At 46.9% G+C, this 121896-nt stretch overlaps 2 protein-coding genes across 4 annotated transcripts; one reads left to right on the forward strand and one right to left on the reverse strand.

Annotated features, from left to right (window-relative positions):
- The first annotated feature begins 17391 nt into the window (after positions 1-17391).
- Positions 17392-42994, forward strand: LOC134949475 (CCN family member 2-like). 3 transcript variants are annotated; one of them, XM_063938062.1, is made up of 4 exons: positions 17392-17474; positions 25666-25870; positions 30358-30557; positions 31456-35598. In XM_063938062.1, the coding sequence occupies exons 2-4, from the start codon at positions 25723-25725 to the stop codon at positions 31774-31776; spliced, it is 669 nt and encodes a 222-aa protein (XP_063794132.1). In that variant the 5' UTR covers positions 17392-17474; positions 25666-25722; the 3' UTR covers positions 31777-35598. The 3 variants fall into 3 exon arrangements, with proteins under 3 accessions (XP_063794132.1, XP_063794133.1, XP_063794131.1); XM_063938063.1 differs by lacking the exons at positions 17392-17474; positions 31456-35598 and adding exons at positions 25484-25570; positions 42902-42994; XM_063938061.1 differs by lacking the exon at positions 17392-17474 and adding an exon at positions 25484-25570.
- A 6707-nt stretch (positions 42995-49701) lies between these two features.
- CLIC1 (chloride intracellular channel 1) lies at positions 49702-116021 on the reverse strand. Its single transcript, XM_063938064.1, has 6 exons — positions 115807-116021; positions 64133-64242; positions 55478-55603; positions 53471-53577; positions 52391-52572; positions 49702-51432 (listed from the first exon to the last, which is right to left on the reverse strand). The coding sequence occupies exons 1-6, from the start codon at positions 115840-115842 to the stop codon at positions 51271-51273; spliced, it is 723 nt and encodes a 240-aa protein (XP_063794134.1). The 5' UTR covers positions 115843-116021; the 3' UTR covers positions 49702-51270.
- Between the last annotated feature and the right edge of the window lie 5875 nt (positions 116022-121896).

Genomic DNA, 121896 nt, shown 5'->3' on the forward strand with positions numbered 1-121896 from the left:
AGTAAGCACCATGTTAAAAGCAGATGCAGTAGATGATTGCCCAGCCATAACGGACGTTCCGACAGAGGAAAATAGAACAACGTTTGAAAGTGGAAAGATGTACATGACAAGACTTAAGAGATGGTGTCATGCACAGACACTCAGAGCACCAACAGCCCCAGATTTGAAACAGGAAAAGACTGAGTCCATCAGAACTTACTATGATAAAGTCACTATACGACACACAAGATGATAGAATATGAAGGTGTGCAACTCCTGTGTCGGCAACAGTGTACTCAGTCACCACTGGCAGTTCGATAAAAGTGACTTTACCCACAGGAGACCCAAGGGTTTCAAGAGCTGTTTTTATGCACAACCAGATTCCTCTACGTTTACTTACAGATCAAGCCATTGCAACGACTGGATTGGGAGGTTAAGCCCTACCCCTGCAAGAAAGCAAAGATGTAACCTGAAATACAAGCTGCTATACAAGACTATCTCTCACAGGAAAAGTAAGACAAAGAGGAACAACAACTCCCAGCATAAACATCATTATGTTGAACACCAGCCTGGGTGGACTTGGACTAAGAAGATGACATGCCAGCAGCAGTGAGAAAGAATATGCAAGTAAAGAAAGGACAAAGTATGAAGAATAATTAATGAATCATAAAGAGAGGTGATTGGAAAAAGAAAAGTTGAGAAACAATATGAAGGTCGCATGAAAGTTTGGAGACTAAAGGAAGTCTGCTTTAAGAAGGACAAAGAAAGACATCTGACAAGTGGTCAGTACTACATGGCAAGATTACAGAGATAATGCCATGATTTAAAGCAACAGAAGCTCCGGGGTTTAAAGCAAATAATAAGGAACAAGACAGAAAAAGTTCCAGAAGACAAATTAATGATGCTTCTTCTGCCAATATGAAGTACAAGCTTCTTCAGGTACTCCCCAGTGAACATAATGTCTCCAGAGGAAACAGCAGAAGGTATGATTACAGTCACCTTGCCCACTGGAGAAATACGTTTGTGCCTAATGAATACTGGAGCCAGCACACGCAGAAGACAGCAGAGGGAGATACCACAAGAACTGATGATATCAGAAATTCTTAAAAGGACAGGAGATGCAAGAACTACAGTCACCAATACCAGCCCAGTTCTTGACCTCGGAGTACATGTCCAGTGACTTTGCTGAAGCACAATGTACTAAAGCTTATCCAAGGAGAATACAGTACACACCAGCAGAAGTTTAACTTTCTAGCAACTTATCAAAGGAAAGAACAAAAAAGCCATTTAGAAGCAAGTTAGAACAGAAGTTCAGTATTGACTCATTCCCGCAGTACCAGTTGTAGAAGAAAGTAAGCAATACTACTGGACCAGGATAGCCCTGTGGAGGGGCTGTCAAAGTCAGAAAAATGTCTCAATGCACGTTGCCATATTTGCACCGCACACTGGTCCGCGCTGCGCGTGCATGCGCTCTCCCGTGGATTCGCATACCCGCAATAACGTGCACTCGCAGGCGCGGTATGCGTATTTACGGTAGAGTTTATGTAGTCGTAGCGTGCGACTCATTCGTTACAAATGTTCACAATTAATGTAGTTTATAGATCATGGTCCCTTTGATAGATTCTGAAAGTTTGGTTAAAATACAATGTCCCAGAGCTGAGGAATCCCTCTTTATATCGTACAAAGGGTCTAACAGGAATCATACAGCAGTGTTTGGTACCCATCGGAAGAGTATTTAATTAGCAATATTCCGGTGTTGGTTTGGAGCGTATTAATCGCTCGTGCGAATAGTTATGGACATAAGAAGTTTATGTCCATTTCTATTAATTACACATACTCAGGTATGCGGCGGGAAACCCAGTTTCCCACCCACCTGAGCTGTTGGAAATCGTCACAGCCCACCTGTATGAATCACCCTATGACCTTTTGTTATGATACAGGGCCGAATTCCTTCGGCCAATGGACAATGGGATTGTAGGACCAGGAGATTGCATTGTGTGTGGGGCATAAATAGGCAGGCCGACCACATCCAGCTCTCACTCTCTCATCAACGGTTATCTGCTGATAGCCGGGAGCTGGATATCGAGGCGCAGGCGATCATACCCTTTGTGCGTAAGTTTCTCTCCGTAATCATTGTCTTTCTGTGAGCCAATTTCTCTCATCTCATCTCTCTCTCTCTCTCTCTCTCTCTCTGTTCTGTTCTCTCATATCTCCCCTAGACTAGGCTAGTATTGTATTGTATTAGATAGTATTGTATTGTATTGCATTTAGGTCAGTGTAGTATTGTCTTTTTGTATTTATTGTTTAGTTCTGTGGTTAGGAAGTCTCTGTTATATTGTAGTGTATCATTTGTACTGTTATCCCCTTTTACAAGTATATTAGATATAATACAGTTAATAGGCCTTGGAACCTAAACCAGCATCTGTGTATTTCCTATAGTGTTAAGTGTTCACTTGAGCGTCGGTGACGCTCAAGCAGCTTTGTAGTTAGTCAGGTTACACAAGGTTGCACTTACACCCTGTACTCACATTAAGGTATTCAGTGTATTTCATTGGTATAAGGTTTTATCATAAAAGTATAGTGTTGTGAGCGTCTGCATCGCTGGTGACCTCCTCGTGGTCTCGAGCGTAAGCTACGCCATAGCGAATCATTACCCTAGACATAACCAATAACGTGTCCTGTGATCCCTGGGCCGTGAGCGAACGTGACGCTTGAGCGTCTCGCCTACGGCTGAGCGATCGTTACGCAACTAGCGTACCATTACGGTACTTCTTAAGTAAACAGCGTACAGTGTTCTTAGCTTCATAAAGGGTTGTTTATACGACAAAGGAATTTAGCATTGTCAATTGCGGGCTCGTCCTATACTTCTCACATCTGCACTAGGTAGATCAGCAGACATTATCCCTCCAGCAAAGGGTGGGAGGTTGTCTCACAGTGCTGACGGGATAAGCGTCTGCTTCGCTTAGATAAAGAGTGCTGAAGGAATCCGGAGACCAGGAGGTAAGAACAAAACGCTTGTGTCTTTTAAAACTGTATTTTTCTTCTGTCTTGCGTATATACGCACGTATACATATATATCTGCATTTCTTTTCCATCCGTGTATTTCATTTTTTTCGTATATCACTATCCTGTTTGCCAGTTTTATAGTTGATAAATGTGCTGAGAGAGATTTGTCGCTATTTCAATAATTTAAGTAGAAGCAACATAGTTAAAATATAGACAAACACACAGCTTTGCCAAGAGACAAGGTCAGTGTGGTGCGCGGTAAATGATCAAGGATCATCTACATTGATAAACGTATAAATCGTGTTACGGTGGATCTTTGCTGTGCGTACACGTGTCTCTAACAAAAGACTGAGACTTGCGTACGCAACCCAAAGGCCGACGCACGCAGCGCAACGGAGCGTCCGTGTACGCTCATGTAACAAATCACAAATGTTATAATTAAAAGGCGATAAATAGCGCAAAGCAATAAGTAGCGCAACGCGGTAAATAACGCAAAGCGATAAATAGCACAAATTGATTTCAGCTTTCCAAAACTTAGTTTAAATAACCTTACTTTACTGTAATACCTCTGGGGAGAGCTATCAGACTACGGGAAATGATTTTTCTGATCAGAAAACTATAAGAATGATATTGGGTTGAAAACGGTATGAGTGTATTGAATCCCGCTTTGTGGACTTTGTGATCTATGTGATAATCCCGCTTTGTGAACTTTGTGATCTATGTGGAACGTGATGAGCACGATCTGAGTGAAAACGTGCAACAGAGTGTGATAAAGTTTTCGTTGTATTACGCTCTGGCTGTTTTGGAGCACAGTAGGGAGACTCCAATGATCCTACCATTTATGGGCAACAAGTGTCTATAAGTGGTACGATTGGACCGCACGGTTGTATGTGTGACCAATAACGCAACGTGATATGAGGTCGTATATCCATGCGTAAATCTTGCCCTCATACGTGTTGTAGGGAGCACATGCAAGCGTGATTTGTGTAAAGAAAAAGGAAGGGAATTTTCTCAGGAAAATCCCTAAAAATAGGGCCTGCAACGGCTACACGTGTCTGCTAGAAGGCGGAACGGAGATACCCGGAGCAGAAGAAGTTCTTTAAGGATTTCCAACGAAGTTCTGTGTTTGGTGCATTTTAGGAAGTTTTTTTCTGTGTTAAAAAGGTCCACAATGGCAGCCAAGTGCACAACACAGAGACGGTCGGAGGTCAGGATTCAGACTCCAGAGGCTTGCAGACCCCGAGGGTCTGCTCGGTTAGTAATGTGGGGGAAATATGGTCCCCACTCTGAGACCTTTTGTGATGAATGGACACGAATGACTGCGGGGGATAAGGCACCATTTCCCGGGATAGGTAGTTTTGACTTAGAGGTGTTGCATAATTTAAGGCGGAGGATCTGTCTCATAAAATACTTGAAACTACGGGTTAAACATGATGATTGTTTGCAGTTATGGCTACAGGAAAGTGAAATACAGGGAAATGTAACTTACATACCTAACTTTCATCTTGAGAGGAGAAACGTGGCAGCAGGGAGAATTATGATTGCGGAGAAAAACACAGGGGTGAACAATATAAACGCTCTTAGCAACTGTAGTATAGATGATAAGAATAAGTGTAATAAATGTAACAAAGATAATTGTAATACTGTTGAATGTACAACTATTAACCCATGCAAGTCGCACCCCATGTTAAACTTTCCTCAGGAACACCAACCAGAAAGTGAACCCAGAACGATGTCGGCACCTCTTCCAGAAGCCATCACACAAGACGTCCAGGTGGACGCGACCCAGTCAGTAAAAACTGTAATCAAACCCCCTAATGGAGGGTCAGGTGAGGTCGTGTCCACAGGTATGTATGGTATTATACATCACGCACAAACAAATGTACCTTATATCCTAGAATCAATTCAGAATGACATTACTGGACTTAATCCTGTTAGGATAATTGCAGTACCAAATGGGGAAACTGACTCTTCAGGAATCACTCCTGTCAGGAACATCGCCATGTACTGCCCTTTTTCCCGAACAGAATTAAGAACAATTCTGTCTGAATTTCCTGATCCCAGGAAAGACTTAGTTGCTTGTCAAAGATACATTAGAGTGCTAGGACATACTGCAGAGCCAAGTAACAAAGATTGGAGGACAGTTTTGAGGGCATGTTTACCCCCCGATGTTGATTCATTGAAATTTATCACTGATTGTAAGCTAGATGAGGAAGTGCCACTAACAAACAAGTATAACCAAGATAATGTAAAAAGAATCAACCTACAGTTGAAAGAATATTTTCCTACAGTAACAAAGTGGAATAAAATCTATACAATAAGACAAAAAGAAGGTGAATCCGCAGAAGAGTATTTTCACCGGGCTCTGCAGGATATGGCTAGGTACACTGGTATAGATGACATTGAAACTAATGTACACCACAGAGAGGTAGCTGTGTCCGTATTAGCGAACAACTTAAAAGATACACTAAAAATTAGGGTACAAACCTCAATACCTCATTGGAGAGGTATCTCGGTGGCGGCATTAAGAGAGTCCGCTATCGAGCATGACCGAAATATCCAAAGAACCAGGGAAGCGCAGGGAGAGCGGTTGATGACACTGAACATCCAAGCACTAGAGGATGCATCAAGTCGACCGGAACCCCAGGCCCCTAGCACATGGAGAAAGCCAAGGATTTGTTACCATTGTAGAAGAGAAGGGCATTATGCCAACAACTGTAATAACCCACATAAAGTTAGACCCCCTAGACCAAGAAATGAGCAAAATTACAACACACACCATTATAATCAGAGATCAGATAGGAAGAATTTTGGGCCACACCCATAATATATAGTCAGGAAAGGTGATCATTAGGAATGGAGGCAAGCCTGAAGTAACGGTTAATGAAGTGGGAGGTCATTCACTAAAGACACAGGAATGACCGGGTGAAAAGTTGTAAATGTATTTGTGAAAAATGTTTTTCTCTCCCTCTCTCTATCCCCATCTCTGACGATTATTGGTAAGAATTCAAACATTGCATATTCGCTTGGTCCTTGCAGAAGTCTACCAAACCCCAGCATGACCTATCCACCACAATGTATTCTGGCCAGATACAGACAGTGGAATAATGCAAGTGCTGGTGGGGAGGGACTGCTCAAGGAAACCATTAGACACGTAGATACGACAGCCTAATAGTCTGACAATGTTTTCTTAATGTTGACAACGTTTAAAAATGCTTTGTTTCTCTTCTCTTATTGATGGTTATTGTCGAGTTATGTAATGTATATATGCACATGAATTGTTCTCTATCTCTTTTGTTTTTTTTGTTGTCTCTCTCTCCTCACTCATGTTTCCATGATTTAAAGATGGTATGTCACCCCTAAGTGTTAACCAATGGTAATGCCAGATTTTTGCTCCACACAGAAAGATCGCTAGTTAGGAAGAAAGATTACATCACCAGAAGGTTCATTCGGAAGACTGAAGAGACAGCACCTTTTGAGAGGACAGCAGAACAAAAAGAACAACAAAACGAGAGAACTTATTATCGTAACGAGTTCTCTCCCCCTCAAACTGATTTTCTTATACCCCCTTTACAAATTTCTTCTTTTCTCCTCCTGTAAGATGGACTTGCCCCAAGAGACTGTGACATGGATTTTCCCGTTAACCATGATGTTGACCAGAGCAGTCTGTTTCGGTGAGAGTACCAGTGAGGTCGAGAAAGGATCCAGAAAGGTCCTGATGACTGAGACGGAGGTGTAAATTTCCAATAGCAACCCAATCACCAAACAAAGGCGAGTACCGGGCACGATCTAACAACCATGTTATTTGTAAACAATTGTGAAGGATTGTTAGTTAAAAAGAAAACTGTATCCGTAGGCTCTGTAACAATAATGCCAATCCAGTTTTAATATCCATATGGACCGGCATCCATTGAGTGACTATCACTCCTTAGTGGGTAACGTGTTAAACCAAACAGATTGTTGGGTATGCTCTCAAGTACCTCAGGGTCACAGCAAATCAGGGCTAGTACCATTTCCTTTAACGTTAGGGGAGGTACTTGAGCTAAGTGGTGGGAGACCGGTGGACCGGAGGTTTAATATCTCCAGCCCTCCTAGTTTGAAGCTCCACCAATACCATGTGGATAGGTCCCTATTATGTTTTAACATCTCCAATCCCAGAAAACCGGGAAATTGGGAAGTGTCATGGAGCAACCTTACCATGACCTTTTCACACAGAGCAGATAGAATGCCTACAGATACAGAGCTCGTACGCCACATAGCCAGTAGAGGAAAATCTTTCCGGTATCGATATACCTTAGGGAATAGGATTACTAGAGTTGGAGAGGTATCACCAGGATACTGTGCACACATCGTACAAACCGATACGTGCATTAAGCAGATGGAAGAATTAGGGTCAGGAGATTTCACCTGGAAGGTTTGTAACATGGTCATGTCCTTCTCCGTCCCACATGTTCTCCCCGATGATGCATATTTCATATGCGGGAGAAAGGCGTACAAGTAGCTTGCCCCAAACTCTGAAGGATTGTGTTATATTGGAAAATTATTGCCTGAAGTGATGACTGTTACACATGACAAAATGAAGGACATACACCGTGGTGCCCAAGCTCCTTATACTCACACTCATTACGAGCACCGAGTTAAAAGACAACTGTCAGAAAGGTTAGAGCATCCGGCCTCTGATCTTATCCATGAATCCACCGGGATTCAGGTTCTGGTAGCGTTAGATTTCACTCGTACCGCTCGGGGAGTGATGAATTATAGATACATTTCCGCACTCGCCAATTTGTTAGATAATATCACTGAAATGTATGATGACACGTTTAGATACACTGGAAGAGAACTTCAAGCTTACAAAACAGAACTAGTTCAGCATAGGATGGTTCTTAATTATCTTACAGCAGTAACAGGCGGATATTGTGTTACATTGGCAACACAGTACGGCATAAAGTGTTGCACGTATATCACAAATAGCACCGAGGATCCGGTAGAGGTCATAGACCAAAAGATGGACGATATTCTCCAATTGAAGTGGGAATTTCGTCGAAAACACAATCTCACCCTTGCTGCTGTAGGTAATGAGCTGACTGGTTGGGTGTCATGGTTGAACCCGCGAAATTGGTTCTCCGGTTTAGGAGATTGGGCTCAAGGAGTCATAATGGATGTTGGAAAGTTTCTACTATGTATCTTGGGTGTCGTTATATCGATTGGATTGATATTTAGATGCGGGCAGGCTTTAATGAGGTGCAAACAAAGTACAAAAGTGATGAGCTTGAGGAGTGAGGAAACTGTAATTAACCTGGATTTGATTTATGACCCAATGATAGAAACCAGAATGTGATGAAAATGCGATTATACGGTCCGTTTCTTTCACCTGTTTTTCTGCTTTTTCTCCAAGATACAAAGACCCCCTTGGACGAGGAAGCTGACGAGACGAGATGTATACAGACAACAGACAAGCACCAAAGAAGAAGATTTGACAACTTTAAATATGGACACTTGATGAACTTTGCCATGGATCCCCAGTTTCCCTAGTATCTTTAAACTCACGCTAGCCCAACATTTTTGTAAATCTGATGGCTCAGACAAAGCTATTTGCTCATGCCTAAGGAGCAATACAGCGCAAAGAAGACGACTCTCAACAGATACCGAAAACAACTTCGACGACAGATGTACATTTCCCTGACATAGAATATCATTGCATTTTTCGTAAGTGTTCTTTATCTTCATCTCTACAACCCTCAGGTAACGACACACATAGACGATAGGGAATACAGGCACAGATATCAGCAACCACATACCTCCCCCATTCATGTATCATCAACTAAAATGTGCATCCCCATTTTGTTACAACCACAGCCGAAATGAGCTCGGTAGAGTTTGACAGCCCATCCACAGACCTGTACCACAGGATAAGAAGGAATTCAAATGTATACTTCGCAATACCTCGAAGCTTGATTTACCACACGTACGGCACGATGATACATGACCCCCCAAACATGGATTCATACACACATGCTTCTACTCTCTCACTAGGTCATACCCTCTTCACACCTTCTCCTCTCTCCTCCCCTACCCAACCATGGAAATCAATTAACCCCTGACTTACATTTTTCTCCTTAAATGTTTTGTGGCAGTTATTATTGACTGCCAAAGGGTGGACTGTCAAAGTCAGAAAAATGTCTCAATGCACGTTGCCATATTTGCACCGCACACTGGTCCGCGCTGCGCGTGCATGCGCTCTCCCGTGGATTCGCATACCCGCAATAACGTGCACTCGCAGGCGCGGTATGCGTATTTACGGTAGAGTTTATGTAGTCGTAGCGTGCGACTCATTCGTTACAAATGTTCACAATTAATGTAGTTTATAGATCATGGTCCCTTTGATAGATTCTGAAAGTTTGGTTAAAATACAATGTCCCAGAGCTGAGGAATCCCTCTTTATATCGTACAAAGGGTCTAACAGGAATCATACAGCAGTGTTTGGTACCCATCGGAAGAGTATTTAATTAGCAATATTCCGGTGTTGGTTTGGAGCGTATTAATCGCTCGTGCGAATAGTTATGGACATAAGAAGTTTATGTCCATTTCTATTAATTACACATACTCAGGTATGCGGCGGGAAACCCAGTTTCCCACCCACCTGAGCTGTTGGAAATCGTCACAGCCCACCTGTATGAATCACCCTATGACCTTTTGTTATGATACAGGGCCGAATTCCTTCGGCCAATGGACAATGGGATTGTAGGACCAGGAGATTGCATTGTGTGTGGGGCATAAATAGGCAGGCCGACCACATCCAGCTCTCACTCTCTCATCAACGGTTATCTGCTGATAGCCGGGAGCTGGATATCGAGGCGCAGGCGATCATACCCTTTGTGCGTAAGTTTCTCTCCGTAATCATTGTCTTTCTGTGAGCCAATTTCTCTCATCTCATCTCTCTCTCTCTCTCTCTCTCTCTCTGTTCTGTTCTCTCATATCTCCCCTAGACTAGGCTAGTATTGTATTGTATTAGATAGTATTGTATTGTATTGCATTTAGGTCAGTGTAGTATTGTCTTTTTGTATTTATTGTTTAGTTCTGTGGTTAGGAAGTCTCTGTTATATTGTAGTGTATCATTTGTACTGTTATCCCCTTTTACAAGTATATTAGATATAATACAGTTAATAGGCCTTGGAACCTAAACCAGCATCTGTGTATTTCCTATAGTGTTAAGTGTTCACTTGAGCGTCGGTGACGCTCAAGCAGCTTTGTAGTTAGTCAGGTTACACAAGGTTGCACTTACACCCTGTACTCACATTAAGGTATTCAGTGTATTTCATTGGTATAAGGTTTTATCATAAAAGTATAGTGTTGTGAGCGTCTGCATCGCTGGTGACCTCCTCGTGGTCTCGAGCGTAAGCTACGCCATAGCGAATCATTACCCTAGACATAACCAATAACGTGTCCTGTGATCCCTGGGCCGTGAGCGAACGTGACGCTTGAGCGTCTCGCCTACGGCTGAGCGATCGTTACGCAACTAGCGTACCATTACGGTACTTCTTAAGTAAACAGCGTACAGTGTTCTTAGCTTCATAAAGGGTTGTTTATACGACAAAGGAATTTAGCATTGTCAGGGCTATATCACCAAGTGATTTATCCACAAAACACACAGCTAAATACAGGATGTGAATGAACTGCTGATTGCCACCACTACTAAAAGAAGCACCAAGAAGGGGCAGTGTCCTTAGTGAAGTTTCTGGAAGAACAAAACTGCAGAGCCTCAGAAGGAGAAATTGCAGCTAGTCAAGCAAGAGTTAATCTTCCTAGGACACTCAAGGTACCCGACATCTAACAAAAGTGAGAAGGAAAAGATTCAGACTGCAAGCTAAGATGCCAACTAGTGTCAAGCAAGTCAGATGATCATTCCTGGGCCTAGTAGGACACTACAGAACACGGATACCTCTAGCACCAGTCTACATGCAAGCATTGTATGACAACACTGAAAGGGAGGAGGGTCCGCATCCTACATACAGTAACAGATGAATTAAGCTATTGAACAATTGGAAACAGCAGTTGCCTCATCTCAAGCCCTAGAACTACCTGACTATTAAAGAAGGAGGCCATACATAGAAGTCCTTATGCAAAATCATGGACTGAGGTGAAGACCAGTGGCCTACAACTCAAGCAAGCTTGACAGCAGTAATCAAAGAGCACAGACATAGTGCTGAATCAGTAGTCCTAGAAGAGGACAAGAGCACAGGCATAGTGCTGTATCATGAACTTATCATCCAGGGTACACATGCAGGTACAGAGAAGCTTCAACAAGCAAGAACCAAACACCTGTCAGTGGCAAGGCTGACCATGTATGAAGTAGCACTGCCAAAGTGCGACAAGTAACCATCAGAAGATGTATTACCCTCAACTCAGCAACCCTTTTCTAGCATTAATCAATAAAGGTGTTGAATCTCAAGATTCAAAAGGAGGGAAAAACAGATTATCTACTGATGAATGGGAAAGCCAGAAGTTTCTAACATTCACTCACGAAGGTAAACAATATTGTTGGACACGATTACCCCAAGGGGGAGCAACCAGTCCATCAGATTTCTCAGAGGCAATGGCATTAATCCTGCAGAAATGGAGACCGCACTTTACAGACACCCAGTTAGTTCAATATGTAGATGATCTGCTTATTGCTGCACAGACAGAAGAGAAGTGAAAAAAGGAAACAGCATCACTACTCATCTTTTTGGCAGAAGAAGATTGCAGAGTGTCAAAAGCCAAACTACAGCTAGTACAGAAAAGAGTTATCTTTTTAGGACACTGCATATCCCAAGGAACAAGGCATCTTACTGATGAAAGAACAAAAGCAATAACTCAAGCAAAAACTAGAGATGAGCGGATTCGGTTTTACTCGGTTTTACTCGGTTCTCAAAACCGAATCTTATTGGCTATCCAAAACACGTGACATCCGTGAGCCAATTAGATGCCGTTTTGAGAACCGAGTAAAACCGAGTAAAACCGAACCCGCTCATCTCTAGCAAAAACCCCAAGAACATTAAAGGAAATCAGAGCTTTTCTGGGCCTTATTGGTTATTGCAGAGAATGGATACCCTCAGCCTCATTACTGATGCAACCCCTATATGAATTAACAAAAAATGAGGCGTCAGCAGAAAACAGGGACACCATTGAAGAAGCAGTAAGAAAACTAAAGCAAGCCATAATAACAGCCCCAGCATTGGGATTGCCTGATTACAAAAAGCCTTTTAACCTATTCTGCCATGAAAACAGAGGGCATTCTTTAGGGGTGCTCACCCAGAAATACGGACCAAAACAAAGACCAGTGGCATACTATTCAGCCCAGCTGGATCCGATTATCAGAGGAGCACCATCCTGTGTCCGAGAAGTGGCAGCAGCAGCAATACTGAAGGAAAAGGTGACAGACATTGTGCTTGATCATCCACTGTGTATACAAGTACCGCACGCTGTAACAGAAATACTAAGTCAAGAAAAAAAGCAAGCATCTTTCTGCAGCCAGACTTGCCAAATATGAAGTAGCACTATTAAGCGCCTCCCATGTCACCATCACAAGATGACTGTACTAAACCCAGCTACACTCCTTCCCATCAACGATTCAGAAGAGGGGAGGAGAGGGGGAAATGGTAATGATGGTAAATCGTCAGATGAGGAGGAAAATGCTGCTACAGACGCAGAAAATACAACACAAACATTTCCACATGATTGCCTAGCCCTCATGGAATTAGAGACTTTACCTCTTCCTAATGTCCAAGATACACCACTGGACAATCCAGACATGAACCTGTTAGTCGATGGATCAAGATATTATGATAATGGATCCCCAAGGACAGGATATGCAGTAACAACTGAAACTGAAGTCATAGACTCTGGACCATTGCTACCAAGAATGTCAGCACAAGAAGCAGAACTCATAGCAATGACCAGAGCCTGCATACATGCTGAAAACATGACAGCTAACATCTAGTCCCAGGATTACGCTGTTATTTGGAAAAGTAGGGACTTCAAAGGTTCAAATGGAAAACCTAAGAGCCAAACCATGGAAGCTAAAGGAAATGCATTTGCAGATGCAGAAGCCAAGAGAATTGCCTTACAATCAAAAGAACCTGAGCAAGTCTTAGTAGCTCAAGATGTGAAGCAAATGCCCAGTGAAGAGGAGCTGATCAAAATTCAACAACAAGCATCACAAGGAGAAAAGGAGAAATGGAGACGATTGGGGGCAGAAGAAGATGAACATGGACTTTGGAAGTCAAGAGAATTAAAGTACTGTCTACCAGCAGCTCTATTTCCACCTATGTTACAAGTAGCTCATGGACAAGTACATAATTCAAAGGAAGCCATGGTAAATAGAGTACAAGAGCATTGGATAGCTCCAGGCTTCAATAAAGCTGCAACAAACTTTGTAGCAGGATGCTGGATCTGTGGAATCAGCAATCCAGGACAAAGAACCAAGACACCTCTAGGAACTATACCCAAAGCCTCTTACCCATTTCAAAGACTACAAATCAACTATATACAGTTGCCACGAAGCGGTCCATATGAATATGTACTAGTAACAACGGACATGTTTAGTCACTGGGCCGAAGCCTGGCCAGTAAGCAAAGCCACAGCCAAAACCACTGCAAAGAAACTGATAGCAGAAGTAGTATGTAGATTTGGGATACCTGAGGTTATAGAATCAGATAGAGGTACACATTTCACAGGAGAAGTCATGCAGCATATAATGAAAGATTTGGGGGTACAGCAGGCCTTCCACGTGCCTTACCGCCCCCAGGCGAGTGGGAGGGGGGACATCTGAACTTTGACCTTAAGCTAAAACTACAAAAAATGATGACAGAAACCAAAAGAACTTGGCCAGAATGCCTACCTATAGTCTTGTTTAATATTAGGACCACACCCATGAGACCTAGTAAACTGACTCCATATGAAATATTGTTTGGGTCAGCTCCAAGAACAGGTTGTTATTATCCACAACAATTACAACATAATCATGGTGATTTAACAGGTTATGTACAGGAGGTCTGTAAAACATTGACTAACCTCCATTGCCGAGTGTTTTCTTCCATTCCAGACCCAGAAGGATCAGCTACGCATAAGCTAAATCCAGGAGATTGGGTCTATTTAAAGAGACATGTGAGAAAGACCTTTGAACCAAGATATGATGGTCCATATCATGTGCTGCTAACCATGTCTACCTTAAATTAAGGTGAAAGGTCGTGATACCTGATTACATGCATCCCACTCGAAGAAGTTGACAGTGACTCTCCAGCCAGAAGAATGAAGTTGCTTATCCTTTGGTTGTTGTTAGGGGTAATCCCCAAGGTTTGGACTATAAGTCCAGGGGACTGGTTTACTGAAAGGGAATAGTTCAGGCCTAGTGTAGGTAGAATAGGGAGAAAAAGTGGAATCAAAAAGAGGGGAAATGATGGTGTAGGAGCTTCCGCAGTATAGCAAATATATTGATTCACGCTTTTTTGCATTGATTAAGATATTTACTGTTAATCACAAAATGTGTTCGTGTATCCTTACAAATATTGGACAGATATATTCAGACTATATACCTCGAATATCTTGTTTTAAAGCATGACGTGTTCAAGGAAAAGGCAACGCCAGATGTATCCAAGGCTAATTGGAAAGAAGTTTATGTCCGAAAGACTGATAAACGAAGCACTAACCATTTTCTAGAATGTTCTAATTGCTAATTATAATCTTGTATGACAATTGATGTATTACAGTTTTTGAGACATACATGGTGTATTCTGATTGGCTAAATGTATTAGCAAACATGAATCCTTTGTCTTTAAGCTATAAAACAAACCTATTATGGACCCTAAGCCAGGTCAACTATGGTCTGCTTAGGTTACACATGATCCTGTGTCACCTTTTCATTCACTGATCTCCAACCGGTTGCAAAAGAAACAGAATTCTGACTGATGACTGCAGAGAGTTTATAGACCAGACCTGAATAGGTTAACATACCCTAACAGGGCCCAGAGCGGAGAGGGGCCACCTTCCCTGTCACAGTTACATGTGTTATATACAGGGGAGTAGCTACCATAGGTGCAGGGAGTACAGCTGCTATGGGGCCCAGAGCTGAGAGGGGCCCAGAACATGTGTTATATACACTTTTTGTCATTGGGTGGTACGTAGGGGTCCTTTCAAACTTTTTCCTTGGGGCCTGTAATATATCTAGTTATGCCCCTGGACCTGCTCATTGTAGTGTGGTATAAAATGAACTGGAGGGCATTATAGTGTTATATAATATAAACCGGGTCACTGTAATGAGGCACAATATGAACGGGGAGCACTATATAGCATAATGTGAACTGGGGGTACTGTGCGGCATAATGTGTACTGGCAGCTCTGAAATGTGACATAGGGTGAACGTAAGCACTACTGCGATTCATAAAAGAAACTAGGGCACTACTATGGGGCATAACATTAAATAAGGCTCCACTATGGTTCAGAAAATGAACTAGGGCACTAGTATAGGGCATAAAATTAACAACTGCTGCAGAGAAGTGTCTCTCTAGATGCACTGGGACGGGGGGCCCTTCAAAATGTTGCTATGGGGCCCACAAAGTTCTGGCTACGCCCCTGCTTTTAATAGCATCGTTTAATATTCAATTATAGCAAAAGTCATATATAGCCTTCATTAAAGTTTAAATATCTTTAATACCTTATTGCAGGCATTCCCAACCGCGGTCCTCAAGGCACACTAACAGTGCAGGTTTTAGTGATATCCAGGCTTCAGCACAGATGGTTAAATCAAAATAACTGAGGTACTAATTAAGTCACCTGTGTTCAAGCCTGGATATCACTAAAACCAGGACTGTTAGTGTGCCTTGAGGACTGAGGTTGGGAAACACTGCCTTATTGCAACTAGGATATGTGAAATATTATAACTGGACTGAGGGGTTGGGATCTATATGCCGGCGGACGGTATGACTGCGGCATTCTGATGTTGAGAATCCCAACAGTGGTAGGTAAGTATACTTACCTTTCCCCAATGGCCCCCTATCTCTTACTATCCCTTTTAGCAGCTTAACCTAACACCCTCCCCCCCCCCCCTTGCAGTCTAACCATATCCCTCCCAAGTTGTGCCTAAACCTAACCCCCCCCCCCTCCCCGCAGCCTAGACCTAACCCTCCCCGGGGGTGCCCAAATGTAACCCCCCTCCCTGCAGCCTAACCCTAACCCCGCAGCCTAGTACTAACCCCCCCCCCCCTCTTCCTGTGGTTTACCTCTCTGACGGGGCAGCATATGCTCATTCGGGATCCCTATTCGGGGGTAGTGTCAGGATTCTGTATTTCGACTGCTGAGATCCCGACTGCTGGAATCCTGGCGTAACCATGAAATGCTAATTATGCTTTATTGCTGAGAATTTAGAGTTGTTGGTGCTACTAATATTATCCCATCCTATTAATAATTTGGATCTCTCACCAGAAACATGGATCCGATGATACAATAGGTCTTGTTTTGATCCCCTCTACACTGGATCAAGCCAATTTATTGAAGGCTTGATATGACTAGAATTGAATATTAAATGATGTTATTAAAAGCTATGTTTTACATCTGTTATTTTCACTATGTGATGATTAGATGGCGCGACCTATGGCTGCCCCTAAAGACGCACCAGGGGGTATTTCACCCTCTACGTACGCTGACAGTGGGCGCCTCCGTCCTTGCACATCCGGGAGCAGGACTGTACACCGGGGAAGGGCTTTGTAGTGGCATCAGGGGCGGAACTGTGGGAGGCAGTGGAGTCGGCTGCCGCCGGGCTCCTGACCACAAGGGGGCGCATCTCCTCCACTGTCTCCCGCAGCCTGAGAACTGCGCTGCTATTGTGGACGGAGGAGCAGTCACTGACACGGAAGCTGCCTCCTGTAGGGAGAGATGGCACTGGCTGCAGCTAGGGGGAGCTCCAGAGCACAGCTCCTCTTCTAGCCAGCCGAGGGAAGCTCTCTGCTCCGTCAGCCTGATGATGAAAGCCAAAGGTAGACACTGTGTGGGGGGTAGGGGAGAGGTGTATTTGGGGGGAAGCACTGTGTTTTGTGTGTGCTTGTTTTTAAGTGAGGTGTGTGTGTGTTTTTAATGAAAGTTGTGCATTCAAGTAAAAGGCATGTGTGTGAGTGATGTGTGTAAGTGAGAGACATGTGTATGTAAGTGAGAGGCATGTATGTGTGTGTAAGTGGGAGGCATGTGTATGTAAGAGAGACTTGTGTGTGTAAGTGAAAGAGACGTGTGTGTGTGTGTTTAAGTGAATGAGGCGTTTGTGTTTTTTTTATATATATATCTAGTGTTCACGCTAGGTGTCTGCACCTTTTTTTAGACAGATGAATCCCACCCTGCCCGTTTTTGTGCGCCCTACCAACCCGCCGTTTTCTGCCTGCCGTACCCCGCCACGCCGCCAGACCCAGCCGTGCGCCGCCGGACCCGGTAAGCACATGAGAGTCCCCCTGGGCTAAATTAACCTTGTAAGTATTTTGCAGCTGTAAACTTCAATCTCAGTGCTCTCTACCTGGTGCAGTGTGCCTCAGTGCTCTCTACCTGGTGCAGTGTGCCTCAGTGCTCTCTACCTGGTGCAGTGTGCCTCAGTGCTCTCTACCTGGTGCAGTGTGCCTCAGTGCTCTCTACCTGGTGCAGTGTGTCTCAGTGCTCTCTACCTGGTGCAGTGTGCCTCAGTGCTCTCTACCTGGTGCAGTGTGCCTCAGTGCTCTCTACCTGGTGCAGTGTGTCTCAGTGCTCTCTACCTGGTGCAGTGTGCCTCAGTGCTCTCTACCTGGTGCAGTGTGTCTCAGTGCTCTCTACCTGGTGCAGTGTGTCTCAGTGCTCTCTACCTGGTGCAGTGTGCCTCAGTGCTCTCTACCTGGTGCAGTGTGCCTCAGTGCTCTCTACCTGGTGCAGTGTGCCTCAGTGCTCTCTACCTGGTGCAGTGTGCCTCAGTGCTCTCTACCTGGCGCAGTGTGTCTCAGTGCTCTCTACCTGGTGCAGTGTGCCTCAGTGCTCTCTACCTGGTGCAGTGTGCCTCAGTGCTCTCTACCTGGTGCAGTGTGTCTCAGTGCTCTCTACCTGGTGCAGTGTGCCTCAGTGCTCTCTACCTGGTGCAGTGTGTCTCAGTGCTCTCTACCTGGTGCAGTGTGTCTCAGTGCTCTCTACCTGGTGCAGTGTGCCTCAGTGCTCTCTACCTGGTGCAGTGTGCCTCAGTGCTCTCTACCTGGTGCAGTGTGCCTCAGTGCTCTCTACCTGGTGCAGTGTGCCTCAGTGCTCTCTACCTGGTGCAGTGTGCCTCAGTGCTCTCTACCTGGTGCAGTGTGCCTCAGTGCTCTCTACCTGGTGCAATGTGTATAACGTGCTCTATCTGTCGCAGTGTGTAGGAGGTTCTATCTGGTGCAATGTGTATTAGGTGCACCACCGTGTTGTAATAAAGTGTTTGGCCCCTATTATGAAACAACGCCGCTAGATTTTTGGAGCGCGCCTTCGGCGCGCACTGTCCATGTTTTGGCCCATAGGTATGGGAGCACCAAGCATTATAGTATGTACCTAAGTTTGCCCATCCCTCCCCGTGATCAGCACCCTGCCGTAAAAAAAATCCTACAGTGAACACTAATTATATCGGCACACCACTGCGCCAAAGCATCTCCATCGAGACCTGCTGGCGGGTGAGGGAGCACTGTAGGTGTACTATAATGGTATGCTGGTGTCTGTTTTATTGTAATAACTGACTTGGTGTGCGTCCACTTTGTATGTGTATCTATATTACTACTGGGAAAGGTACCTGAGCACGCTGCTACTGTTCACCCTTAGTGCCGGATAGCTACATATGGTATGTGTGTGTATGTGTATATGTAGGGGGGCACCAACATTTATCATGCCTCCGGGCGACTGGGACGAACTTACGCCACTGAGTGGCATTAGAATAAAGACGCAGCCCGTATCTGCATCTCACTCAGAATCAGGGCTCTGTGTAATAATGATATTAATTACTGGTAGCATATTTATTATCACAGAGAACATATACCCCTCCGCTATTTAACGTAGCTTTCTTGTCATATTCTTCGTCAGCGTATGGCCTCCAATGTAAGCGATTATGCGTCTGAGTTCACAACCAGTTATATGACACGCCGGTGGCGGTCTGCTGAGTAATGCGCAGGGCATCTGCTCATTGTACTGGAAGGCTTTTGCTGGGTCCCCATTGCCGAAAATGGGAACCGTACCGCTAATGCCATCTATTCATGGAGTAAGCGGATCAGTCAGAAACAGCAGTAAGGTAAGCTTACCACTGCTTGCTAAATACAGAAGGGATATCATAACCCCTGTAGCGGGTGCTAAAGGGGTGATGAGTTGACTCGTTCTTAAATAGATGAGCTGCTGTGCAATCAGGTAAGTGTGGGGAAGCGGAGGGGAGTGGGTGGGAGGGTTCCATTTGTAATACTGTACAGAGCAATTACTTTGCAGACGAGGGGCAGGGAGCCCTCTCTCCCTAGTGTAATAACTTTGCAGACGAGGGGCAGGGAGCCCTCTCTCCCTAGTGTAATAACTTTGCAGACGAGGGGCAGGGAGCTCTCTACCTAGTGTCATAGCCAGATTAAGGTGGGGGCGCAGGGGATACTGTACCCTGGGCCCCCCTCTGTCAGGGGGCCCCCCGTTTGGAGCACACGAACATCACTAGCTCTCCCTCTTGTGCAGCAGCAGAACCAGGCAACCAGGATACGAGCAGGACAGTATGCAGTACAGGCAGAGACACAGGAGTATCAGGTTTCATGATCTATTAGAGGATAGATAGGAGGGGGGGGGGGGGAGCTGTAGGTGACCCAGGGATCCCAGTTTCTCCTCTTCCCGCATGGATGTCTGGGTCCTGTGTATCCTGTTATATAATGAAAGTATTTGGTTCTAGAGAGAGACACACACAAGAGAGTCCTCCTGAGTCCCGTCCCAGTGTGTAAGTAGTAGTGCTGCAATTGCATTTTTTGCAAGATAAATTCAAGATTTTATTTTCTATGTGTATTTTAAAGTTGTTTAAGTTGTCTTTGTTCCACTACAAGAAAACTTTATACAATAATTGTCTCTCAATTAGGTGGAGCTATAAACAGTACTCAGGCATTATTAAACTATTAGTTTAAATCTAATATACACCATTGGTTTAAATTTAATATACACAATCCATACCACCCAACATGACCCATTCCAAGAGGGCCAAAATGCTTTCTACCTTAATTTATGCAATCACATGTGCTGAAATACCTTGCTTATCAATTAAATTGTTCAACACAGGAGATGCCAATCATATATTAAGAGGGAAGTCTAGGTAGAGAGCATTTTGTCCCTCTTGGAATGGGTCATGTTGGGAGGTATGCACAATCTAATATACGCCCCTCTTTTTCCCCAGGCCCCCTTATCTTAAGTACCCCGGGCCCCCTAAGGCTTAATACGGCCCTGCCTAGTGTAATAACTTTGCAGGCAAGGGGCTCTCCCTAGTGCAATAACTTTGTAGATGAGGGGCAGGGCGTGGTGAGCGCCCCCCCTTCCCCGGCAAACTAAACACCGTGATCCCGGTGTCAGTATTAGACCGGCAGATTCCAAACCACCGGTCACCCATACTCAACCCATTTATTATATACTCTTTTCTTTTGTAACCCAATAATGATACTACAGAAGCTAAACTAAAAACAAAGCAAGGTCTGTATTAACTCCTAGTTATACTGTAACACGGAACCTTGTTACTGTGAGTCATGTGACGCAGCACAACAGATATAAAGCTACAGAAAGCACTATAAATACACACACGCACAGATATACATATTATATATATATATATATATATATATACATACTGTATACATAAATATATTTGTGCATAGGACTGTGATATATCTGCGAATAACAGATGTCCTATGAACTTTAGAAAAGGGAGGTTAGTGGTTTATTTCTTATGTCTCATCATTGTGGTTTTACATAAATAAACTACAGAAATTATTGTTAAATAGATCAGTGTAAAAAAAATAGCATTTCCGTTTTCTGGGGCAGAGCCCTTACTGTATGTACATAATTAGGAGGCCGCACCTACAGTATATTCATCATTAGGAGGCCGCACCTACTGTATATTCATCATTAGGAGGCTGCACTTGCCGTACATAGGGCCTAATTCAGACCTGATCGCCCCTCTGCAAATTTGCAGAGGTTTCCGATTGGATAGTCACCACCCAGACAGAGTGAAAATCCGTCCTGTGCAAGTCTGCTGTGTGTACATCATTAGGAGGCGGCACCTGCTGTATGTACATCATTAGGGGGCGGCACCTGCTGTATGTACATCATTAGGAGGCGGCACCTGCTGTATGTACATCATTAGGGGGCGGCACCTGCTGTATGTACATCATTAGGAGGCGGCACCTGCTGTATGTACATCATTAGGAGGCGGCACCTGCTGAATGTAGATCATTAGGAGGCGGCACCTGCTGTATGTACATCATTAGGGGGCGGCACCTGCTGTGTGTACATCATTAGGAGGCGGCACCTGCTGTATGTACATCATTAGGGGGCGGCACCTGCTGTGTGTACATCATTAGGAGGCGGCACCTGCCGTATGTACATCATTAGGGGGCGGCACCTGCTGTGTGTACATCATTAGGAGGCGGCACCTGCCGTATGTACAGATGGGTCCACGTTTATCTTGATCTTTAATAGCATTAACTGAGACTGGCCAATCGGAATTAACCCCCTGCTGTAATGACTTAATCCCCTGCTGTATTGTTCTCTGTATTGTATTGCAGCTGAGAACAATAGATGAAGGGTTTATGCTAATAAGTCATGTGTTTGACTAGGCGCAGAAAACTAATCAAGATAACCGTGGACCCATCTGTACATCATTAGGAGGCGGCACCTGCTGTACCAACCAGCTTCAAACATTCTATAAATGACAGCTAGAAGTTAATTGGTTGATATGGGCAGCTTCAATAATCAGGGGCGTAAGTCCATACTAGGAGCCTGGAGGAGAGCTATTTGTTGGTGCCCCCCTCCGCTCACATTCACGACCAACACCCCATCCCAGCATCATCCAGACACATACTGTCTCCAGGGACCCCGATATGGTGGGGGTGGGGAATTTTCTAATTACGCCCAATGCAGCTACCTGTGCCCCCTGTACAGCTGCAAGGAGGAGGGGGCATTAGGTTAGGGGGCGTCTGCACTCAGAGGAAGTCTCCCCCCCATAAGTGCCGGCTGCTGTGGGAGGGGCCTCCTACAGATCACTGTATTTACAGTATGTGGCTTATAATTTTTCACATAGCGACATGCGCGCTGTGCAGCTGCAGTGTCTGTGGGGGTCCGGCTGTGCACCAGATCTTGCTATTATTGTGTGTATGTGCAGTGGGGCCATCCAGGAGGCACAATGCAGAACACTAGGCTGATCCGTGCTGCAGGACTTGCATAGATAGTGGGAGAGAGGAATTTTCTCTTCCCAGTCGGCGGATGAGATGTTAATACATCTCGGCGTTATTGATACCATTCACGGATGGATTTTACCAACAGCCCTTGGAGGCATCTTGTGGCAGCTGAAGTTGCCCATACAGAATATAAGAACAGATAGCGGGCAGCGCTGTGGCACAGTGGTAAGTGCTGATGTCTCACAGTCAGGGGCGCTTTAAGAGAGGAGGAGGCCCGGGTGCAGCCTCCTCCGTTCGGGCCCCCTCCTCTCTGCCGGCAACGCTGAGAGTCTGAGCACTAGAGCGCTCAGATTCTACTGCGCATGCGCAGATCTCCGGGAAAATGGCGCGGTGGCCATTTTCCCTGAGATGTCTCTACTGCGCATGTGCAGAACTCCGTGAAAATGGCCACTGGGGCATTTTCACAGAGTTTTAATACTGCCACGGACGACGACGCGGGACTCCGGAGGGGTGAGTATTTAGAAAATGGGTGCAGCGTGTGCGGTGGGGGCCCCCTCTGGACTCAGGGGCCCGTGTGCATTGCACACACTGCCAGAGGTGTAGCTAAGTGCCATGGTGCCTGGAGAAGGGTATATTTCAGCGCCCCCTCCCCTGTACTGAATTGGGTGCATATTACATTTGAAAATAAAAAATCTAAAAAAATCCTAAATTTGTGACAGGGCCGTTTTTTGACATTGTGGAGCTCAGGGTGAAAGTTTCCTTTGGGTGCCCCCTTGAGTAAAATAGGAATAATAACATATAGGGGCGTAGCTTCATGGGGAAGGGGCGTGGCCACAGAATAGTACCAATTCAGATTACGCCACACAGTAGTGTCCGTTATTTACATTACGCCACACGGTAGAGCCCTCTATATACTTTACACACCACAGTATAGTCGCTTATACACGTTACACCACAGTAGAGCCGCTTATACATGTTACTCTGCAGCTTCTGATGCATAGAGAGGTGCTGCTGCAACAGCTGGGACAAAGAGATGTGCTGCAGCAGCTGAGGCAGTAAGAGGTGCTGCAGCAGCCAGGGCAGAGAGACGTGTTGCAGCAGCTGGGGCAAAAAGAGATGCTGCAGCAGCTTGGACAGAGAGAGGTGCTGCAGCAGCTTGGACAAAGAGAGGTGCTGCAGCAGCGGGGGCAGAGAGTGGTGTAGCAGGACAAAAGTAGTAGCACTACTGCAAAGGTACAAGCAGAGAGTAAGACGTATAAAGAGGGCGGCATGTGCTGGCTGTCAGTGTCTCCTGCTGTAGCCTCTGGCCTGCCCTGTTCCCTACCTAGTCTCTGAGTTCGAGTAAGTGTGCACCTCTCTGCTTCTCCTCCTCTTTCTCTGCGGCTGCCTGTACAGCGGCACGCAGTATATCGGGTGGAGGGAGGGGGGGCAAGCGGCGGTGCGCCCTCTAACTTTTCCAGAGCCCGGAGCTCGCGCTCCACCGGAGCCACCGTCGCTACACCCTGCACACTGCACCCATTATAGAAACACCAGTGCTCACAGTGCTGGGGTCATTTCTAGCCAGGGCCATGTCTGTGTGGAGTTTGTATTTGTAGTCAACCACAATCTTGTGTGGGGTTATCGCCTTCCCCCCAAAAACACTACATAATGGCCCTCATTCCGAGTTGTTCGCTCGCTAGCTGCTTTTAGCAGCAGTGCAAACGCTATGCCGCCGCCCTCTTGGAGTGTATTTTAGCTTAGCAGAAGTGCGAACGAAAGGATCGCAGCGCGGCAACAAAAAAAGATTGTGCAGTTTCTGAGCAGCTCCGGACCTACTCAGCGCTTGCGATCACTTCAGACTATTTAGTTCCTATTTTGACATCACGAACACGCCCTGCGTTCGGCCAGCCACGCCTGCGTTTCCCAAGGCACCCCTGCGTTTGTATCTGACACGCCTGCATTTTTCCACACACTCCCAGAAAATGGTCAGTTACCACCCAGAAATGCCCACTTCCTGTCAATCACTCTGCGGTCAGCAGTGCGACTGAAAAGCTTCGCTAGACCTTGTGTGAAACTACATCGGCTGTTGTGAAAATACGTCGCGCGTGCGCATTGCGGCACTTACGCATGCGCAGAAGTGCCGCTTTTTTAACTAAATGCTGCGCTGCGACCGAAAACAGCTAGCGAACAACTCGGAATGACCACCAATGTGTAAGCGCTATACAAATAACTACAGTATTATAATAATTACGTATATACAGCTATACAGAGAATTGGCACTGTGTATTTACCCACACTCAATAAGAACAGATGATGAGAATAGCTATAATCACAAAAATCAACAGTATAGTGCAGATAAATATGGAGAAAGTCTTTATCACCATTTTGAAGTGAGCCTGTATAGCCCTACACAGAATGGAGGCAGCCATGTTGTAAACTGAATAAATATTTCTGAGACTGCCACCTATTAATTCACTAGGAGTCTATGGGGTCTATTCATGAAGCAGTGAAAAGAGTGGAGAAGTTGCCAATGACAGCCAATCAGCTTTGGAGGAAGCCTTTATCAGGTACATTCCATAAAATGTAAGGGAGATGCTGATTGGTTGCCATGGGCAACTTCTCCACAGGTCTGTTTCTCCACTGTTTTCACTGCTTCATGAATAGACCCCTATGTACTAAGCCTTGGAGAGAGATAAAGTGGAGAGAGATAAAGAACCAGCCAACCAGCTCTTAGCTGTCATTTTTAAACACAGCCTGTAACATGACAGTTAGGGGCTGATTGGTCGGTGCTTTATCTCTGTCCACTTTATCTCTCTCCAAGGCTAAGTATATACATAGAACCCTCTGTACCTTTGTGGCACCCAGCTGTCAGACCGCCATTACTCATCAGAAACTTTGAGTACTGGGACACAAACACAAATGTTCATCAACCGTTCCTAAAATAAGATCCACCATTACCACTGTGCTCCCACTGTGACCACTATCTCAGAGCGCAGGCTTCCTCACTTCTAAATTCCGAGCAATAACGTTCTGTACGTCACAATGCCAGTACCTCATTGGCCAATGCGATTATGCTGTCTCACGTATATATATATTGGTTACAAATTGTCGGAAATACATTGTGACAGCTGCCGTAATTCCCCGAAATGGAAGCATATACTGGAATCAGCTTTATAGTAATATTTGTGGCCTGTACAGTAGGAGAGAGGCTGGTAAGGAGTTTTCTTGTACTTGTCTGTGCAGTGTTACCTGTCCCAAGCTCCTCTCTCTTCTTCTCTAATGTGCGGTTCTTGTCGCTCTCCTTCAGGGATGTCCACAGATTTGCAAATGCCCTGACATCCATCTGTGCCCTCCTGGAACGCCCATGGTGCTGGACCCTTGTGGATGTGGGTGCAGAGTCTGTATACAAGAGCTTGGAGCTGAGTGTGATGGGCTCAGGCCGTGTGACCCCACCAAGAACCTGACCTGTGACTATCAGGGTGACCCCGACAGACAAAGAGGACTGTGCAAGGGTTTGTCATTTTAATAACTGTGCTTCTACCAAGGTCTTAAATGAGTTTACACCTGCATGTGGCTTCCGATTCCATGTTGTTTCTGTATTCTTCTGGATATTTCAGCAACGTGTTTCAGAGATCAGGGAAAGTTAATTTGTTTTTTATTGTCCTTTAACAATCTCTCTGGATGCTCCTATATCCAAAGCAGAGACAGCAGTACATAAATGTAGTATCTGAGGGCAACAGACACAAACAGCCCTCTCTACTGATATAAAGACATTGTTGAAATACACAGGATGGCACTGGAAACAATAAATGTAGTCATTGTTTTCAGGTTGCCATATACAAACCATAAAATTGGAATTGTATTGGCGGTTGCGGGCGTGGCAACAATGTGATCACTTGGAAATGCCATGACTTTTAGTAGTGTTGAGGGCGTGTATTTAAAGCTCTGTGTAACTCTGAGTTATGCGATGGGGGAGGGAATCTTACATTTATCATGGGGCTGGTGCAAGTGCCGCTAGGAATGGTGACTGCTGCAGCGGTTGGCGTAAAATCAATGCGCGGCGCTGGTTTCCACTTGCAGATGCACAGACCCCGCATAAGTTGAATGGGATCTCACATTAGGATAAGGTAGTAAATCTGGTTTCCATGGCAGCTGACAATTACAGACACTTTGCGCGTTACTCAGCCCCTGAATGCACAATTTGGATTCTGCTGCAGGGAATGTCGTTGTGTAAGGAGTCAGTGGCACAGGAGGGAGGAATACTTAGGGAGGCTCAGTGCAGCTACTACTACAGCCCTTCCCAGCATCGGCTCTGTGGATAAATAATAATGGATATTGGGCAAAATTCAGATCTGGTTGCAGCAGCAAATTTTCTAGCTAATGGGAAAAACCATGGGGGTAATTCCAAGTTGATCGCAGCAGGATTTTTGATAGCAACTGGGCAAAACCATGTGCACTGCAGGGGAGGCAGATATAACATGTGCAGAAAGAGCTAGATTTGGGTGGGTTATATTGTTTCTGTGCAGGGTAAATACTGGCTGCTTTATTTTTACACTGCAAATTAGATTGCAGATTGAACACACCACACCCAAATCTAACTCTCTCTGCACATGTTATATCTGCCTCCCCTGCAGTGCACATGGTTTTGACCAGTTGCTATCAAAAATCCTGCTGCAATCAACTTGGAATTACCCCCCATGTGCACTGCAGGGGGGGGCAGATATAACATGTGCAGAGAGAGTTAGATTTGGGTGGAGTGTGTTCAAAGTGAAATCTAAATTGCAGTGTAAAAATAAAGCAGCCAGTACTATTTACCCTGCACAGAAACAATGTAACCCACCCAAATCTAACTCTCTGCACATGTTATCTCTGCCCCAACTGCAGTGCACATGGTTCTGCCCATTAGCTAACAAATTTGCTGCTGCGATCAGATCTGAACTACCCCCATTTAGGGATGGCCATCGGTAAGTTATCCATCGATGGTCACCATCAATGGTACCATTGATGGATAACCTCCATGGTGTAAAAGCATCTGTAAAGAAACCATCAATGGTTTTACCAATTTATAGTCACCCCCTGCATTACTGTTAACTGCAATGTGGGCCAATCAGAGCCCGGGGCCAAGGCATCGTGGGTGTCAGAGGGCAGGGCAAAGCTCCATGCACTGACACTATGAGGGGGAAAAAATAAAAAAAAATCTGTAGCACTAAACCATCGATGGTAGGAACCCATGTGGTTCTCCCCCATCGATGGTAAAAGTATTCAACATCGGTCATAGACCATTGATGATTTTGAATCATTGATGGTCGATGGCCATCCCTACCCCCATTGTTCTCTGTCTCCGCTGAGACAAGTCCCACATCTGAGATTACCTGTGTTGGAATGTTAATGCATGATAATGGCTGGCAATGTTTTGTCAATTTCTTGATGATGTAACCACCGGGTGGCGCTGTTTGAAGGCTGATTTTACCATGGTAGAGAATGTGACATTTCAGTGTCCATCCCTATTCATAAAAGGCAAATGAATAAGGTTGTCAGGGCATAATGCAGGGGAATAGAGGGGTTTTGGGGGGATAGCAGTGGGGGCTGCCATGTTGTAGCAATACACATGTACTTTGACACACAGGGGCTGATGGAGGGGGTGGATGCTCGCTAGTTATGCAACGTGAAGGTGCAACTTGGGTAACATTTGCTGCACTGTCTGTGTGCCTGCCCAGCTTGCGCCTGTATTTTGAGTTCAGCCTATCGTGTGCGTGCACTCACCTTGCGTTGGCAGAGGCGCTCAGGGGCGTTCACATGTAAGGTCAGTAAAAAAGGGAATGCACGCCTCTGACTCCTCATTTGCAATGAAAAATTATGTCTTACTGCCGTGATATGTGGTAACAAATTACCGTTATCGCGGCAAAAATGTGGGAGATCATAAACAGGCCCATTAGTGTAAGATTACGATGTGGATTAAATGGGGTTTATTTATGAAAGGTCTATGGGGGTTTTTTCAGAGCTGTTAGCAAACCAAAAAGGTTAGCAGTTGGGCAAAACATTGGGGGGTCATTCCGAGTTGTTCGCTAGCTGCTTTCGGTCACAGCGCACCGATTAGGTGAAAAAGCGGCATTTCTGCGCATGCGTATGGTGCGCAGTGCGCACGCGCGACGTACTTTCACACAAAAATATGCAGTTTTACACAAGGTCGAGCGACGCTTTTCTGACGCTCTGTTGATCGGTGAGTGATTGACAGGAAGTGGGTGTTTCTGGGTGGGAACTGACCGTTTTCCGGGAGTGTGCTAAAAAAACGCGGGCGTGTCGTTAAAAATGCAGGCGTGCCTCGGGAAACGGGGGAGTGGCTGGCCGAACGCAGGGCGTGTTTGTGATGTCAAAACAGGAACTAAACAGACTGAAGTGATCGCCAGGTAGGAGTAGGTCTGCAGCTACTCAGAAACTGCATGAAAATAGTTTAGCACTGTTCTGCTAACCTTTCGTTCGCACTTCTTCTAAGCTAAGATACACTCCCAGAGGGCGACGGCCTAGCGTGTGCACTGCTGCTAAAAGCAGCTAGCGAGCAATCAACTCGGAATGAGGGCCCATGTACACTACAGGGGGGGGGGGGGGGGGGGGGGCAGATACAACATGTGCAGAGAAAGTTATATTTGGGTGGGTTATATTGTTTCTGTGCAGGGTAAATACTGGCTGCTTTATTTTTACACTGCAAGTATTTCAGTTTCAACACACCCCACCCAAATCTAACTCTCTCTGCACGTGAGACAGCGGGCCGGTGTTCGAATAGCGGGACTGTGCTGCTGGAATCGGGACAGTTGGGAGGTATGGTACAGTGATGGGAACATGTACACTCTGTGGGTGCAGTGATCGGTGTGTGTGTTAGGAGTGTAGTGCAGTGATAGGGACGTGTGTGCACTGCGGATGCAGTGATTGGTGTGTGTGCTAGGAGTGCAGTGCTAGGGATGTACAGTATGTACACTGCGGGTGCAGTGATTGGCTGTGTGTGCTAGCAGTGCAGTGACAGGGACGTGTGTACACTACGGGTGGTAAAGAGCTATCAAATTTTTTATTTCTTCTCTATGGTGTCAGGAACACGGAGCATAGCTCCACCCCCATACACCTGTGAAGCCACGCCCCCGGGCTCTGATTGGCCCGCATCTACCTTAATACTAAAGTAATGGGGACCATCGATGGGCAAAACCATTGATGGTTCCCTTACAGATGGTTGCCCGCCATCGAGGTTATCAACCGATGGTACCATTGATGGATAACCCACCAATGGTCATCCCTAGTTACTGTCTGTGTGTGCTAGCAGTGCAGTGATGGGGATGTGTGCGTACACTGCGGGTGCAGTGATTGGCTGTGTATGCTAGGAGTGCAGTACAGTGATGGGGACTTGTGTACAATGTGGGTGCAGTGATTGGTGTGTGTGCTAGGAGTGCAGTGCTAGGGATGTGTGTGTGTACACTGCGGGTGCAGTGATTGGCTGTGTGTGCTAGCAGTGCAGTGATAGGGACGTGTGTACACTACAGATAACCCACCAATGGCCATCCCTTGTTATTGGCTGTATGTGCTAGTAGTGCAGAGCAGTGATGGGGACATGCGTACACTGCGGGTGCAGTGATTGGCTGTGCTTGGTAGGAGTGCAGTACAGTGATGGGGACATGTGTGAGTGTACACTGCGGGTGCAGTGATTGGCTGTGCTTGGTAGGAGTGCAGTACAGTGATGGGGACATGTGTGAGTGTACACTGCGGGTGCAGTGATTGGCTGTGCTTGGTAGGAGTGCAGTACAGTGATGGGGACATGTGTGAGTGTACACTGCGGGTGCAGTGATTGGCTGTGCTTGGTAGGAGTGCAGTACAGTGATGGGGACATGTGTACACTGCGGGTGCAGTGATTGGCTGTGTTTGCTAGGAGTGCAGTAATGAAGCAGTGATGGCCAGTGTTAGGTTTGCATGAGAGATACTAAGGGAAGGACAACAATGGTATCTTTATGTTCCACAGAGACAGAAGAGGATCCTGTACCCCCGACAGATCCACCTATGTGTAAAACAAACACAGACTGGACCCCGTGCTCACGATCGTGCGGATTTGGGAATTCTGTGCGGATAACTTATGAGAAAGAAAGCTGCACCCCTAAAGTTGAGAGGAGACTGTGTATGATCAGACCCTGCAAGGGGCAATATGCCAGTGCCAACTACACGGTGAGTATGGATACACACAAGGTATCCAGTTCCAGCTATATATTGCTTTACATATAACCCCTATCAGGGCCGTAACTAGGTGTGTGCGGAGGAGCACCGCACATAGCATTGCAGGGTAGATGGGCGCTGTTTTACTTACTTTAACTTGCAGCAGGGCCGTAACTACATGTGTACCAGCGGTGCCTGGCACACAGCGAAGTTGCCCTGAGGGCACAACTGCCCGAATCCTCGTTCCAAGGTGCCTAAAGTCAGCAGCACTGTAATGAGTCAAACTGACTCATTAGTAGCCGCCTGTGTGTGCTGCCGCCAGATCGAGGAGAGGAGCAGCTCCGGGGGCAGGGGAGGGGAGGGAGGGAGACTCGGGTGCTGCAGCGGTGCACTGTAATTGGTGGCTGCGCCGCTGCAGCTGTCCCTCTCCTTCCACATTGGCTGGCCGCTGCCGCTGTGAATGCTAGGGTGCGCTTCCCACTATCTATTTATCCAGGGGCGTGACAAGGTGGCGCATAACGCATATGCTTGTCATAATGTGTAAAAAGGGGACTCTGCCTGCCGTAATGTGTAAAAGGGGAACTCTACCTGCCTTAATGTGTAAAAGGGGACTTTGCCTGACGTAATGTGTAAAAAGGGTACTCTACCTGACGTAATGTGTATAAGAGGCTCTACCTGGTGTAGTAGCGTTACTGTGTGGCATAATTTGAATAATAGAGACTACTGTGCACCGTAATATGAATTGATATTATTCTGTTCCCACATAAAGTTATGCCCCTATATATTTCTACCGCGCGCACTGGCCCTATTTTAATTAAGGACGGGGGAAGGGCGATGCCGTTTCTTGCACACAGAGGTAACATGTCTATTTACGGCACTGACCCCTATGTCTCTCATGTCTTTGTGACAGGTCCTGAAGTCTTCCAGTGTCTGCAATCGTGTCACCCGCTGGTCCCAGCCACTGCACCTCCATTACCGAGGCTGTGTGACAGATTACCCCCAGCTTCCCAGATTCTGTGGCCACTGCTCAGATGGGCGCCTCTGCTACCCTTCCATGAGCGAGACACGGCATTTGTCATTTCAGTGTCCCCACCGTGGCCGAGACATCACCCATAACGTAATGTTGGTGGTGAGGTGTCAGTGTGGTGGAAAGAGAGGGAAGAAGAGGAATGGGAACAGAAGGAGGGCAAATAGCGGAATGCAGTCAGGGGAAGAGACAGCCGGGCAGTAGAGTTGTCCAACTGAGAGACAGTGGATCAGTGGAAAAAAGAGACACAGAATAAAGAAGAAAAAAACTATTGTGAAGTATTAGATGATTACAAATATATAGGATATAGGATGTTGGACTCCAGTTGGATAAACAAGCGTATTTGCTTTCCTTATAGAAGCAGCGTTTAAACTCATAGGGCTAAATGTCATTTGCAATAACTAAAAGTAATTTGTGATAACTTCTATACTTTAGTAGCTATCTCCTATCTGCGCACCCTCACCGCCTCCCATCCCATTGTAAAACCACATGATGCAACACGCAGAGACAGCAACCTATGTATAACCTCTTCTAGTCCACCTAGCTGGGGCATAGTGAGATTGGAGAGCTCACAATCATTTCCACACGAGTAGGAAGACTAAAGGAAATTTAGGGCGGCTATCCAATTAGTCCCAATAAAGCGATTGTCTCTGATGCCATCACTTAGCACGGATTATGGTTTGCATGCATAAAAAGCATAATCCGCAATAAGTGCCCCTTAGACCCACGATAGGTGCCGCAAAAATACATAGATCTGCGGCTTTTCACGGAACCTACTGTATGTATTTTTGCATTAAAAACGGTGGTTTTTCACACAACCTAATTGGATAGGGGTGATTAACAAAGCCATGAAAAACACGTTTTTCATGGCCATGTCACTATCGCGGGTAATTGGATACCTCTCTATTGGGTCTATTTACTAAGCTTTGGATGGAGATAAAGTTGCTGGAGAGAAAATACCAGCCAATCAGCTCCTAACTGTCATGTCACAGGCTGTGTTTGAAAAATGACAGTTAGGAGCTGATTGGCTGGTACTTTATCTCCAGCGACTTTATCTCCATCCAAGGCTTAGTAAATAGACCCCTTAGTAAATGTCACTGTGCGTTTATATAATCTATAGGTGGCACTGTTGCTTCTTATTAAATTTTACCGTGCTTGTGTATTGATAGTATTCTAAATCACTTGAAAAATGACGTCTGCATTGGCCGGATTTGGCTATTTAAGCCCTTGCAAACGCACCAAAGTTCTGCACTATGGGCCTGATTGTAATTTGGAAGTAAGAAAAAAAAAAGCAAGTTACTTTGTAATACAATACATGTTGCCATAAAAGGGGAATAAATACACTTATATGTTTTCTGTGCAGGGTAAACACTGGCTGTTTTTGCATGTATCCCACAAATACTGGCTGCTTTATTTTTACACTGCAATTTTGATATCAGTTTGAACACACCCCACCCAAATCTAACTCTCTCTGCACATGTTACATCTGCCACCCCTGCAGTGCAACTTGGTTTTGCCCAGCTCTACAGTTAATTGCTTTTTTTGCTTTACTTTAAGTTAGAAGCAGGCTCTGTTTCCCAACATCAGAGGTTCCCAAATGCAGTCCTCAAGGCACCCCAATGGTCCTGGTTTTAGGTATATCCATGCTTGGCCACAGGTGACTTAATTAGCACCTTGGTCAATTTAATTTAACCATCTGTGCTGAGCCATGGCTATACCTAAAACCTGGACTGTTGAGGTGCCTTGAGGACCGCATTTGGGAACCTCTGCCCAACATGTAATACCAGAAGTAAGGGCATACTATACCCTTTTACCTACTCAGGGAGGTCCACACAACAACGCACAATGGGGCTAATTCAGACTGCGTCGCTGCAGCGGCAGTGATCGCAGTCTGAATCATTTTGTGGAGTGCGCACGTGCAGCGTGCGCACCCCGGGGGCCCAGTGAGATGCTATGAGCATCTCTGGGCAGCGATCACCTCTGCCTGGATGACAGGCAGAGGTAGTCACGGGGCGGGAGGGGGCGTGCCATCAGCGTTAAAACGCCGTTGGCGGGGCGCGGTCGGACAACAGAGGCGTGTCGTGACTGTTGGGTGGGCAGGCCGCGGCATCTGCGTGATGTGGGTGGGCGGGGTGCGGCGGTTAGCTCCCTGCCAGAGCGCAGGAGCTGCGCTGGCAGGTAGCTACTCATCAGGTACAAAAGCATCGCTGACGTGCAATGCTATTGTACATTGCGGATTGTGGGGGGGGGGGGGGGTAGGGACTGACATGCTGGGCGGACTAGCCCTGTGCTGGGCGTCCCCCCGCATTTCAGAGTAACTCTGAATCACCCCCAATATTAGCACAATAATTGTCTATGATACTGGATTTGAATTGCAAAAAAACGCGGTCATTATTTCAGCTCGCTCCTATCTGAATTGCCCCCGTGACGGGTCTGCTGACTCTGGGATATTAGCTTCTTCTTTTTCCTACTTTGCACCCAGACAATATTTTTGGTGCCTCGTTGCAGTGATACGTGGGTTATTATCACTGTTGTTGTTTATTCATAAAGCACCACAAAAGCTGCAGCACTGTACAGTGGGGAAGTAGCGTATAATTACATAGACACAGAGGATCAACAGGTAAAGTAGTGGACACAGAGACAGGGGGATGTGTATCACGCCTTGGAGAGAGATAGGGCGGGATGTACTACGCATGGCATTGTGGATGTGATACATCCCACCACTTATCAGGTGCATACCTGCGTTAATAATGGCATTTTTCCCATGCGTCTGATGAAGTGTGCGCCGCAGGAAACACTGGGAGGGATCCCTCTCAGGGAAGAATGCAAATAGAATCCCATAGGCTTCTGTTAGGCAATGCCTTCTATAGATGGCATTGCCTACCAGGTCCAAGCTCTGGTAAGTTTCAGAGCTTTGTACATACGGGGAATGCAGACACAACTTTTTTTGCCCGCATTTTCATTTTAGTACATCCCGCCCTAAATTGTAGAAAGATCAAGGGGTCTATTTACTGAGCCTTGGAGAAAAAGTGGAGAGAGATAAAGTACCAACCAATCAGCTCCTAACTACCCTGTTACAGGCTGTGTTAGAAAAATGACAGTTAGGAGCTGATTGGTTGGTGCATTATCTCTCTCCAAGGTTTGATACATCTCCCCCACAGTGCATAACACTTGTGGTAAAGAACTTGCAGGAGACTAGATATAAGGACACACAGGTGGATGAGATCGGAGCGAACAAGGAGACAGGAGGACCAGTTTGTCTGACCAATTTATGAACAGGCCTATCAGAGATTTGTCAATATCTTCCAGTTCTTGCCTTGACTTCAACCATTAATTTACGCTTGAATATAATAGTGGCACCCATGTTTCCCATTAGGGGTTCAGTCAGTCATGTGAGTTTTTTTAGACAAGCCTTTAAAGCATGCTCGTGACCTATACCTAGTGTAAGCAGCCATTTTGTGAGAGCACACTCTGGACCTATACCCGGTGGAAGCAGTCATTATGCGGTAGCACACATGACCTATACCCGGTGGAAGCAGCCTTTTTGTGAGAGCACACTTGTGACCTATACCCGGTGGAAGCTGCAATTTAGTGAAAGCACATTCATGACCTAGGCTATAACCAGTGTAAGCAGCCATTTTGTGGAAGCTCACATGACCTATACCCAGTGTAAGCAGCCATTTTGCAGGCGCACACATGACCGTCCTATAGAGAACACAGCCTATGAATTTACCAGACATAACAGTGGCGACTTCAGACGGTGCATTTTAATTCCCAGGAAAATTAACTTTAAAATAGAAAAGTAATTCAATCTGTTAAGTTTCAGTGACAAAGATCTACAGCAGCTCTAAATGGCTCCTTCTGTGTGAATAGTCTCCTGTCACCCACCCCTGGGGTTGTTTCGTATGCCAGCTACGGCCACCATTGCAGCTCGTTTCATAATTATTCTGATTTCTCTCTGAATATTGAGACGCAAGTCCTCTCTGTCTATTCCATTTAGAACTGAATAAAATGCTGTCACATGTTTCCTGTGCTCCGTTTCATTGTATTCATTTGTGCGTATAATTAAATGAAGATGACATGGGTGGAGGGGGAAATGGTGGGTGTTCTATAGTAAGTGGGCATGGTGTTAATGGGGGCACATTGGGCAAGGAAAGACTGTAATGAGCCATGGACAGAGCCAGGAAGGGACATTATAACATAGGACATTTGGAAGAAGAAGTGAATGGGAGAGAAATAGAAGAGGCTGACAATGGGACAGTGTCTGGGAAACCCCCCTCCTGCACATGGGAGGTCCCAGCTCTGCATCTTGTGATAATCATGAGGATTCACAAGCGGATTCTCTGAGTCACCGGGGAAATATTACAGTGTGAGGGGACTTTTATAGCAACTAAGCCCAATACTTTACATGTTACACCCTTATTTCTGCCTCACCCCCGACACTGCTTCTACTGATAATCTGCTGGCAAACAGAGATCTAAAGAATGTGCCAGTAAATAATTTCTTACAGAAACACAGATTTTTTCTCTCTCTCTTGTTCATAATTTTCAAGAACATTTTGGGGGGCGATGTATCAAACCTATGAGAAAACATGGAGGAGTTTGCAGTTCCTCATAGCAAGCTGTTCAGCTTATGTCATTTTATAGACGGTGCTAGATAAATGATAGCTAGAAGCTGATAGGTTACCACAGTCACATTCTCCATGTTTACTCTTCAGAAGGCTCGATGCCTCTTCCCATAATAGTAAGATTATAAGAGCCCATTGTACGTATTATTTAAGCAATAGGAACACGTTTCAAAAATGAAATCATCAGCAGTCTAGCTGGGGGGGGGGAGGGGGGGAATCGGATTTGGAGATGGGAGCCTTAGGTGTACATTTATACCCCTTTCACACCGCACAATTAACCCGGTATCGACCCGGGATGTTGGCGGGGCGATGCGGGTCAGCGTGCGGTGTGAAAGGGGCATAGCCAAAATCGCGGGTCGCCTGACACCAGCAATTCAACCCGGGAATAAAGCAGTGTTATATCCGGGTTGAATACCGGGTCAGTGGCTGCGTAAACGGGCTCCCGGGACCCGTTTACTACAGCAGGGAGAGGCGGCGCGGAGATGATCTAATCTCCCAGCACCACCTCCGCCGCCGGCTCCGCCCCCCGCAGCTATAGCAACCCGCCCGGCATATTGCCGGGTCGGGGAAGCCTGAAGCAGCGGCCAATGCCGGATCCCACCCGGGAAGGACCCGTTTCCAATTCCCGGGTGGGATCTGGTATTGGCGGTGTGAAAGGGGTATTACTAAGCAGTGATCAGAGCGGAGAAGTGAGCCAGTGGAGAAGTTGCCCATGGCAACCAATCAGCAGTGAAGTAACATCTATAATTTGCATACTATAAAATAATACAGAGCTGCTGATTGGTTGATAGGGAAATTTCTCCACTGGCTCACTTCTCCGTTCTTATCACTGCTTAATATATGTACCCCTTAAAAGCTACTTGGGCTCAAAACGTAGGTGTGGGTGGATGTAATGTGAAGATAGCCACTTACCACGGGCATACTAATCGCATATGCAATCGCCAAGACTTAGTGAATAGACCCCACAGCCTGTAACATGGCAGTTTGAAGCTGATTGGTTGGTACTTCGATAAATCTCCCTCAGGGGCATTATATTGGATGTAACAATCATGACTAAAAATCCCTTTTCCCAATATTATTTCTCGTCTGTACCGCTGAAGAGCATGCTGCTAATTTCCGTCACCTACACCTTCCAGTGTCTTGCGCTAATTCCACTACGCCTGCATTGGCCGACCAAAACACGTTCATCCATCACCCTGCACGCACGCTACTTCCTATCAGGTTATCAGAAATATTCCACACACATATACCATGTATTTAATCCATGTCCATATTGTACATGCCAATTACACAGGCCTGGTGTGCTTGTGCCACATGACTCATTGCTCGCCATTATGGACGGGATGGCATTAATAAACGCCAGGACACGCGGACTGCTCCATATAGACAAGCCGCAACAGCCATCGCTGCCAGTGTACCCCAACTCTTCCACGTACCTACAACTGTGGTCATAGAAATATAGCAGTCTATTTACTAAGCCTAGATGGAGATAAAGTACCAGCCAATCAGCTCCTCACTGTCATTTTTCAAACCCAGCCTGTGACATGGCAGTTAGCTGCTGATTTGCTGGTACTTTATCTCCGACAAGGCTTAGTAAATTGACACCATAGGGCCTAATTCAGACCTGATCGCTGTGCTGCAAATTACACTGTCCTGCGATCAGATAGTCGCCGCCCAGGGAGAGTGAAAATTCGCCCTGTGCAAGCGTGCGATTGCATGTGTTCGCGTGCGAAAATTCCCCTCAGTTTGCAGACAGCTGCAAAACCGTTCGCATCACACTCACCATCGAATGTTTTTCCCATTCTGTGCCGTGTGTGTAGTGTGTGCGTAGTTCAATACTTATAGGCCCTACACACTGGCTGATAATCCTCAAAGATATGAACGATCTCGTTCATTATTGAACGAGATACCGTTCATATCTTTGAGTGTGGAGTCACCAGCGATGAACGATGCGCGGCCCCGCGTTCGTTCATCGCTGGTGCCCCGTCGGTTGTGCATGCAGGCCAGTATGGACGATCTCGTCCATATTTGCCTGCACTTCAGTGGAGCCGGGTGACGGGGGAGTGAAGAAACTTCACTCCCCCTGTCACTGCCCCCCGCCGCCGGGTCGGCCGTATCCGCCGTCGGGCAGCTTGGCGGGGGATCTTTAAATGTGTAGGCCCCATAACTCCTACAATGCGATGAGAACAGGTTGATCGGGTCCGGAGCCGACATCACACACCCTCCCTGAAAACGCTTGGGCACACCAGCGTTTTTCCGGACACTCCCAGAAAACGGCCAGTTACCACCCACAATCGTCCGCTTCCTGTCAATCACTTAGCGAACGCCCATGCAATCAAAATTTTCACACCATCCTGTCGCTGTTTGGCGACGCACGTGCGCATTGCGGTGCATATGCATGCACAGTCATTCGATAATCAGCCGCTGTGCGATATCGCACAACAGCGATTAGGTCTGAATCGGTCCCATAAATGGAATAAAAAGGGCGGACAAGTTAGCATGTTCCGGGGCTGTGGAGAGACCCCAGCGTAGGATAACGCCACATGCTGCATAGATGGAAATAAATGGAATTACTGATAATTAGGAAGAGGATGTCAGTAATTATGGAGAGAGGAGTAGATATAAGAGAGACACAAAGGGTAGGACAGAGATAGCAGTGACGGGTCATCAAACATGAGGTTCCTCATCGTGATTACTTCCCTGGCGTTCTTACTGCAGAGTGGTAAGTAAGATGGAACCTGCGCACCTTACAGAGGGATTAATGAGAGGCCAGGCAGAGCTGTTGGTGCCGCTGGTAGATTGGCCGCTGGTAGAGAAAAAGACGACTGTAAATTGGCCATATACTGTAGGGACATGAGACACTTATAGACATTGCATTGTCCCATCATTATTTCAGCTTCTCCAGGTCAACTCTACTCCAGTTTACAACCAATATCATGAGAAATCAGTTTGTGAAAACTAGGGCTCCCAACCTGAGGGGATTTATTTTAGGACACTCAGGAGTCTATTTACTAAGCCCTGGATGGAGATAAAGTGGACGGAGATAAAATACCAGCCAATCAGGTCTTAACTGCCATGTCACAAGCTGTGTTTGAAAAATGACAGTTAGGAGCCGATTGGCTGGTACTTTATCTCCGGACACTGGGGGTAATTCCAAGTTGATCGCAGCAGGAATTTAGTTAGCAATTGGGCAAAACCATGTGCACTGCAGGGGAGGCAGATATAACATGTGCAGAGAGAGTTAGATTTGGGTGGGTTATATTGTTTCTGTGCAGGGTAAATACTGGCTGCTTTATTTTTACACTGCAAATTAGATTGCAGATTGAACTCACCACACCCAAATCTAACTCTCTCTGCACATGTTATATCTGCCTCCCCTGCAGCGCACATGGTTTTGCCCAATTGCTAACTAAATTCCTGCTGCGATCAACTTGGAATTACCCCCACTATCTCCATCCTAGGCTTAGTAAATAGACCCCTCAATATCCTACCTACACATTACTGTGAGGAGAGAAGCCTGAACGGGATGGCAAGACATACAGTAGCTGCATGCAATATAGAAGAGGAGCATGAATTGTAATTCGATGGGGAGTATTAAATGCAACAGCATAAGGTGTCCAATTGTGCTCTAACCCATAGCAACCAGCTTCCTTTGCTGTGACCCATAGCAACCAGACTCTAATTACTTTGCTATTACAAATGAGAAAATTGAATGTCTGTGGTTTGATAGAATGATTATAGCTTGATAGATTAAACAAATCGATTGATTTAATAAAAAACGTTAGGTCTAATATAAAAGTCATTGTTTCATGTAATTTAGGATGACCTTATACTGTGCAATTATTAGGCCAATCTGCTCAGTAATTGGCTGACAGGCGCAGCATTCCACTGTGGAGCTGGGCGTACACTGTCAGATAAGACCCACTGTCAGGATGGAGCCTTGCAAAGCAATAAAGTGGATAGAGATAAAGTGGACGAAGATAACGCACCAGCCAATCAGCTCCTAGCTGTCATGTTACAGGTTGTGTTTGAAAAAGGACAGTGAAGAGCTGGTTGGTAGTTTTCTCTCTCCACTTTATCACTTTCCAAAGCTTAGTACACCTGGCCCACACAATCTATGGCAGAGTTATTCAACATGCGGCCCTCCATCTGATGTGGAACTACAAATCCCAGCATGCCAGGTCACAATTTTAGCATGCCCTAAAGCCAAAACTGTGTTAGGGCATGCTAGGATGTGTGGTTCCAAGGCAGGTGGAGAGTCGCATATCAAATACCCCCGGTCTATGGCAAGGATTTTGTGGGGAGATGTATCAAACATTGGAGAGAGATAAAGTACCAGCTAATCAGCTCTTAACTGCCATTTTTCAAACAGCCTATAATATGGCAGTTAGGAGCTGATTAGTTGGTACTTGATTTTTTTTTCCACTTTCCCTCTCTCCAAGCTTTGATAAATCTCCATAAATCTCCTCCTGTCTGTTTTCAGCATGACAGATAATTGGTCAGACTCTCTGAGGTGAGTTTTACCTGGCAGCCTGTCTCCTGCCAGCGGGCACCTCTAAGACCTCTCTGTGTCAGCTGCGGTCCACAGCCTCCCTTTACTGACATTAGGCGTGGGCAGTGCCGTTTTTACCGGCGGGCGAGACGTGCAACTGCAACGTGTCATTTCACGAAACTCTGCCCACAGAGCGGAGTACTATAACGGTAACATCTATGACAGGAAGGAGAGGGAGCGAGCGGGCGAGCAGGGGAGTGGCTATCTGGGGCTGGCTGTACACACCCCTGACAACTAACATTACACACTCCTGGCAACTAGCACTAACCCTGGCAACGAGCATGACACCCATCCCAGAGCATGAAACCCCTGGCAACGCACATGGATCCCAGAACATGAAACCCATGACAATGAACAAAACACCCAGCGCATGAAACCCCTGGCAACGAGCACATGAAACCCCTGGCAACGAGCACTGCAACCAGCGCATGAAACACCTGGCAACGAGCACGGCAACCAGCGGATGAAACCCCTGGCAATGAACATGACAGAAGTTTGTGTTTTTTTTATATCTATGGGGGAGGGGTCACTTTTTTTTACGTCAACGGGGGAGGTGGATTTTTTTTATGTCAATGGGGGGGGGGGGGGGGGGGAATGGGCGCATTTTTAAATCTTGCACTGGGTATCCACCACCTCCTCTGCCCTCCTTCACCTCCGTTTAGCCAGAGGGATTGACAGAGGGGCTGGTGTGCGGGGAAGCTGTCTGCCTAGGGGGCCGGCCGTGCCTCCAGAATGTTTACCTCATAGTGAGTGACAGCTTGCCGAACAATTGCGAATGCGAACAATTGCAAAAATTAAGTAAAATGCGATTTAAAAAATTAAATATAGCCCCTAGAGATAAGAATCCATAGTTACGAAGTAGAAAAATAGTGAACTTTAATGTGAAAGGGTACCAACTTATCTATACAGGGTAATTACACCATATGTCTGTAATCGTCCAGTGACATATCTTGTAGTTGTACTGCAAGGAGAGCTTGACTTCTCCACACAGAAGTATTTATGCATTTGAATGAGAGCACGGGTGTGGTATTGAAGGTTGACAGTAACTGGGTCGGCGGTGTCTAGGTTGACCACTATTGGTCGACAGTAACTAGGTCAACATGGTCTAGGTCGACAGGTCAAAATGTTGACATGAGTTTTTTATGTTTTTTTTTTTAAATGTGTTTTTTGGTGTAGTTTTCTCCGTACAGTGACCGGGAACCCCAATTAGTGCACCGTGTAGTGCACTAATCGTAGTCCGCGTGGATTATTAAGTATGAAAAAGTTCAAAAAATTAAGAAAAACAAATGTTAAAAACTCATGTCGCCCTTTTGACCTGTCGACCTAGAACATGTCGACCTAGAAACCCTGTCTACCTAGTTACTGTCGACCAATAGTGGTCGACCTAGAGACCGGATCCCAAGAGCGCCAAGAAGTATTTTTAGAGCCAAGATGAATAGAATAGTGGACAAATTAGAAACTACAGTGATAGAGCGCACTTCTGCATTAATTTACCGGGTAACACAGTTTTACACAGAGCCTCTTTTAGGCATGGCAGTAATCAGCAGTAGTCTTAAAAGCTTGAAGTATTTTTGACTGTGTTTTATATAATTAGGATAAGCATGTTCACTGGTATGGGGGAATAATATATTGCTTACAAAGACCCCATAAACCAGAGGTATTCAAAATGTGACCCTGCGGCTGCTGTGGAACTGCACATCTCAGCATGCCCTGATAAAGATTTAGCATGCCATAATAGGAAAACTGTGGCAGGACGAGCTGGGATGTGTAGTCCCACAGCAGATGGATATTGAATACCTTTGCCATACACACTAGCATTTTAGTCCAGGAACAGTAATTGCTCCATTATGTCGCATTCACAAGTCGGCCCAGGTGGGTGTTCTCTGTTGCCTGCGAATGACGGTTAAACGCTGTATGTCAAACCTGATTGCGTTTGATATGCAGCGTCACTGGCACGTAGCACACCACCTGCGTGTAATCCTCCTTATGCAAAGACAGACATCGCTTATACAGTATCTCATCTCACACTGTGCACTAATCTATGTAAATCTACATGTTATAATAAATAAGCATAGTAGCTACATAGAGCAGCATGACATACTGTACAGCAGATGGAATGCTGGGATGTAATGCTGTGTTTAACCCTGTAGGACACTGCCTGAGATGTTACACCTGCCTCTTTCCAACCCTCTCTCCAATGGACTGTATAAAATTCCCAGTCACCTGCCCTCCCAATGAGAGGTGTCTCTACTCTACAGCCACTGGGAAAACAAGTAAGTGGTCGACCCCTGGTGGTCACAATATGCATTACATCACGCATGCTTCAATATTACACCTAACCTGTATAAACATAATATCCAGGGGCGGATTGGCCATTGGGCCCACAGGGAAATTTCCTGGTGGGTTGGTGTGCACGTGGGGCCTGTTCTGTTTGTTGACATGGGAGGGGTTGTGCTGCCGTCATGGTTACACAGCATACGACTGGTTAGGAATGGCCATTGACCATCGATGATTCAAAATCATCGATGGTCTATGACTGATGTCAAATACTTTTACCATCAATGGGGGAGAACCAGATGGTTTCCCGCCATCGACGGCTTAGCGCTACCAAATTTTTTATTTTTTTCCCCTCAGTGTCAGGGCACGGAGCTTAGCCCCGTCCACTGACACCCGCGAAGCAACGGCCCCAGGGTCTGATTGGCCCACAGTTCAGTAAACAGTAATGCAGGGGTGACCATCGATGAGTAAAACTATTGATGGTTCCTTTACAGATGGTTTTACACCATCGAGGTTATCCATCAATGGTACAATCAATAGTGACCATCAATGGATAACTATCGATGGCCATCCCTACCTCTGGTGCTGCCCATGTGAGGCCACTTCTACAAATTTTTCCAGGGCCACTTTCTGTTCCCAATCCGCCCCCGATAATATCTGCATAGGACTTGTAGGTGGGATAGCAAATCAAAGTGTAAGATATAGCTACCGATGCTGGTGTCCAGAGAGCTAGAGTGTGAGAAAGACAACATCAATTAACCATTTGACTTACGCAGAATGGCAGGGAATCTGCTATTTATGGGTGGCACAGTGGTTAGCACTGCTCTCTCACAGCACTGGGATCGTGGGCTCAATGCCGCCATGCCACTGTATATGTGGAGTTTCCACCCACACTCCACAAACTGGTAGCTTAAACGGCTTCTGAGAAAAAGTCACTATAGCGTGTGCTGTACGTGTGGTTTAGTACATAGACCCCATAGATTGTAAGCTCCAGGGAAACAAAAAATATTCCTCCCAGTGCATGCTCATTCACCAAAGAGTCACTGTCAGCCTCATATAACCAACAGAACAACACTGGAAAAATAAAAAGTATCAAATCAAGTTCAGAGTTCTCTAACTTTCAATTTGGTGAATCCTGAAAAGAAAGGAGGTAACAATAGTACAGAATAAATAATCCTTTTCAGCTAAGAGAATCACACCTTCTATAACGGACAGGTGGAGAAACTGCCCTTAGCAACCGATCAGCTTATACTGCAGCTATCATTTTATAGAACGTACTTGATCAGTGATAGCTACAGGCCGATTTGCTTGATATGGTCACATTCTCCACAAGTCCTCTTTAGAAGGTTTGATACATCTCCCCCATGGAGTTAAACCACTCCCAGTGGAAAATAAAAAAAACCACACACACCTGTGCTACCAGTGCTGAAGGGCAAATGACACACCTGTGCTACCAGTGCTGATGGGCAAATACACACACCTGTGCTACCAGTGCTGAAGGGCAAATGACACACCTGTGCTACCAGTGCTGAAGGGCAAATGACACACCTGTGCTACCAGTGCTGAAGGGCAAATGACACACCTGTGCTACCAGTAAGCAAGATTCAAATGGTTTTTTATGCCGGCAGTCAGTAGATGTCACCCAATGGAGCTATTCAAACGTAGCTGCGTTCAGGCGCCATCGGCCATCGGTGGTGAGCTGAAATGTGTGAAAAGTGATCATACCAAACGGCACCCATTAGTTTAGCCGGGTTTAGCTGCTTTACGCGGCTAAACCAGACATTAATAGGCGCGATCAGGGACATCAATTGTACATCGCCCCCTGCGATCTCCCGTCACTTTAGATGGGAGATCGTGGGCGATAACATTTGAATTCCCCCCTATGTGTCACTTGGAAAGATTTTTTAGCCGAGTTTAGCTGCTTTACACGGCTAAACCAGACATTAATAGGCGCGATCAGGGACATCAATTGTACATCGCCCCCTGCGATCTCCCGTCACTTTAGATGGGAGATCGTGGGCGATAACATTTGAATTCCCCCCTATGTGTCACTTGGAAAGATTTTTTAGCCGGGTTTAGCTGCTTTACACGGCTAAACCAGACATTAATAGGCGCGATCAGGGACATCAATTGTACATCGCCCCCTGCGACCTCCCGTCACTTTAGATGGGAGATCGTGGGCGATAACATTTGAATTCCCCCCTATGTGTCACTTGGAAAGATATTCCCCCCCCCCCCCCCCCCCCTGGATCTTGTTCTATTTCTTTCTTTTGAGAATACCTAAAAAAAAAAAAAAGTTCGAGAACTTCAGACACAGAACTTGAGCTGATACACTTTGGTTTTATTTTGTCTAGGCGCCATTTTTATTTATTTATTATTTTTTTATTTTGCTTTGCCACACCTAGCCAGGAAATGATTAAATATTCTGTAAAGAGCTGTGTAATGTGTAGGCAATAATATACATACACATTATGGAAATTGTAAAGCATTCGCTTGCACAAAAATATAAAGCGCAAACGGATAAATAAGCGTTAAACAATTTGTTCAATTCAGGGCTACTCCTGTTAGTAAAGAAATCACTGTGGGGCAGATGTATTAAGGGGGTAATTCCAAGTTGATCGCAGCAGGACCTTTGTTAGCAGTTGGGCAAAACCATGTGCACTGCAGGGGAGGCAGATATAACATGTGCAGAAAGTTAGATTTGGGTGGATTATTTTGTTTCTGTGCAGGGTAAATACTGGCTGCTTTATTTTTACACTGCAATTTAGATTGCAGATTGAACACACCACACCCAAATCTAACTCTCTCTGCACATGTTATATCTGCCTCCCCTGCAGTGCACATGGTTTTGCCCAACTGCTAACAAAGTTCCTGCTGCGATCAACTCAGAATTACCCCCTAAGCCTGGAGAAGTGATAAAGCAGTGATAAGTGGAAGGTGATAACGCACCAGCCAATCAGCTCCAATATGTAAATTAACAGTTAGGAGCTCATTGGCTGGTGCATTATCACCTTGCACTTATCACTGATTTATCACTTCTCCAGGCTTAATACATCTGCCACAGAGTTCCATAATGTCATCCTCAGCACTATGGGGGTCATTCCGAGTTGATAGTAGCTGTGCTAAATTTAGCACAGCTACGATCATGAATTCAGACATGCGGGGGGACGCCCTGCACAGGGCTAGTCCGCCCTGCATGTCAGTGCTGCCGCCCCCCCCCCCCCTTCCCCGCAGAAGTGCAAAGGCATCGCACAGCGGCGATGCCTTTGCACTTCAAGAGTAGCTCTCGACCAGTGCAGCTTTAGCGTGGCCAGGAGCTACTCTTCGCTCCCCGGCCCGCAGTGGCTGCGTGTGACGTCACGCAGCCGCTGCAGGCCACTCCCCGCACGGTCCAGCCACGCCTGCGTTGGCCGGTCCAAGCCCACGAAACAGCGGCCAAACGCTGCCGTTTCGCCCCCTCCCGCCCATCGACCGACTCTGCCTGTCAATCAGGCAGAGGCGATCGTAGCACAGTGACGGACGGCCATGCACCGGCGCACTGCAGTGCCGGGGCATGCGCACTTCTGACCCGATCGCTACGCTGCGAAAAACTGCAGCGTGCGATCGGGTCAGAATGACCCCCTATAAGTGATGGGGAACTGGACTGGACCTGGCTATAAGAGCTGTCAGCTGGAGGAGGAATTGTGAATGGAGCCAGTTTGGAACCGCCTTAATTATACCTACCCTGTTCCCCCTCTAACAGGGCCCTCTGGTAGCGGACCCAAATTTGGACAACCATTGTGATATTTCTCAATAGCTTAGAAGCTGGTAAACAGTAAAGCGGTGGGTCTGTATGAAAAGTTCAATGATTACCGTGGAAGTGCCGAGTTTGGTTAAGCCGCGTGTGCGTAGCTACAGTAGGTATAGAATTTAGCCAGGTAGCAGGAGGTTCCCTAGATTCATAGGAGCAAGACACGATGGTGATTAAAGACAGCATGTATCCCCTGCGCATTACAGACCAGCTTCTGCACACCGTAACCGTGCCTCTCTCTCCCACAGAGAACTTCCCGTTTGTCTTGCATGAGATGAGCTGCACCGTCAAGTCTCTCTGTGGCATCAGCGGGGAGAAGAATGCTCTGGGTATCAATGTGACGTATCAGAACACGTGCTGCGACACCGACCTCTGCAACTCTGCCACTGCGTCCAAAATGTCTCTGAGCGTCGCCCTGCTACCCCCTCTGCTGTTCCTGCTCCTATGGTAAAGGAACCGGTCCGCTGTTGCAGACAGGCTGGACCATGTGCGGAAAACCAGAGCCAAGGCTGCACATCTCATATTTACACTAATAAACCATTCTGTCTTAAAAGAGGCATATTAAGCAGATTATTTGTGTATACTATAGTAAAACCCATGTTGGTACCAGGCAGGTTTCTCTATGAATGTCCCCTATATGTAATACACCTCTAAAACACCAACCATTGTATGCCAGGTTCCTTGCAGTTCAATGTGGCAATCAATTGCATGTGTAGAGGATTGCTAGTATCCATTAGAGCTTGGTCTTCTTGGAACCCTAACAGCGCATGTTTTCAAGAATACTCAGGAATAACTAGTACCAACTGTAGATTCAGGGCAGATGTACTAAGCCTTGGAAAGTGATAAAGTGGAGAGAGAGTTAAAGTAAAGTAACAGCCAATCAGCTCCTAACTGCCATGTTACAAGCTGTGTTTGAAAAATGACAAGAGCTGATTGGTTGGTAGTTTCTCTCTCCAGTTTATCATTCTCCAAGGTTTAGCTCATCTACCCCTAATTGTCTTAAAGAGCCTATACCAGGCAATTCCTTTTCTGCCAATGCCTGGGTCGGGGGATCGGGCAAATCCATCATGTTGGAAATCCTCGATTTGCCGATTCCGACCACAAATCGTCATGTCTCGGATTTTTAACATGCAGTTTGTTGCAGATTCGAAACAGATCGTCGATCATTGATGCCAGCGGATCGGATCTGCAGAATGGAGAATTGGGCTGTAGATATAGGACCTGCATTAGTCTACGAACACACCTGCGTTCATGCTAGGCTTCCATGAGGACTGGGTTTGAGAAACACTGCATGACACGAGTCAGATTCAGACGGTTACTGTAATAGCAAAGGTTAAAACAAAGAAGGTAGTTTTATGCATTAGCAGCCTAAATAAAAAGGGACTAGATCAGTGGTTCCCAAACTTTTGGAGTCACGGCGCCCTAGAGTATCAGCTTTGTTTACTGGCATCTCTAGCCCAAAAGTTTCTTATTGAGAAATTCTGAACAATATTGTTAAGGAAAGTGGGCTGGCGCTATGTTGTCTAAAAGGTACCCAAAGTATTATTATTATTGAGAAATTCTACAAAAATGATTAAGTAAATTGTGCTTATAGGTCATCCCGAGAGTTATGCAGTGGTGGACAGTATTGCAATTCTGCTGGTCCACATTTTACTATTGACAGCCACCAGCATTGGTCTTGCCTCACATGGACCGTAAATCTTTTGATTAGGTCCTGGACCGGGTTGGGCATGGGTCACCGGCGTCCAGCATCCCGACGCCGGGATCCCAGCAGAGCGGGGGAGGGGTGCAACGCCACAGATTCTATTCCCACTCTGTGGGTGTCGTGAACACCCACGATTGGGAATAGTCCCCGCTAGACGGCATGCCGACTGGGGGGATTAAGGGGTTGCGGGATGTAGGTGCCGGTAATGTCACCAGCGGTCTCCTGACTGCCAGTCACATAACTACATCCCCCTGGACCAGCAACCCCTGGCAACGTCCTAGTTTTGTCCTATACATCAAGGGGTCATCTTCAGCAATAGTAAATAATGGTGAAGCCTATGTAACAAGCATCACTGTGGCACATGTACTGCTCCAATCCTTTTCTTCTTAACATGATCGATTGCAGAAGAAATTACATTAAAAAATGTTGCAGAAGAAATTACATTAAAAAATGTTATTCTTAAAGCAGTATCTTTCAGCGGCCAATATTTCTGGAAAAAAAAAATTCCCAAAATATAAAATAAAATATATTTCATTTATTATTGGAACTAAACGGGGAGGGGAACAAATGTAACTCCCTCTCCCCAATTTTTTATTTTTTTTACTGTATTATAAATTGACTGGTATATCTGTCCTGTGCTATAGTAGCTGCAATACTACTTCCTTTCAGCAGGTGGTGCAGTTCCTCAGCAGTGGTTTTTGTTTTGTTTGTTAAAGCAAAAAGTTAAGTATAGCGGGGAATTCAAATAAGGGTGAAGGGTGCGAATTGCCGTGGCATTTAAACACTGGCAAAAGCAGCCCAACTCGCACTCTTCGCTAGGCTGATTTGCACCCCAATTCATGGGGTAGCAAACACTTTTGAGCAAGATCCTGCTGTCGTAAAGCGCAGATATTTGGCCGGGTGAACCCATTCGCCCTTAATTGATTCCCCCCTATAATATACATACAGTAGTGTAGCGCACATTTCCCAAATGCTTCACATGTATGGCTGGATTAGCAATTATTACAAATGAATCTGCATATATTGCACCTCTAATGTATTGTTTGGTATATGCATAACCACATTGTACAATGATTGGGATTATAGTGATTTGATGTCCTAAATTCCCACTCAGCTGCACTGCAAGATCATTCCCAGAACCGCGCTTCCCAGCAACGTATGCATAAAGACAGCACCGGTTTTCGGTTTTCAGTTTCTTTTTAATACAAATGTGAATTTTCAGAATGATTTCCTCAGCATATTAAATATACAACTTCTATGCAGAGTTTATATAATGAGAAAAAAAAGTTTTTTTTTTTTTTTTTTAATAAATGTATCCCCTTTCTTCCATACAATAGGGTTACCTCCAGCCCCGGGGAGATATAGAGAGTCACTGCTGTTCTCAGCCAGAACTGCCGATATATACCGAATATACACGTTACTCCACAATGAAAAGGCACATTTTAACATTCGTGCATATATGCTCAAAAAGTTAGTAACTGGGAGGTGTCAGGATGCTGAATGCTGTGTGTAACCACTGAAAACTATTGTTGTTACCGGATATCAGACATTTTATGCTGCCTGCAGTCACTCCCTAGACTTACTGACAGGAAGCTGGATCTGCATAAGAAAAAACCCACTCCCCCACGATTATACATTGATACAGTTACTCCTGATAAAGAAACTTACAGTATGCGAGTATTCTAAACCGCTTAAATAAAACCGCTTGTATTTAGGCTAAACAGTCCCCTAAAAATTCAAAGTAGATGAGTTGTTTGAGGTGCTTTTCCCTTTCCATTTACTAATTCCCTAGTTTGTACACGACTTCCTGCAACTTTTACTAAATACACTGCAATTTTTTCTAACGTCCCTCTGGGTTTTTTAACCACGTCTTTATATCATACGTATAAAGAGATAGAGTTTTTTAAAGGCACTTGTGACACGGCGTGTACGACAGATAACCGAGCTGAACTTCATAGATGTAACGCTCAGGCTACGCTGCCAAAGGGTAGAGGTGTTTTGTGGTTTCATACAATCACTGATATAAATGCACCAACCCGCCACCTAAACACAGTGGGACTGGAAAAAAAAAATGGGGAAAAAAAATGTAATTAAATTCAATTAAATAAAAGGACCATATTAAACGTTATTTCAAAATTTGTCTTCTATGATTTGAATAACATCTGCTAATGTGTATTCAAAGGACAAGACCTGGATAATGTGGCAGGGCAGTACTGGGTATGTCTAGCTATAATGTACAGCTGATTTCCCGAATGTGTAAAAAAGCAGTTTGGGATGAATCATCTCACTAATCTGTTTTGAGTGTCTGGTTGCAAAATATAAAAACAAAATTCAATGTAGAAAATAAAAATATAGTGTCAGCCGTAAGAATTTGAAGAATACCTTCATGGGGAAATGAAAGAATTTGAGGCACAATTGAAATGAATTACCCTATATAAACAGGTGATAGTTTGCAAGTACAGCATTCACAGCCTATTAGAGCAATTACATTAAAATGCCACCTAGTGGTAGTTTCCGGGAACTACAAACATCCTATTGTACAACTGTATGACAGCGTCCTGAAGTAAGGCAGGGGGCAGGGAGGAGAGAATACAACTCATTAAATGACTGGCAGGCGGACAGGCCAATCGATGCGCTATCCTTCTTAAAGAAAAAAAAAAAGCTTGGAATGTTATTTTTTTCTTCTTTCGTTTATGGAATTTAAATACGAGGATCTCCTCTTTCAATTGGTAAGAAGCTGGGACTGGTTACTTGAGGTGCTTGGCCACCTCACCGTATGCTTGTACAATTTCATCTTTGGCCGGACATGTATTAAAAAACTCTTCACGTTGGTTGGCGTATTTTAGGTAGCGCTGTATTCCGGAGAACTCGTCTGGGATCTTAAACCCCCGATAATGTTCACAAACCACCTAAAGAGGGGGGAGAGATGCGAGAGTTCAGGGGTCGGCAAGGAACACAATTGTACACAAACAAAACAAAAAAATACAACTGGTGCACCGGGAAACAGCTACTGTAAATCACTAGCAACCAGTTTCTGATATTTCTCTAGTACTTGGTCCTCAAGGCAGCCTCATGGTCCAGGTTTTGAAGATATCCATGGCTCAGGACAGATGCTTAAAGCAAATTGATGGAAGTACTAATTAAGTCACCTATGGCCAAGCATGGATATACTTAAAACCTGGACTGTTAGGGTGGACTACAGTCCTCGCAGCATCTGAATACGATAGCAATATACACATGCACACGAAGGTAGACTTTCCACCGCTCCAAGCTCTCTTTTGTGGGTTTAAAACATTTCTGGAGGAATTACTCAAGGCTTTGGAGAGGACATGAAATCTGAAATGATCTCCGTAGGGGGAACACACTTCTGCTCCGGAAACTGAGAGAGAGGAAACATCTAAGGTACAATCTACTCCGGATGAAGATATGGAAACCCCACGAAGGAGAATTCTGACGTTACACACTAGTGCTCACAAGAAGTGCTGGACAGACCAAGGGCAGAAGACAGTAGAACACCCCATGGGCTCACGTATGCAGCATTCACATGTTGGCATAAAGGAGGCGTATAATGGGGGTGATTTCTCAAATCTTGGAGATAAAGTGAAGTAAAATGTCACTTAGAAGCTGATTAACAATTTATCTCTCTCAAAGATTTGATAAATCTCCTCTAATGTTCCCATTGAGGGATCAATATTCCCTATTTGCAGTTCTGGTTAAAGTTCAATGACCAATCGGTAAACACAACTCAGGATATACAGGACGTACCACGGATGTGGTAAAGAATGCATGGGTATAGGGATGCCCTTAGTTTCCCATGTACATTAACCCCCATCTTTCGGGGAAGGAGAACATCCAGTAGACCTGTACCTGTACGATGTGTAGTTTAGGGAGTAAATTGCAGTCAGCTAGTGTCAGCTCATCTCCGTCCAGGAACTTCCTTTGTGACACGGTCTCGTCTTCTGCGCTGTTCTCGTCTATTTCATCCGGAAGAGGGGCATTCAGGTAACTGTCCAGGATCCGCAGGGCCTTCAGCAGGCCTTTCTCCAGATCTGGGGCGGGTAGAGAAGATTGGGATAAAGAAATAGAGCAACGTGTAGAAGAGAAAGGAGTAGAATCATCACAGCAGGTTAGGACAGATATCATAGCATACACCATTCAGGCAGCCATATTGTAGACCGAATACTCAAAGCAATGAGGCCCACTGTATTACCCCAGAGGAATGAGCCACAAAATCCCCGCCCGTACTGTGTACGTGACGTGTCGCCGACAAGCAGACGGGAAGAAACGTGTATTTGAGCAAACAAAATAATGAAGATTTGTCTCACAAGAGCCACTAAACATGAATTCTATGCTGCTGCTTTATACAAGAGTGACCCATAATATTCATATATATATATATATATATATATATATATGTATGGTTCCATCTCTTGGCAGAACGTGGGACAATTTAGACTATAAGCCAAATGTCACAGACTTGCAATTTAGCCGCCAGATTTAAAGCAGCAATATTTAGAACAATTCAAAGACAACCTGGTTCTTGCTTATTACAAAATTGCTGCTGTACGCTGTACACTGCACGGCTGGAACGCCAAAACTCTCACTGCTCCACGCAACTTGCCGGTTATTACACGTGGTCTCTATCTGGATTTGCCACGTAGTGGAATACATGATATTGTGCTTTATAGTTGGGCAGCATGGTTGGTGTAATGGTTAGCATTACAGTATCACAGCACTGGGGTCTTGGGTTTAAATCCCTCCTCGGCCCTGTGTGGCATTTTCGACGTCGCCCATGTTTGCGTGGGTTTTCTCCAGGTGCTTCAGTTTCATCTCACAATCCAAAATATACTGGTAGGTTAATTGGTTGCCGGCAAAAATGAACCTTATCGTGTATTCGTATCCAAGGTGTTTAAGGAGTAGATAATACAGGACCTCTCTCATACTCACTTTGGTTGAGTGCTGGGTTGGAGTTCTTGATGTAGGCAGAGAACTTGGCAAAGACATCAAGCCCGGCGGTGTTGGATTCAGGGTTCTTAGCTGCCAACTTTGGGTATCTGAGGAACACAGGTTTCCATTAATCAGTGTTATTATCCCTCTTTAACCACCGCATCTAACCGATGCCTGGGTGTGTTTATCGCATACTTCCAATAGAACAAGGGTGTAAAACTAAATTGTACACAGAGATAAAACAGACGGCATCCGGTTGAAAGATCTGCAAGGAAAAGGTTGACCGGGTCATTAAGGCCGACCGATGAATGGTCGACATTAAGGGGGAGATTTACTAAGCAGTGATTAGAGTGGAGAAGTGAGCCAGTGGAGAAGTTGCCCATGGCAACCAATCAGCATTGAAGTAACATTTATAATTTGCATACTATCAAAGTATACAGAGCAGCTGATTGGTTGCCATAGGCAACTTCTCCACTTTAATCACTGCTTAGTACATGTCACCCTAAGGCTGAAAAGGACGAAAGGTTGACATGAAAATGGTCAACATGTTTTTTTCCAACATATTTAGGTTTAGAGGTTAGGCACTAGGGAGGGTTAGGCTGCTGGCGGGGACAGTTAGAGCTAGGCACTGGTGGTGGTGGTGGTTGTGGTGGGGGGGGTGGGGGTTAGACACTAGGGGAAGGATATTAGCTTTGGACTATAATAACAAAATCATGTGTCAAGTTGTCAACCATTTCCAATTGGACCTTTTGACCACATGGACCAGTCATCCATCGATCTTTTGTCCCTGTTGACCATGTTTTGACGACGTTTTGACTGTCAATCTTTTAATCCACACCCAAGTCAGACTAAAGTAAAGTTATGGTTAGTGATAATATGCCACAGAACATCTGCTCTATCAGAACGAGGGATGTACATCGATGTTCCATGGTTTAACACCAGCTACTGTACGTTAATCTTGTGATTTTAGCGTTTTCACCATTCGATGACAGCCGCCATCGAATGCTGTGGAAGCGATGGCCATCCGATGTCACAATACAGTTAAACTCAGCTGTTTAACAATGAGAACGGACACGGGGCGCTATTGCGCAAACCTGATATATACGCGCTGTCCACTGCAATGATCCCTCACCCTATGAAATTCTTTTGATATGATAGGTTACCATTTGATGGCAAGCTTCCGATGCCCACCTATAACTGGAACCAGCATATTAAATCATTCAGACAGTCGTCATAGTAGTATATCCTGTTCCCCAACCGCCCCTTGTATAGAACATACATGACTCAACATGGGAGCTTCACTCACAAACAGCAGCTGGTGGTCAGCGATACAGACATTTCTAAAGCACTCTTATGTAATCTGCATAAAAAGTATAGAATCTTACGCTGCCAACAAAATTACAGGAATTCCACCCGGTTCATGGGGAAGCTGGAAACAAAAATGTAAAAAAGTTTTTAGGGTGGTATCACCCCAACTTTATGCAGCTTCACCTTCAAAGCCACTAGTGACCACAGCAATCGCACAGCTTGTGCCGACACACCGACGTGAATATGGAACACTTGTTTCTTCACATGGGAGTGATTGCGCTCTAAAGATGCTGCGTGCAATATTTCTCTGAGCGCAATCGCTGTGTGTGACTGTGAGAGGAGCGTTCCTCGTTCACTTCAGAGAGTGTGTGTGTTTGTGTGTAAATAGTCATGTATAGAGAGGCACTCAGCAGACATCTAATTAGCAGTATTTAAAAAAGTATAGCAGTAATATCACAGATCGATGTTTCGAGCCTCTGCATGGGGTCTTCATCATGACCAGTGCACCACCATCGTTATATTTGGGTGGTACTGTATACATGCATACATACACACAAAATTCTGCCGCAGAGCAGCCATTCTGTGGGCCGAACCAATAATTAGCCGTCACCTCACTGCACCTGAGACACTTCGTACCTCAGTGGTATAACTAATCTACTGTTTTTCAGCTATTCCCCCCCTAATGTCTAAAGTACATACTTGGGAGGGCACAGGGTCTCCTCCAGAAATTCCTCTATCTTATTTGTATCTGTCCTGAGGTCTCCTCGGAATAGTAGGAAGGGCGGCTGGGATCCGGGGGCGAGATTTTTCAGGCTCTCTGGCTTCCTGTGGGACGAGAAAGAAATGGATTTAAAAAAAAGAAAGTCTAACATGCAATTACTTACCAAAGCCTCTTGCACCAGGCTTCATGAAAGGAACACTCACTAATACACAGGTCGCTGTTTGCAGAATGCTATGGAGTATAAGCAATTGAGTGGTCTAGGGGGTCTCCTGAGGTGTCTGTGTATGTGCATCACAATCCAACTAATGGAGTTTGTACATTGGTGCATATGCACCATGGCTGACACACATGAGCAAACTGACCGAGTGTATGTGAAATAAATGGAGTATAGGCAATTCATTTCATAGAGAGGCTTTTCACACTAGAGCATGCCTAGTTTCAAAAGCCATTGATTTTAAGAATGGAGTTAGAACTGGATTTGGACTTTGGCCATTATGTGGTATTATTATTTTATTCATTTATTTTTTTCTTATGCCGGTTTGGTTATTATTTGGTTGTTACCATGTACTTCAGAGGGCAGTCTTGTGCTGCGGCCCAGTCGCACTCAAACTGATGAATGAAACAAGGTCGCCCCCTTAAGCAAGGGAGACGCTAGGCCCAGGCTGAGTCATGGGGCTTGTTGCAGTTTACACCATTATTGTTTTTATGGCTTATCTCACACATTGTATCCTTTGTAGTGGGCCCAAGATGGCTACCTCGCTTGGTACGCCTGTGGGTGGGATGAAAAATACTTGCAATGGATTGTTATGTAAGGGTTCTGACTCCAGCTTTAGTACATTGCAACTTCCTTATTTTGTGTTGTGTTCTACCCAAGGTAACCTATATAGTGTTGCCAAAATGGCTGACTTGCCTGGTACCTCTCCTGAGTGGGTTATGTAACCTGTGGAACTTGTTAATCAAAATGGCTGCACCAACCCTGCATTAAGCTCATTGAGCCCGTTATCTTCGTGCTGTAATATGTACTAAACATCTATGCTATGTTTTTGAGGCTGGTAAAATTACCGAGTCCTTCTGGAGAAGAGTGTTATATAAATACAATTCTTATTAGAGTATCGCTGCACTACTGTGAGGGGAGGCTTCAATTACTCTGTGCTGATGTAGGCCCCTTCTACTTCTACTATGCAACTCTCATTTGTTGATTTCTTAATTATTCTCCGCACATCCTATCACTGCGCCTGTTCCGTCCAGGTGGACATGTCACTGCCTACTAACAGATCAGCACTAACTGCCTGAAATAATATGTGCTGCTGTAAATATTCCATTCACTTGATTGGATACAGACTCTTCTATGACCCCCTACTTCAAACGTGAAGATTTCCTGAACAAGCCGGGGTATACAAAGGGATGGAGATAATAAGCAACCATCAATGTTCCTAATCCGATTGCAGTACTTTATCCATCGAATGGTTGCCAGCCATTGGATGCTGCTTTTGTTAGCGACGGGACCCGGCGGGGGTGTCGGCATCGTGACTGCATAAACACTTGCCGATGCCAGCAGTGACGGTGCGACAGCAGGGGGAGATGCTCCATCCAACAGTATGGCCCTCGCTAGCAATGTCACCTGCAGGCAGGACTGACAGAGGATGTCACTGACGACCGGCAGGAGCGCGCATCATCATATAGGGTACCCACTAGATGATGTCCCAGCATGCCTGCCACCGTTTTTCTATTAGGGATTGCGAAAACGGTGGCAGGGCATACTGGGATGTGTAGTTTCACAAAAGCTGGGCAGGCCTGGTCTAGCGTGTACCCAGTTAAACAGTCCAGGTTTTAAGGATTGCCATGGTTAAGCACATATGATTAAATCAAATTGACTGAGATGCCAATTAAGCCACCTTTGCTCAAGCATGATCAAGTTTGGTAACCACTGCTTTACACTATTAAGGTGTATCAAGTCTTGGAGAGAGATAAAATGTCATTCAAAGACTGCACTAGATAAAATAGGATTTTAATTACCTACCAGTAAATCTTTTTCTCGTAGTCCATAGAGGATACTGGGTTCCACATTAGTACCATGGGGTATAGACTGGTCCACTAGGAGCCTTGGGCACTTTAAGAAATCAATAGTGTGCGCTGGCTCCTCCCTCTATGCCCCTCCTACCAGACTCAGGGGTAAATTTACTAAGATGGGAGTTCTATTTAAGATGGGATGTTGCCCATAGCAACCAATCAGATTCCAGGTATTATCTTCTAGAAGGTACCAAATAAATGAGAAGTAGAATCTGATTGGTTGCTATGGGCAACATCCCATCTTAAATAGAACTCCCATCTTAGTAAATTTACCCCTCAGTCTAGAAACTGTGCCCGAGGAGATGGACATATCCTGAGGAAGGATGTAACATAACAGAACAGTGGTGAGATTCGAACCAGCATACACGGACAAGAGGAAAGCCATGCTAACCCAACTTGAGCAGGAACAGCAACAGCTGAACCCACAACATTACTTAACCAAGTAACAGTGCAGAAAAACACGAAGCACTGGGCGGGCGCCCAGTATCCTCTACGGACTACAAGAAAAGGATATACCGGTAGGTAATTAAAATCCTATTTTCTCTTACGTTCTAGAGGATACTGGAGTCCACATTAGTACCATGGGGATGTACCAAAGCTCCCAAGCCGGGTGGGAGAGTGCTGAGGTTCCTGCAGAACTGATTGGCCTCTGAGGACCTTCAGTTTGGTCAAAGTATCGAACTTGTAGAACTTAGTAAACGTGTTCGAACCTGACCTAGTAGCTGCTCGGCAGAGCTGTAAAGCCGAGACACCCCAGGCAGCCGTCCAGGAAGAACCCACCGACCTAGTAGAGTGGTCCTGTACAGATTTTGGAACCGGCAAACCTGCCGTAGAATAAGCATGCTGGGTAATAAGCCTGATCCAGCGAGCAATAGACTGCTTTGAAGCAGGACACCCAATTTTATTGGGATCATAGAGAACAAACAGGGAGTTCGATTTTCTGTGACGAGCTGTCAGCTACACATAGATCTTCAAAGCCCTCACAACAACCAAGGTAGCAGAGGTGTCGGTAACCAACGAAACCACAATAGGTTGGTTGATATGAAACGCAGACACCACCTTACGAAGAAATTGCTGACGAGTTCTGAGTTCAGCTCTATCTTCATGAAGAATCAAATAGGGGCTCTTGTGAGAAAACGCCCCCAGCTCCGACACACGCCTTGCTGAAGCCAGTGTGACGGTCTTCCACGTAAGAAGCTTTACGTCAACATCCTGTAAAGGCTCAAACCATTCCGATTGCAGGAACTGCAACACCACGTTGAGATCCCAAGGTGCCATAGGAGGCACAAAGGGCGGTTGGATTTGCAGAACACCCTTCAAAAATGTCTGAACCTCAGGGAGAGAAGCCAATTGTTTCTGGAAGAAAAAGGATAAGGCCGAAATCTGGACTATTAAGGAGCCCAAGCGTAGGCCCACATCCACACCTGACTGCAGAAATAGCAGAAAACGTCCCAGTTGAAATTCCACCGCAGGAAATTTCCTGTTCTCACACCAAGAGACATTTTTTCCAAATACGGTGGTAATGTTTTGATGTTACCCCCTTTCTGGCCTGAATCAATGTTGGACTAACCTTATCTGGGATTCCCTTTCGGGTTAGGATTTGACGCTCAACTTCCATGCCGTCAAACGTAGTCATGGTAAGTCTTGAAAGACGAACGGCCCCTGTTGTAGAAGATTGTCGTGAAGAGGTAGAGGCCACGGATCTTCCAAGAGCATCTCCAGTAGATCCGTGTACCAGGCCCTTCTTGGCCAGTCCGGAGCAATGAGAATTTCTTAAATCTTTTCCCTTTTTATTCTTTTGAGAATTTTTGGGGTCAGTGGAAGTGGTGGAAACACGTACTGTTTGTTCCGCCCTGTCGGTTTATGTACCTTAGCACCGTCACATTGTCTGACTGAACCTGAATGGCTTGATCTTGAAGAAGAAGATGCGATGCCTGTAGAAGGGCGTTGTATACGGCCCTTTGTTCTAGAATATTGATCGGAAGAATGGTTTCCTGATGACCATTTTCCTTGAAACCGTGTCCCCTGGGTGACTGCTCCCCAACCTCTGAGGCTTGCGTCTGTGGTTAGCAGAATCCGATTGTGAATCCCGAACCTTCGGCTCTCGGTCAGGTGAGAAGTCTGAAGCCACCACAGAAGAGAAATCCTGGCTTTTGGCGACAGACGTATCCTCTGGTGCATGTGAAGATGCGATCCGGACCATTTGTCCAACAGATCCAGCAGGAAGGGCCTAGCGTGGAACCTTCCGTACTGTAGCGCCTCGTAGGTGGCTACTATCTTCCGCAGAAGGCGAATGCAGAGATGCTCCGATATCCGGGTTGGCTTTAGGACATCCTGCACCATCGACCGGATTACCAATGCCTTTTCCAATGAAAGGAATACCTTCTGTATCATCTCCAGGAACGGAAGCCTCCGTGTTGGTTCCAGGTGAGATTTTGGTAAGTTCAGAATCCACCCGTGATCCTGGAGTAATCGAGTTGAGAGGGCAATGCTGTTCAGCAACCTCTCCCTGAATGACGCTTTTATCAGCAGATCGCCCAGGTACGGAATAATGTTCACTCCCTGCTTGCGGAGGAGAAACATCATTTCTGCCATTACCTTGGTGAACACCCTCGGTGCCGTGGAGAGGCCAAATGGCAGGGAATGGAACTGGTAGTGACAGTCTTGTAGTGCAAACCTTAGATAAGCCTGATGAGGTGGCCAGATTGGAATATGAAGGTACGCATCCTTGATATCCAGAGACACCAGGAATTACCCCTCCTCAAGAACTGAGATCACCGCTCTCAGAGATTCCATCTTGAATTTGAATATCCGAAACTAAGGGTTCAGTCATTTGAGGTTTAGAATGGGCCTTACCGAACCATCCGGCTTCGGTACCGCAAACAGGTTGGAATAGCAACCCTTGTTGTGTAGTTGAGGTGGAACTGGAACAATAACCTGGGTCTGTACCAGTTTATGAATTGCTTCCTGTAAAGTCAAACTTGCTTCTTGAGAAGCTGATAAGCCTGAATTGAAGAATCTGTGAGGTGGGAGTTCCTGAAACTGTAGTCTGTATCCCTGGGCGATAAGATCTTTGACCCAGGGATCCTGGCATGAAGTCGCACATATGTGACTGAACTCTTTTAATCGGGCTCCCACTTGCCTGTCTTCCAGGCAGCATGGTCCACCGTGAGGAAGCAGAACCCGAGTTCTGATCCTGTGCACCTGCTGCTGCAGGTTTTCTGGGTTTACCTCTAGCACCTCTGAAGGCCGTAGAAGAACCTCTGGTTTAGTTCTTAAATTTTGCTGTCCGAAAGGACTGCAAAGTTAAAGCTGAGTAGTTCTTTCTGACAGGGAAAGGGGGGGGGGGGCCTGCGGAAGGAATATAAGTAGACTTACCCGCAATCGCCTTGGATATCCACGTATCCAGTTCATCTCCAAACAAGGCCTCACCTGTGAATGGTAGGCTTTCCACGCCCTTTCTGGAATCCGCAGTCCAGTGGCATAGCCACAAGCCCCTGTGTGCTGACACTGCCATGGCAGTGGTGCGAGCGTTGAGCAAGCCAATTTCTTTCATGGCTTCCACCATAAAATTTGCAGAGTCCGGAATATGTTGTAGGAGCAAAACTATCTCTCCCCTGTGTAATGAATGTAACTCATCAATAAGATTACCAGACCATTTAGCAATGGCCCAAGAGATCCATGCAGTAGCGGGTCTCTGGGCCACCCCAGCAGCTGTGTACAGGGATTTGAGAGTGGTCTAAATTTTGCGGTCAGCCATGTCCTTTAAGGAGGCTGCCCCAGGAACAGGTAAGACTATCTAACGTGACAACCTAGATACCAATGCATCTACAAATCGGTGGGTATTCCCACTTATTCCTATCCTCCTGAGGAAAAGGAAAGGATATGAGTAATCTCTTAGGGATTTGAAACTTCTTCTCAGGATTAACCCAAATTTCTTCAAACAGAGCATTTAGCTCTTTTGATGCAGGAAAAGTAGCAGAGGATTTTTTTTTACGTGAAAATAAGATTCCTCCATCTCCTCTGTCACCTCATCAGGAATGTGTAGAACCTCTCTAATAGCTTCTATCCCCTGTGACAGAGCTGCATCCCCCCCCCCCCCCCCCACTGAGTCCAACTCACCATCCTCTGCGTCTGACATGACGTCATCAGTGTCAGCCTGCAGGACCTGGGCCAGTGTACGCTTCTGTGGACAAATGGCAGGGGTCTGAGACGCTGGTATGGGAACTGAATCTCTATTCATCAGGTCATCCATAGACTGTCTTAATTGATGCGTCTCTTTCTCAGTATGGGACAATATATTAGAAATATCTGAGATCATCCCTTTTAGAGAATCCAACCATGCTGGTTCGGATCCACTAGCCTGAGAATGTGTACTATCCTGAGTACATTGTAGTGATCTCCCTGGGGAAGAAAACACTCTGCAGTGCATGAAACACACTACTATGACATTGTAATGTGAAAGTACACACACACACACACACACACACACACACACACACACACACATATACACACTCACGAGAAAAGGTTAAGCACAGTTAACCCACACAGAGCCCTTCTAGGGAGACACAGAGTATGAAGGAGCCAGCCACACAGCGCCCATCTAGCCAAAGCTTACGCTAAGACTAAGTACTCTTAATAGGGTATTAGTACTCCTATACTGCTCCCCCCCTTGCTATGACCCCCTGGTGCCGCTGAGGTAAGTTGGAGTCCCTGTGGAGGAGCTGCACTTCTCTGCCAGTCTGTTCAGTGAGAGCTGCAGAGGGAAAATGGCGCTGGTGAGCCGCTGGATCCGCTCATAGTGAAGCCCCCCCCCCCCTTAATGGCGCACGGTCTTCCCGGTTTTTTATATTGGCTGAGGTTCATAATGTGCTTTACAGTGGGTTAGAACCCCTGTAAGCAGCTGCCAGTGTGGGTATTTTGTATTTTAAGGCTTCAGCTCACCCCTCACAGTGGAACACACAAGGTATGCCTCTGAAACCTGGAGCTGCAGCCTGCCTGTCAGCGCTGCATCTCCATACCCTTATGCCACCATTACCGCTGGCGACCCGCTAACCGGGACACCAGCTTTCTACTCACCACTCTTCTCACTTCTGGCTCTGTTAGGGGCGGCGGCGAGCTGCGGGACTGTACGCTCGCCGTGGTGGGGCTTGCGAATAGGTCCCTCAGGAGCTATGTCCTGTCAGCAGGGAACGGGACCATTAACCGTATAGGAGGTTGGGCCGCCCCCCCCAAGTCCCATGAAGCAGGCAGGCTGGTGCTAACCGGTCCTGGCTGAAAATGACCAACAGAAAAAATAAATGCAGAAAACTCTTCAAGAGCTTCCATAAGCGTGAACAGAGTCTGGTAGAAAAGGCATAGAGGGAGGAGCCAGCGTACACTATTAATTTTTTAAAGTGCCCAAGGCTCCTAGTGGACCCGTCTATACCCCATGGTCCTAATGCGGACCCCAGTATCCTCTAGGACGTAAGAGAAATTACAGTTACAGGCTGATTGGATGCTTTGGGCAACTTCCCCACGTTAGCTCTCTACAATGGATGATGCATCGTTATATGCCGCAGAGCAGTAATTGTCTGTCGGCCATTTAATACTCCATGTGGTACTTTCTAACAGGCGTAAAGGCAGTAAGATACGTGCAACGTGAACATAAAGTCTACACCATGAACCCAACAACTCCTATAGATTTTATGGGCTCCTAACACCTTCACATACAGATGCGACTGTAAACTGCAGCCCTTTAAAAGAACACGCCTTATGTTATATTTAGATGTCCTATAACGCAGGCTTGTGTCAGGAGTATCGTACAGGGACGGACAAAGAGATAACCCTTCACAGCTAAACCTCTGCAACCTCCCTCACTGCCTATTGTGGGCTGGGTGTTGAAAGAACTCCTGCGATGCCAGCTTATGAATGACTGTGCCCTATGGCATGCAGCCACCTTCCAATATGTCCTAGAGGGGTGACTCACCCCGGGCTGTCAGCCCTGATATAAGACACCCACAATACTGTCTAATTGTGGCCTCCTTGGCCGGCAGATTTCATATGGTTGGATTATTAAAAAAATAAAAATAAAATAAAATTGCCAACAGGAGGAAGGAACGTATTCGGGCTATGGGATAAACTTACTAAAAGCTGCCCCTTCTTGGTGAGTTTAAACAGGAAATTTCCAGCTAGGTTTAATGTGGTTTGCATATTAAATTGTAAAAAAAGTGACAAGGAGAAACCTTCATAAAACACATACAATAAAACCAGGACAGCGAGTAAGTTTTTGTATTTATGCTCATTTACACCAGGATTGCCAACCTTTGCAAATATGCGGTACTTCATTTTAGTCATGTAACTTTAGAAATATTTTTGCCCTTATTTATCAATGAGTGATACATTTCACTGTGAGTGATAAATTGCACCAGCCAATCCGCTCCTAACTTCCATGTCACTGGCTTGGTTTGAAAAATGACAGCTAGGAGCGGATTGGCTGATGCAATTTATCACTCACAGTGAAATGTATCACTCATTGATAAATAAGGGCATTCATTTATGATAAAACCAGGGTGCCTCACTTTTTCATATCCACCGTGGTGACGTTGAACGTAACTCCTTTCAGCCAGAGGACCATGAAAAGGCGCTGTGAGAAGGGGCAGTTTCCTATGGCCTGTCCATCGCTGCCAGCCTGGGAAGGACGAGAGAGGGGGAGAGTAGGGAAGAGAAGGATCAGAAGCTGTAATAGTGAAAAACATATTCATAGACTGCTAGGGAACACAGCAAGGCTTCCTACAGCCAGACCTGGACACGCACACACTACTGGGCATCTATGTTACACATTAACAATGAGCGCCTTGTGCAAGAGGAGAATGAGGCCAAGAGAGTGGCCAGGAGTGTAAGTGACTCAGAGAGAGGGAGGGTGGAACGGGGCCAAAGAGACAGTTAAAAAGCAAATAAGAAGAAGAAGATGGAGCGAGCAGAGGTGGACTGAAAATTGGTTGCCAAGAATTAAAAAACATTTGGGGAATGAGGGTGAGGTGGGGGTGATTGCAGAGGAGGGATGAGCCCGATAAGCGGGTGACCTGCAGCCAGATCTCCCACACTTGGCAGACTGGTCCTAGCAAATTCCTAAATGAATCTCTGGCCTCTCCCACCTCCGACTGGAGGCAGCAGGTGTGTGTAGAAGGGATAAGAGCTCGGAGGCAGGATAGCAGTGTTTGTTCAGAGTAGACAGCACAGACTTCAGAAGCAGGAGCGGAGAGGAAGCAGCCCCAGCGTCCTATCAACGCATACCTCCCAACATGACCCTCTCCAGGAGGGACACAATGCTCTGCTTCTGGACTTTTTGCTTAATGTATGATTGCCAGCACCTGTGTTGAACAGGTTAGTGGATAAGAAAGGTGTTTCGGCACAAGTGATGGCAATCATACATTAAGAGAAAAGTCCAGAAGCAGAGCATTCTGGAGAGGGTCATGTTGGGAGGTATGTCAATGGCATATCAGACTGACAGGTTTAATGGTAGGGTCCCCCCACAATTAGTCACCCTGGGGCCCCCTCAAACCTTAATCCAGCCCAGAGCAGCGTGTAAAGCATGCAGGGCAGGTGAGCGAGCAGGGCAAAAATAGAGTGCAGGCCATAAAGGATGCAGAGCAGGAGAGATCACAGGCAGAGCAGGAGAGATCACAGAATGTAACGCATGCAGAGCAGGAGAGATCACAGAATGTAATGCATGCAGAGCAGGAGAGATCACAGAATGTAATGCATGCAGAGCAGAAGAGATCACAGAATGTAATGCATGCAGAGCTGGAGAGATCACAAAATGTAATGCATGCAGAGCAGGAGAGATCACAGAATGTACTGCATGCAGAGCAGGAGAGATCACAGGCAGAGCAGGAGAGATCACAGAATGTAATGCATGCAGAGCTGGAGAGATCACAAAATGTAATGCATGCAGAGCAGGAGAGATCACAGAATGTACTGCATGCAGAGCAGGAGAGATCACAGAATGTAATGCATGCAGAGCAGGAGAGATCACAGAATGTACTGCATGCAGAGCAGGAGAGATCACAGAATGTAACGCATGCAGAGCAGGAGAGATCACAGAATGTAATGCATGCAGAGCAGGAGAGATCACAGAATGTAATGCATGCAGAGCAGAAGAGATCACAGAATGTAATGCATGCAGAGCTGGAGAGATCACAAAATGTAATGCATGCAGAGCAGGAGAGATCACAGAATGTACTGCATGCAGAGCAGGAGAGATCACAGAATGTAATGCATGCAGAGCAGGAGAGATCACAGAATGTAATGCATGCAGAGCAGGAGAGATCACAGAATGTAATGCATGCAGAGCAGGAGAGATCACAGAATGTAATGCATGCAGAGCAGGAGAGATCACAGAATGTACTGCATGCAGAGCAGAAGAGATCACAGAATGTAATGCATGCAGAGCTGGAGAGATAGCAGAATGTAATGCATGCAGAGCAGAAGAGATCACAGAATGTAATGCATGAAGAGCAGGAGATATAGCAGAATGTAACGAATGCAGAGCTGGAGAGATCACAGAATGTAATGCATGCAGAGCAGGAGAGATAGCAGAATGTAATGCATGCAGAGCAGAAGAGATCACAGAATGTAACGCATGCAGAGCAGGAGATATAGCAGAATGTAACGCATGCAGAGCTGGAGAGATCACAGAATGTAACGCATGCAGAGCAGGAGAGATCACAGGCCATACAGCATGCAGAGCAGTTTATACAGGTTAGTGCATTACAGAGTACAATGCAGGTTAGGGACATTTGCATTACACAGTATGTTGCAGTACAAAACAGCAGAATGTCAAATCCAGGAATGGCAGAGTTGGCTGAAGATGATCCAGTTGGATGTGGGGATTATGTAAGGATACAACATAAGGTTCTGCCATACAGCACATAATATAACAGATGAAGAGTCACAGCAGCAGATTTGCACCATATGGCACAACTCGGGCACTCCGCCACGGGCAGCTATTAGTCATATTTCCTGAATTCTGCATCTCAGTCACATCATAGCCGCATACAAAGCTGCTACAGTGCGCCAGGCACAATACATTAGTACATCTGTCGCAAAGGAATCAGTATAGAGTCATAGGGGCAGATGTATTAACCTGGAGAAGGCATAAGGAAGTGATAAACCTGTGATATGTGCAAGGTGATAAACACACCAGCCAATCGGCTCCCATATGTAAATTAACAGTTAGGAGCTGATTGGCTGGTGCATTATCACCTTGCACTTAACACTGCTTTATCACTGGTTTATCACTTCCTTATGCCTTCTCCAGGTTAATACATCTACCCCTCAGTCACAGATTAAGCATATCGGGGTATGGAACTCTGGGGCCTACAGTATGTACTAAGCCTTGGAGAGAGATTAAGTGGATTGAGAGAAACTACCAGCCAATCAGCTCCTAACCGTCATTTTTCAAACACGGCCTGTGACATGGCAGTTAGGGGCTGATTGGCTGGTACTTTATCTCCATCCACTTGATCTCTCTCCAAAGCTTAGTACATAGGCCCCATCTGTCTTTTTGCCCTGGTCACCAGATGAGTGGCACACAGAAGTACAGGAAATGGCAGCACAATACAGAAGCACACGGCCGCCACGTGTAGGATGAATGGCACAGACGCAGCAAATTTATAGATCTGTAAAAATGCTTTGTGCAAGGCAAAATAAAAAACAAAAAAACACCCTGTTACCTTCCCCAAACGGCCTCTTCCTGTCAATCACTCTGCAACTGATTCCTCACTGCAAGCGGCATCAAAAAAGGTACCTTGCTGCATGCGCACTGCGGCCGCAACACATGCGCAGTCTACCCACAAATGCTCCATTGTGACACCATCTAAGTTGCGACCACATCTGAATCACGCCCATTTTACATCTGCCCCACCTGCATTGTTACATGGTCAGTCCAGGTACACAGTTACTTGCTCTTACTTTGGCCCAGATTTATCAAGCCTTGGAGAGTGATAAATTTGCACGGTGATAAAGCACCAAGCAAATCAGCTTCTAACGGTCATTTTTCAAACACAGCCTGTAACATGACCATTGGGAGCTGATTGGTCGGTACTTTATCACCGTGCAAGTTATCACTCTCCGAGGCTTAATAAATCTGGGCAAGTATTCCCAAATCAGAATCAGCAATGGATGTAACATAGGGCCTAATTCAGACCTGATCGCAGCAGCAAAATTGTTCTGTAATGGGCAAAACTATGTGCACTGCAGGTGGGACAGATGTAACATGGGGTGTGTTTTAACTGGATTCTAAATTGCAGTGTGAAAATAAAGCAGCCTGTATTTACCCTGCACAGAAACAAAATAACCCACCCACATCTAACTCTCTCTGCACATCTTACATCTGCCACACCTGCAGTGCACATGGTTTTGCCCATTAGAGAACAATTTTGCTGCTGCGATCAGGTCTGAATTAGGCCCATTGTGGGGATTGTAGGGATCCCGGCAGGAGAACTCATGGGTATTCATGAATAGTCTAAGGAGGTAGTTGTGTCTGTAACCAAAATAACAGTATATATACGCATAGTAATGCAATCAAGAGGTCTAAACAGTCATTAAAACATGGTAAAACTGACATTTGCAGAAAAACAAAAATCAAACCTATAAGTTAACAAATAAATGAAACGTTACACACTTTAGTGACCAGACTGAAGTGCTGCTGGCCTATTTATGAAATTGAGAAGAAATAAAAATACACATTTTATAGGAAGGCACAGTGGTATTATGACTGTAGGGCATAGAAATGGGATAAAGGTCTTATTAAAATGTTTATTAGGAGAGAGATTCTTGTACAGAAATAGCTGTGAGCAAGTGAGAGTACATACGCCACACCCAGGCCCTACAAAGAGATTATGTCATTAAGTAAATCCTGAGTAGGGTGGTGCCCCTACTCACTGGTTTCCTCCCATAGGAAAGGGCAAGTCTGGGCTGCAAGTTCTTGTAAGGGAGCAGGCTTACGGGCAAGCCGGGAAGGAGCACATCATCCAGGGGTTTAGTTACTCCGTCCTCGTGTAGGATACATCCGGGATGTGAGAGTTCTCTGCTACAGGGATGCAAACGTAACCTATTTGTAGGCACAGGCTTCTGTGGAGCCATACCACAATGCACAGCTACAGACGTGGCCTAGTAAAACCTATCCTGTTTGCGGCACTTGATGCAAGATGCGCAGTGCGATTTCTATGCATTTATCATACAGATTAAGCACAACGCTGTATGGCACTATGCATGGCGTAGCTCACTTGTATCGGTCTTTTGCCCAGTTTAGCATCCGAGCGGCACAAAGCAGCTGCATGCGATGCCAGCGTCCAGTGTACCCCTGCATTGTACTTTTTCCGCATTAGCTGTGCGAGTAAGACACGCATTTTGTGCAAAGCAACAAGAAGCATGGCACGGCTGAATAAAAAGTTTGTGGTGCCCCAAAGAGGGTTTTTAGGTGCACTTTAAGGACTGGTGCATGTAGACACATCAATTCAATTTACAAGACCTGCAGTAAATGATCACAGGTGAAAAGATTGGCTTATAAACATCCTAGTGATATTTGGTGGACCCCCTTTATTCAAGTAAACCTTAGTTACCTCTTAAACCAGTAAATAAAGACACGGAGACTTGATTTTGGCAGAAAAATTGCTAGCTATTTATTTGACCCTAACCATAGCAAAACCTGTAATTGGAAAAAAGTTTGTTAAAATGCCGAATCAGCCGGCATAATGGTGGCAGAAAAAAGAACGGCTCTATTAAACTATTGGTAAACTTAAAATGGTAAACTGACCGAAACCGTCCAGCACCCTATCAAAATCGGTAATAGGTGTCAACACAACCCCCACAGTGACTTCCCACCGCTCCTGGGTGCCCTGCCGCTGCCTCCCGGATGGGTGGTCGAGCGGCCATTAAGTCGATGGAGGTGAGTGCACCTAAACCATATAGCACTGAAACTTACTACCTATAAAAACCATACAACTAACAAACTGCCGTTCTTTTCCGCCAAAAGCGAAGGACTCCATCCCAGAGTCCTCGCACCGCCACCATAACCTACCCTAACTCCTGCAACACTAGGAACAGATCCTCCAGGAAAAACATCATCCCCTCATTGGATAGATGTACACCATCAGGCCGAAAAAGGTGACTGTCTCGGAACCGAATCCTAGGGTGGCGAACCACTTTACCTCCGTGGGCCAAGACCCACTTCGCCACTGCCCCATTCACCTTTAACCTGTTGGCGTCCGTCCTCCACACCTCGCCAACTCAACCTTGGCACCATCAGGGAAAATACCAATATACAATTGGTCCATGCTGCGGCCACCCTTGCCAGATCTTGTATCATGGCCCACCGTAACTCCAAGGAAGTCCTCTTCCCTAGGTCGTTGCCACCTAAATGGACAACCAAAACCTTGGGAACCCCATGCTTGCTGGCCTGACTGACTAGTCTACTCATCAGATCTTTCCACATCATTCCTCGCCAACCAAGCCATCTGATTCCCTGACCTCCAGGAAACCTCTGAGCCCTATCAGAGGCCAAAAACCTTGCTGCCCAAAAGACATACGAGTGGCCGACCACCCACACGGGCAAGCCATCAGCAACACAACCTGAAGAGGAGGAAAAAGGGGTAAAATTTGTTACTAGAATTCTACGCCATAACTTGTAATTGCGTTAACCTGAAGGATCTGCCAAAAAGAAAAAATTTTTATTGCTTCCAAATGTCGCAGCAGTCACGGCCTAGCCGATCTCACGAGCTTCTAGCTGATTTGAAGCAAAACATTAACACACGAAGGGAAAGGCAAAACAAAACAAAATTAAAGGAGGGGGGGGGGTATAAAAAAGGGGGGTAACACATGAAGTAACTCAGCTGGAGGTGAAAGCATAAAACCTGCTGAGGGACTTATATTCGAACAGATCAGCCGAATTAATGATTAGAATTCAGTCCGTCAAGTCAGGCAAAAATCGCAAAATAACTCCAGACCCCCGCTGCCGGCTCACGCCAGCAGCGGCGAGTGGCTAATCCCTGAGTAGGATCACACACGGGTAAACAAACCAACGTACAGCAAACATAACATATGCATAAACACAAAACCAACATGATCTTACTCTAATTTTTATAAGACAAAATACGCATTAGCAAAATATCTCAGGCGACGGGGCGAATGTATCGCTTATAACAGGACGACTTCCATCGTCCCACCGCCTGGATTTGCGACCCTGAAAGACCCGCCGTCGCAGCCCCTATGCGGAAGGAGTGTGTACCGAAGTGGGAGGGGGAAAGGCCCAAGCTCGTCAGACAGCGACCCATCATCCACCGAAATTGAAACTTCGTTAATGGCAGCCCGTCATAGTGCAGCAACCACGACCCCCGACAATCAGGCCTTACTGCCTCATATTGCACTGCCAACCGCACTGGGCATATGCTCTCCTCAAGTGCCGAAACCAAGGTGACCCATCGGCCTCTCCCCACTTGGTCCGTCTTAGAGCGTCGCAATCTGCACAGCAAGGACCTCCCACTCACCACCACGTCCCCTACTAGCAAGCGCGAATCCGTTTGCTTAGAAGGCGCTACCAACTCCGATATCCTAAAGGCACCGTGGTAAGCCATGGAGAACGCCAATCTAAAAAGCAGCGATTCAAACATAGGGGTCAATTCTATTCGGCAACTAAATAATAGCGCCGGGAATTAGCTCCCGACGCTATTCAATTCTGCTACTAGTTGCCCGCAATTGTCGGGAATTCTTCTCTCATCCCCGGGGGATGAGAGAAGAAACCCGACAAAAGTGCTGCCTCGCGGCCGGCGCGAGGCTGATTCTGTCGGGAATCAGCCTCGCGCCGGGTAGTAAAGTCGGAGAATGTCCGTTCTCCCGACAAAACTACCTGTTAAGTCGGCGAGAACGGGACATCGCCGACTTAACTTTAGCTGAATTGAATAGCGTCTGGAGCTAATTCCCGGCGCTATTCTTTAGTTGCCGAATAGAATTGACCCCAATGACGATGCAATGGCTCCGACCGACCCAATGATGCCCGGCAGCAAGGCCGCATCAATGGGCCGCCTCCTGTCAGGCGGCGTAGGCGCAACGCGAGCCCATCCTTTCATCGCCCTAAGCAGAATCCCACTTTTCGTCACATCGGGAACGCCCTTAATTCTGCAGAAAAACGCAATGCCAGCCAAGTACCGGGAAACCACCGCTCTAGACCTGCCTGACACATAAAGCTGCCAAATAAAAGAAAGCATCATCCGATGCCCGCTCTTACCTCGTTGCTTCCGTCCTCTAGCAAATTCTTCCCATTCGCTCCAGGCTTGGTCGTAAGCTTTAAGCGTGGATGGCGCGACCGATCGCAGTGCTAGACCTTCCAGTCCGGCCCGATGACCTGCCAGACATAACCGGGACAATGAAAACCCCTTTCGTCGGCCTCGGGAGCCAACAAGCAAAACCTATCCCATTGCCCTCGTGAAAGTGCGTCAGCGACCCCATTCTCCAGACCTGGCACGTGTTGCGCGCGAAACCACACGTTCTTGCGCAGGCAAGTCAACAGCAACTGCCCTAGCACCCTTAGCACCACCAGCGATTTTGCCCTCTGGTTGTTAATCGCGTGCACCACGCCCAGATTGTCGCATCTGAACAAGATGCTGCGATGCGCTAACCGCTCGCCCCAGATTTCCAGCGCAACCATGATGGGGAAAAGTTCCAGGAGCAGAAGGTCCTTAGTCAAACCCGCTTGATGCCAGTCCGCAGGCCATGATGCCGCGCACCAAGATACCTCTAGATAGCAACCAAAACCGGAGGCTCCTGCCGCGTCGGTGAACAGCTGCAATCTAGCGCTGTCGACCGTTGGGGCCTGCCATATGCTCACTCCGTTGAAATCCTCCAGGAACGAGGCCCATATGGCCAGATCCCTTTTTATCTCAGCGGACAAGCGTACAAAGTGGTGCGGCCTGGCACACCCCGCGGTCGCTCTTTCAAGCTTCCGGCAGAAAACCCTGCCCATCGGGATGACCCGACAAGCAAAGTTAAACATGCCCAGCAAGGATTGCGCCTGCCGCAGCTTAACCTTGCGCGAACCCATGAAACGGCCAATGGCGTCGCGAAGCTTAGCCACTTTGTCCAAAGGCAGGCGACACGCCCCTGCCACCGTATCAATCTCGATCCCCAAAAATGACAGGCAAGACACCGGCCCCTCCGTTTTGTCCTCGGCCACCGGTACTCCGAAGTGACAAAACAATGCTCGTATACTGAAAAGCAAGTTGCCGCATCGCGGCGAATTCGCCGGTCCCGTACAAAGGAAATCATCGAGGTAGTGGGCAACCCCGTGCCCACCCGACGAAGATTCCACGCACCAATGCAGGAAGGTGCTAAAACGTTCGAAATACGAGCATGAAACGGAGCATCCCATCGGAAAACATTTGTCAATGAAATATTCCGATCCGATCCTGAAACCCATAAAGCGGAATGAGTCCGGATGGAGGGGCAGCAACCTAAAAGCGGATTCCACATCAATCTTCGCCATGAGGGCCCCAGCGCCGTAGCTGCGGACCAAATCTAGCGCCTCATCAAACGACTGATACACTACCGAGCAATGAGCCGGAGGTATGGCGTCGTTGACCGACGCCCCCGCTGGGTAGGAAAGATGTTGAATCAGTCGAAAAGAACCGGGCGTTTTCTTGGGGACCACCCCCACCGGGGAGATGACTAAGCCCTCCACTGGGGGTGCCGTAAACGGCCCCTCCATCCTGCCCAGCCTGACCTCCTTATCGACTTTTTCACGTAGCACCAAAGGTAAGGCTCGAGCAGACTGGAGGTTCCTATGGGCCTGAACCGTAACTTCGCTCGCAACAGGCAAGCGGAAACCAAAACGAAAACCTGAATAAAGAAACATGGCATCAGCCCTATTTGGATACCAATCCAACCATCTGCCCATCGCGTCTAACTTAATTGGCGTTGGCGCTCTGTGGAGCGCTCCCGCCGGATGCCGTTCTCGGGTATGATTGCTTAGCCCGGGGGCCTTGTCGACTTCTCTTGAAGCAGGATGATGCCGGGTGGGAACCGCCGCAATGGAGGCAAGTATGCCGGAATCGACACTGCTTGCCGTATGAACACGTCGCGTTGTTGAACGCGAAACATATTCCTTTCGTTGCGGGCTGCCTCCCTGCCCGGACGGCCGACCTACCCGGCTTGGCCGACCCGCCGTCCGCGCCGGGCACATGGGCGGACGACCCAGCGCGGTGTCCGTCCGCCCCTGCGCTCCGGGGCTCCTTGCCCTGTTGCGAGGCCCTAGTGACCTTGAGCCAAACCTCCACGTCCTTGAACCCGAAGTCCATGACGTGCAACCCGTCCTGCTTCTCCCGGAATTCTTCATCATATCTCCGCCATTCGGTACCCGCTGACGTGCGGTGCATATCATGCACGAGATGCAGGTACCGAATGACGTTCATGTGTTCATCTGGCCTGTCCTCGAGGTAACAAGCCGCGAAAACCCAAAAACCCGCCAGCCAGTTATCGAAGGTACGGAACGCCTCAGCCCCGATGCCCTTCTTAGCAGCTGCCGCCTTGAAATCTTTTTTAGCGTCTTTGGTTAAGACGAATACGTCTACATAGTCCCCCCTACGAATCTTCTTGCGGCAGCTGTCCCTAAGCCCCCGCATGACTGCAGTATATTCGCAGCGGACCACGCCGGGCAGGTCGCGTCGCTTCTTGGCCCTGCGAGAGTCCCTGCTAAGCCGCCGTCGCCTCTTACGCCTCTCCTGCTGCCCAGCCGCCTTCTTGGCGTATTTGGAAGCCCTCTTCTTCGCCTTAGTCGTGCTACTGACTTCGGACGCTGCCGACGACAGGGAAGAGGAGGAAGAAGAAGAAGAAGAGGAGGAAGAGGAAGAGCTGCGCGAACACGAGCGCGTACCAGAAACCGACCCTGACTGCTCCACCTCACCTGAAGCCGTAGACTGGTCGGATCCGGATTCCTCAGGCGTGACGAACGTAGCATCCTCATCCTCCGATTCCGATAGCCCTGTATCCTCCTGATGATCTGTGGGTAGAAGAGGGGGAGAGGACCCGGACAACAAAAGTGGAACGCGCCTAGCCCGGCCGAGGGCAGACGTACCAGGTGACCGCACAGTCTCGTCCTGCCTTGGCTGCAGATGCAGCTGTGCCGCGGCCGCTCCCAGCTCTCGACACGCGCGCGCTACTCTCTGTGCGGCTGAAATGGTATTAGCCCGATCCGCCCGCCACCCCCCCGGAGCCGCCCTCGGGCTCCGGGGCACCGGCGAGCGGGCCCAGCGCCGCCACCACCGTGGCCAGGGCCGACGCAAACGCACCGGGCGGGTCAGCGCGACTCCGGGACGCTGCGCCGTCTCCTGCGGGACGCCACGCCGGGGGCACGCGCCGATTAGTCCCACCACTGGGCATTGGCAACTGAGACCCCTCCGGTCGGCCCCGAGGGGGGGGGGGGGGGGGGGGGGGGGGGGAGTCCTCAAAATCGGCCAGATCCGGCGACACAGAACCGGCTGTCCGACCGGAACCGTCCCGCTCCCTGGGAGTTGCGCCTGTATCCTCCCCTACCGGACGGAGCTAGCTCCGACAGCAGGGTTGGCCACGCGCAGGGAGTAAACAGATGACCTGAAAACCGTGCCCTCAGCACTGCTATAGAGAGCAGGCTGCACCCTATCCCGTGGCTGCGGTGTTAACCTTACATTCCCCTCACAACCTGGTTGATCTCTGCCAGGCCTCCTCCCCCCCCTCGCCACGCCGGAATCCGGCCGTAACGAAGAAGGCTGGGGGGACACAGAGGGCTGCGGCGCCGCTGCGCGCACTCGTGCGCGAGAGACGCCGCCGGAGCTGTGCATGGTCCCGCGCGCACGGCGTGCGCGCGCCCCATCGCTTCCGGCCCGGGTGCCCTCAGCTGAGGTCTCCTCCGATGACCCCGCGAGTGGCCCAGCCAGGTACGCGTCCGCCCGCGAGTGCTCCCGCCTGGTACTCCCCCTCCGCCTGGGGCCTCTATCCGGCCCCAGCGAGCGTGAGGGAGCGGGAGCAAAGACAGTGGCCACAGACGAGCGCCCGGCGGGGCGCGCCCGAATACCCTGCAGCCGTATCCGGACCCGGAGGCGAGGGCTGTCGCCCGCCCCTCTCCGGGAGGCCAGACCGCCGAGCCGCCTCGGAACACCGGCCGTGCCTACCCGCTGCGGCAGGCCCGTCCACCGGCTCGCCAGCCGAGCGCCCTCTACGGCTGGCGCCCCCTGCCATCTGAGAGGCCCCAGGGGAAGGGACACTAGAGCCCAACACCCCTGCCCCGGGACCAGCCTCATCAGACTGGTAACGAGCTGGGGCACCAGCGGTACGTCGCGGGCGGCTGGAGGCCATGTAAACAATTCAATAAGAAAGTGCACAGAAATGAATGAAAGGAGTGAAGTTCTGCACAGCAGCACTTACCCCAGGCAAATCACTATCAAAGAGACCCAAAATGGCCACTCCTGGCCTATATATATCCTAACCCTCCCCTTTTCCTAAGGGCTGTACTTCCTCACAGTTAGGTCCACCCCTCACAGGATGTTTAACTCATTCCTCTACTATGTAGTCAATTCTCTCTCCTTTTAATCAGAGGTGTGAGCAAAGAAAAACTTGAGTGATTTACATCTGAAAAAAAGAGAAAAAGCAGGTGCACACTCTAAACACTATGTAATCATAACAATTACAATAAACTCCATTTAACCTGGAGTAAAACTGAGGTTCTTAGCATAATTTTTGGCCAAAAGTATGGGCCCACCTACCACAGCCAGGTGACCTCATCAGGTGGGTCCCTAACATTCCTAAGTTTCAATTCCAGAGCACAGGATCCCCATATCCTCACCCTAGGCCAGCACAACCCAATTGTCCCAAGGCATCACACTAGTGGGAAGTAGCAGTTAAAGTGTCAAAAGGTCTTACATTAATAAGTAGTAACATCTGCTATGTACTAAAAGTTTTACATAGGTGAGAAGTAATAATTAGGGTGTTAAAAAGTGTTACATTGGTAAAAAGTTGTTTGGATGCTAAAAAGTGCTAGATTAAGTGTTCCAATAACGATGCCTCGAAGCAGCCTGGCCATGCCAACCCAGGGGTCCCCACGCCCCAAAGTTTCCATACTTTAGACAAAACTTGAGCTATTTATATCTGCACACCTCCCTGCATTACAAGGTGGAAAATGAGGACAAAATTGGCTGTGGTCTCATCTGCCTTCAGTTCCAGAAAAAACCTTCTGAAATGTCGGGACTTTCCTAATAGCTCTGAATTAGTTGCCACGTAAAGTCACCAACAATATCCAAAGTAGATCATTAATCTGGAAGCTTCCATTTTAATGGATTCATCTTGAATACCTTATCCCAAGACACGGATGTGCAACTTTCTGCATTCCTACTGCTCATTTACCTCAGCCAGAAAGAGGACAATGGTAACAGTGGCATAACAACGCAGAGGGCCTGATCACAGATGTATGCAGCCGCTGTGCAAAAATATGCAAATGTTGCAGCCACCCGGATTAGCATTGAGATGCCCACTGGAGTCATCTCTGAACCACCGCAGGAGTACAAGGACCCAACCATCGGACGCAGTGCCGTAAGTAGGTATTTTAGCGTTGTGTGCAAGAAACGGCATTGGCGCCCCCCCTACGCAGGACAGGAGCAGTGCGCGCCTAAGGCGCGCAAAAAAATATATTGGGGCGTGGCTTCATGGGGAAGGGGCGTGACCACAAAATAATACCAATTCATACTACGGTGCACAGTAGTCTCCATTATTCAAATTACGCTGCACAATAGCGCCACTACACCAGGTAGAGCCCCTTTTTACACATTACGGCAGACAGCGTCCCCTTTTTACACATTACGGCAGACAGCGTCCCCCTTTTTACACATTACGGCAGACAGTGTCCCCCTTTTTACACATTACGGCAGACAGCGTCCCCCTTTTTACACATTACGGCAGACACAAAAGAGAGAGAGGGAGAGAGAGAGAGAGAGAAAATTCACAGCAGCGCCGGGCAGCCAATACAGAAAGAGAGAGGACTGCTGCAGCGGTGCTACTACCAATGACATAGCGCTGCTGCGGCTCCAGTCCCCCTCCCTCCTCCTCCTTTTCTCTGCCTCTGGTGCGGCTGCTGCTCTCCCTCTAACGCGGCGCACGGCACACAACAGACGGCTTGTAATGAGTCAATTTGACTCATTACAAGCCGCTGGCCGTGCGCCCTCAGGGTAACTGCGCTGTGTGCCAGGCACATCTGGCACACAGGCAGTTACGGCGCTGATCGGACGCACATGAAATGGTCGCAACACGCCTGTGTTTGAGTCGCTATTCCCCATTATCTCCCACAAACAGTCCATTACGGTCACTTTGCGCATAAATGCTCTCTGCGATAACCGATGCAAGACCATTGCACCAAATGCGCAGTGCAACTTCGCAACGCATGTGTAGTGACAAAAACGCTACACTGCATGCAACATCGAAATGGCGTCTCCAATCAGGCCCAGAATACAGTCTTTAGTTTTGTCAAGTATTGTACATTGTGTACCTACAACTGATGTCAAACTACAAGTCCCAGCACAAGGCGTGGCAGGAGGTTCCACTAAATCTCCAAAGATTGGGGCCAAATAAATGAAACAGATAAATTCCTACCACACAGCTCAGAGAAATTTCACATCTTTCATGTAAAATGCAGCAAACTCTGGTTTTATCAAAACGTGCGATGAGTGTGGGAGAGGGTAGTTTATTTTATCACTGAATGCAAAGTTCCGACATCCAGCTCTTTACGTGGCCACTTAGTCATAACATGGGAATGTTTATTATACTGTAGCTAAAGTGTCTTGTTGGAATGAGTATTTTTTCCTCGTCACACATGATTATGCATGCGTGAAAGGACTCTCAGCGTAACAAAGCCACTTCTGGCTTCTACTTAGGTGCCAACACCAATACGTTCCGTTACAGAAAGTGACTTCCATTATTCCTGCTAATCCAGATCCATCAAGAGACTGAAGTTTAGGGAAACAATCATTTCAAGTATGTCTGAATTCTACTGGCGAGCTACAGTATAGATGATCAGTCTTCGCTCACTACACTGAATACACAATAGCATTGTTACCCCAAATACAACACACCTGTCACACGCTACGGAGGACTTTGGGGTTCATGTATCAAGCAGTGAAAAGAGTGTACAAATCGCCCATAGCAACCTCTCGCTTGACAAAGCAACCCCTATTTTTGTAGGCTGAATGAAAATTCATGAGCGGGCAAGCCTGTAAACTGACCAGGTACCGGCATCTCATGAATAGGAGTCAGGTCTCATGAATACTAGTCTTGACCTTCAGGGAGGTCACAGGTTCCTAGCAAACTGATAGGCCAATGGGTCATCCTACAAAATGGGTGTCTCCACTGTGTATGTAGGTGACAGACAACCGTAAACTCATTTTATCACTTTCTAAAGAATAAATAATTGCTCAGTGAGTCACCATCTTACTGACGTCCTTTAGTCATTTATTTTTGTCGTCAAGCACGGTGGTTTATTTTGTTGCCCTGGGATATGACACAGCGATGTTATGACACAACACTTATGACTGGAACGATCACATTCCATTGCTTAAAGTTCCTAAATGTTATATATAAATTTATAGCATTTTGGTGGTCTGTTCATGAAGCAGTGAAAAGTGTTAAGAAGTGAGCCAGTGGAGAAGTTGCCCATGGCAACCAATCAGCATTGAAGTAACATTTATCATTTGCGTACTATAAAATTATACAGTGCAGCTGATTGGTTGCCATGGGCGACTTCTCCACTGGCTCACTTCTCCACTCTTTTCACTGCTTCATGAACAGACCACCTTTGTTCCCATGCTTCATGTTAGGGGGGGCGGCAGCATGTGGAAAGCCCCACAGACGGCACAGACTGTAGCTGTGTGTTGCTCACTACATCCCACAGACAAGCTGAGGGGAGAGGTCTGGCAGGCTTTGAAAGAGGCGTCTGCTTCTCTCCCTTTGTGTCAGCTAATACCGCAGACTGTGACAACATGGGGAGCCACAGTCAGCATTACAGCAAGAGTGAGAGGAAACGCTGCCCTGCACAGACACGCACTATGGTTTCAGGGTATCCGGACTGTGGATCGACACACCTTATGTCAACACCAGTTTTTCACTTTTTTTTTTTAAACTTTTTCATACTTTACGATCCACGTGGACTACGATTGGGAATAGTAACCTGTGCGGAGTGCAACGGTAGCGGAGTGAGGCACCTTGCCCGAAACAATGCGAGAGGGCACAATGCACTAATTGGGGTTCCAGATCACTTTACAAAAAAAAACACAACACAAAAAAAAAAAAAAAAAAAAACTCATGCTGACATTTTTCCATGTCGACCTATTGGTCGTGTCGACCTATTTCTGGTGTCGACCTAAGGTGTGTCGACCCCGAATCCCAGACCCAGTTTCAGGATTAGAGTTGCTTTTATGGCATTACCGAGCTGCTGAACGTCCACACTGCAAGCAAAACATCATGGCCGCCTCCAGTTGAAGAAAAATGACAGACAAGCAAAATGGCAGCAAAATGAGACAGGAACAATATATTTCAGCACTTTGAAATGGTGAACTGTGCTATTCTAAAGGTGTGTACACACGGTACGATATTTTCTTCCGATTCTGACTATATAGTCAGAATCGGAAGAAAATATAGTGCAGATCGCAAGGTGACTGTCACCTTGCGATCCCGATCCGATGCCGATGCGCGGCCCCGCGCGGTCGGCATCGGCCGAAAAAATAGGCTGTGCAGGCAAGTCAATCCTGACTATCTCTATAGAAGAGATAGTCAGGATTGACATCGCACATAGCCAGCATCGCAAGCACACTCATTATGTGCTTGCGATACTGGCTAAGTGCCGACCCGGCCCCCTGTCGCACGGTGAGAATCGGATAAGTCCGAATCTCACCGTGTGTATGCACCCTAACAAGAACACACTGTAAGCCAACTATACTTTTTTATACCCTAAACAAAAAAACAAACAAACAAACAAACAAAACAAAAAAACACAATCTTGGTGCTAATGTAGATCCAATGCTACATTACCAATATATATTGAAAACTGACTGCTGTTCCCTATTATGACCCTCAACAAAAAAATAGATAAAAAATACTTAGAGGGAGGTATACAAATTGCTTTACTAAAAAGCACATATAAAATAAAAAATATATTACACCCTAAATAGCATATGCTCATATGTCTAAATGTGTGTGTACACAATAATATTACATGCTGGAAGTCCTCACAGCCATCCTCTGATGAAACGGCCTGCTATTGGCCCAGAAACGCGTAAGAATTTCTGTCAGTATAACCAGTGTGTAACCCGCAGAGTTTCTGGCAAACGATTCACCATGCTATCAGTAGAGGGATATTAATAGTACGGGAATCTATTTGTGCGCCATGCATTGGTGTGCACAGGCTGCAGCAATGGGAGGGAAGGATATTTCCCCCCCTCCCTCCAAGTTGACTGTCATAACTTTCTAGGCCTCTCCTTATCCCTTCACCAAGTTTGACACTGATGAAATGTCCATCACTGAATGCAGAACTATATAATCTGGAACAGTAACTGCAAGTTATTGCTCATTACCAGTTATTTATATAGCGCACACATAGTCCATTGCGCTTCACAGTGAATTTTTGCCCATTCACATAAGTCAGTGGAGCTTACAATCTATATTCCCTATAACATGTACACAGACATACGTGTTTCTTTTTGTCAGAATCCAAATAAGGCCATGGTGGGAATCGAACTCTAAACCTCAGCGCTATGAGGCAGCTGGTGCACCTGGTGCTGGCAGGCTGTATTTTTCCTCCCAAGTCTTATGCTCTCTGCCCCAGAGGCATCACTATGGGGATGCAGGAGGTGCGGACCGCCACCAAAATGCCAGCTCCTCCGCAGTGACTGGGAGCCGGGTGCTGCACTGCGAGATTCTCATGCAGCACCTGGCTCCCGGTCACTGAAGAGGAGCCGGCTGTACAGGCAGAGCCTCCACTGGTAGACAGGCGTCTCCGGGAATGCTGGGCAGGACCCTGGAGTGATGTATTTGCGGGCTTCCCATGAGGCCACGCCTCCATTTCATGTTAGACCATGCCACTTTCGGACATTTGCACCTTCGGCATGCGAGGGGGGCTATATTCTGCGCACAGAGTGTCACCACAACAACCTCTGCCCCCTCCTCTCTTATTCCATGTCCCTGCTTACTCTCCCGTGTCTCTGTCTTTCCTTGTGTCTCTTTCCCACACACACACACACACACACCCCTCCCTTCCCAGTTCCACATTGTAACAGCTCCAAAACTAATAATGACTTTAAAATAACAGATTAAAATATGTACAATGACTTTGTAACCTATACAAATAACACTGGTCATTGGCTTCTCAATATAGATTAACAGTATCGCATGGCACTGACTGCATCAAGACCATGGGGTCTATTCATGAAATAGTGACAAAAGTGTGGTGAAGTTGCCCATGGCAACCAATCAGCTGCTACGTATAATTTTATAGAATGCATTTTATAAATGTTGTTATCTCAACAATTATTGGTTGCCATGGGCAACTTCTCCATTGGCTCACTTATCCACTATTTTCACTGCTTCATGAATAGACCTACATATGACAAGCTGTGTAATCTAAAAAAAGATGACTGATAAGTTTCCTGCCAGGTGCCACGGGGTAAGTTAACACATTTGGAATATAGCAATCATATATCAGACTTAAAAAATCATAAAAAAACTAATAAATAGATAATACATCCCTTGGGTAGATGTTATTTATGTTTGTTGGAATCGTCCTCCGTCAATAAGCCGATAAGAGAAAATAAAAATGGCATGTGTAGTATAGTACATTTATTCAGTATAACACATAACATTTAGTACAACAAACAGTCTTAAAAAGGTACTATATGTTATATACTATGTACTGGAGAGAACAAGCCTTTCAGGTGCCAATATTTACAGGCAGGTCTGCTAGATAGTACAGACAAATGATAATACTAAAAAAATAAATAAATAAAAATATCTAATATATATATATATATATATATATATATATACACATACACACACACACACACATATATATATATATATATATATATATACACATACAGATAGATAATCAGACACTGAATGGTGCAGTTTATCATCTGACTGTATTTTTCCATCTGGCCCAACAGACATCTTAGAAAAATTGCAGTCAGAATTTTGGCATTAGTGATCTTGTTTGGCGCACATGTGCAGTTATTTGCTACTGTACTAATTAGATTTATGCAGGTTAGTGGCATTTGTTACAAACTGTCCCCACTTGTATCATGCATGAGTAGCAGCTGAAGGTGAGAAAATGCACGGGAAACTGCGGGGTCACATTAATAATCGAACAGTCAAAAGCTTTACCAATATTAAAATGATGCAAAAATAAAAGTGCACTCAACAGTAATCTATAAGGCGGAATAGTTCACAAAGCGGGCCAACGCCCACTAATAGGCTAATTTATCAATCACTGAGTAATAAATTTCACAAGCCAATCAGCTCCTGTTATTTTTCAAAACTGGGTGTCTATTCATGAAGCAGTGAAAAGAGCGGAGAAGTAAGCCTGTGGAGAAGTTGCCCACGGCAACCAATCAGCTGCTCCGTACAATTGTATAGTATTAGTATGCAAATTATAAATGTTATGTCAATGCTGATTGGTTGCCATGGGCAGCTTCTCCGCTGGCTCACTTCTCCACTCTTTTCACTGCTTCACGAATAGACCCCACAGTCTGTAACGTGGCAGCTAGGAGCTGATTCGCTGGTGCAATTTATTATTTACACTGAAATTTATCACTGATTGGAAAAAAAAAATAGCTCAGAAAAATCAAATCCTGAAACGTGGATTCTCCTACAGAAGTGCAGACACAACATTAATACAGACAGCGGGAACAGGATACTGGAACTGTTTTACTGCAGCCAAGGGGGAGCTAACACAGGACGAATTAACTCCATGTAACAAGGGGAAACTGTTTTTGTTAGTTTTACTACAAGAGCCTAAAATAATGACATTTAAAAGCAGATCTGGCTGAGATTGCAGTAGATTAACTGCACCTTCCCAAGTGTTCTGCTCTTCTGGCTTACAGGCAATGATGAGGTTTAGTAAACACTGCGGAATGACAGCTGGTGTTGGGCCGTTACTGTGCAAACACCAGGAGTGATTGTCTCACCCTGGGCTACTTCGCTTTTACCTGCATGCAATCGCTGGGCAGGAGTGGCCCAATCTAGTTTCAAGGACTTAATAGTATGAACAACAAAACCAAGGGCCTAATTCAGACCTGATAGCTACTTTGCAGTTTGCAGAGGTCAGCGATCAGATAGCCACCGCCCATAGAGAGTGAAAACCCGCCCCGTACAAGTGTGCGAATGCATGCGTACGCCGCGCGAAAACTTCGTCAGACATCAGACATTCGTTCGCAACTCACCATCATATGAATTTTCCAGTCTGTGCACAGCCCAGAACTTACTCCTACAGAGCGACAGAAACAGGCTGATCGGAGCCGGAGCTGACGTCACATACCCTCCCAGAAAACGCTTGGGAACGCCTGCGTTTTTCCTGACACTCCCAGAAAATGGGCAGTTACCACCCCCAAACGCTCGCTTCCTGTCAATCAGCCTGCGTTTGCCTAGCGATTAAAAAAAAAGCAGGATTTTTCCGGTTTGGTGTCGCGCCTGCGCATTACGACTAGTGATGAGCGGGTTCGGTTCGTCGGAATCCGAACTTCACCTTTTTTTGCACGGGTCCGAGCAACTCGGATCCTCCCGCCTTGCTCGGTTAACCCAAGCGCGCCCGAACGTCATCATCCAGCGGTCGGATTCTCGCGAGATTCGTATTCTATATAAGGAGCCGCGCGTCGCCGCCATTTTTCACTCGTGCATTGGAGATGATCGTGAGAGGACGTGGCTGGCGTCCTCTCAGTTCTATGTTCAGGGGGCTGCAAATATCTGTGCTCAGTGTGCTGCAAATATCTACGTTCTCTGCCTGAAAAACGCTCCATATCTGTGCTCAGTGTGCTGCAAATATCTGTGCTCACACTGCTTTATTGTGGGGACTGGGGACCACCAGTATTATATAGGAGGAGCACAGTGCAGAGTTTTGCTGACCAGTGACCACCAGTATTATACGTTCTCTGTCTAAAAAACGCTCCATATCTGTGCTGCATTGTAGCATATATAGTAGGAGTACAGTGCATAATTTTGCTGACCACCAGTATATAATATATAGCAGTACGGTACAGTAGGACACTGCTCTACCTACCTCTGTGTCGTCAAGTATACTATCCATCCATACCTGTGGTGCATTTCAGTTTTGCACAGTTTGCTGACCACCGGTATATAATATATAGCAGTACGGTACAGACAGTGGTGGATCTTGCCACGGGCAAGCAGTACTTTTGCCCGGGGCGCCGCCTTCCGGAGAGCGCCGGCGCCATCCGGAGGGCGCCGCACCATGGCAAGATCCGCCACTGTGCCCCCCGCTGTGCCCGCCGCTGGTCCCCCGCTTTGAAGGGAACCAGACGCTACGCGTCTAGTTTCCCTTCATGGAGAGGACCTGTGCTGTGCGGTGCGCGATGACGTCATCGCGCACCGCACAGCATAGTGGCACAGACACTAGGGGTCATAATTGACCTCTAGTGTCTATGCTGTGCTATGGGAGAGATGTAATGACGTCTCTCCCATAGATCCGAGGACTGGAGAAGAGCGGCGCCGGCGGAGGAGGAGGTCTGGAATCAGGAGCGGGGATTGTAAGTATACTTTTATTTTATTTTTATTTTTCTTCCAGCTGCGCTACAGGGGCACAAATGGGGGCGTAACTGACCACGCCCCCATATGAAGCCACGCCCCTATTTTTGCCCGGGGCGCCACAAGGGCAAGAACCGGCCCTGGGTACAGAAGGCCACTGCTCTACCTACCTCTGTGTCGTCAAGTATACTATCCATCCATACCTGTGGTGCATTTCAGTTTTGCACAGTTTGCTGACCACCAGTATATAATATATAGCAGTACGGTACAGTAGGCCACTGCTCTACCTACATCTGTGTCATCAAGTATACTATCCATCCATACCTGTGGTGCATTTCAGTTGTGCGCAGTATATATAGTAGTAGGCCATTGCTATTGATACTGGCATATAATTCCACACATTAAAAAATGGAGAACAAAAATGTGGAGGGTAAAATAGGGAAAGATCAAGATCCACTTCCACCTCGTGCTGAAGCTGCTGCCACTAGTCATGGCCGAGACGATGAAATGCCATCGTCGTCGTCTGCCAAGGCCGATGCCCAATGTCATAGTAGAGCATGTAAAATCCAAAAAACAAAAGTTCAGTAAAATGACCCAAAAATCAAAATTAAAAGCGTCTGATGAGAAGCGTAAACTTGCCAATATGCCATTTACGACACGGAGTGGCAAGGAACGGCTGAGGCCCTGGCCTACATTCATGGCTAGTGGTTCAGATTCACATGAGGATGGAAGCACTCATCCTCTCGCTAGAAAACTGCAGTGCCACTCCTAGATGGGCCAGGTGTTTGTGTCGGCCACTTGGGTCGCTTAGCTTAGTCACACAGCTACCTCATTGCGCCTCTTTTTTTTCTTTGCATCATGTGCTGTTTGGGGACTATTTTTTTGAAGTGCTAATTTGGTTTACTTCAAGGTTTTCAAAAATACTATCAAAGAGGTTTAACATCGCTCTAACAGACATCCGATTTTTTTTTTTTTTCATTTATAAGAGATCATTGCCCCTTGCAAGTCCTTAAATAACCAGGCCACACGGACTGATACGGTCACTCAGCCCGGGCAACGGAGCTTACAATTCAGCAATATCCTTTTACAATTAGGAAAGATTCAGCTGTTTGGTGCTTCCGGCCAGTGGGCACATCGTATGGGGTACTAAAGTGAGGCTCACACACGGGCAGATAATGTACTACGGTGAGTGCCCGTTGTATTACCGCAATGATGTCTGTATAGGGCTTAATCCACACACTAGTAAATCACATCTGTGGGGAACCACAGCTACAGGCACAGGTTGGCCTTTCAGCAGCTGATGAAAGGGTCTACTTGTCCCATAACAGGGTTCAAATTGCAGACGACAAAAATATTGTAATTTTAAGAGTTAATACGCAAGACAATTGTACATCTATTGTTTACAACGCACCTGCAGACTGGTTTCTACAAACTACCTCACCTCCTCTGGGTTAAACCAGCTGATCCAGATATTTCCTCAGAGCGGTAACTATTTCTCGTTGTACATACAGTAAATCAGAGCCAAAACAGAAAGATTCTGCATACCAAGATCAATAGAATTTATTCCATTGACATAATCAATAATCCAGTTATATATGTTTGAACCATCAAAGACTTTTTTCCACCCAAGATATAGGGGGGGAGGGGGGGTAATAAGATTTCTAAACCTACCGGTAAATCTTTTTCTCCTAGTCCGTAGAGGATGCTGGGGACTCCGTAAGGACCATGGGGTATAGACGGGCTCCGCAGGAGACATGGGCACCTATAAAGAACTTTTACGATGGGTGTGCACTGGCTCCTCCCTCTATGCCCCTCCTCCAGACCTCAGTTAGAGAACTGTGCCCAGAGGAGATGGACAATACGAGGAAAGGATTTTGTAAATCTAAGGGCAAGATTCATACCAGCCCACACCAATCATACCATATAATCTGGAATACACATAACCAGTTAACAGTATGAACAAAAACAGCATCAGTCAAAGACTGATTCCAACTGTAACATAACCCTTATGTAAGCAACAACTATATACAAGTCTTGCAGATTAAGTCCGCACTGGGACGGGCGCTCAGCATCCTCTATGGACTAGGAGAAAAAGATTTACCGGTAGGTTTAAAATCTTATTTTCTCTTACGTCCTAGAGGATGCTGGGGACTCCGTAAGGACCATGGGGTTTATACCAAATCTCCGAATCGGGCGGGAGAGTGCGGTATCAAACTTATAGAATTTAGCAAAAGTGTTTGAATCCGACCAAGTTGCTGCTCGGCAAAGCTGTAATGCCGAGACGCCTCGGGCAGCCGCCCAAGAAGAGCCCACCTTCCTAGTGGAATGGGCCTTTATTGAATGTGGTAACGGCAATCCAGCCGTAACATAAGCCTGCTGAATCGTGTTACAGATCCAGCGAGCAATAGTCTGCTTCGAAGCAGGCGCGCCAATCTTGTTGGCTGCATACAGGACAAACAGAGCCTCTGTTTTCCTAACCCTAGCCGTCCTGGCTACATAAATCTTTAAGGCCCTGACTACATCCAGGGACATGGAATCCTCCAAGTCACTCGTAGCCGCAGGCACCACTATAGGTTGGTTCATATGAAATGAAGACACCACCTTAGGTAAAAATTGAGGACGAGTCCTCAATTCTGCTCTATCCACATGAAAAATCAAGTAGGGGCTCTTGTGAGACAAGGCCGCCAATGCAGACACCCGCCTTGCCGAAGCCAAGGCCAATAACATGACCACCTTCTAGGTGAGAAATTTCAACTCAACCGTTTTAAGGGGTTCAAACCAGTGTGATTTAAGGAACTGCAACACCACGTTCAGGTCCCATGGTGCCACTGGGGACACAAAAGGAGGCTGGATGTGCAGCACTCCCTTCACAAAAGTTTGGACTTCTGGGAGAGAAGCCAATTCCTTTTGGAAGAATATAGATAGGGCCGAAATCTGTACTTTAATGGAGCCTAACCTCAGACCCATATCCACACCTGTCTGCAGGAAGTGGAGAAAACGGCCCAGATGGAAGTCTTCCGTAGAAACCTTCTTGGTCTCACACCAAGAGACATACTTCCTCCAGATACGGTGATAATGTTTCGCCGTCACCTCCTTCCTAGCCATTATTAGAGTAGGTATGACCTCCTCCGGAATACCCTTCCCAGCTAGGATCCGGCGTTCAACCGCCATGCCGTCAAACGTAACCGCGGTAAGTCTTGGAACATGCAGGGCCCCTGCTGTAACAGGCCCTCCCTTAGAGGAAGAGGCCAAGGATCTTCTGTGAGCATTTCCTGAAGATCTGAGTACCAGGCCCTTCGAGGCCAGTCTGGAACATTGAGTATTGTCTGTACTCTCTTTTGTCTTATGATCCTCAAGACTTTTGTGATGAGAGGAAGAGGAGGAAACACATAGACCGACTGAAACACCCATGGTGCTACCAGAGCGTCTACTGCTATTGCCTGAGGGTCCCGGGACCTGGCACAATACCTCCGAAGCTTCTTGTTGAGGCGTGACGCCATCATGTCCATTTGAGGAACTCCCCAGAGTTCTTTAATTCAGTGTCCAGTATCATGCCTAGGAACGATAGACGAGTTGTTGGAACCAATTGCGACTTTGGCAGATTGAGAATCCAACCGTGTTGCTGAAGCACTCTCAGGGGGAGAGACACGTTCTTCAGCAATTGATCTCTTGATCTCGCTTTTATCAGGAGATCGTCCAAGTATGGGATAATTGTGACTCCTTGCCTGCGCAGGATCACCATCAATTCTGCCATTACCTTGGTGAAAATCCTTGGGGCCGTGGAAAGCCCAAACGGCAACGTCTGAAACTGGTAATGACAATCCTGTACAGCGAATCTCAGGTACTCTTGATGAGAGGGATAAATGGGGACATGAAGGTAAGCATCCTTTATGTCTAGTGACACCATAAAATCCCCCCCTTTAGCTGGATATTACAGCTCGGAGCGATTCCATCTTGAATTTGAATTTTTTCAATTACAGGTTTAGGGATTTTAGGTTCAAAATGGGCCTGACCGAACCATCCGGCTTTGGGACCACAAACAGGGTCAAATAATACCCTTTTCCCTGTTGAGCCAGGGGGACCCTGATAATCACTTGCTGTTGACACAGCGTCTGGATTGCAGCTAACACTACTTCCCGCTCTGGGGTAGAAGCTGGTAAGGCCGACTTGAAAAAACGGCGCAGGGGTACGTCTTCGAATTCCAGCTTGTAGCCTTGGGAAACTATTTCCATCGCCCAAGGATCCACGTCTGACCAAACCCAGACCTGGCTGAAAAATCGAAGGCGCGCCCCCACCGGTGCGGACTCCCGCAGGAGAGCCCCAGCATCATGCGGTGGATTTTGTAGAAGCCGGGGAGGACTTCTGTTCCTGTGAACCAGCCGAAGCAGGTGTTCTTTTCCCTCTACCCTTACCTCTGGCAAGGAAGGAGGAGCCCCGACCTCTTCTGGACTTTTGCGACCGAAAGGACTGCATCTGATACTGTGGAGTTTTCTTTTGCTGCTGGGGAACAAAAGGTAAAAATGTAGATTTACCCGCAGTAGCTGTGGAAACCAGGTCCGCGAGCCCATCCCCAACCAACACATCACCCTTATAGGGTAAAACTTCCATATGCTTTTTTATTTATTTTTTTTTTTTTGAGTCCGCATCACCCGTCCATTGGCGGGTCCATAAGGATCGTCTTGCTGAAATAGCCATGGCATTGGCTCTGGAACCCAGCAACCCAATGTCTCTTTGAGCATCTCTCATATATAAGACTGCGTCTTTAATATGGGCTAAAGTTAACAAAATAGCATCCCTATCTAGGGTATCAAGGTCAGCTGACAGGGTATCCGTCCAAGCTGCAACTGAGCTACATACCCATGCCGACGCAATTGCCGGTATGAGCAAGGTACCAGTATGTGTATAAATAGACTTTAATGTAGTCTCTTGCCTGCGGTCCGCATGATCCTTGAGGGCCGCTGTGTCTGGAGACGGCAGCGCCACCTTCTTGGACAGGCGTGTTAAAGCCTTGTCCACTGTGGGAGAGGATTCCCAACGTGTCCTGTCCTGTGTAGGAAAAGGATATGCCATAATAACCCTTTTGGGAATCTGCAGTCTCTTATCTGGAGATTACCAAGTCTTTTCAAATAACTCGTTAAGTTCATGAGACGGGGGAAAGTTTATTATCGGTTTCTTTCCCTTAAACATGTGTACCCTCGTGTCTGGAACAGAGGGTTCATCAGTGATATGCAACACATCTCTTATTGCAATAATCATACACTGAATACTTTTTGTCACCCTAGGGTGCAATCTAGCTTCATCATAGTCGACACTGGAATCAGAGTCCGTGTCAGTATCTGTGTCCACAATTTGTGACAAGGGATGCTTTTGAGACCCCAAGGGGCCCTGTGAGTCGGTTCAATCCGTGGATTGACCCCCTGATGCCTCCCTGGATTCAGCTTTGTCTAGCCTCTTATGTAATGATGCCACACTTGCATTTAACATATGCCACATATCCATCCATTCCTGAGTCGGCACTACCGACGGGGACACACCACTCATCTGCTCCACCTCCTCCTTGGATAAGCCTTCCACTTCAGACATGCTGACACGCATGTACCGACACCCCACACACACAGGGATATACCTATAAGGGGATAATTCCCCAACCAGGCCCTTTGGAGAGACAGAGAGAGAGTGTATGTCAGCACACACCCAGCGCCAAACTGACACTGGAAAACCCAGATAGCGCTTATATATATATATATATATATATAATATATCTATTCCCACTCACTGCGCCTGTAATGTGCCCCCCTCCTCTTTTTTCAGCCCTCTGTGCTCGTTCAGCAGGGGAGAGTCCGGGGAGCCAGCGTTCTCTGCAGCTTCTGTGGAGAAAATGGCGCTGGTTAGTGCTGAGGGATCAAGCTCCGCCCCCTCCAGCGGCAGGCTTCGGTCCCGCTCTTATTAACAAAAAATGGCGGGGGTTGTTTTATTTACTGCCTACGCAGTCTAATAATGTCTATTGTGCCATCCAAGAGGTTTATTGCTGCCCAGGGCGCCCCCCTGCGTCCTGCACCCATCTGTGCCTTTCTGTGTGTGATATGTGTGGGAGCAATGGAGCGCAGCGTTACCGCTGCGCGCTTACCTCAGTGAAGATCTGAAGTCTTCTGCCGCCTTTGAAGACTTCTTTCTTCAAATACTCACCCGGCTTCTATCTTCCGGCTCTGCGAGGAGGACGGCGGCGCGGCTCCGGGACGAACTCCAGGGTGAGACCTGTGTTCCGACTCCCTCTGGAGCTAATGGTGTCCAGTAGCCTAAGAAGCAGGGCCTATCAGTTAAGCAGGTCTGCTTCTCTCCCCTCAGTCCCACGATGCAGGGAGCCTGTTGCCAGCAGGGCTCCCTGAAAATAAAAAACCTAACAAAATTCTTTTAAAACAGAAAACTCAGGAGAGCTCCCCTGTAGTGCACCCAGTCTCCTCTGGGCACAGGATCTAACTGAGGTCTGGAGGAGGGGCATAGAGGGAGGAGCCAGTGCACACCCATACTAAAAGTTCTTTATAGGTGCCCATGTCTCCTGCGGAGCCCATCTATACCCCATGCTGCAGTGCTGTGCGCTACCTTGGTGAAGACTGATGTCTTCTGCCGCCGATTTTCCGGACCTCTTCTGTCTTCTGGCTCTGTAAGGGGGCCGGCGGCGCGGCTCTGGGACCTATCCATGGCTGGGCCTGTGATCGGTCCCTCTGGAGCTAATGTCCAGTAGCCTAAGAAGCCCAATCCACTCTGCACGCAGGTGAGTTCGCTTCTTCTCCCCTTAGTCCCTCGATGCAGTGAGCCTGTTGCCAGCAGGTCTCACTGAACATAAAAAACCTAAAACTAAACTTTTCACTAAGCAGCTCAGGAGAGCCACCTAGTGTGCACCCTTCTCGTTCGGGCACAAAAATCTAACTGAGGCTTGGAGGAGGGTCATAGGGGGAGGAGCCAGTGCACACCAGGTAGTTCTAAAGCTTTACTTTTGTGCCCAGTCTCCTGCGGAGCCGCTATTCCCCATGGTCCTTACGGAGTCCCCAGCATCCACTTAGGACGTTAGAGAAAAGTATTTATAATGAACCTTTTATTCCTGTACGCTCGTAACTGCAATAATATAGCGCAAATGAGAAATTAGCATTTTCATATGAGGGTGAATAACTGAAACCATAGGCCAGGATGTATTACATTGCATCTGTGATACATGCCGCCACACACTGCGTACATACCTTTCGGGTATGTACTTACAAATGTGATGTAATTTGCATAGGACAGCCCTTCTCAATAAGAGCGGTCCTTTGCGATGTTGGGACTTCAAGGTTTAGGACCTGGGGAGTCCCTCTTCGAATGCACAGAAGGCTGCAGTGGCCACGTGGGGTGCTGGGAGGAATCAAATTGGATCCCTCCCTGAGGAAAATGCGTAAAGAAGTCCATAGGCTTCTACAGGGCAACGCCAGCAAAAACTGTCGTTACCCACCGCATCCAACCAAAGGCAGTTTTTTCGTGTTTTATGACGCATTTTCCTTTCAGTACATCCCGCCCATAAGATGGTGACTCAAGGGAGTTTCCATGTGTCCAAGGTGTGGCTATTAAATAGTGAGACTGTACTTGTAAAAAACTGACCATACTGCGTTAGCTGAAAGGGAATCAGAATCAGCTTTATTGGCCAGGTGTACTCACTAACACTAGGAATTCTTTGTGGTACAATGCATCGCCAAGCAGCAACATGGAGGAAAAAACGTAGCATACATTACAAACATTACACATATGAGTTCATACTGCACATATGCAACTGTACAGTAGACATATTATACATTTAAGACTAAAAACTAAGGCTGCTTGGCAGAGCAGCACCGAGGCAGCCATCCGCGGCGCCAACTAGAACTCACACAATGCACATAATACAGAAGATTTAAGCATTACATCAAAAGATAAACCACACAGACAAAGACACAGAAAGAATGATTGGTGCATGATTGGTGTAGGCATTTTGAGTAATAACCTCCAGGGGTTGTGTATTCCACCATCACAAGGCACCAGGTGCGGCAGCCATCTTAGGCGCACTGCGTAGGATTACCCACGGTGGAATAGTCCACCCCTAGAAGAGAACACAAAATGGGGAGATTGCAGAGTCCTTAAGTTCAGAGTAGGGTTCCAATAAAAACATCAGGTCCACGCATTTTTCATCCCATCCACAAGCGCACCAGATAAGGCAGCCATGTTGGGCGCACTACACGGTTACACAGTGGGAGATGAGCCATACAGGGGCCAAATGCATGTATGGGAGAACTGACACGTGTGTAGGCGTATGCTATACCCTGCATGGAAAGATCCAAATGAAGCACACCCCGCCCACAGAGGAACCATCCGAGGCAGCCATGTGGGGCGCACTGCATAGGTTACTGCTGGCAGGGTGTGCAACCAATGGAGGTACACATTACGGGAATAGCACACAGTGGGGGGAAGTACAGTGTAAGAAGAAAGAGAAGAGAAAGACACATTTGCAGGAAAAAACTGTACTAACATTATTTTGTGAAAAAGATAAATGTCCTGGTCTCATGAGAGCAGTGCGGGTGGGTGTGAGAATGTGGGGTGCACACTAATGTCCAATGGAACTGACCCAGCAAAGTCTGGTCCTGATGCGCACGTCCCTCAGTTCCCTGCTGAGTTTGAGGGGTAGTCCCGGGGGCAGTCATGATGTTCTTGGACACAGAAGTAGTAGGCATTGGTCCTGGTGTTCTCATGGCAGAGGTGAGGAGAGGCCACATAATGTTCCAGATTTCTTTCTTGATGCTGTTTAATGGATGGAGGAACACTGACCTTGGACCATCCCAAAACAGTTTTGCAAGATTCACCACTCTCGCAAAGATAGTTTGCTGTCACACAGCATTCTAAAAAGGTGAGATTTTCCTGTGCGTCATAAAAATGCTTCGTTCAAACAAAGAGCTGTGTGTCTACTTAAAATTTTTGTTAAATTGAACAAAACGCCCACCAAATCTTTCCGTATGCTAACCGAGGCTTACGGGCCAGATTGTAGGTCATGTGCACGTGTTTGAAGTAACACAAAAGGTAATGGCCCAGATTTATTAAGCCTTGAAGTGTGATAACTTGCACGGTGATAAAGTACACTACAAACCAATCAGCTCCCAACTGTCATTTTTCAAACACAACCTGTAACATGACAGTTAGGAGCCGATTGGTTGGCACTTTATCACCGTGCAATGTATCACTCTCCAAGGCTTGATAAATCTGGGCGTTAGTGACAAACCTCCTCTCTATACACTGGAAAACACCATCATCACCAAGAATGAAGAAACATGTCAAAGCAAATACAAGGGTATTGTTGGCAGACTGGGTACCAGAAGGCGCAATAGTGAATCAACATTACTACAAAAATGTTCTAGAACTTTGCGGGAAAGAACCAGGAGAAAGAGGCCAGAGCTGTGGAAACATTGATTAATCCTACATCAGGGCAACGCACCAGCCCACACAGCTCTCTCTGTGAAGCAGCTTTTGGCTGAGAAACAGATTGCAGTGCTAGATCACCCTCCACACTCATCACCTAGTACCATGTGACGTCTTTCTTTTCCCTAAAGTCAAATCTGTACTGAAGGGAACCCGTTTTACATCAGTTACTGAGGTAAAGAACAAAACGACAGAGCGGTGTGCGGATGCAGAAGGGTAATACAGAGAAGGGGAGTTAAAAATAAGATTTTACTGACCGGTACATCTATTTCTCGTAGTCCGTAGTGGATGCTGGGGACTCCGTAAGGACCATGGGGAATAGACGGGCTCCGCAGGAGACAGGGCACTTTAAGAAAGAATTAGGAATACTGGTGTGCACTGGCTCCTCCCTCTATGTCCCTCCTCCAGACATCAGTTAAGGAAACTGTGCCCGGAAGAGCTGACAGTACAAGGAAAGGATTTTGGAATCCGGGGTAAGACTCATACCAGCCACACCAATCACACTGTACAACTTGTGATAACTTTACCCAGTTAACAGTATGAACAACAACAGAGCATCAGATAAACCTGATGCAACCATAAAATAATCCTTATTTAAGCAATAACTATATACAAGTATTGCAGAAGAAGTCCGCACTTGGGACGGGCGCCCAGCATCCACTACAGGCTACGAGAAATAGATTTACCGGTAAGTAAAATCTTATTTTCTCTAACGTCCTAGTGGATGCTGGGGACTCCGTAAGGAACATGGGGATTATACCAAAGCACCCAAACGGGCGGGAGAGTACGGATGACTCTGCAGCACCGAATGAGCAAACTCAAGGTCCTCCTCAGCCAGGGTATCAAACTTGTAGAACTTTGCAAAGGTGTTTGAACCCGCTCGGCAAAGCTGTAATGCCGAGACCCCTCGGGCAGCCGCCCAAGAAGAGCCCACCTTCCTTGTGGAATGGGCTTTTACTGATTTTGGAGGCGGCAAGCCAGCCGCAGAATGAGCTTGCTGAATTGTGTTACAGATCCAGCGAACAATAGTTTGCTTTGAAGCAGTAGCACCCAGCTTGTTGGATGCATACAGGATAAACAGCGACTCAGTTTTCCTGACTCTAGCCGTTCTGGCTACATAAACCTTCAAAGCCCTGACTACGTCCAGTAACTCGGAATCCTCCAAGTCACAAGTAGCCACAGGCACCACAATAGGTTGGTTCATATGAAAAGATGACACCACTTTGGCAGAAATTGCGGACGAGTCCGCAATTCTGCCCTATCCATATGGAAAACCAGATAGGGGCTTTTATGTGACCAAGCCGCCAATTCTGACACACGCCTCGCTGAAGCCAAGGCTAATAGCATGACCACCTTCCACGTGAGATATTTTAACTCCACGGTTTTAAGTGGCTCAAACCAGTGTGATTTCAGGAAACTCAACACCACGTTAAGATCCCAAGGTGCCACTGGAGGCACAAACGGGGGCTGAATATGCAGCACTCCCTTTACAAACGTCTGAACTTCAGGCAGAGAAGCCAGTTCTTTTTGAAAGAAAATTGATAGGGCCGAAATCTGGACCTTAATGGACCCCAATTTTAGGCCCAGTCACTCCCGACTGTAGGAAGTGAAGGAAACGGCCCAGCTGGAATTCCTCTGTAGGGGCCTTCCTGGCCTCACACCAAGCAACATATTTTCGCCATATACGGTGATAATGTTTAGCCGTCACGTCTTTCCTAGCCTTTATTAGCGTAGGAATAACCTCATCCGGAATCCCTTTTTCTGCTAGGATCCGGCGTTCAACCGCCATGCCGTCAAACGCAGCCGCGGTAAGTCTTGGAACAGACAGGGCCCCTGCTGCAACAGATCCTGCCTTAGAGGCAGAGGCCATGGGTCCTCTGTGAGCATTTCTTGCAGCTCTGGATACCAAGTCCTTCTTGGCCAATCCGGAACAATCAGTATTGTTCTCACTCCTCTTTTTCTTATGATTCTCAGTACCTTGGGTATGAGAGGAAGAGGAGGAAAAATATAAACCGACTGGAACACCCACGGTGTCACTAGTGCGTCTACAGCTATCGCCTGAGGGTCTCTTGACCTGGCGCAATACCTCTGTAGTTTTTTGTTGAGGCGGGATACCATCATGTCCACCTGTGGCAGATCCCACCGACTGGCAATCTGCGCGAAGACTTCTTGATGAAGTCCCCACTCTCCCGGGTGGAGGTCGTGCCTGCTGAGGAAGTCTGCTTCCCAGTTGTCCACTCCCGGAATGAACACTGCTGACAGTGCTCTCACGTGATTCTCTGCCCAGCGAAGAATTCTGGTGGCTTCCGCCATCGCCACCCTGCTCCTTGTGCCGCCTTGGCGGTTTACATGAGCCACTGCGGTGATGTTATCTGATTGAATCAGCACAGATTGGTCGCGAAGCAGGGTCTCCGCTTGACTTGGAGCGTTGTATATGGCCCTTAGTTCAAGGATATTGATGTGAAGGCAAGTCTCCTGACTTGACCACAGACCCTGGAAATTTCTTCCCAGTGTGACTGCCCCCCCACCCTTGGAGGCTTGCATCCGTGGTCACCAGGACCCAGTCCTCAATGCCGAATCTGCGACCCTCGAGAAGGTGAGCACTCTGCAGCCACCACAGAAGAGACACCCTGGCCCTGGGGATAGGGTGATCAGCCGATGCATCTGTAGATGTGATCCGGACCACTTGTCCAACAGATCCCATTGAAAGGTCCTCGCATGGAACCTGCCGAAGGGAATGGCCTCGTATGATGCCACCATCTTCCCCAGGACTCGCGTGCAGTGATGCACCGACGCCCGTTTTGGCTTTAAGAGGTCTCTGACCAGTGTCATGAGTTCCTGAGCCTTCTCAGTCGGGAGAAAAACCTTCTTCTGTTCTATGTCCAGAATCATGCCCAGGAAGGGCAGACGCGTCGTAGGAATCAGTTGCGACTTTGGAATATTCAGAATCCAGCCGTGCTGTTTTAACACTTCCCGAGAGCTTGCTACGCTGATCAGTAACTGCTCTCTGGACCTCGCCTTTATGAGGAGATCGTCCAAGTATGGGATAATTGTGACTCCTTGCTTTCACAGGAGCACCATCATTTCCGCCATTACCTTGGTAAATATTCTCGGTGCCGTGGAGAGACCAAACGGCAACGTCTGGAATTGGTAACGACAATCCTGCACCACGAATCTGAGGTACTCCTGATGAGGTGGATAAATGGGGACATGCAGGTAAGCATCCTTTATGTCCAGAGACACCATGAAATCCCCCTCTTCCAGGCTTGCAATGACCGCTCTGAGCGATTCCATCTTGAACTTGAATCTTTTCAGGTAAATGTTCAGGGATTTTAAATTCAAAATGGGTCTGACCGAACCGTCCGGTTTCGGTACCACAAACATTGTGGAATAGTAACCCCTTCCCTGTTGAAGGAGGGGAACCTTCACCACCACCTGCTGGAGATATAATTTGTGAATTGCCGCTAACACTATTTCCCTCTCCAAGGGGGAAGCTGGCAGGGCCGATTTGAGGTAACGGTGAGGGGGCCTCACTTCGAATTCCAGCTTGTATCCCTGAGATACAATCTGTATAGCCCAGGGATCCACCTGTGAGCGAACCCACTGGTGGCTGATATGTCGGAGACGCGCCCCCAGCGATCCTGGCTCCACCTGTGGAGCCCCAGCGTCATGCGGTGGATTTAGTGGAAGCCGGGGAGGACTTCTGTTCCTGGGAACTAGCTGTATTGTGCAGCTTCTTTCCTCTACCCCTGCCTCTAGCAAGAAAGGACGCACCTCGGACTTTCTTGCCCCTTTGTGATCGAAAGGACTGCATTTGGTAATACGGTGCTTTCTTAGGTTGTGAGGGAATATATGGCAAATAATTTGACTTCCCAGCTGTAGCTGTGGAAACTAGGTCCGAGAGACCGTCCCCAAACAATTCCTCACCCTTATAAGGTAAAACCTCCATGTGCCGTTTTGAGTCGGCATCACCTGTCCATTGCCGAGTCCACAGGACCCTTCTGGCCGAAATCGACATTGCATTTATTCTAGAGCCCAGTAGGGTAATATCTCTCTGGGCATCTCTCATATACAGGACAGCGTCTTTTATATGCCCCAAGGTCAGTAATATAGTATCCTTGTCCAAGGTATCAAGTTCCTCAGATAAAGTATCTGTCCATGCTGCGACAGCACTACACATCCAGGCCGACGCAATTGCCGGCCTTAGCAGAGTACCTGAATGTGTATAAATGGACTTCAGGATCCCTTCCTGCTTTCTATCCGCAGGATCCTTTAGGGTGGCCGTATCCTGTGACGGCAGGGCTACCTTCTTAGATAAGCGTGTCAAAGCTTTGTCTACCCTAGGGGAGGATTCCCAGCGTAACCTGTCCGTTGGCGGGAAAGGATACGCCATAAGCAACCGTTTGGAAATCTGCACTTTCCTATCTGGAGATTCCCAAGCTTTTTCACATAACTCATTTAATTCATGTGAAGGGGGGAAAAGTCACCTCATGCCTCCTTTCCCCAAACATATAAACCCTCTTGTCAGGGACTGGGTTTTCCTCTGAGATGTGTAATACATCCTTCATTGCTATAATCATGTAGCGGATGGCTTTAGCCATTTTAGGCTGCAACTTTGCATCATCGCCATCGACACTGGAGTCAGAATCCGTGTCGATATCTGTGTCAACTATTTGGGATAGTGGACGCTTCTGAGACCCTGACGGCCTCTGCGTTGTAGGGTCAGGCATGGATTGAGACCCTGACTGTCCCAAGGCTTCAGCTTTATCCAACCTTTTATGCAAGGAATTACCATTATCATTTAAAACCTTCCACATATCCATCCAATCGGGTGTCGGCGGCGATACCACATTCATCTGCACCTGCTCTGCTTCCACATAGCCTTCCTCGTCAAACATGTCGACACAAGCGTACCGACACACCACACACACAGGGGATGCTCTATTTGAGGACAGAACCCCCATAAGGCCCTTTGGAGAGACAGAGAGAGAGTATGCCAGCACACACCCCAGCGCTATATGACCCAGGAATTACACAGTAACTTAGTGTTTACCCAGTAGCTGCTGTATACACTGATTTTGCGCTAAATTTATGTGCCCCCCCTCTCTTTTTACCCTCTTTCTACCGTGATTCTGCAGGGGATAGCCTGGGGAGCTTCCTCTCAGCGGAGCTGTGGAGAGAAAATGGCGATGGTGAGTGCTGAGGAAGAAGCCCCGCCCCCTCAGCAGCGGGCTTCTGTCCCGCGATTTGTGTAAAATAATGGCGGGGGCTCATGCATATATACAGTGCCCAACTGTATATATGCTCTTTTATGCCAAGAGGTACTTAATTGCTGCCCAGGGCGCCCCCCCCTGCGCCCTACAGTGACCTGAGTGTGCGGGTGTAATGTGGGAGCAATGGCGCACAGCTGCAGTGCTGTGCGCTACCTCATATGAAGACTGGAGTCTTCTGCCGCCGCTTTCGAAGTCTTCTTGCTTCTCACGCCGGCTTCTGGCTCTGCGAGGGGGACGGCGGCGCGGCTCTGGGATCGGACGACCAAGGGTACGTTCCTGTGTTCGATCCCTCTGGAGCTAATGGTGTCCAGTAGCCTAAGAAGCATGACCTATCCACAGTGAGTAGGTCTGCTTCTCTCCCCTCAGTCCCACGTAGCAGAGAGTCTGTTGCCAGCAGATCTCTCTGAAAATAAAAAAACCTAACAAAATACTTTCTATTCAGCAAGCTCAGGGGAGCTCACTAAAGTGCACCCAGCTCGTCCGGGCACAGATTCAAACGGAAGTCTGGATGAGGGATATAGAGGGAGGAGCCAGTGCACACCAGTATTCCTAATTATTTCTTAAAGTGCCCTGTCTCCTGCGGAGCCCGTATATTCCCCATGGTCCTTACGGAGTCCCCAGCATCCACTAGGACGTTAGAGAAATGTAGTTAATTAAATAAAACGTAAATAATAGCATCAGTCTCGTTATTTAATAACCAAGTCTGTCTGTCTGTCTGTGTATGTGAATATATATATATATATCAGAACATAAAACGCGGTCAGCGTGTTCATTTCTAAGGGGACGTTAGTCTTCACGAGTGCCATCCCTATTTGGACTTATCTGTATGCTTTAAAGAGGACGGGCACCGGAGCAAGTTGCAGTATATACAGACATATTGAGTGCCTAACTTTTTTGATATATATCTATATATATCTCTATATCTATATATATCTTATATAGCGCTTTTCTCCAAAAGGACTCAAGGCACTTTACAGATAGTATGAACATAGAGCCTTATTCAGACCTGGATGCAGCCGCCGCATTCAGAGGGTCTGCACACGCACAGCGGCTATAGTGCGCGTGCACGACCCTTTACCATGCGAACGCATCCTGGAAGGATGCGATTGCATGGTGATTGACAGGCGATGGGTGCCCAGGGGCGACGAAGTGGCGTTGGGGAAGGGAGAAGAGCAGGAAACGCAGGCGTGTCATAGCCGCTTTCGTGGTGGTCCGATGGCGGCGCCTGCGCTTCCTGAGAGTGGAAACATGGTGCTGGGCCGCCTGCTTACACAGCCATGCTGCGTAGGTAGGGGTCCACCTCTATTCGACGCAATCGTAATTGAATCGCGATCACATCGCAGGCCACACACGCTGGGCGGCGTTGCCCTGTGCTGGGTGGCATCCAGCGTGTGAGTAGTATGGTTGCAGATCATGCTGCAATAGCAAAATCTGCGACTAACTCATAAAACAGAGATTTAGACTATAAAAAAAACAGACACCATGAATATAACACAAAGGTGAGGCAGACATTTTGGGTCAATTCCAAGGATTGTTAATCCTACCCATGAAGGATCCAGGTGAGCCAGTCATTTTAAGCGCACTAGATTACATGGTGCGGAAAAGAATGCCTGGAAGAGATTACACATAATGAGGGAGCTAAAAATAATAGGCCAGACCCTTGCAAAGTCATCAGTACTATGCATTTTTCATCCTCACACAGGAGAGTACCAGACAGGGCAGCCATGTTGAGCGTACTACATCGGTTGCAATGTGCGGTAAGCAATACATGGAAACAATACATAAAAGGATAACATGACTAACAAGGTAACAACAGGTTGTTCATTCTGTCCTCGAAAGTACCAGGTGAGGCAGCCATCTAGCATACCTCCCAGCTTTGTAGAAGTCCTTTACGGGACCCTTCGGACGCCAAAGGCTCCCCAGCATCAGAAAGGGGGCGTGGCATCAGGAAAAGGGGTGGAGCCTCGTGGAACATCCCCCGTTCGCGTCACTGTTGGGGAATACCCAGCACTCTCCGAGTTGCTGGGCTGCCCCTAGGCTCCCCCCAGCACTGTGAATAGATGCATGCGCACGGCATCTATTCTCCTCATCTGCTGCAGAGCTGTGGGTGGGATCAGGGCCGTCTTTTCATATGGGCTCAATGGGCAGTTGCCTAAAGGGCACCAGGAGGATAAGGGCCCTAGGCTGATAGCTGAGGGTCCCCTTTTTCCAGGGGTACCAGATTTTTGAAAATCGGCCCTGGGGAACCGAAGCTAACCGACTACAAAACAGTGGTCCCCATCCGAGCCTGTTAATTGCTCTTCCCAGCCAGATATCTCAGGTTCTGCATACACACGGTGAGATTCCAGCTATGCCCGATTCTCACTATGCGATAGGGACTAGGTCGGTATCGCAAGCATATAATGACTGTGCTTGCGATACTGGCTTAGTCCGATTTTGGCTGTCAATTTTGACTATCTTTTACATGAGATAGTCAAAACTGACTTGCCTGCATAGTCCATTTTTGCTTGCGATGCCGATCCCGCGGGACAGCACATGCATCGCAAGCTGTGTACCCACGGTGCAATATGCACTAACTTTCCTTACGATTTTGCAGAAAAGTTAAGTGCATATAATCGTACAGTGTGTACACATCTTTAGAGTTTTTCTGAAAAGCTGGGACTCTCCCCTTTCGGTGGACACTGGCAGCTTGTCTCTACCATGCCCAGAACCAGAGATATCAGCCTTCCAGCAGCTGGTTCCCGCTCCAGCTCCACACGCCTGGTATGCAGTTTTATAGTTTCAGCGGTGGATTGCTCTGGCTCCTGACCTCTGATCCCCAAGTTCCCAGAACCTCCTGAAAGGTGAGAATCACTAGTTTTTATCCCATTGAAAGCTAAGGAATCTATTTCCAGAAACTGGAGATATCTGCAGTCAAGCAAGCTGCCCTCCCACCAGAAAATGATGAATGTTAAGCCCACTCCACTATCCACCCCTCCCCTGCTTATTAAACACCTCCTACCACACTACCAGGGCCCCTTCATTCTGCCCAATGCCCCTTCTACAGTTTAGTGTTCTCCCTCCTGCCCCATCTCCCACCATCTGTGCAGTAAAGGAGTAATTAGCAGAAATTACTGCCCCAGGTCCTACATGCTGAGCATAAGACAGAATACCCCCTACCGACTGCGGGACATCAAACCTACCGCTGATAGCACCCCCCACCCCTACTGCTGAAGGATGAGTAGGGGCCCCAGTGCACTGCTTTGTCCAGGGGCCTACACTGCTAAGATGGGCTTGGGTGGGACAGCGGGATAGTCCCAGGAAAATGGGCCTTTCCCGCTGAATGCAGCACAGTTGGGAGCTATGAACTAGGGCGCACTACGTAGGTTACAATGGGCAGGATGAGCAATTCATAGAAGTGTAACAAACAGTGGGAAAATACAGAGAAAAGAGAAGTAGGTTGAAATGGGCGTAGATACTGGGCAAGTGGGATTGGGAAGAAGAGGACAAGAGGGATGGTAGAGTAAAAATCTGTAAGTCAGGGCATTGGCCCGGAGTCCAGTTAATTGTGCAAGTGTAGTGTGCCTCACCCCCCACACACACTACCTATGTCACAACGTGGGCGATCACCGTCTCGCAAGCGCTGCATACCTATTTGTTCCGATCCCCAGGCTTCCTCCTCCCCTTTTGTCCACATGACAGCTGCAGCCAGTCACAAAGTAGTGCTGCTCTGAGCCTGCACACAATGTACCTCTGACCTCCACATTGATGCCTAACTGCAGCAAATCAGTATTTTGGAGGAGAGAACGAGCCTGGTGTCTTTCAAGATGTAGACTGCGTTAGACGTGCAGCTCACAGCGCATACAGTCCTATTGTAATTCATGTTGTGTGTCATAGGCCTATGTTCATAAGGTCGGTCACATGCCATTTAGGTTAATTGGCCATTAAAGTTTTGCAGGATTGCTTTTGACCTATTCTAAATGAGATTCTATTGTATATATCATGCATTGTACTTGGAATTTGGAATCACTTCATAGTGCATGTATGATAATGTGCTAGGCCTCATCCTATATAATAAAAGACTAACGCTGCTCCTCTCCTTTATGGGGAAAATTCAAGCGTTTTGCACACCTGTGGCCACTAGATGGCGCCTGACAAAGCAATTCATGTGTTGCTCCGTTCGGGCACGTACAGCCGCTGGCGCTGACATTACTCTTATGTTGTTCCGTCATTTTGACGGGTTGGTAACTAGTCCTTAATAATAACCTTTAGTGATGATTGTTTAATGTTAGGAGGAAAGGCATGAGGGGGGCTCTGATGCCATAGAGAGAGGGGTGGGCGAGGGGGCTCTGATGCAATAGAGGGTCGTGGCCTGATGCCATATAGAGGGGCGTGGCATGACTGAGGTGACCCTTTACTAGTATGTGAGATGTACAGTATATAAATAAAAATGTGATATATCATAAATTAATATCTGCACTTTACATTTAGGTTTTCCCATACACTCCCGGAAGGCTGGGAGACTCCCAGATCAGGGAAGTCTGCCGTAAGGTGAACCACATAACGTTATCCAGCCCGCCAACGACAGTAAATACGGCTTGGGCAGGGGTGTGAAGACACAATCAGTCATACGCTTTGCCCCATGCACTTGATGCAAACTACGTCATCAAGTCATACACCCTAGCCACATCTACCGGAGATAACTAACGCCCACAAGCATGCAGTTAGTCTGTACTATTGGGGGTAACTTTTTTTTTTTTTTTTTCTCAAAGCTCCAAGACAAGTCCACTTTGAGTACAGGATAAGAGTCTATGCAGCACGATCTGCTGTAACTCTACTAAATGTGTACGTTCAAGGGATTGAATGCACATCGCATCAGCATCACCAGATCAAATACAGTGGGCGGGATGTACTAAAGCAAAAATGCGGTAAAACCCCCGAAAACGGGGGTTTTACCGCATTTTCATATTTACTAACATCCTACCGCCGCGTTTTCGGCGTCCAGGGTATCGCCATCTCTGGATGGCGATACCATATAGAAGCCTATGGGCTTCTTTTCGCCGACCGCCGCAACCCGCCGACACCGCCGCAGACGCCGACCCCCCTCCCCCCCAGCTTACCTTCCTCAATGATGCCCCGGACCCGGAAGGTAATCTCCTCCTCCCCCTAGCAACGCAGCCGGACGTCCTTCCGGCTGCAGGGGGGAGGAGGAGGCGCCGGGGGCAGCCTGCTGCTGCTACCCGGCATCAAGGCAGTGTGGGAACCCCATGGAGGTGACGGAGACCCCCCGCAGACCACCTAACAGGTATCGCGGGGGGCCTCCGTCACCGCATCGCGATGTTGATCGCATATGTTAGTACATACGCGATCAACATCGCTGCGGTAACCGGCGAGGTGCGGCGATGTATGTTAATACATCCCGCCCACAGATGAGAGGCGGAAGCTGAAATAACCGCTCCTATTGTATGGTTGTAAAACCTTTAAGTACACTCAAGGATGAAGATATTTTCTGGGCTGCATAGATTAGTAAATTCCAGACCTGCCATATGGATTTCCCATAAATAACTTCTGAATTTCTGTAGCGCATAGAACAGGCAGAAGTCTCTTACAGATACATATATAGTCCGTTCCAGCAGGAATTTCTGATCAATATTAAGAAGAAAATAAATACACACTTTCATAACACTACATGTTATTATACCTTTAGTCATAATACCCCTTTTTTTTTTTTTTTTTTTTTTTTTAAACCCTTGTCCTTTAAGTAGTTTTATACAATAACTAGGTGTACTTTAAAAAAAAATATTTCTTCCTTCACGTTCTCCACACATGGGCAAAACATCCAAATATGGGAAAGTGTGACAGGACGCGGCAAGCATTAAGGATTACTGGAGCTGGGATGAATTTATGAACGGCCATTGTTCTGTAGCAACCACTTCCTGTCTCTTGTAAACACTCCAGTATTAAATGGCACATACTGAATTATTACATATTCAGGACAGATGTACTAAGACTTGGAGGGTGATAAAGTAGAGAGAGATAAACTACCAACTAATCATTTCCTGTCATTTTTCAAACATAGCCTGTAACTTGGCAGTTAGGAGCTGATTGGCTGGTACTTTATCTCTCTCCAAGGCTTAGTACATAGATCCCACAGTCTTCTGATGAACACAGGAAAAAAAAAGTCAGTTTGTCAAACTGTACTGTGCGTACCCATGGGGGTAAATTTACCAAGATGGGAGTTCTATTTAAGATGGGATGTTGCCCATAGCAACCAATCAGCTTCTACTTCTCATTTATCTAGCACCTTCTAGAAGAAAATACCTGGAATCTGATTGGTTGCTATGGGCAACATCCCCTCTTAAACAGAACTCCCATCTTAGTAAATTTACCCCATGGAGTCTACAACTAATAGGTAATTTTAATTCGGTCAGGGGGTATAATATAAACTGGAGGTGTAAAAGCTGAAATGGGATTGAGCCAATGAAGATAGGTGAGGGGGAAAAAAAAAAAAAAAACACAACATGATACTTGTGTACGATATAAATAACTATAAAAAAAACAACTTAAAAAAAAAAAAAACAATGCCACCAGGTTTGTTGTAATTTATGATTAAGCTACTTTTCCTAATCAGGTTCATTCACTGGTCTCCTATAAAACGGTAATCTCTTACTTAGAGTGCGGGAGCTATAACCCAGATGCAGTTTAGGTTTAGAAAATTGCAGTCTCATAGATGTGTTTGAAGACACAGAGAGTTGCACAGAGGCGGTTTAAGACAAGACGGGGCCAGTGTGCAAGTGTCCGTGGGCCCCTCATCCCGGAAAGAAACTGCGCAGGAGAGATTGTAGCACATTGAGTCTTCTCTGCATTATCTGCAGAAATACGGCAGTGCCACCGTGATGCCGGTGAAATTTCACCATAAAATGGGGTGCAGCTAGCAAACCGGTAAGTAAATACAGTTGGAGCCCACCCTGCACCCACTGTAGGTACGCCACTGCAGTTGCAGCCTCATAACAGCTAATCCTCAGTTCAACATATCTCTCAGATCGCACATTTTAATAAATTAATCATTTTTGCATTTTTAAAGATTTATATTTTATGAACTGAAATTCGGTAAAGTTGCCCATAGAGAGGACACATGCACAGGCATCACAAGGGGTGTGTGGGCCACACCCGGGTGTCGTCCTTCCTACGGTGACCCCAAAATGCCGGCTCCTCCGCAGTGGCAGGAGCTGGAGTGTGACATTATCCTGCGGTAAGGATGGACATCGGAACACGATGGTTTGAAACCATCAATGTTTTTTTATTTGATGTTAGTGTTTTTACCATTCGATTGCAGCATTCCAATGTTCGCCGCCATCGAATGGTAAACATTTAATGGTGTTCCGATGTTCATTCCGGGTCCTGCCCCCAGTCCCATCCCCGGCCACGCTGCAGAGGTTTTGTGCATGCACAAATCATATGAATTTTTTTCTATCCAATTCTTTTGATGCGATGGTTAGTTACCATCGCATCGAAAGATCCGATGGCGGAAACCCAGCTATAATTTGATGGTACACTTCTGATGTCCATCCCTATCTTGCAACGCCCGTCTCCTGTCACTGAGGTGAGAAGGAGCCGGTATAGCAGGCACCAGCCTCTGGGGGCAGTCCAGCATCTCCGATTATGCTGCATACAGTACAGCCCCATAGTGAGGCAATGGGGGGGGGGGGGGGCTACACTAGGCCATGCCTCTGTAGTGACATCAGTGAGGAACTCCCATGAGGTCACACCCCTTTTTTGGTGGCGCGCAGGGGGGGGGGGGGTGTACTATTGGCCGCACCAGGTGTGACCACTGGACACATGCATCCTGATTTTGTATGTACAGAGACGACACAGATCAAATTTAGATGCTAGGTAGCAGAACTGTAACGCGTGTTCCCTCGCTGGTGATAGGAAGTAACGGGGGCGGTGACTTAAAAGACGCACAAAGATGTTGGGTGGCATATAATGTCGTGCGAGTTTGCCGGGGGTGTGGGATTCCGGCCGAACTAGGATGTTCTTATAGAGGCAATCATGTACAAGGCAGAACCATGCCTTGTAAATGACTCCCGCTTTAAAAAGAAGTCAGGTGACCTTTGACAAGTGAACCACTGTATGTCTCGCTTTTGACCTCTGCAGGTGTGTCTGACCCTCCTTTGCCTTGACTGGCTTGCACTGCACCGACCCTGCTTGGTCTTGTCTGGCACATTCTCATATCGACCAGGGCTATAAATTCGCCTGCATCTCCTTGGGTTGCGAGCAAACGTCAGCGCCATAATATGCAACGCAACTCAGCAACCTTGAACAGCTCAGCAAAGCAGCGTACCACCTGAAACTATTTTACAGTGTTGGCAACTATGTTTTATGAACAGTGCGACAAAAATCACCGTCTGTAACCAAATAATAGCAGCAATGGGACGAGGCCAGTATACTAGCAGGATCACACAGAAGACAGAAGTAGTAGTCTTGGTATGCGAGCACAGGATGTTTGCTGATAAGTCATATTTCCTGCAGCATTCAGACAGCTGTTGTCACAGGAAACAGCCGGGTGATCTCCCATTACCCCCCTCCACGATTCCCAAGTACCACTATTCACAGGTCCACTCATACTTATAGGCTATCCGACCTTATAAAGCCATTTCCTTCCTTCCCCGAGGTCCAGTCTCCTCAAAAATTTCTGCATTCTAAAACTAAAACACAATTTTTAGAACAGTTTCTGTATAAAAAGCAGTTGAACAAGGGGCACAACTGGCTCCTGTACCCACAGGGAGGACAAGGTTTTGGACCCTGGAATGATTTGCCCCTATTGTGTCCCTATTTTAGAGCCCACATTATTACAATACAATTTCACTTACACGGTTTACTACAATCTCTTTCTGTTTCTACATTGCAGGTTAATATTTATTGAAGGGGAGTATACTCGAGGCAAAAACAGCACATTCTAACCGTGTTCTGCAAACATGTTACTGGCTGGGGACAGAGTGCAAAACTCTACTTACACTGCACCAGGAGATGGGCACATGTACCCAATTACAGTACAACAGCTCGGAGCCTGTGCGATCTATAGGAAGAAGGGGCCAGCAAATGCCCAGAGATCTTATTCAACGGCCGGCCACATCCGTTAAGGCACAAACAAAACATTTAAAGAGGAAAATGGGGATAGTGGGGGGAAAGGTATCAAACCTAAGGAGTAGAGATGTGGACGAAAGCAAAACTTGCCCATAGCAACCAATCGGAATCTAGCTAGCATTTATAGAAAATATGGAAAAAAAACTTTGATTAGTATTACACATAGGTGGTATTCATGTACGTATTTGGGAGAACTAAGTAAACACAGCCTAACTCTAACCCTCCCCATATTACCTAACCCTGACCTTGTCTCCCACCACCTAATCCAAACCTCCACCCTAGTTCCTAACCCTGACTCTAACCTCCACTCCAGCAGCCTAACTCTAACCCTCACCCTAGTTCCTAACCCTGCCCTCACCTCCCCTCTCGCGCCTAACTCCAACCCTCGCCCTAGTACCTAACCTTGTCTCCTGCAGTCTAATCCTAACCTCCACTCCCGCAGCCTAAGCGAATCTCTGCCATAGTGCCTAACTCTGACCTCACCTCCTCTATCCTAACTCTAACCTCCACTCCCGCAGTCTAATCCTAACCTCCACCCTAATTCCTAACCCTGTCCTCCCCTCCTGTAGCCCAATTCTAACCTCCACTCCCACAGCCTAACCCTAACCCTGTCCTCCCCTCCTGTAGCCTAATTCTAACCTCCACTCCCACAGCCTAACCCTAACCCTGTCCTCCCCCCTGAAGCCTAACTCTAACCTCCACTCTCGCAGTCTAACCCTAACCTCCACCCCAATTCCTAACCCTGTCCTCCCCTCCTGTAGCCTAATTCTAACCTCCACTCCCACAGCCTAACCCTGTCCTCCCCTCTTGTAGCCCAACTCTAACCTCCACTCCCACAGTCTAACTCTAACCTCCGCCCTAATTCCTAACCCTGTCCTCCCCTCCTGTAGCCCAATTCTAACCTCCACTCCCACAGCCAAACCCTAACCTCCACCCTAGTACCTAACCCTAACCTCACCTCCAGTAGACTAACTCTAACCTCCTCTCCTGCAGCCTAACCTGCGCCCTAATTCCTAACCCTGACCTCCCCTCTTGTAGCCTAACTCTAACCTCCCTTCCCGCAGCCTAACTCTAACCTCCTCTCCTGTAGCCTAACCCGCGCCCTAATTCCTAACCTCCTCTCCTGTAGCCTAACTGTAACCTCCTCTCCTGTAGTCTAACCCCAACCATCCAGCCCCTGCAGAATGCCCACATTTCGCACGTCGACATTCTCCAGCTGCCGACATGTTCAATATCATCATTAGCCGTCAAAACTGTGGTGTTGACATTACATTCCCTGAGGGACCGGTGTCTTGAATATACAAGACTGACAATTTTAAAGTGCTGTCCAAACCACCAGATGTGCAGGTGATTCACACCACTGGAGCAGAGTGAGATTCCAACTACAGTGGTCCTTAGAGCAATGTCACTCATGTTCCTCAGCTCTTCATTTATTTATCTCCCTTCCCTTAGGTCTCTCTTTTCCCTAGTTTTTGTTGTTGCCATTTCCCCCAAAAAATTCCCTTATATCTGTCTAACTCATTGGATGAAGCCCAGGTTTCTGATGCTTATCTTGCTTTAGATCTCTTCATTCTTATGAAACTCCATAAAGTAAACCTACATACAAGTTCCCTTCTATGAAACGGCTACAAGTCACATCCACCAATAAGAAGGAAACCGATTCAGGAGCATACCATCGAAGAAGGTGATAGAGATAAAGCGGAGACTGCAGCGAAAGGGGCGGGTATTCAGTTGTTTTTATCACGGCTTTAACTAATGGGCGCCCGATGGAGGAATTCAATTGTTTTGGGGCGTCCACCAGTGATCGCACTTGTTGCGCCCAAAAGCACCGTGTTCAGCTGAATATATCGGCTCAATCCAAAAGTCCAGGTTAGAGCACCCAAAACACTGACTTCAATTATTTCTGCACGCCACATCAGGAGGATGCATGTAGAAATATGGGTGCCCGCAGAATTCGCGCCCGATGGGAACAACAACTGAATTACCCCAAAGTGTTATTTCATTGGCTTAGAATTATTCCTACATCTGCAAATATTGTTGGAAAGATGTAGGGAGCCGCTGTGCGCTACACAGCGTATCTAATGCGTCAGATATAGGGAGCCAATGCATCAGATATACGGGCCAGTGTGTGCGACACAGCGTATGTAATAAGTCACAAATATATAAAACTCTCTAATATTATGGAAAGATTTGTAGCTGGATGCCTGAGATTCTGGTTGTTTTAGTCGAATTGACCATTCAAGTTGTGGATCATATGTGGGCTTGACAAATTGGTCACCGACCCAGTTGCTCAGTAACTGCAACCACCTACATAATTTTTTTTAACAATGTACTCTACCCCCCAGGAAAAACCCCGGAGGTGAGAAAAGGAGTGACAATTACAAGCCCCGAATTGTTAATGTTGATGATAATGCAGCACGTCCATTGTGGATGTGGGGCCTAATTCAGAGTTGATTGCAGCAGCAAATTTGTTAGCAGTTGGGCAAAAGCATGTGCAACTGCAGGGAAGGAAGGGGGGGGGGGGGGGGGCGGCAGATGTAACATGTGCAGAGAGAGTTCGATTTGGGTGGGGTGTGTTCAAACTGAAATCTAAATTTCAGTGTAAAAATAAAGCAGCCTTTACCCTGCACTAAAACAAAATAACCCACCCGCATCTAACTCTCTTTGCACATGTTATATCTGCCCCCCCTGCAGTGCACATGGTTTTGCCCAACTGCTAACAAATTTGCTGCTGCGACCAACTCTGAATTACCCCCTTGGTTAGGTTACCGAGTTTACCCGAGATAATAAGTCAAATCTGTAACAGGGATGGAGCTGTTGCCATAGGAGTCACTGACCCCCATGGCAGCTGCACTTAAAATGCCTGAAGTAGAACACCCATGAGCAAAAATACCTTTGCCAACATGGGGGAGAGTTATCAAAACTTCAAGAGAGATAAAGTACCAACCAATCAGCTCCTAACTGCCATGTTACAGGCTGTGTATGAAAAACTGACAGGAGCTGATCGGCTGGTACTTTATCTCTCTTTAAACCTTTACATCTCTCCCATATTAGGGATATTCAGGTCTTAGTGAAAGGGTCACTAACTGCTCCTAAATAGATTGGACAACTCATCTTTAATCAAGCATGTCATCACTATGGCCAACGGAGGGCTTATGGGAATCTCCCATAAAGCAAACAGCTTGCACCCCAGCTATTGGTGTGGAAGGGCTCAGTCTGTCGGCTGAACGTAACTAGATCTCTAGTAAAGAACTATAGGGGAGATGTATGAAAGCTTCTAAAGAGTAGAGAGGCGGACAAGTGGAGAAGACGCCCATACTAACTAATCAGCTTCTACCTAGCAGTTGTCAAATACATTCTATAAAATGATAGACAGGAGCTGATTGGGCGCTACGGCAACTTCTTCACTCTTTAGGAGCTTTGATACATCTGCCCCATGTATGAACAATTATAGTGAGCTAATTACAACAGTCACATATTAATGTTTCAGGGCCTTATCAGAACAGAAGCTCTCTCTGGCACAGTTGCCTCAGGGGAAGATTATTGTCCTACACACAGCATACTTCCTGTCAGTAGCTCCAGTGAAGTACTATGTGGCCATTCTCTTTTCCCCATCTTTTGCGCATATATATAAGTTTGATAATAGAGAATATGGGACACTCGGATACACAGCAAAAGTAAATAGAAATGTCAAACACCTCAAGTTTTGTCAATTATCACTTCTGGGTAATATTTGTAGTAGTTTTATACAAACAAATTCTAGGGGCCGGATTCAAATGTTAACGCACCCCCTACCTCCCATCTAAAGTGACGGGAGATAGAGGAGCGATATTCAAATGTTCCCCGTTTTCGCCCCTATCTCGCCCAGTACAGTCGGGTTTAGGCGCGCAAAGCACCTAAACCCGACTAAACTAATGGGCGCGGGGTCTCTTTACACGCATTTCAGCTCGCTACTTCCGGGGGTAGCGAGCTGAAATTATATTGTTGCGCCCGTTGGCAGTAACAGTAAAATACCACCGGCGGGCGTGATTGCAGCCGGGAGAGCACATTTGAATCCGGCCCTAGGACTAGCAGTCCTATAAGTTACCAGCTATACTTCTAGTGTTTAGCTACTCAGAGCATGTTAGGAGTTGGAAGTTTGTCTGAAGCTGCAAAGAATGCTGGGAAGTTGTCATGGGGGTCTATGTACTAAGCTCTGGAGAGAAATAAAGTGGACGGAGATAAAGTACCAGTAAATAAGCCCCTAACTGCCATGTTACAGGCTGGGTTTGAAAAATGACATAAGCTGACCGGTTGGTGCTTTATCATCGTCCACCTCTCTCTCTCTTTGGGGTCAATTCTATTCGGCAACTAAAGAATAGCGCCGGGAATTAGCTCCCGACGCTATTAAATTCAGCTAAAGTTAAGTCGGCGACTTAACAGGTAGTTTTGTCGGGAGAACGGGCATTCTCCGACTTAACTACCCGGCGCGAGGCTGATTCCCGACAGAATCAGCCTCGCGCCGGCCGCGAGGCAGCACTTTTGTCGGGGATGAGAGAAGAATTCCCGACAATTGCGGGCAACTAGTAGCAGAATTGAATAGCGTCGGGAGCTAATTCCCGGTGCTATTCTTTAGTTGCCGAATAGAATTGACCCCTTTCTCTCTCCAAGGCTTAGTAAATAGACCCGTAAACCTGTGCAGAAAGTCAGGCTACTCACCTGCAAACAAGCCAAAATATCCTGATTTCACCTGCCAAACCTTGCACGCTGTCTCAGCCTACATTTACCATCATCATCCACCGTCCCCCATCCCCCTCCACCAACAATCTAAACCTGTTCTTCAGAAGACCTGGTGTAATCATTATACACAGGGGTAGCACATACATAACAGGTTGTAAGTGTGTGTTCGTGTGCGTGAATTTTACTAAATGCATTTTACAATTCTATTTTACCACCTCCCTCCCCCAGAGAATAAATAAAAAAAAAATCTATATTGTTGCATGCTAATTTGCATTTGCTCGCCACAAAGCTGGCACAATCTCAATATCACACAGAAAGATTGAGTCATATGGTTCGTGCGAAAATAAATAAAATGCACCAAACAGTTATACGGTAACAGTAGTCACAGTGACGGAAGAGTGTCAGTTCCTAAATCCATCCTTTCAGTTTCAAAATCCTTTCCAACCACTTCCTGGGTTAAGGGCTGCATACTTTTTTTTTATAAACCGTAATATTTTTTTTGTTTTTTGCCTTTTTAAATATAGTATTTCCACCCTGAAGCAATAATTAATTGAAATAAAATCACTGAAGGGGGGTATTTATCATAGCTCATAGGGGGTCATTCCGAGTTGATCCCTCGCTAGCTACTTTTTGCAGCGCTGCGATCAGATAGTCGCCGCCTATAGGGGAGTGTATTTTTGATTTGCAAGTGTGCGAACGCTTGTGTAGCCGAGCGGTACAAAAAAGTTTTGTGCAGTTTCTGAGTAGGTTTGAACTTACTCAGCCGCTGCCATCACTTCAGCCTGTTCGTGTCCGCAATTGACGTCAGACACCCGCCCTGCAAACGCTTGGACACGCCTGCGTTTTTCTAACCACTCCCAGAAAACGGTCAGTTGCCACCCACAAACGCCTTGTCAATCTCCTTGCGATCGGCTGTGCGAATGGATTCTTCGTTAAATCCATCGCTCAGCAATGATCCGCTTTGTACCCATACGACGCGCATGCGCTTTGCAGTGCAGGCGCATGCGCAGTTTTGACCTGATCGCACCGCAGCGAAAAAACCTAGCGTGCGATCAGGTCGGCATGACCCCCATCGAGAGATAAAATTGTAAGATATAAAGTCAGAATAACGACCATGGCATCCCAATGGTGAGCATTCCGACATGGGTAAGGTAAGTATACTTACCTTCCACCAATGACCCCCTAACCCTCTGCTTCTGCATCCTAAACCTAACCATCCTCCCCCTGCAGCCTAACCCTGACCCTCCTCAGTGGTGCCTAAATCTAACCCCCCTCCCTTCTTGCAGCCTGAACCTAAGAAATGACAGGAGCCGATTGGTTGGTGCATTATCTCTCACAATTTTCTCTTTTTCCAAGCTTTGATAAATACCCCCCCCCCCCCCACACATATATGTTAAAACAATTAATTGATAAATACTGTATATCACCACAAAGTCAAATGTATGTAGAAAGGGACTCCTCCACCTCCACAAGTAACAAACCATAAGAAAGTTAGCTGACGTCAAAGATTGTATAGAAACAAAGATTTCAAAAAGTATATAAAAAAAGAAAGAAACAATCGTATATAGTTGATTATCGTTCATAATATAATATCCATCGTCCCGATTCTGTAAATGAATTTAAATAACTGAAAAGGCAGAGTTGCTTGTAGTAGCAAATATATATATATATATATATATATATATATATATATATATATAAAAATGGTGAATAGACGTATATACATACACCTGCTGCAAAATAACTCTGGCCACTGCACATCCAAACCAGTGGCAACACTGTATCATGACAACCCCAAGCACAATGATACACTACTAAGTGTAATAAAAGAGTTCCTATCTTACCTTTACAAATAGCTCCACTTCTGGCTGCTGGGACATGGTGCCAGATACGGGTATTCCTCTCCTTTACCCTTCCTTAGCCAACAACAAATAAAAGTTTGCTAGAGAAGAGATCAGGGTATGTGTGATGTGAATGGGCGCTCCCTCGCTGCTTTAGAGATACAGAGGGTGGGGTGGGAAGTGACTGCAGGAGGGGTGGGTCTGTAGCCCAGGCAGGAAGAGACAGAGCAGGGCAGGGTGTGGAGGAGTGACAGCAGGGATTGGAGACTGGAGAGCTGTCTGGGTTTAGACAGTTCAGGTCTAGCAGCAGACATGGAGTTTGTTGCTGCATTGCTGACAGCGTGTAAATGTCTGCATGCAGAGAGTACATGTTATTCAGAGTGCAGACAGGTGTATGTAGATCTATGGCAGAAGTAACTGTGTAAGGAGAGTGCAGGGTTCCTGGGGCTTGTCAGACATACAGTGGAAGGAGGGTATCGTGCTGTACTGTACATTTGCCCAGCCATAAGTTGGGGAAAGTTCACACTGCTATTGTTTGCCATGGAAAGTGTCCAGAGTTGTACTGACCATTGGGGTCATTCGAGTTGATCGCTAGCTGCTGTTGTTCACTGCGTAGCGATCAGTGAAAAAAAGGCTAATATGCGTATGCACCGCAATGCGCACGCGCGTCGTACGGGTACGAAGTCCTTTGTGGTTTTGCACTGGTTCTAGCGACGATTCCATTCGCACAGCCGGCCGCAAGGAGATTGACAGGAAGTGGGAGTTTCTGGGTGTCAACTGACCGTTTTCTGGGAGTGTTTGGAAAAATGCAGGCGTGTCCAGGCGTTTGCAGGGCGAGTATCTGACGTCAATTCCGGGACCTTCGTCGCAGCAATCATCGCACAGAATAAGTAACTACAGGGCAGGTCTTGTTTTGCACAAAATGTGTTTGCAGGCGCTCGGCTGCACAGGCGTTCGCACTCCTGCAAAGCGAAAATACACTCCCCCGTGGGCGGCGACTATGCGTTTGCACGGCTGCTAAGAACTGCTAGCGAGCGATCAACTCGGAATGACCCCCATTATGCATATGGTTCTGGTATAAATGGTCGACCATGAAACGGTCGACATTCATTAGGTCGACCACTATTGGTTGACATAGTCATGATCGACACTGTCTCATAGTCAACACTGGACAGGTCGACACATGAAAAGGTCGACATGGATTATTATTTTTTACTGTTTTTGGTGCCATTTTTTCCGTAACGTGACCAGGAACCCTAATTAGTGTACCGCGTCCCCATGCATGGCGAGCGAAGGGCACGGTGCCTCGCTCCGCTACCGCTGCACTCGGCACAGGTTGCTGTTCCCAATCGTAGTCCACGTGGATTGTAAAGTATGAAAAAGTTTAAAAAAATTTTTGTTTAAAAGACATGTCGACATTTTCATGTGTCGACCGTATGTCAATGTCGACCTTAACATGGTCGACCATCCAAATTGATACCGCAAATATAGGGCCCCATTCAGACCTGATCGTGGCCGATTATCGAAGGACTGTTCATGCGTTTGCACCGCAATGCGCAGGCGCGACGCCAAACAGCGACAGAATGGTGCGAAAATCTCAATCGCTAGGCGTTCGCAAGGTGATTGACAGGAAGAGGACATTTGGGGGTGGTAACTGGCTGTTTTCTGGGAGTGTCAGGAAAAACCCAGGCGTTCCCAAGCGTTTTCAGGGAGGGTGTGTGACGTCACCTCCGGACCCGATCAGCCTGATTCCATTGCACTGTAGGAGTAAGTCCTTGGCTACGCAAAGACTGGAAAAAACATTAGATGGTGAGGGAGTTGCGAACGGATTTGCAGCTGGCCGCTGTCTGGCGGAATTTTTGCACGGCGTACCATGCGTTCGCACACTTGCACGGTGCGGGTTTTCACTCTCTAGGGGCGGCGGCTATCTGATTGCAGAGTGCTGCAAAAACACAGCAGCGACCTGGTCTGAATCGGGCCCATAGTCAGGGCCGGCGCCACCACTAGGCAGCTTTAGGCAGCTGCCTATGAGCGCTGGCCACTGGAGGGCGGCGCTGCACGCTGCCGATGAAAGACTGCTTAGTTTATTGCCCCAGCTCAGCTGAGCTTCACAGCTGAGCAGAGATGCTGCACCTTCCTCCCCCCCTCCGCGATGATACCTTGCATATTCCCTGCGAACACCATGACAGCACCCTCCGGCATGTTACCAACCCTCTCTCCCGCGATTGCATCCCACCCGCACTCTTCTCACGATTACATGCCGCCCGCCCGCTCGCGATTACATGCCGCCCGCCCACGATTACCCGCCTCGCTCGCGATTACATCCCACCCCCCTCTCCCGCATATTACCCACCTCCCTCCTCCCCATGCTGGTAGCGGCAGGAGTGAGCAGGCAACGGAGGGCGGAAACTGTTCGCGGTGTAGCACATCAAGGAGCCGGAGGTGTTGCAGAGCCGACGGTGTGTGAGGCCGCGATCTGCACATGTCTGCCTCCGCTGTTGCTGCCTCCCCGGCGCTTCCAGGTCCCAGACTCCTTCTCAGCCTACAGGGGCCGTGACTGTTGAATACCTCCAGCCGGGTGAGTGGTGTGGAGGGGATAGGGGTTGCAATTGTTAGTGTTACAGAGTGTTACAGAGACTGGCTGTGTAACAGGGCCATTATGTCTGTTACGTGTATAAGGGCATTTTATTAATGTGGGGCATATGTCTAGTAGTGGATGGCTGAAACAACCACTGAGGTCAGGCCACAAGCAGAAGTAGCGGGTGCACCACAGGTAGCAGCAGTGCCTGCACAATAGCTTCATGTTGTATTCTCATAGATCCTTAGCTTGGTCTAGTTGTGAGTGGCACTGGGAATAGCAGCGCCACACGCACAACTAGACCAAGCTAAGGATCTATGAGAATACAACATGAAGCTATTGTGCAGGCAATGCTGCTACCTGTGGTGCACCCGCTACTTCTGGGATCATCATGTCATACCTCCCAACTTCTTGGCTTTATAAAGAGAGACACATGCGCGGCGAAGTCGCGCGTGCTCCCGAATAAGGAGCGTGGCCTAAGGAAAGGGGGGCGTGGCTTCTCGGATGGACCCGCGATCGCGAGCCACGCCCCGTTTTCGTCACTAAGGGGGCATGCCCAGCGCTCTGTGAGCCGCTGGCATGCCCCCTCTCCCTTTGACTCAAGTGCATGCGCACAGCGTCTATTCACCACTGCTCTGCTAAGCAGGGCAGCGAGACACAGAGCCTCCCAACTGCCCCCCCCACCCCCACCGCGGGACACTGCGGCCCGCGGGTGGGACAGCGGGACAGTCCCCAAAAAACGTGACTGTCCCGTGAAAATCGGGACAGTTGGGAGGTATGTCATGTCAAGCTGCCTAAAACATCTGCTTTAGTCAAAAGCACTTATACAAGTGATCGGAGCCAGGGCTACGTGATATAAGGCTAGAAATGAGAAAACACACCGGCATCCCAACCTCAGCACTGCAGACAAGGGTGTGGAGTACCCTAACCTCATCCCCCTACCCCTAACCCTCCCACTCACAGCCTTACCCTACCCCCCCCCTTACCCACAGCCTAAACCTAACCCCCCCTTAGTGCCTAACTCTACCCCCCCTCTCTGCAGCTTAACCCTAACCTCCCATACCCTAACCCCCCCCTGAGTGTGCTTAAACCTAATCCCCCCCCCCCCCCCCTCCCACACTCTAAACATGTGGTGGCAGTGCATACTTAATTTCAGGATCCCGACTGCCGGGATATCGTAGTCAGAATCCCGATCTCCTCAGGATGCCGGCATCGGTATTCTGGTGGCTGTCAGGATTCCGGCGTCGGCATTACGGCTGCTGTGATCCTGAACGCATACCTCTGGTATGATACCAGCACAGCAGCATTATCACACGCTCGCCCTTCTCCCGCAACAATTTTGTAGTGTCTAAATCCAGTCCGTGGCTCCTATCATAGCAGCACCATAAACCCATTACATATATAAAATGTATTATTTAATAATGTGTTTAGAATAATTTATTGTCCTGTTTTTTTAATCATAATTGGCAAGTGCTCTACCTGGTGCAATGTGCATAACGGCGTGCTCTACCTGGTGCAATGTGCATAACGTTGTGCTCTACCTGGTGCAATGTGTATAACGGTGTGCTCTACCTGGTGCAATGTGTATAACGTTGTGCTCTACCTGGTGCAATGTGTATAACGGTGTGCTCTACCTGGTGCTATGTGTATAACGGTGTGCTCTACCTGGTGCTATGTGTATTACGGTGTGCTCTACCTGGTGCTATGTGTATAACGGTGTGCTCTACCTGGTGCTATGTGTATAACGGTGTGCTCTACCTGGTGCAATGTGTATAACGGTGTGCTCTACCTGGTGCAATGTGTATAACGGTGTGCTCTACCTGGTGCAATGTGTATAACGGTGTGCTCTACCTGGTGCAATGTGTATAACGGTGTGCTCTACCTGGTGCAATGTGTATAACGGTGTGCTCTACCTGGTGCAATGTGTATAACGGTGTGCTCTACCTGGTGCAATGTGTATAACGGTGTGCTCTACCTGGTGCAATGTGTATAACGGTGTGCTCTACCTGGTGCAATGTGTATAACGGTGTGCTCTACCTGGTTTCAATGTGTATGATGGGCTGGAGAATGGGTACTGGTGTGTGCTTTTGGTCGCTGGGGGGTTACGAGCAGGCTGAAGTTTTGCCTAGGGTGGCGAGAAACCTTGCACCAGCCCTGCCCATAGTGTGCACAGAGTTAGGCAGCGTTGTTCAAGCATAGGGCTGCCCCAAATCATCTCTTATTTGTGGGATGACCTCATTCTGGGCAGATGTATCAAAGCTTGGAGAAAGATAAGCTACCAACCAATCAGCTCCTGTCAGTTTTTAAATGTCAGGAGCTGATTGGCTGATATATATCTCTACTTTATATCTCTCCAAGTTTTGATACATCTCAAACTCAACTGTCAAATATAAGTGATTTGCTCAATTTATGCTAATGAGACTGAGGTACCCTGTGGGTAGAGTCTACTCAGTTCATAGATTTATTTTTCCCTGGCGCAATACAGGTGCCAGAAGACCGCCCCGGGTGCTACCTGTCGTGTACCAATTACATAGTGCTTTGAATCTATTTTTACACTTGTTAGATGTACCTACTGGGCATCAGGCATGGACAGAGCCCGAGTGCTATAGGCAATATGGCTGGTATTGCCCAGGAAGGGGGGAATACACATTGGCAGTATGGCTGGAGGAGGGGAATGCACACATTTTTCCTGGCCCGTCCTCCTGTGAAAGCCAGTCCAGGTATTAAATGGTCTGGGGCTGGTTGGAACTATGGTTAAGGAACCCACACTCGCTGGTCTCCCCTCTATGGGTCCACCAGCCCAGCCTGGTATAGCCTAGTGCTGGTTACCTAAAAATTAGAGTGTACCCAACCTTGATCTACACCAAATTTTGGTGTAACCAGCACTGGGCTGAGAGTTCTAGGCGGGGGACCCCACACTTCTTTTAGAATTTTCTTTTTGCCAAATGACTACCTCTGCGACGTCAAATCTGTTTAGTTGGTGACAAAATTGTTCATGTTCCCATACATCTGAACAATATTTCTTGGTTGGAGGCTGGTGAAATCAAACATGAAATACCATATTTAGATTTTTTTCCGCACTTGTCTAATTAGCGTTTAATTGCATACACTGATGTCCCTTTATGCTTATGTCTAAAACGGTCAGACCCGTGTAAGAGAGTAGAGGGCTTGTATGCAGACTGTGATTTGCTGATACTCTGCAGCGCGGGACACCATAAAGGCAAGTATAATTATGAGTGCAGGGTGTGCAGTGTGGGCCTTCCTGAACCAGGGGGGCCCGTGTGCAAAAAATAAATTCAAAAAATTAACAGGCGCAATTGAATTTCCCCTATGTTTCACCCCCAACTAGAGAACAATAGCACCTCCAGATATACGAAATAACAATTCTTATGTAGGGAGCATACATCAGCAGTAGTTACAATATGCTAGCTCCAAAAGTTGTGTACGTTAAGACGCACTTCTACGGAGCTGCAATGCGTGATTTGGGGTCAAATTCACAGAGATTTAGGATGCCA

This window comes from Pseudophryne corroboree, chromosome 8 (genome assembly GCF_028390025.1).
Source record: "Pseudophryne corroboree isolate aPseCor3 chromosome 8, aPseCor3.hap2, whole genome shotgun sequence".
In the NCBI taxonomy this organism is placed as follows: domain Eukaryota; kingdom Metazoa; phylum Chordata; class Amphibia; order Anura; family Myobatrachidae; genus Pseudophryne; species Pseudophryne corroboree.

Excerpts from the sequence above, each read along its gene's own strand:
- CLIC1 (XM_063938064.1), bottom strand. The coding sequence starts at position 115,842 with ATGTCCCAGCAGCCAGAAGTGGAGCTATTTGTAAAG. Across the intron at positions 55,604-64,132 it reads ACCACGGTGGATATGAAAAA|GAAGCCAGAGAGCCTGAAAA; the intron begins GTGAGGCACCCT and ends CTCGTCCCACAG. Across the intron at positions 53,578-55,477 it reads GAGACCCTGTGCCCTCCCAA|ATACCCAAAGTTGGCAGCTA; the intron begins GTATGTACTTTA and ends TGTGTTCCTCAG.
- LOC134949475 (XM_063938061.1), top strand. The coding sequence starts at position 25,505 with ATGGAAGCATATACTGGAATCAGCTTTATAGTAATATTTGTGGCCTGT. Across the intron at positions 25,571-25,665 it reads GTACAGTAGGAGAGAGGCTG|GGATGTCCACAGATTTGCAA; the intron begins GTAAGGAGTTTT and ends GCTCTCCTTCAG. Across the intron at positions 25,871-30,357 it reads ACAAAGAGGACTGTGCAAGG|AGACAGAAGAGGATCCTGTA; the intron begins GTTTGTCATTTT and ends TATGTTCCACAG.